This window comes from Nymphaea colorata, chromosome 13 (assembly GCF_008831285.2).
Source record: "Nymphaea colorata isolate Beijing-Zhang1983 chromosome 13, ASM883128v2, whole genome shotgun sequence".
In the NCBI taxonomy this organism is placed as follows: domain Eukaryota; kingdom Viridiplantae; phylum Streptophyta; class Magnoliopsida; order Nymphaeales; family Nymphaeaceae; genus Nymphaea; species Nymphaea colorata.
Genome location: NC_045150.1, coordinates 9,310,539 through 9,452,047, shown reverse-complemented (window position 1 = coordinate 9,452,047; position 141,509 = coordinate 9,310,539). Strand labels below are relative to the sequence as shown.

The 141,509-nt window shown below is 39.2% G+C and overlaps 11 protein-coding genes and 1 pseudogene across 17 annotated transcripts in view; 6 read left to right on the top strand and 6 right to left on the bottom strand.

The window, feature by feature from the left end:
- Nucleotides 1-24,618: 24,618 nt before the first annotated feature.
- On the top strand, nt 24,619-31,022 carry LOC116266942 (BTB/POZ domain-containing protein POB1-like). Its single transcript, XM_031648457.2, has 6 exons — nt 24,619-25,207; nt 27,753-27,872; nt 28,470-28,591; nt 28,696-28,759; nt 29,611-29,890; nt 29,987-31,022. Exons 1-6 carry the CDS (start codon nt 24,964-24,966, stop codon nt 30,804-30,806), a joined length of 1,650 nt encoding a protein of 549 aa, XP_031504317.1. The 5' UTR covers nt 24,619-24,963; the 3' UTR covers nt 30,807-31,022.
- A 1,481-nt stretch (nt 31,023-32,503) lies between these two features.
- On the top strand, nt 32,504-38,703 carry LOC116266912 (BTB/POZ domain-containing protein POB1-like). 2 transcript variants are annotated; one of them, XM_031648393.2, is made up of 6 exons: nt 32,504-32,920; nt 34,992-35,066; nt 35,655-35,779; nt 35,879-35,942; nt 37,331-37,610; nt 37,682-38,703. In XM_031648393.2, exons 1-6 carry the CDS (start codon nt 32,677-32,679, stop codon nt 38,499-38,501), a joined length of 1,608 nt encoding a protein of 535 aa, XP_031504253.1. In that variant the 5' UTR covers nt 32,504-32,676; the 3' UTR covers nt 38,502-38,703. The 2 variants fall into 2 exon arrangements, with proteins under 2 accessions (XP_031504253.1, XP_031504251.1); XM_031648391.2 differs by having other exon boundaries at nt 34,947-35,066.
- Nucleotides 38,704-42,317: 3,614 nt separating this feature from the next.
- On the bottom strand, nt 42,318-48,156 carry LOC116266650 (uncharacterized). Its single transcript, XM_031647957.2, has 3 exons — nt 45,818-48,156; nt 45,530-45,721; nt 42,318-43,738 (listed from the first exon to the last, which is right to left on the bottom strand). The coding sequence occupies exons 1-3, from the start codon at nt 48,100-48,102 to the stop codon at nt 43,135-43,137; spliced, it is 3,081 nt and encodes a 1,026-aa protein (XP_031503817.1). The 5' UTR covers nt 48,103-48,156; the 3' UTR covers nt 42,318-43,134.
- A 979-nt stretch (nt 48,157-49,135) lies between these two features.
- Nucleotides 49,136-50,964, top strand: LOC116267060 (uncharacterized). The gene is made up of 2 exons (XM_031648613.2): nt 49,136-49,596; nt 50,576-50,964. The coding sequence occupies exons 1-2, from the start codon at nt 49,151-49,153 to the stop codon at nt 50,679-50,681; spliced, it is 552 nt and encodes a 183-aa protein (XP_031504473.1). The 5' UTR covers nt 49,136-49,150; the 3' UTR covers nt 50,682-50,964.
- A 660-nt stretch (nt 50,965-51,624) lies between these two features.
- LOC116267072 (putative glucose-6-phosphate 1-epimerase) lies at nt 51,625-55,683 on the bottom strand. The gene is made up of 5 exons (XM_031648632.1): nt 55,628-55,683; nt 54,802-54,936; nt 54,277-54,597; nt 52,596-52,687; nt 51,625-51,803 (listed from the first exon to the last, which is right to left on the bottom strand). Exons 1-5 carry the CDS (start codon nt 55,681-55,683, stop codon nt 51,625-51,627), a joined length of 783 nt encoding a protein of 260 aa, XP_031504492.1.
- A 1,667-nt stretch (nt 55,684-57,350) lies between these two features.
- Nucleotides 57,351-118,932, top strand: LOC116266988 (ribonucleoside-diphosphate reductase large subunit-like). 4 transcript variants are annotated; one of them, XM_031648534.2, is made up of 17 exons: nt 113,197-113,717; nt 113,836-113,897; nt 114,002-114,089; nt 114,347-114,610; nt 114,701-114,941; nt 115,123-115,199; nt 115,660-115,830; nt 115,938-116,030; nt 116,118-116,267; nt 116,349-116,435; nt 116,519-116,683; nt 116,775-116,894; nt 117,225-117,427; nt 117,509-117,658; nt 117,750-117,897; nt 118,364-118,447; nt 118,555-118,932. In XM_031648534.2, exons 1-17 carry the CDS (start codon nt 113,490-113,492, stop codon nt 118,648-118,650), a joined length of 2,427 nt encoding a protein of 808 aa, XP_031504394.1. In that variant the 5' UTR covers nt 113,197-113,489; the 3' UTR covers nt 118,651-118,932. The 4 variants fall into 4 exon arrangements, with proteins under 4 accessions (XP_049937229.1, XP_049937228.1, XP_049937227.1 ...); XM_050081270.1 differs by lacking the exon at nt 118,555-118,932 and having other exon boundaries at nt 113,196-113,717; nt 117,750-117,923; XM_050081272.1 differs by lacking the exons at nt 113,197-113,717; nt 113,836-113,897; nt 114,002-114,089; nt 114,347-114,610 and adding exons at nt 57,351-57,392; nt 59,060-59,323.
- On the top strand, nt 60,147-78,590 carry LOC116266989 (ribonucleoside-diphosphate reductase large subunit-like; annotated as a pseudogene).
- Nucleotides 84,727-103,814, bottom strand: LOC116266991 (GDSL esterase/lipase At4g01130). 2 transcript variants are annotated; one of them, XM_050081273.1, is made up of 5 exons: nt 103,145-103,814; nt 102,353-102,562; nt 101,374-101,537; nt 100,800-101,070; nt 84,727-84,992 (listed from the first exon to the last, which is right to left on the bottom strand). In XM_050081273.1, exons 1-5 carry the CDS (start codon nt 103,404-103,406, stop codon nt 84,940-84,942), a joined length of 960 nt encoding a protein of 319 aa, XP_049937230.1. In that variant the 5' UTR covers nt 103,407-103,814; the 3' UTR covers nt 84,727-84,939. The 2 variants fall into 2 exon arrangements, with proteins under 2 accessions (XP_049937230.1, XP_031504395.1); XM_031648535.2 differs by lacking the exon at nt 84,727-84,992 and adding an exon at nt 99,228-99,632 and having other exon boundaries at nt 103,145-103,810.
- On the bottom strand, nt 105,945-111,498 carry LOC116266992 (V-type proton ATPase subunit E-like). Its single transcript, XM_031648536.2, has 6 exons — nt 111,242-111,498; nt 109,707-109,807; nt 108,517-108,673; nt 108,238-108,434; nt 107,443-107,542; nt 105,945-106,219 (listed from the first exon to the last, which is right to left on the bottom strand). The coding sequence occupies exons 1-6, from the start codon at nt 111,341-111,343 to the stop codon at nt 106,184-106,186; spliced, it is 693 nt and encodes a 230-aa protein (XP_031504396.1). The 5' UTR covers nt 111,344-111,498; the 3' UTR covers nt 105,945-106,183.
- Nucleotides 118,933-122,361: 3,429 nt separating the features above from the next.
- On the bottom strand, nt 122,362-124,461 carry LOC116267137 (purine permease 3-like). The gene is made up of 2 exons (XM_031648721.1): nt 124,372-124,461; nt 122,362-123,691 (listed from the first exon to the last, which is right to left on the bottom strand). The coding sequence occupies exons 1-2, from the start codon at nt 124,421-124,423 to the stop codon at nt 122,556-122,558; spliced, it is 1,188 nt and encodes a 395-aa protein (XP_031504581.1). The 5' UTR covers nt 124,424-124,461; the 3' UTR covers nt 122,362-122,555.
- Nucleotides 124,462-126,676: 2,215 nt separating this feature from the next.
- LOC116267161 (purine permease 3-like) lies at nt 126,677-128,605 on the bottom strand. The gene is made up of 2 exons (XM_031648755.2): nt 128,519-128,605; nt 126,677-127,912 (listed from the first exon to the last, which is right to left on the bottom strand). The coding sequence occupies exons 1-2, from the start codon at nt 128,568-128,570 to the stop codon at nt 126,771-126,773; spliced, it is 1,194 nt and encodes a 397-aa protein (XP_031504615.1). The 5' UTR covers nt 128,571-128,605; the 3' UTR covers nt 126,677-126,770.
- Nucleotides 128,606-135,885: 7,280 nt separating this feature from the next.
- LOC116267190 (putative glucose-6-phosphate 1-epimerase) overlaps nt 135,886-141,509 on the top strand; it is a 7,691-nt gene continuing 2,067 nt past the window's right edge. The window contains exons 1-6 of one of the 2 annotated variants that reach the window (XM_031648796.2): nt 135,886-137,558; nt 137,771-137,845; nt 138,254-138,310; nt 138,396-138,559; nt 140,068-140,202; nt 141,134-141,236. In XM_031648796.2, coding sequence (XP_031504656.1) covers nt 137,433-137,558; nt 137,771-137,845; nt 138,254-138,310; nt 138,396-138,559; nt 140,068-140,202; nt 141,134-141,236 — 660 coding nt within the window. In that variant the 5' untranslated portion in view covers nt 135,886-137,432. The remainder of the gene's footprint in view (nt 137,559-137,770; nt 137,846-138,253; nt 138,311-138,395; nt 138,560-140,067; nt 140,203-141,133; nt 141,237-141,509) is intronic. The other variant, XM_031648794.2, reaches the window with a different exon arrangement.

Sequence of the window (141,509 nt, the reverse complement as noted above, 5' to 3'; positions counted from 1 at the left end):
TCAGTTTTTTTTTTTTTTTTAAAAAAATTTCACCTCCTGAGCAAAAACACTTTTAGAAAATGACAAAAAGCGTCCTCTGCTGACGGAGTCTCGCGGCCTTTGGCGTTTTCAGGAAGCACGCGGTAATCGCGGCCACGTGGGAGAGAGAGGTGGAAAGAAGAGAGAAAAAGTTTTGATTGGACAGCGGGAAAGAAATTTCCAGCCCCCGAGGCCCCAATTTTTATTTTTCCTTTTGAATTATTTTTTTCGCCGTCCTTTTAGCTTTTAGGGTGAAAAGACAGCGTGTGCAGAACGAAGAGACGGAGAATCTCGACGCTCCTCAGAAAAAAAATATTATTAAATGTAAAAATAAAATAAAAAAATAATTGCTTTGCTTGTTTTTCCCCTAATAAAGTTTGGAGGGTTTTTGGAGTTCTCCTGTGGGCAGTTTATTTTTTCTTCGCGCGATTATTTTCCCTCGATGATTTGTTACTTCAAATGACGAAAATAGCCTTGTGCATGTTGATGTTTTTAGTTGGATTCTTTGGCACTGTGCTTGGACGATACATTCATTTTTCAGATAAAATTTGGTTTCTTAATTAGTTTTGAAAAACATGAGGACATACATAGGTTTGGGTTTGCTGGCAAAAGCTAGTTTCTTTTTTTTTATGAATAGCCTTTATAAAGGCACTGTTGTTAAAAAAAAAAAACTCCATTTTCAAGCCATTCAAACAAGTTTTAAAAAGGAAATTTTGAAGGCAAATTAGTGTTTTGGCTTCAAAAACATGCTATTTTTATCGTTTTGAAGTATTTTTCAAAGTATGTGTCTAACTTGGTACAATTGAACGACAAAAGGTAGGTCGTTAGTGCAATTTTAAAGGTATTAATTCTCTTAAATTAGGAAAAAAATAGGCATGCATGTTTAATTAATGAATACTTTTCCTCTAGACTTAGTTCTCAAGCGGCCCATAAACTTTTAAATAAAAAAAAAAAGATCTTAGGTCTATTACAGTGTCTTTCTAAAGCAATCCTTTTCCCGCTTTTGCCCTTTAAAAAATTGAAAGACCTGCTTTGTCAAATATATACTTAAACTTTGTAGAGCTTAAATTTTAAATTATTTAACGGGATTAACTTACATATGAATTAAAGCGGTTAATCGAAAGAAACCCAAATTCAAGTTAATTTTTCTTTTATTTTGTTTTTTTACCATAGTCCACGGCTGAGCGTGAAACAAGAGAATTCTTCCGAGATTGAAAGTTAATTCCAGGACTCCTTTTTTTTTTTTTTTTAAATCTTCCGTCAGATCAAGAACTGACCGCCGACGCGATGCGCGTCAACTCGAACACGATTCCGGGGAAAAGAAGGTAACCCCGTCTGGCAGAACTTACCCTTACCCACGGTAAAAAAATTCTTTTCCACGTCGTAGACTTGGTGAGGAACTTACTGCGTGCAACCTCACTGTCAGTGTCTTTTACCTGCCCGGGAGAATCGAGTGCAGGACTCAAACGGCGGGAAATGACAATCCTACCCATAGCCTGTGGCGGTGCACGCGGAGGGACCGAGTGTCGGACAGATGCGTCATTTCTCATAAGCATAACGTTGAAAACGAAACTGCCCTTCGCATCTCAGCTCATTGACTGATCCAGACTGAACCAGTCTATGACCCGTTTCGGTCGCCTCGACTCGAGTATTTTGGACAAGGGGACCCGAAATGTTGCCAGATTTTAGTTGTGATTTGCTGCATCACTTCTCCAACTTAATGACATCAATCTCATCCGTCTATCTTACCCTTTCTTAAGTTCACCTTCCATAAAGGTTGTTTGGTAACAGAAAGACTTTGTAAATATACTTAAATTGGGGTAGATTTATCGAACACTAAACTATTGTTCTATGAATTTGATTCAATCTTTAGAGTAGATTCACGTAACATTCACTAAGTGTTTCTACTACCACTATCTTTTTAAATATTATATACGACACATTTGCTTGCCAAAGGTTTACATGTCAATGATTTGATAAACCCTTTTCATCTATCACAGTTTTGAATTGTCAAAACAAAAACTTCATGTGAGAGTAAATGCCCCCAAGGATGAACTGATTAAGTTTTTTTTTTTTTTTTCTAGGAGTTAATAATGATTTTTCTTGGAGATTGAAAGATAAACATGTTCCACCCATTTCAAAAATTTGTAAATTCTTTCTCAGCTAGTTAAAAGAGTGGAATAGGGAAGCACTATTGGATCCAATGAAAAAAACACTGCTTTTATGCATGAAATCAAACACTTCATTCATGCACCAAGGAGAAAGATTTCCATGGCTGTCAGACAAGTTGTAGTGCTAAAATAATGCCTACCATATACCTCCCTAGGTGAATTATGTAGGGTTTCACCGCTGCACCCTAAAAGTTGAGCTGTTGAATTCCTACTTTTGAAGAGGGATGGGCATTTAGACCAAATCCAACCTATGCTTGCATTATTTGGATTTGACAACATAGGTATCTTATAGGGAGACATATTATGTTCTTGCATGCATCTCTCTTTGTGTTTCTGCTCATTTAAACTTATGATATCAATGGCGCTTAGTTTATGCATGATAACGTTTAAAATTTACAACATCAAACCTTTCATGCGTTCGTTTGACTGCCTTTTCTGTTGCAAAATGGTAAACCCTGATTGAAGGATGTGTTTGCTATAGCCACAGGTCTTGATCCACAGATCTGCTGTCGCAAAAGATCCACATCAAAGTCCATCATTCCATTTGGTAGAATCGGCAATTTATGTCATTAAGGAACATTTATGCATGAAAACTTTGAATCTAAGACAGGGAAAACTAGCGTTAAATAAAAAGCTTGTGTGTGTACATGTGTATATATGCGGATGTAGGGTTAGTGAATTCCTCTAACTATCGTCGATCAGTTAACCCGATGCATGATATATATATATATATATAGGAAACATATTCTTTCATGACATCAGATCTACATTTTAATATCATCAAGTTGTCGCTTTTTACATTATAAAAAGATCTGTTCTATGAACAGAGGGAGACCATCTCATCCAAAAATGGATAATCAAACACCCACTAAGAAACATATTTGGGCTCCAAAGGGCAAACAAGAGTGGACGTCAAGTGGGTAGGCTAGGGCCTACGTCGCTTGTAATTTTCTTTAAAATTACACTCGATTTTTGTGAACGATGTGTGGAATTACTGAGCTTTTTTTTTTCCCTTTGTCATTGTTTAATCTTCCAAACTTGCCGGTTTACGGGAGAAGCATCATGCATGTTTATCATGTCATTTGGTGTTTGTCTTTGGCTCAAAACCTCTAATCCCACGCCCATTTAGAAAGACTCTTAACAAGTTAAGAGTGCTTACAAATTGAGAACACTTCAGGTGAGTGTCAGGGAACCCACTACTCAACAGAGAGGTTGAAGCCCTCTCCTCTCCTTCCTTCTCTTACTCCAGAGTTCAGAGTTGTTTTTTTCAATTTACCTTTCAACTTGAGCATCGCATACACGACCGTTTGTCGTATAGTGATGTATCCTCGCCAAGAATTGAACTAAAAATGCATCAACAACATGCTGCTCGCCCAACCAACTATGCTACACCCATTGGAGCATGTGAAGAGTGATTATTGAACTCAAACTTGCTCCAAAACACAGCCAAAGATTAAATCTACTCAATTTCTTGCATGTTTTGTAGCAAACTGATCTGAAGGTGCTTTTGTTACTTTTAAGTTCCATCTAAATGCGAATTTTACAGGTAAAGTGCGTGCGTTTATTACTTTTTACCAAATCAAACCTGGTGCATCTCGTAAAATCTGAGTTGATCGTCTTCTGCAGCGGAAGTCGTGTCTTCTAAATCCAACCAAACACGCTTCATGCATCCCGTACTGTTAGCCGTGACGATTCACCGATTCGCGAAATGGCGACTCGTCCGTAGGTTCCCGAGCCATGAGGCCAAGGACTTTTAAGACATTTAGCATACTTCTTTTTTTTTTCTCCAGACCTTGTGGCCAGGGAGTCTCGCAACTGAGCCAGCGGAATTGTCACCATTCATTATTCTATTTTTATAACGTTTGAAGTTTTACTTCCGCTTAGCCGTAATTGAAACAGGGGCCTCACATTTTTCTTTTTCCTGGTAGAGACTTGACTTCTACTGGAAGCTTCAGAAAACGGCCGACCTTCTCTATTACCTGCCGGAGAAAATATCCATTGAGTAAAATGACAGCACTATAGTTTTCAATAAAAATATAGAAAGAAAACCACCTGAAGAAGATGTCAAGGATAAATTCAGCATGGGCTTTAAGTAACGTCATTGATGATTTAACTCTAGGCTTCCTTTCTTATACTTGTCTCAGGGCTCGTATAAAATATAATTAATAGGACCGTTATTGGCATTATTTAGAAAAATTAGGATTATAAGTGAATTTGTTTTTTCTTTTACCCGGACCTGAGTCACCTCGACTCTCGGTTATAAATGCCATCGCTCTCCCTCTCCTCTCTCTTGAAAACGACGGATCGGACGAGGAGGATTGAGGGGAAGGGACCGGTAAAGAGAGGGGCGCCTGACATCGTCCCCCGTCTTGGTCGCCGATTAGTTTCCTGCCCACTTCACCATTTGAGAGAGAGAGAGAGATATGAAAGTAGTGTTAATGGCCGACTCAACTGGGATCTGGTAGAGGAAGAGTGATTCTAGAAGGCGTTCGAGTAGTTTCCTGGGTCCTGTACATTTCTCTTAGCGTTTGATATCTTTCTTCGTTTAAGTTTGTTTTTGCTTCCATTTCTTTTTATTTACTTTTGCCTCCATATTTCTCCTCTCTTCCAGTGCTTTCAGAGCAAGAGCCCGTCTTGTTTCAGAAAGTGTGGTTGGTTTTGATCTTCGGACGAATATCTTACGTGTTTCATGCGTTTGGTATGTGCAAGTACGATTAGCTTAATTAAAAGATGTACTTGTCTCTGGTTTCTTCTGCACGTTATCCTTGTTTTCTACTTCTTTATTTTAGTTTCTGCAAGAGACTGATAGACAACTGGTGGTTGAGCATCTCCTCGTCATCGATCTTTCCGACTGCAGCTCGAGCTTCGCCTGTTAAGCCAACGTTCCTTGTCTGAATCGCCTTGTCAAGATTACTTGAGTAGGGGAGAGATTACTTGAGTAGGGGAGAGAGATAGAGAGCTTTCTTCAGTCCACTATGGGTAGCATTAGAATTGAACTATCTGCCGACTCATTCATTCATGTGCTGAGTACAATGGCGGTGACGGGTACTCGTCAGATGTGTGAATGATGCGGGAGATAGGTTTGAATTCTGTGTTATCCCTTCTTGGACTGAAGGGAGCTCCCTCTTTGTTTTCTCCCAAGTACTTTCTAATTGTTTTAGTTTCACGTCTCTTCCTTGCTTCTTCACATCCAAGGGGCATCGTCTTCTGTAAGTTTGATTCAGATATTTCATCTCGTGAAGGTCAGCCGATTCCTTGCATGCATTTTGTTTGTCTAACTTTCTTCTCACTTCATAGTCCTTGGTGTTCACTTCATAGTCCTTGGTGTTTGTTTGGTAGGAGGAATCCTCAACGCTTGAAACTATGGACAGTGTATGAAGCGTGTTCCTCAGTCAACATGTTTTGGGTGTGGGCTGGATGGTGCAACAACTGAATCCTGCCTGCAAGAGAGAGATAGAGAGGGAGAGGATCATATTATATTTAATCTGGAACTTGTATCTCTTATGTCATGCAAGCGTTATTGATTTTGTCCTTAATTATGATGTACCTTTGCGATTCATGTAAAGAAAACATTATTTAAGTATAAAAACACGTTTTACCACGTAGTCTCTCTCTCTCTCTCTTTTTCTTATTTAACATGCTTGGGTATTTACATATGTATCTATGATCCTGATCTAGATATTTCGTGTGTGGTATTGTGGTATCATGAATCTCTCTGCCTCATCTTTCTTCCCGAGTAAATTCTTTGGGCGTTACAAGTTCAATCCGTGTTCTATGACGGCCACATGGTTCTTTGATACCATGGATTCAACATGTGGCTTCATACACTGCCGATTTATGAACTTATTCTACAACTACAGGGAACTCTTTGGATTCATCAGAAACCTTCATCCTTTTTATCTAGAAGGTTTGAAGTGCACAGCCTCGTTGAATATGTGCTGTTGGCTGTTTTACAAGAAATTCTTTGGTTGGCACATGACGCTAAGCTTTATCTATTTAAAAAATGTCGACCTTTTTTGACTACTTAATCTCATGCGTTTTATTGGCTATTTTCAGATCTTGGTTCTGCACGTCTTTTTTTTTTTTTTTTTTTAAGGACGCATTACTTACGAAGGTTTTCTGTACAGAGTGGTTGATTAATATTATAAAAACGATTGGGCATAAAGAATAATGGCTTCAGAAACGTGTTTGTTTCTTTTGTTTTATTCTGATGAATTAAATTATATAATTCTGACTACAAGATTAACTTAATTGTTGGAATCCCTGAGATTAACTCGTATTTGTTTAAACCTCTAGAACTTTACTTCCTTTGCTAATGTAATGTTCTTAAGTAGAGGATGTATGTGACTCGAGTCTCATGGGTTGACACCCCTCACCTTGTACAAACTTGGTATCAAGATTCCGAGTGCCTTATAGTTTGTCCATATATATATAATTACTATAACTGCTGTAATCTTTAGAAGAACATATAGGTGAACGCTTTTTGTTCTCTTAACTCCATTCAATCTTGTCCCTGTGATTGTTCCTTTGTTTTTTTCTTATGTCAATTGTCTTTGATCAATACGTTACATTAGATATTTTTGTTTCTGCCTTGAGGCTTATTTTCTGATCCGTCTCTGCCATTTTCCTTATACAGCAACAATTAAACTTATTGTAATGTTAGGTTTTTAATAACATAGTGTTCCAACAACACAATGTTCTCCTTATCAAGCTTCCACTTGAGGATGTCAACAACTCATATTTAGATTTGAATCTATGCCAAGTCCTTGTGATCTGGTTATTATAACTGATCTTGAGAATGTCCAAGTGAACTGTTATAATTTTATAATCCCTTTTCATGTCCGATTCCGATTATTAATGGAGATTTAATGTGCAAATATTAGCAATGTGTAGGGACGTTGCAAATTGATTGGATGAGCTAAATAGATTCGGATTCTACAACAAAGCAGCGGACAACATCAAATTCCAAATGTCCCCATTTTGCATGCTCTCACGAAGAAGGGGAGACCATGAGGATTTAAGCTTTCATCGGAATAATACTTTGTTATGTTCTCCTTACCATCCTCATTTACCAATTACGTTGTCTTGCCCAAGTGATGGACTTGTAAATTAGATTAATTTTACTTAGTCGAACTTGTTGTATAATGGACTTTATATAGTTGAATTTGGTGGGGATTGGATTTTAATTTGTTCTAATCCAACATGGAAATGCATCAATCCCATTTTTATGCAAGGAAAAGAGAAAAACAAAAAATTCAACGTAAATTCAATCATTCCGAAGTTGGAGAGATTAAGACAGAAAGGAAAGAAGCGTGACATCCTTTTCTTCCCACCCTTTCTTTTTCTCCCTCTCTTTTCCTCTCATCTGCCTCCCCTTTCCCTTTTCTTTTCATCCATTTGGTGTTACATTTAGTCAGATTCATATGTCAGTTGAAAGGGTTGAAATTTGATTTAGAGTTGTTTCAGATTTAGATTCAAAATTCCTCACTGCGACATAGCCCGAAAGTTAATTTTGATTGGTGAAAATTATCTTAGGCTGTTAACGGTTTGAAGGAGATCACATCTGCTAACCTAATCTTCAGCTTGGTAGATGTTCCAATTCGTTTGAGCTTCGTGATTCTGAACCTTCGTTTATAATCTATATTTGGTCTAAGTTTGTCAGTAATGACTTGTTCAGATGACAACTCCAAGTATGCCCGCCCACTGGATTGCATAGCTGGTGAACAGATTGGTTAAATCACAATATCGAACTACGAGTTGGTTCCATAGTAATTGACCCTTGATGAACTATAAAGTTTCTGCTTGGAAAATGCCTTCAAATCACTCACCGTCATCGATCTGTTTCTGCGCGACTCAAATGTCTGTTCTTACGTATCAATCCTTGGTTGATAAAACCCTTGAAGATGTTCATCAACTTCTGCTTCCTGCTTTCTTTTTTTTGCAGCACAAGGGACGACAACATGGTTCGAACCAGCTATTGGCTGCCAAACCGATGACCATAGCCGCAACCGATGTGTAAAATCTAATTTGTCAAAACGTAGGGGAGACTGCGGCATGGTCCCTCTTGCCCCTCTCCTCCTGCAAATAACCAAGGCTGACGATTTGATGAATCGGCCGATTCACTGATTCGACTGAAGCGGTTTTTAATAGGCTAAAAATGTTTTAAAATCCATTGAAAAATAACTATATTATTTAAAAATACAAAAAAACTTACAAAAATAATGAAAGCTGTGGGCACCTTTAAATCCAATCAGCTGATTCAGGGCAATTCTAACAACATTGGCTACCTCAACTACTTGACGATGCTAGCTAGCTTGTGACCGTGCTACAATCTCAAAACACACTAGTACATTGGTCAGTTTCATGAAACACTCACAAAGTGTTCATCTTGCGACTTTTAGAGCTCTACTGAAAAGACTTGTAAGATCTTCAATTTTGTCTCATTTTTTCTTGGGCCTCGAGTTAAAGAGATCGGTGGGATGCAATCTAGTCGGGCCTGATGATAATGCCACATAAGAAGGGACTTATTGGGCAGTGAAATAAGTTGGGTTAAGAGTCTTTTGACAAGATTTCATGGTTCAAAAATTAACTAGCGGTTATTGAATGGGGTTATTAATAGCCAGAAGTTTGTGAGCGTAGTCACATGAACCGAGAAAACTAAATGAACCTCAAGGTGGAGCGAGGAACAATGTGAAAAAGAAAAATTACTGCTAACATTTTTCCTTCGACAGTTTTGATAAAAGGTGAGGCCCCTATTGAGAAAATTACAAGAGGTGGTTGCTTTTTTATATTATAAATCAAACAAAAGAGGGAAACACCAACTAGTTTTGAACATAAAGTTGCCATTCAACTTCATAAGAAGTCGTGTACAATGAACTTAAATTAGCTGAAACAAATTTACTCTGTTTGGATCAAACTGGACTTGCTTTAATAATCACATGCACGAGTTTTAGTCCTCGCCTCGAACTCACTCATTTCCAGCCGACCAGGTACGATTGTTAAGGTCAAGAACTCATGAACGGATTGGATCCAAGGGACATGGACATTAAAATGGACGGTTAAGAACGTTTCCATGCGTGAAGCGGATCGACATGCATGCTGATAATGGAGCATTCGTCGTCCTAACTAATTTTGTCCTGCAGTGTGTGATCAGGCCATTTTTTGTCCAGGGCGTCTTGGGTGAGTTCCTCAACCCAGATCTTCTGCCCGTGTTTGATAAGCATTGGATCCAAAACTAATCCAAGAGTGAACGAGATTGTGTCAGCTAACAAACAGTCAATTTTGTCAAGATGCGGGGGTTTGGAATCAGGAATGGTGTGTCCTTTAGAATGCTGTGTTCCATGAATGTGTAAAATGGAACCATTTATGGAACACAGCAGTTCAGAGAATACGAGATTCTTATCACCATCTTCTACTCTACCACGGAAACAGTATTGGTCTCGAGCTCAGACTCATTAAGATATGGATCATACCCACAAATTGACATCAAATAATTTAAGTCCCACTACATTTTACACAGTTCTTTGTTGTGGTGTGGGTGGGTATAAAGATTTAAAAATGAAAGCTCTCTCTATTTAGCTACTCTAAAGAGGCCGAAGTCCCTTCTTCTTCTTCTTGCCTTCGAGACTTGGGTGGGGAGTCATACACCTATCAGCTAGAATGTAGTGCATCCGCCATTTACAGTTCAGACAAGTAGAAAACTCTCTCTACTTAGCTACCCTAAAGAGGCCGAAGCCCCTTCTTTTTTTTCCTGTCTTCGAAACCTGAGCGTGGAGTGAGACACCCATCAACTAGAATGTAGTGCATCTGTCATTTACAATCTAGATAACTAGAAAGCTCTCTCTACTTAGCTAGCCTAAAGAGGCCGAAGTCCCTTCTTCTTTTTCCTGCCTTCGAGACTTGAGTTGGGAGTGAGATGCCCATCAACTAGAGTGTCGTGCTTCCACCATTTACAGTCCAAATAAGTAAAAAACTCTTTCTACTTAGCAACCATAAAGAGCCGAATCCCCTTCTTCTTTTTCCTACATTTGAGACCTGGGTGGAGAGTGAGATACCCATCAGCTAGAGTGCAGTGCATTCATTATTTACAGTCCAGATAAATAGAAAGCTCTCTCCACTTAGCTAACCTAAAAAGGTCAAAGCTCCTTCTTTTCCTGCCTTCGAGACCTGGGTGGCGAGTAAGACATTCATGAGCTAAAGTATAGTGCATCCGCCATTTACAGTCCAGATAAGTAGAAAGCTCTCTCTACTTAGCTACCCTAAAGACGCTGAAGCCCCTTCTTTTTTTTCCTGCCTTTGAGACTTTGGTAGGGAGTGAAACACCCATCAACTAGAGTGTCGTGCATCCACCATTTACAGTCTAAATAAGTAGCGCCACAAGAATCAAACTGATGATCAAACTTTCACTGACCCTCCAGTCTAACCAAATATGTTATGCCCATAGCGGCTATCTATCTTTTGCCTGATAAGGGTGCATACTAACCCTGATCACCATGTTATATGGGGCCAACAATGCCAAAAAAAATGTGAAGCAACATAATGGCAAGGTCCAGAATCGTTCAACCAATTGGAGAATCGGTACGGCTCTTAGAAGTTTGGGCACTTTAATGTTTTTCCATTGAACTCGTGAGCTTCCAGTTGCCAACTTGGGCTTGTGCATATGTTGGATCAGGGTCTTGAAGTCTTTCGATGTAAACAACTTTGGATTTTAGGTACTGCTGCTACTATGAAAATGGAACCTAATCAAACTCATACAACTCAAGGGGAATGTAAAGCATAGGTTATACGAGAACGTATATAAGCAAATCCAAAATCCGCTCACATATTGCACATATTAATCAAATCCAATGTATTCCTTTCATATTCGTTTCTATAATTGGTCCAAATAAGCTTTCGGTGACACCACATGCTACCAGGCTGATCTAACTATATAAAGTTTGTAAATTGGGTACTGAAAATAGATCCCAACTTTGTAAACTCTGTTTACTTTCATTCCATGCTTGTAAAGGAGAAATTAGGTTGAACTTCTTCTGTGGGTCAAATGTAGAAACGTGACTATATATATATATATATAAAGTCACGTTTCTACATTTGACCCACAGAAGAAGTTCAACCTAATTTCTCCTTTACAAGCATGGAATCTAGAGAGCATCATTATAATTTGGTTTCATTGGGAATCTATGCACAACATGAGAGGGAAACAACAAGCAACAACTGGGCATTCCTCCATCGGAATAAACAGAAATGCAAGCCAAGTTGCATTTAAGAATGCGAGAAAACTTCTTCCAAAATAAGGGGGCGAACGCTTCAACCAGTGGAAGAGGATTTTGAGGCCGCATATTGGAACTTGGAACTACATTATCCAAATATTAAAGTGTGGAAGACCTAATATCCTAGTATCCCGATTAGAAAAGGTTGGGATTCCTTCGTGGTCAGGAACGGAGATAACTCCAACGAAGTCCTTGCGGTCACCTTCTTTATTAACAACATGATACCCATGGACCATATCATTTCCCAACCTACACTTTTGCCCACTGGCCTGTTGGCTGTTACCCTTGTTCTTCATTTCAATTTCGAATCAAGAACAATAATTGAATCATGAATCACCTTATTAAAATTGAAGAACCTTTCATTATACATAATAGGCTTCTAATCTTACAAGACAGAAAGAAGATCACTAAGTTGAGAAGAAAATGAGTACAACTAACTAACTAGTATGGCAGCAGGGAAAAGCACATCTACTTCTCTGTAGAGTGCTAACACCACTGAACTAATAAAAGATGCATACTTATACTTTTTAGAAACACCAAACTTTCTTTTCCCCGCGGATGAGGAGCATAATGGAGTTATATACTCCTTAGTTAACTTGGGTTCTTTATTTTTACCTTGTTCCTGCTTTGATTATACTGTTGTTACAAACGCCATGAGAATCCGTGATTTATCAATATTTTGTTGTCTTGATTCTTTGGCCTTCTTCACACCCCGAATTAAACTAACTCCTCAAGCCTGAGATTTGAAAAAAGTCCAACTAGCTAAGTGTACGGAGGCCTGTCGAGTCATGTACTGGAAATTTTATTTAATAATTCCTGCCACCAAAATTGAGGGCCATAAAAATAATTAATTAAAGCGGCCATGACCCTCTACCTTCAATGGTTAATTTCACCTTGGTTAAAAATGTAGACCCCTTTAGAAATCTGACTGAGGAAGGGTGACATTGTCAGCGGTGGAATTTGTGCCGTGTTTGAAAAGGCTAGGTTTTTGTCAACCGAGGGAGGAAGTTGAAGAAAATGTCTCTCTTCAAGCACCGGTTGATATGGACAAGCTTTTTTTGTTTACTCTTTGCTAATAAAGGTGGTGGGGAGACCTATCTTCCAGCATGGATGCACCGGAAATTATGGACAAGCTGCTTGTGACTTTTGTTACTCCAGTTGCATATTATATGGCCAGTGTCATTATAAAAGAGAAATATGATTGTTAGTCATGTGATGAAATTTTATTTGAGTTTTCATTGGTGTGGACTGTGGTGTTTAAAAATCTTGGATCAAGTACTCTCGATTTTGTTCGTTGCCCTGTTAATTGATTTTATTTTTTCCCTTTTAGTGTTGTCTTCTCAGTTCATGGTGGTCAGGAACTAATCTTGTCTGAGATTCCCATTAAACCGATTAGTTAAAGTTTCACGATTTTCCATCATAAGTCCGTTATAGTCACATTCTTTTTTATCGCTACGATCTGGAATCAATCAATTGTTTGCTGCTTCTCGAAGTTCACGTTCATGGCGTCATGTGATGGTCAGACCTGACTCTAGGGTTTTACTGCCTGCCCATGTCCGAGCTCTATATTAAGAAGCCACCAAAAGCTTGCTACCCACCATTCACCATCCTCTTCCAAGTACTCCTAAACCATCTTCCCATCTCTTCGCTGCAACTTTCCACTTTTCTCTCGACTTCCTCGCTGAATCTCCTTACAGACTGCATATTCTCTCTCTCTCTCTCTCTCTCGCTTACAGTCAATTGTCAGGATTCTTAGCATGGCTTTTTCTTTCCCCGTTGAATTATATGGTTCAGTTCTTTTGACGTTGGAGCTTTCGTTCAATCTAACTAAGGCGGGCAGAAGGTGTGAAACATCTGCTACTTCATGAACACCATTCGGTTTGTACGCGGTGCCAAGCACAAACCCAACGGTGAGCATGACGCAGGAGACGTTCTCTGCCTTTTCCTTCCTTGCTTGGATTGAAGGGGGCTCCGACGCCTGCAATCACTCTCTTTGGTGTTCGTTTCCTTCTGATTGAACCTTTATATGAACACACTTCATCAGATATGCGCCCATCTTATTAGCTGATTGAAAGAGAGACCCAACTTCTCTTTCCCATAGGTTATAGGACGACGTGCTTTTCGTATCTTCTAATGACTCTGCTTGCACATCAGGTTGTTTCTTTTTGTATCAGAGAAGAAGAAGATTGGCGTTTTGAAGATTCTAAACGAAGATGAAGATGAGTTGCCTACTAGACCATTGCACCAACTCTCTCAAAGAAAAGAGAGAGACACCTTCATTTTCATTTTGAGGCTAGTAGCATTAACATTTAATGTCGCTTTCTTTTCTCTTTTGTTTTTGTAGGGAAAATGGAGATTCTTGAACTCCCATGCACGTGAAAAAGAAGTGACCTTTGGTTTTTTGTCAAAGCACTATAGTTCTCCTCGTATTGCGTTGGTAATTTTAAATTACTTGAAATTCAAAAAATTGATACATTTATTATTATTTAATTAAAAAATTAGCTAGTTGTTCTTTGAAAAAATTATACATTCGATAACAGGAATGCATAGCATTCATTGAAACACAGACATTGTTCCCATTACCAAACACCTTCTTTGAGTTGTGCATCATTTCGGTGAGGTCTCATTCTACACGGCTGTCATTAACATTTTTTTTTGTTCCTAACGTTTGTCAATGATTCAGATTTGGATCTAATTTACTCAATTTTGGACTCGTGTGCTTGTTTTTTTGTATGGTCCATGGAACTGGCTGACTTAAGATGCATATTAGCGTAAATTTGGATTCTGAATCTTTTTGGATTTTGGAGTGAGTTTGGATTGGAACTGGATTCAGTTGCAAACTGCAAGCTCTGTCTGATTCTGGTGAAGCATTGGACCCTCTGTTCTTCACGGATTCGGTTAATAAATCCGACCCGCAGGATTCCGTACTTGCATGTGTAGCACTAGCCGCGGCAGAAGGATCGAGGACAATGGGACAACATCTTCAATTATCCTAAAAAAACCCGAAAAATATGTCCTTTCGTGCCTCGACGTTTGAAGCTTCAATATAAAAGAGGTAGAAGTTGCTTCTTTCCTATCCGCTAAATCTATTGTATTCTAGTTAATAAAAAACTTCAGAGGAAAGCTATTAGCATGCGAAGAAGTTCAACTGTTTTTAGTTTGTTCACTTAGACAAGTTATTTTTCCTGAGATTTTTGTGGTAAAGATTCAGAAAAAGTCTTAAATAAATGTTGCTAGTGCTGCTTGAAAGAATTGAAGATGAGGATGTAAATAGATGGCATGTGTTTGATTATTGGTTTGATTTTAAATTGTCTGACAAATCAAGCTGGATTTAATTACTAATCAAGCTGTACGAGCTGATGCGCATTGTCGATACGCATCAGTTTTCTCAATTTTCAATATAAGATGTGAACTGAGATTGAGACAGTACAAATTGTCATTTCCTTTACAAGTTGCACTTTGTGAACCGTCAATTATTAATTAAGTTTGTTGAACGATGCTTAATCAGTTTATATAGATCTCATATGCATTCGATGGCCGTTATATTGCCGATAATATGGTCACAGTGACAATAACCCATGTATAATTTTGTTTAGATGACTAAAGATGTAGTTAAAGTTATACTGCACTTGCTTGCCTTGGATCCTGATCATAGATAAGGTGACTTCTGATGCTTGTTCTAAGATCCGAAGGTTTGAACTAGTCTTACTAAGAGAGAGAGAGATTGAGATGTGTATATCACAACAACCCCTCTTGGCCATAGCTTGAAGAAATTTAATTTTTATAATCACCAGGAAAATCCTTTCTTTCTTTCTCTTTAATCTTCTTGATTTTCGGATGATCAATAGCGTTAAGGATATATGAGTTGAGCTCATCCTGCATTCCTTTCAATGTGCTAAGATATTCACTCAAAAGTTTATCTTCCCTTTGTGAGATCTATTATGCCTTAGGATAATTGGTACAATCAACATCATATTTCTCAGAGGTAAGTTGCCCTTACTCAAGAAGTAATCTGAGTCTCGTTGCTATTTGATTCACCAATATTCATGGCAGCCATTCCGGTTCTGTTGAGAAAATATAAAAGAAGCAGAACAAATAAGAACTAGCAATGAAAACTTATTTTTATTAAACATGCATAGTTTTTCACCATGAAAGACCATCATGAGCCTTGATTACACAATGCATAGAAAGAGCTTAAATGGGTAATGTTCCTCTAATCTTGGCAAACAATAAGCAAGGAAAACTAAATCTAATTTTACGAAAAGATTTTATTTTTCTTTAATCATTAATTTTGATTTATTTCGTTGGGATTCTTTCTTGAATCTCTTCAGAAAGGGTTGCCTTTCAACCTTACCATTAACACATTCGAACCCAGAAGGGTTGTTTGGCAGTAAAGACATTTGGTAAGTATCCCGTGAAGCAGCCCCAAAGATGGAAGCAGGTTCATCTTACTATAACTAATGTTTGATTAATCTGTCTCAATTTTTTGGACCGATTTATGAAACATTCACAAAGTGTCTCTGCTGCCAATTACCTTCTGTTGTCTCTGATAACGAAAACAAATGAAAATTAGAAAAGAAATATGAGAAACAACAAATCGTGCATATACATATACGGGGAAGAGATCCAGTTGTGCACTGTTTGTTTCATATTGTGAGATACATCCAAAGAGAGCTCTACGTTTATACAACTCGACCTCAACATGATGGAGGCAATACGATCTTAAAGAGGAAGATAAAGAAAATTCTCAGCACCAAATAGAAGCATGATAAATGCGCTAGAAAATGTCCGTTTCCCCTTCAACAACCATTCTTGATTCTCCCCACCTTCACGCAGCAAATGGTTAGGATTCGGCCTTCGCCAAATCCACTTCAATCAGATTTTATGTATTCAGATTTGGATCTAAAGTCATCCAGATCTTATTTCTCATACGTACCCAAGTCATCCCTTTATCAGATGTCGATCTTAGGTTCAAATATGGTTATGAGACTGGGTACCGGATCCAAATCCGAATAATAACCGTATCCGAAACTTTCTAACCAGACTCAGTTAGACAGATCCAAAATCGTGATCGACGTCAACAGCGAGGTTTGATGTGTTTTGGTGGACGACTCTGGAAAGCGGTAGCCGTTGGAGCGTGGCGGTGCCGCCCACCAAGCGTTTCCAGTGGAGCACCAGTCTTTTCCCAATCGAATGCCAAGTTTAGCCTCTCTTTCGGCAGACGGCAAATCAATTGGCCTCAAAAACAGGAGAAATTACATTTGCTAACGGGATCCACAAGGCTGCAACCACAACCGCCTGCCTCAAAGCGAAAGCGACTTACCGATACTGCCACGTGTCATTGCCTACCTTTTTCTAAATATTTTATTATGTTTTATTTTTCTTCGTTTATATGTTTTTGCATATTTTGCTTGAATTTGATATTTGGTATCTCAATTTTGTTGAATCTGACCACTTTCAATATAGTAAAAATTTGTAGATCCAAATCATTTACATCCTTAGTTTTACGACTCGGTCATAACCATACCAATACCAACTATGGTTAGACAAGGAATTCCTTACTATTTGTATTGTTATTGGAAGGTGTATAGTATAGTTGGTCGAAGCATATTCATAATTTTATTCTTGTGGACAATATTATTTTGCATGGTAATTGTAAGCCTTAAATTGAAGGGTGCATCTCTGTTATCACATTGATATGAACACAGCACAAAGTCAAGACTCTACGAGATCTCTCCAGCATCCACCGAATTCGGCCGGATTAATGTATCCAGTATCCATTAGAAGGCTCTTAAATGCAGTTTGGATCATTGGGTATCTTCCATAAATGAGGAAAATTGTTTCCTCCTGTTCATAAAGTCACACTCTAATGGTTTGGTGGAGAAAGTCTGAAGCATGTTGAAGAAAATAAAAGGGAAATGGTTTCCCATGTGAGATAAGTAAGAAGATGTGTTTGAGGCAGACGGAACAAGCTGTTTGCTTGGGGCACCCTTATGTCCTTAAATATATGAATGTGGCAAATTCATACACGTAGTTGATGTAAATGTGAGGAAAACGCATCAATCACCTTAAATGCCTAACTTTCCGGTTTCATTAGCATGGAAGGTCAATGCTTCAACAGGAATTTTCATTTTTTAGGTCTAAAAAATGTTGTATATATCAGAAGCCAATCGAATATTAATAAAAAGAATATCGAGGGATGACTTTTTTGGCTAATAATTTTTTTTTTTAACCTCATGTTAATTAGAAACAAAAATTTCAAACTAAACCCGACTTATCATGGCTTATGAGAATGTCTTGCACCATGGGAAAGGCTCAGAAGCCCCTCTGTCCTTTTCAACCGTTGAAAAAGGCTGATAGATACAGAAGACACACTTGCATTTTGATATCGGTTCCTTTTTTTTCAATCTTGCAATAAAGGACGGGTTAACCCGATGTCCAAATAGTGCCGACCATTTCAGAAAGTGAGATATAAAGCCACGAATTCTTCATTAAATGCAGTAACCGAAATTCGTTCATTTGATATAAATGCGAGGATAGCCAACTATGCAAACTAGTTTAGATTTTTTCATTTGTTTAAAGAAATAAAATAAACAACTGGTATAACTGGAAGCAGAATGTGGAAGTCTTGTCATGAGTTGGATTTTTGTGCTATTCAATCTCACTTTAGTTGACAGGTGTATCACTTTCTATCCAAATTTTTATATAGCTCTGAACCTTAGAACGCTGTTTGAGAGGAAAAGAAAATGAATGAATAAATGAAAATGAAAAGAAAGGAAGGAAAATAAGGAAAAGAAAATGATTGTAAAACTTGTTTGGATGGAAAGAGAAAACTCAGTTTTAACGGTTTGTGTGTGTCTGTTTGATTACCCACCATCTACTTTTAAATAAAATCCTCAAAATTTAAGACGTAAACGGTTTTAAGTCTCCTTTTCTTTTCTTTTTTCTCCTAAATCAAACCATTTACTAATTAAAAAAAGTAAAATAAGAATCCGCTGCACATATTAGATTTGACTAAGACCCTTGTTTGAAGGACAATGAAAATTTGTACTATGCATTTTATCTTGGATCTTACGTCAAATCTATGGAACAAAGTGTGAAGCAATTATTCAAACACGTTCCAAGAGATCAATGACAGATCTTGGGGCCAACCATTAGGTGCCAATTTTTTCGAATGTCAAATCAACCAACCACAAGGTGGCGTGGTCAAAAGATTTATGTAAGTATCTTCTTTTATATTAGACCTTATAACGTGCTGCAGCTCATAGTCCACTGTACAACTTAATTTATATTTTAAAAGTTTAGAATCTTCTTTCAATATGTGCACCTTATAGCATCCAATCTATGTTTTCCATCATTTTTTTTTTAAATCTTATACTTTTTCGTCACTCCAACTTCATCCATCCAATTAAATGGCTGGAAAAAGTCTTTAAAGTGTCAGTGATTGAGTGTAAATAGATTAGATCTATATGATTACCATTTTATGTTTGATATCATTTTTAGCGGTATTTGGTAAAGAAATTTAAATTCAATTATTAAACAGATTCATATCTAGAACTAGGTTTCATATTTGTCTGGGATTTGATGAAAATGCAACTCATGTACGTATACACATTATATTTTTTGTTGTCTCATCTGAATTTGGTTTTTAAAATAGTGTGTGCCCAAAATTCATATTCTATTGCACAAACTTTTATTAAGACAAGTATCCAACCCAAATCCAAACCCGTCACATCCCAAAAGCGGGGAGCATTTTTTAGGATGCTGTACAAAATCTAAATTCTTCTCTTCTACTATTTAATCATAAAGCTATGTTTGATAGCTTCGTATCTCAGAACTAAAACTAATCTAAAATTCATATAGCTAGGGTTGTTCAACAATCGAAATAATAACAAAGTGTTCTTATTGCCAAATGGACTCTATAACAACCATGGTTTAAACAAGGACAAGATATCTCTATGGTATAACAACCATGGATTTAAAATCCACGTTAAAGAGTCAAAACACAATGCCTTTGTAATTGAAAGTCTTTTAATATATTAAAATCCAATTTTGAAAAATTTATGGGCCCCGAGTCTGTGCACAAGCCAAAGCATGTATAAGCTAACCACAAAGTTCTGCATGCAACTTTATTTAGACGTCCGAAGAGGTTGCACAATGGTCAGGCGAGCGCTGGTAGGCAGCCAGTTCTCATTTCGAATCTCCAAGCATCAATTATCTATGTTGTAAAAGGTGAATCATTAATGTGCAAGTTGAAACGTGGCGGTGTGACACCCAAAGGACCAAAAACAGATTATATATCATAGGGGAGACAAGGGGTTGAGTGAAAGCTTCGGCGTTTCTTTAAAGTGATATGATGAAATACTGTTCCTGTTCACATAAAAATTTCTTTTAAATAGCCAAGTCTCTACACCCAAAATAAAACCTTCATAAAGCAAAAAAGTATCTTCAGTGTTCCCATCTACGGTCTTTCATTGTGCTCCCTGTTCCCATCTATGGTCTTCTTTTTGCTCCTGCTCCTATACGTGGGTTGGCTGTGATGGTCAATGTAATAACATCCTCATCTGCCAAACTGCTGAGTTAGTTAAGATGCATTTTCCATGGTCCGTTCGTTACGTTTTTTTTTTTTGGGGGCCAAAGGCGTTGAAATGTTCAGCTGAAGAACATGTCAAAGCGTTGTGCTTGCAATGTGCATTCTTAGCCACAAGGTCAAACCAATGCGAAGACTTTTTGAGACAATGGCACAACGTGTATGGTTTCTTTTGTATGAAGTTTGTCGTATTATACTCGAAAGAAACCTCGCCATTTAAAACTCTAAAACGTTATTTGTGACTATGTTCTTGATATATACGTACTCACAATGTAAGGAGCAATTTGGTTGATGCTGCCATAAATGGTGAAATTGACACTGACATTAGGTTTATTCCTGTGAGTACTATGCCTCTGTGCCAATCAGGTACGAGCGCCATGCTAACTGAAATACATCAGGCTCACGTCGAGTTGGACCGGCGGCTTAAGGAAGGGGGTGATACTGATTTAGAAAAATGATGTTAAGGCTCCACTTTCTCTATTCAAAGTTTTCCTGAAATGCTTAGGCAGCTGGTACTTGACCTGCGTGAGTAGTATGATGCCATAAGTTGCCAAATGCTGATGCTGGTTATTGGTTCTAACGTGTACCACTGGCCCATGTCTCGCATAGATTACACGGAAACGTTGAGAGTTGGTTTGAATGGAGTAGAGGATGCCAGAGAAGACGACACAATAACAATTCTATTCAATAATGGTAGCCGTTTACAAACATAATACTGCTTATCAATATTTGAATACTTTGGGTCAATTTTCCTTTTAAGTAAGGGTCAACGACCAACTTTGGTTTCCAATACCTTTACGCCAAATCGACTCGAGAATGTCTTGTACCCAATTGATCTAAGACCTTCGGGTCCAAGAAAGTCAAAGGAAAACGAGAGATCCACAAACAAGCCTAACTTTGCTTGATAAAAGTAAGAGAAGTTTGCAAAAGGTTGGTCTGACCAAGTCCACATGGGCGTACTCGGTACGAGTGATTTTCAGAAGGCCGATCTATTTAACGAATAAGAAAAATTCAATTACACGATCAAAAACGAAGTTCGTATAGCACGGAGTAGAATCTTTTGAAAAAAATTCAATCACAATCCATCGGGGGGTATATATATATATATATAATGGTGACTCTGATTTTTTTATAATCACACAACCATCTAATTAAAGACATTCGTTTTAACATAGTAGGCAATTAAGAGAAAAAATAGGAAAGAAAAGTGATTTGCATTTTTATCATATAGTATTACGTAGTGCACTTTTCACTTAACTATTTATGTTTTTTAGATGGATGACCTGATTAGATGGTTAGATAACTTTCAACCATCTATGTATATGACTGGATGGTCTACCCATCTTAAGAAGAATAAGGTAGGGAAAGAAGAAGTTGGGGAAGGGAGGGAGGAGGCTGCCGGTGTCATTTCCCGGCGCCGGCAGCCGCCAGTTTTGGGGGACATAAGAGCTGGAGCGAAGAGAGGAGGAGTTGGGCAAGGGAAAGCGGGTCGGAGAAAGAGAGAGTGAAAAAATCTTTCTAAGCACCGAAGAAGAGACGTGGATGAGATTTAAATCATAACCTTGCTCAACTGGCAGGCCGTGATTTGCTCCCGTTTGCCAATCTCAATTCTAATCATCGGCACACATGCAGCATCCCGTGAATCCATTTTGTATGAAAAGTTCGTTCGTTCTTCGCGTCCGCGTTTGATTCAAAAGGACGTTCTTCCTCTTCTTCCCGCGATGCCAGCAGCAAGACGTCAACAATCAAGCAACTTCAAAGTTCAAGTCCACTTTAAATGAGTGAAAGAAAAGCGAAAAGGGACAGGAAGTGTTCGTTGTCGTTCAACTTAAATGCCTTAAATAAGCCAATAGTTCCACATCTTGAGCTACGTCACGGAGTCGGTGTATCAATTCAATTAGACAAGCTCTAGACCCTACACAAGATATCGGCTGAAGTTATTTAAGCCGTGAACCTCCATCTCATAAGGAAGTTGACAAAAGAAAAAGGAGAAAAGTGATCTCCTCCACGCTAAGTTTAGCTCGCTGTTTCTCAAGCGATAAACAATTAAGCAAATTCCAGGACATGTTCAAACGGCTAAGTACATACGTAATTCTCTCCTATTTGGCAAGTGCTTACTTATCGAAGAAGGACTTCATCTTTCTGTGTTTTCCCCTTTCTTTCCTGGTCGTCTATAAAAGCCATCCTCCCATTTACATAAAGCACCTCCATTCAGTCTCCTTCATGTTCTCTCTCTCACCAGCAACAAAAAAAAGGTACCATTTCTCCGCACCCTTTTCTCTCTCTCTCTCTCTCTCTCTCTCTCTCTCTCTCTCTCTCTATATATATATATATATATATATATATATATATATATATATATATATATATATATATATATATATATATATATATATATGAGCTAAAATTCTCTGTTGTCTTACTTCCTTGAAGGTTAAAAATGTTAAAAACATCATGAACTGTTGCTGCATCATAATTTGCAGCTCATGCATCTCTTTTATCAACATCCGACATACTGTAACATATACATATATATATATATATAGATATGTGTGTGTATAGAGAGAGAGAGAGAGAGAGAGAGAGAGAGAGAGAGAGATTTTGTCAAAGTGAAAGAGATACTTCCATTACCTTATAAAGAACTAAATGATACTATTAGAGCGAGTCATGCAAGTTGGTGCTTCCTTGTTTTGGATTAAACATTGTTGGGGCTTGGAGCGGCTCTTGCTTTGTGGTTAAGATATCCTCGACTGGGCGAAGACCCGAAGATTTGTGGTCCGCTGCCGTTCGTGATGCTTTTCAAATTATCGAAAGCTCGGACTTAAATAATAAGCACCGCCTCTGTCAGTCAGAATGGGGTGGACCAGTGGGTTAAATTTCTGGAACCCACCTGGGCCTAAGAAGGTTAACCATTTCTGAAAGTGGGCCTAACCTTGGTAGATCAACGGATGATCTTTATGTGTGTGCACATCCTACCGGATCCTCTACCGACGATCAATGCTGAAACTTGGTGTGGGCAGTTGCCCCCACTGACCGACATAATTTATTTTATTTAAGTATTGATTCCTCCGTATAGCTTAGTTTATTATATATTGGTGCTCCTAAAATCCAAGATCTTTCGTGTTAGTGCTCAAATTTCTAGCACTATCATTTGGACAACTCAAGTCAAAGCAGGCTATGTGCACACCTCTATGTACAGACGTGTGTAATGACTAAAATAGCTATGTTTAAATAAAAAAAAAATTAGGAGCATAAAGAAAAATATGAAAAAAAGTTAAAAGTCTGAAATATATATTTTTTATAAAAAAAATTAAGGAAAAACTCCAACCCCCTTCCTTCTTCTTCGATTTCACTGCCATGTATAGGACAGACGCAATAATAACAACAAATTTTGAAGCTGTATTGAAAGTTTATCTTGAATAAATTTTACATGGATAAAGTGAAACAGTTTTTTTTTTTTTTTCTTGTTGGATTTAAGAATACTATTTTTCTCATTCACAGTAACCAACTTTTCCATATAATGAAGTTGGTCCTCGTAATTCAGATCATTTTACGGATCGATAAGAAGAAATCAACTTTTTCCTTATTTTTGTATTTCATAAAGTAAATACTAACTAATTTATTTTAATTACAATTAAAAAATAGCAAGATTCATCGCAAATAGCTGTCCGGTCTAGACATAAATCTTTGCTTCAAAAACAATTAAAGGATAGGCTGCATTGGGCTATTGGCTCCTATTGATTGATATACGTTGCATTACGCTACCAGCAAAAATAGCGGAAAAAGGACGGAGGTTTTATTGGTGATAGGCATTTGATGTGAATGATTTGATCGTTAGGTAATACTGTGGTAAATTTATTTTATAAATCATAAAACTTTTTTTTTTAATTTTTGAAACTGCCTTATTCTTCATGACATATTTATGAAACAATTCTATACTGTGTCATTACGTGCCATTTAGTTTGGCAAATGAAACGATTTGTAATTGTTTTACAAATTTGTAAACCACTTTTGAAAGTGTTTTGTAAATTTACTTTAATCTTTAAATCATATTCATAAAATATTTACTTACAGTTTCCTCTGCAAAACAAACCTTTAAAAGGTTGACAAGACACAATAATTTGGTGGTGGTGTTGCCGATGAACTATTGGCTAACACATTAAATTTTTTGTTTTTTTAAGAATTGGGTTTTTATAAACAACTTAAACATTATTTAAATAATAAAATTATGTTTAAAGTGTCACCTCAACTAACCTTGACCTTTTCCAATTTGAAAGGTTAAATCAAACTTGTTATCGAGGTCACTACATATAGTTGGTGAACTCAATGTCGTAAAAATCAAATGACAGCAGAACAGATTCACCGATTCAAATGATTTGGTTGTGAATTACCCAAAAAAAAAAAAAAATTAAAAACTCATCTAAACAACAAAAATACTAAATCAAATCGTAAAAAAAAAAAAAGGAAAAATTGATTGGTTGAATTTGGTTTGGCTTTGGCTTCGTCACTGATGGGTCCACTGGTGTTAAACACGTGACGCGCAGCTCTTCGGGTGGTTCACGTTCGACGGCAACAGGTTTGACCGGCTGTTCGTCCGACCGCCGCCGTTGATCGCAGCAGAGTCAAAAGGGTTTGGGTTCTTCCGGGAAGGCAAGTCCGACCGACGCTGGGGAATGCAGGGGTATTTTCGTCCGGGGAGGGAACCTCCCCGAATATAAGCCCCGTCGGACGCCTCTATCGTTCCAGAATTTTCCGTCGCTTCCGTGTCCGCGCTTCCGTCATCCAGAACGCTTCCGCAGTTTGTCTGATCCTTGCGCTTCGCTCGGGGATAAGGGTTTTGCAGAGAGGAAGGGAGGAGGGATCCTCTGGATGCACTAGGCTGCCCTCGAGGCTGAGGGGGGAAGAACTGGGGGATATGAAGGTGGGAGTGGATCTTTTCGATCCTCGCGCGCTGATGGAGCCGGAAGCGGCCGGCGCTCGGTCCGCGGATAAAGACTTCGCTTTCGCGTTTAACGACCCGAACTTCTCGGATCGCGTGCTCAGGCTGGAGATCGTCGGCGGGTCGCCGGAGAGCAAGGAGGACGGGGAGGGTTGCCTCAGCATCACGGAATGGGCGAGGAACCGAAAGCGGCGGCGCGAGGAGATCAAGCGCGAGAAAGGTACGGTCGGGTTTCCCTTTCCTTGGATTTTGTGGATTCGGTTCCGATTGGTTTGCCTTCACCACTGTTGAGTTGTGCGAGTGCCTTTGTAGTGAGGGCGTGAGTTCGATCTTCTGCTTAGGGCTTCTCCCGTTCTTGTTTTTGGGGGCATCGGTCGGGGAAATTGTGGAATGCCAAACGAAATTGAGCACATGAAGAGTGAAAATTTCTTTGAATCTCGCTTCCTAGAGTGAATAGCAGAATTATATTGGTAGATAGGAGTTTCTTTATGAAGTTCAATATGTATTAAGGTATATCTTACAACTGGTTTCCGGTTTTTGGGTCCGCAGAATTTTCTCCTTTTGTATCCCTGAAAATTTTTCTTTATTTTCTGTCCCTTACCAAGTGTCCATGCGTTCTATATATATGTTTCTTTTCCTAAGATTTATAGTTATTTAGAATAATGAAGATGGCTAGAAGATACCAACTTAATTAACCTTCCTTTCGCCCTTTTATCCTTGTTTTGCTTTTCCCTTTTTCGGTAGAGGTCGAAGAAGCAAAGCGGAATATATTGGGCGAAATGAACTTGTTGTGAAAAAAACGCTGCCCAACTTCCTTTTTTGCTCCATACGTTTTACGGGAGAAAGCTTGGGACGTAATTTTTTTTTGGGTGAATAGACATGGTTCGCTCATTGATGAATTTTTAGATCGCCATCCAACTGTCCATCTCTTTGGGTCATTCTACACGGTTTTTCAGCCTATTTAATTATTTTTATTTTAATGAAAAAAGTGTCATTTATTGGATCTTATTCTTTGAGTGGCTTGAAGGTAGCCCCTAGCTAATGTGTCAGGAGTAAAGTTGACTATAAGCTGGTAGCAGGATGAAAGGGCGTTGTCTATTTTTTTTTATCTTCTTTCTTTTCTGACATTTTTTTTATTTTTTAGTTGCCTGGTGATGGACATAAAATGTCAGAAAAGGTTATTTCTCGATTATGACTGGAATTAAGTACGGAGTTTTCAGTGTGAGTAGAAAATAGAAACGATATATTTGTGCCACCTTACAGTTCTTAGTGGAATCCCTTTTAGTATGAGTGAATGCTGGTTGCCAGGACGATTCGTTCGTATCTGAATTTTGACTAGCTGGACCATTTATCGTGAGTTTAGATAACAAAAAGTTGGTGTTTTCTTCTGCACAGATATTAAGAGAAATATGTACATGAATTGACTCAACTGGACTTGATAGCTTTGGAATAGGCTTGATTTATTAAGTTCAAAGAAATAAAAGGAAGGAAACTTACATCTTATTGCCTGAATTTGATCAAAGTATCGTGTTAAATTGGTTCTATATTATTAATCAAAAGCATGCAGCTGCGTTTGTTCCTGTCCTTATTCAGCCCCTTCATTTGGATTTCTCATAGCCCTCTTTCTGAAACTGTTCCAGAAATGTTTAGCCATAATAGTCTGCTGGCTCGTTTGCTGTTTCCGCAGCTCAAACACAAATATCTCTCTTTATAATGTGCATAACGCGTGCTAACACATATCGTTGTACTTCCAAATATCACATTAAAGTGTTAAACCCTGGAAAAAAAGTTATGAAAATCTCGATCTTTTGAAAATATTCACCAACTTGAGAAAATCATACTTTTCCACATTTTTCCACAAGAATATTTTTACTATATTTTGAACTTTTGGTGTTTCCTTTGACATATTAGTAACTATTTTGTTTTTGTCGGTGATTTTTTTTGTAAGAAGAATACTAGAAACTCATAATTTCATAAACTTCTAAATTATTTGATGTATTTCTATTTTTCTGAATTCTCGAGATTTTCTGAGAAAAACAAAGTTTCTGATTGATGGAGGAAAACCTTGTCGCAGAAGTCCTGAGAATGATATTTTTGCCAATAGTATGCATTCATCGGTAGTCCCCCATGCATGCCAAAGTGTCTATTACATCATAGTACATACCAGATAATGTTCAGTTTGGCCAGATCGTACCTTTTTGTCAGAATTAATCCTGGTCATTGCTGGTTCATAGGAAGGGTTAACTCGTCTTGTTGAGTTAGCCTCTTCTATAGCAGGATTGACTGTTTCAAGGATTGAACAGACATTACACCTTACAAACTTTTATTTGCACTTGTATATAGATATATTGCATACAGGTCCCAGTAATAAATGTGCAGGTTTCTTTGGGATACCAATTCCAATAAGATCCCCATGCCTCATTAGTCATGCTACCCCTGAAAGAATTCCTATAGCTAAAAGGGTACAACCCGAGCCAATGAAAGAATAACTCCAATAATCCAATCGATGAATCTATTGTTGTCCGTGATAATTTCCAAATTAACTCGTGTGTTGGATCTCATCAAAATAAAATGAACTAAGTAATAAGTGATTGATTTTACCAATAATATCTTTCTTCTAAACGTAATGACCAGGTGCTCTGTGATTCACATTCGTTCTGTAGCATGTAAAGTTAATTTCTAGTTCTTTATATTTACTTCTTTTCCTTCCATGTTGGGGTTCTGTTTTGACGCATGATGTGGGTTGTAAATTGCATGAATGGCAGGATCAATGGCATGCAATGATGATTCGGCTTTAAACAATCAACCAGATTTTGATGATGGAGTTGCATTTGGAAGTCAAGATGAAGATGGTGAAGCAATGATTGAAGAATCCCCTACAGGAGGTATAAATATTTCAAGTTTCTTTATTAACTTTAGCTCTGATATGGTCTAGCGATTTCTGCCTTGTTCTTTGCTTCTTACTGAATTACGGTGTTGTGTGTTATTTTGCAACTTTGTCTCCATTTTTAGCAACCTTGAAGTTAGCTTCTTAATATATGTACCAGGATATTTTTAAAATCCACCTTACCTACAGAAAACTAATAGCCAAGTAAGCTCTGTGCCTTTACTAGTCTCGATGTGCCTTGAGAATGGGTATTGGATCAGTGTTTGGAGGCATCCAACCAATTTGAACACAGCAGTGCCTGCCATATCAAATTAGTGCTTGAAGTTTGATAAGCTATGCTACCTCAACTCCTTTTTTGTAAGGGAAGTTGATTTGGCATTTCTGCCTCCGATCATTTTGCAAACGACTTCATCGAAGCTGTCTGCATTAGGGGCATCCTTTCGGTTGAAGCAGTCTTTCTAGAATCTACTGTATGCCAGCATTGAATTTGATGGCAAGTTACTTCTTTGATGGCTTGCTCTTGCGAAATATTCTCTTTTGTAATTTTCGACTTTTAGTTATCCTGCATTAATATTGTGGCGTTTATTCTCCAAAGGTGAGGATGGTTCACTTAGCAATGATTCATCATGGAGCATGGACTGTTCAATCGTAACGAAAGTAAAAGAAATGCATATCAGTTCCGCAATCTTAGCTCAGAAGAGTCCCTTTTTCTACAAAGTGAGTATACGACTATACTCTGTTCAGTTTATTGCACACTTGTCTTTTCTTTCTGCTTCTTGTTGAACTAACTGGAGCTTCTTTAATCTGCTTTTTCTCTGAAGCTTTTCTCGAATGGTATGAAAGAATCTGAACAACGAGATGTAACATTACGAATTAATGCGTCAGGTAATGCATTGTTGTGCGCACTATTTTATGTCATTTAAAATAACGTGTAGGATTCCTTAAGCCATTATTGTCTGAAGTAGTAGTTGATTTTCACTCCCGTTATTCCATTCTTCCATAATTTGCACTTTGGGGTTGTTGTGGGGATTGGATGCGCCGTATGGCTGTTAGACACAGGTAGTTCAAGCCATGGTTCTTATAAAAAGTATCTAGGTGAAAAATGCTGATGTGCTTCCTCCAAGTGCTGGCGCTTCTGGTGCTAAGGCCAGTTCCTTGTGATTTCAGAGTCAGCGGCCCGAATCTAACTGCCAGAGGTATCCTCTATACTGGGCGGTTGAAATATCATTGCAAAATGATCTGAGCCTCCAGTACGAGGATAATATTGTACTACGTCTTTCATACTGCTAAGCCCTTTTCCGCATCTTTCTTCCTTCTTCCTCCCGAGTTTTCAATAGTCGACCTGGATGATGACTTGGAGGCAATTAAGTCCAAGATTTCTTCCCCTAGATACTGGGTACACCTTGCTTCTTTGATCCCTCTCCTTTGCTTGTTCACTCTCTGCCTAGTGACTACTGGAATTCAAAACCTGGTGGTTTTCATAATATTGTAGACTTCATTCATTCCGTAAGCCTTTTCCGCATCTTTCTTCTTCTCTTGAGTTTTGAATAGTCAACCTGGATGATGCCGTGGAGGCAATTCAGTCCAAGATCTTTACGTAGATACTAGCTTGTCTGATCCCTCTGCTTTGCTAGTTTTATTCACCTTCTCTGGCTAGTGACTAGTGGAATTGAAAACGCTTTTCTTTTCATGGTTTCGTGGATGCTGATCCTAAGCTTTTCCATGAATTGAAACAGAGGAAGAAGCTGTTATGGCACTTCTGAACTATATGTACAGTGAGAAGGTAACAACAACATCTCCTCCCGCGCTCCTAGACATTCTAATGGCTGCAGACAAGTTTGAGGTTGCTTCCTGCATGCGCCAATGCAGTACGGTGTTGCGGAACCTCCCCATGACTCCAGAATCCGCCCTTCTATATCTAGAGCTTCCTTCCAGTGTCTTGATGGCTGATGCAGTCCAACCTTTGACAGACGCTGCTAAACAATTCCTTGCCAAGCGCTTCAAGGACCTTTCCAAGTAAGTAAGAGGGAGAGGGAGAGGGAGAGAGTAGGAAACTTGTGGAATGACTAGCATGTAATCATTTACGCATTTTCTGGGAAATTTTGCTCGCAGGCACCAGGAGGAAATTATGAATTTGCCGTTGGCTGGCGTAGAGGCAATACTGTCGAGCGACGAACTCCAAGTTGCGTCGGAGGATGCGGTCTTTGATTTCGTTCTGAAATGGGCTAGGTTGCAGTACCCAAAAGTCGAGGAGAGACGAGAGGTTCTGGGCTCCCGGCTGGGGCGCCTCATCCGTTTCCCCAACATGACCAGCCGGAAGCTGAAGAAAGTCCTCGCCTGCAACGATCTGGATGCCGACCTTGCCTCCAAGGTCGTCCTGGACGCCCTTTTCTTCAAGGCAGAAACGCCTCACCGGCAGCGGCTGCTGGCCTCCGAGGAGTCTTCTAATAAGCGCTTCACGGAGCGTGCTTACAAATACCGACCAATCAAGGTCGTCGAGTTTGATGTCCCTTACCAACAATGCGTGGTCTATCTCGACCTCAAGCACGAAGAATGCGATCTTCTCTTTCCCTCAGGCCGGGTCTACTCCCAGGCATTTCACTTGGGGGGCCATGGTTTCTTCCTCTCAGCCCATTGTAACATGGACCAGCAGAGCTCCTTCCACTGCTTCGGCCTCTTTCTGGGAATGCAGGAGAAGGGCTCCGTCAGCGTCGCAGTCGACTATGAGTTTGCTGCTAGGTCAAAGCCCGCATGCGATTTTGGGAGCAAGTACAGGGGGAACTATACGTTCAACGGTGGTAAGGCAGTGGGCTACCGGAACTTGTTTGGCATTCCTTGGAGGTCGTTCATGGCAGAGGACAGCCCTTACTTCATCAATGGCACCCTCCACCTGAGGGCGGAGCTCACCGTGAGACAGTTGCTGCTCCAGTGATGCTCTTGCAAGTCCTTGGGATGCGTCTGTTTTCCGTTTTCTTTCTTTCTTTTTTGGGTCTGTGTACAGAATTTGCCGCGGCGCCGGTGCTCGCTAACAGCTAGGCAGAGGTTCCTGGTTGTTGTGCTCTTAAAAGTACTTTCCAAGGTCCGCCCAATGGGAGGGGATGAACATGGGAAGGAACTTCTAAGATTTCTAATGAAAAATTTCTGTGTATCTAGCATCTTCGTTTCTATCCCTCCATTTTCTACCATGTCCGGAAGGTCCGGGCTTTGTATTTTCCTTTCTTCTGGCGAGAACATTCTTCATTCGTGTAGCCGTCGGTCTTCTATATGCATACATACGTTGAGAGTTAAACTATCTATATACGACTGATAAATGGCTTTTTTCTCAAATTCATTCCCTTCTCTCCACCACCATGATCAGCTGGGATTTGCACTTTGCTTCCATCTCTTTTGTTAATTGTGGTTAAAATTCTGTAACAATTAACTATTTCGCACAGTATATTTATCATTTGAAAAATGCTTGTATATCCTTGTAGTTTGTACTATCCATGCGACTCCGCCTAGCAAAAATAGGATAACAACAAAAAGTTCGTTATTTTGCCAGAGAAAAGACAACAAAAGAGAGAGAAAAACCCGAAGTCTCGAATACTTTTGCGAAGGAGAAAAATGGAGTTCAGGCGAAGATTATCGGCAAAATGGTGATGTCATTTTCAGAATTTCAAGGATCTCCTGTTGGCGGTTAGAACGATTAGCTGGAAATTTGTGAACCCTCCAAATCAAACAACACGATATTCATTTTCCGATCATCAATGTAAAGAAGGGTTACTCAAAAACCTCATGTCTTGTGTTGTTTTTGTTTTCCAATCTTTTGATTGGGAACAAAAGTATATTAATTTTAAGATTCAATATTTACAAATCTATAGCGTAACCCTTGCATCTTTGGTTTTCTACAAAGTTTCATGTCTTTGTAATATATCAGAAATCAGAAATCTCAAGAGCTAGATTACCCCGAAAGCAAAGAATGTAAAGTAATAAGTCGCCGTGATAATAAAAGAAAGTATTTTCAATAAAAACAAATCAATTCGGTCCCTCTTATCAATGTTTCCAAATTTTTCACGAGTCACATCCTACCATCTCCACCTCATCTCCCACTCTCGTTCGATTTCACAATGACAGTTCAAAACAACTAGTTCGAATTGATCGTGCTCAAACAAACAAGAACAGTTTGAATCCTTTTTGTAAACTGTTATTCGTTTAACCTTTTTGAATTTAATGTCCGGACTCGAATTATTTAGCTACGTCAACGAAAGCTACAAAATCCTTTACGACCAAAATAGTTTTTCTTTTTTTAATGCAAAAAAAAAAGATTGACTTTTATTTTAAAAAATAAAGAAAAGAAAGAAGAGATCAGCCGTTTTTTATTCGTCAAATTCTCTCCCAATCTGCTTTCGTCCTCGTTCGGCCGTTTTTAACACGTGATGAAGTTTTCCGGGTCCGGTTACATGGGAGTTGACCAACTGTCGATCGGACGGCTCCGGTTGGTCTTTTGTCCAGCGCTGATAAAACTGAAGGGTTAAGATTCATCCACGTGGCAAGCAGACCCAAGTTCGTCCGACGCAGGCCAACTCAGGGGCGTTTCGAGCCGGTGACAAGACTTTTATCGTCTATAAAAGGAGTGAAGCATTCACGGCCGGGACCTTCCCGTCGTCGTTGCCTTTTCTGCGGTTCTCTTCTCCGGAGCGCTTCCGCAAATCGTCTGATCCTTGTGCTCCGGTCGGGGATTAGGGTTTTGCGGAAGCAGGAGAGGGACTCCTTCTCCATGCTCTAGGGTTTCTTCGAGGCTGGAAGGGACAGGAAAGGGGATTATGAAGGTGGGAGTGGATCTCTTCGATCCTGGTGCCCTGATGGAGTCCGAGCCGGCCGGCGATCGGTCCGGCGACATGGACTTCGCGTTCGCGTTCAATGACCCGAACTTCTCCGATCGAGTTCTCAGGCTGGAGATCGTCGGTGGCACCTCGGAGAACAACGTGGATGACGAGACCTGCCTCAGCATCTCGGAATGGGCGAGGAATCGGAAACGCCGGCGGGATGAGATCAAGCGCGAGAAAGGTGCGGGTTCCGTTTCCATTTCTTCGGGTTTCGTGGTTTCCGGTTCCAGCTTGTCGCTTCTCGGTTCTATTTGTTCCCTGCAGTGCCGCGAGAGTTCCGTTTTCCTTCTTCGCCTCTTAGGGTTTCCTACGCCTTGCTTGATGTCTTCGTTTTGATCTTTCGTTTTTTTAAAACATCAGAAGAAATTGAATAGGTGTAGAGAAAAAACTAATAATATCGCTTCCTCCATTGAATACCAGAAATGCATTACCAAATTGCACGTTTTCCAAATTTCACGTTTTTATGCGAATTCTTTGTGACGTAGTAAGGTATATACCATATCCTGCAACTGTTTTCCGTTGTCATCTACGCAATTGTTTTGTTCTTTTGGTTCTCCGTTATCATGTTCATTCTTCCGTTCCTTGTCAGATTGTCGGTTGTTTTACATGTCTGGTTTGTTTCATTTCCGTAATTCACCCCCCTATTTCTTGTGCATTCTTCCGTTCCTTGTCAGATTGTCGGTTGTTTTACATGTCTGGTTTGTTTCATTTCCGTAATTCACCCCCCTATTTCTTGTGGTCGACGGAAGTTCTTTGCATTTTTTTCTGATGACGATATTTGATAGAACGGCAATCTTTTGCTGCCTTCTTCTCGTCCCGTTTCCCTTCTTGTTTTTTTTTCTCCTTTTGACACGTTATTTATCTAATAACGAAGAAAATATTGGCCAGGGTTCTCATTCCTTTGGTCTTGTTGTGAAAGGGAACCCCTTCTTTTTTTTTTTTCCTTTTTTGGCTTCCTGTATAAGGAGAAGGAATTAGGTGCCTTCCAATTTCCCTTCCACAACTGATCTTGCGTGTGCGCGCGCGCCAGTGAAGTAGAAAATTCACAACGGGAACCACTATTTCCTTAATGGAATTATAATGCAGCCTATTTTTCTCTTTAATGAATTTTAAATTCCTTCCATGTCTACCTTTTTGGGTTCTCTTTTACCCGGTTTTCCAATCATTTTAACCATATTTTATTATAAAATCATTTGTTTGTCTTATTCTTTTAGTAGTTTGATTTGAAGCCCCTAATAATATCCGGCAACGTAATTGACATGCGTCTCGGATGAAATGGTTTGCTGTCTTTTCTTATCTCCTCCCATCTCCTTTTACATTTTTTCGATTGTTTGCCTCGCTGGGAAACGATTACATGTCAATTGTGATTGGTGCTACTTGGTGAGCGTTCAGTACGAGAGTGCAAAAGATAAAATTGTATAATGTTAGACTACTTCACTTCATGCCTTAGTGTGACCATTCAAGGTAACGGTGTCCTGAGGGTCACATTACTTTTGCTGTCTTTTGAGTTTGGAACCATCTAGTATGAGTATAAGATAACAAAAATGTTGTTGATTTGTGTTGGACAGAGTTCTCAAGTCGAGTTCTTAGATAATGAATAAGATGGAATCAAACTTGAACTGGCCTTCATTTGTTTAAGCTTAAAAAGAAAAAAATTAAGGCGAGTAGTACATCTTATTTCTTGAATTTGATCAAATTATTTCATGAAGGTGATTCTGGACTATTAGTCAAAAGCTTTTTGTGGATTTCTTGTAACCCTGTTTCAGGAACAATACTAGAAATGGAATACCAGACTGAATTGCTGTTTGGCCAGTTCAAATGTTATTTGCAGTATGAGACACATAGTTCCATTACATCCTTCCTATCTGTATGGCAGGGGTGTATCATACATGCTTAGGTATCTGACACATCCTAGCATGTGCCAGACATGGTCGAGTTTGGATGGATAAAACCTTAGTCAGGATTATCCTGCTCGTGACCAAATCATCCTGGTTGCATCCAAATTAGAAGGAGGTTCACTGATTTTGTTAATTCAACTGCTTACATAGCAAGGGTTGACTTTTATAGGAATTCAACAGATGGTTCTTTGTCATGTGTATTTGTTCTGTAGCTTATGGTAGTTTTCATTCTGAGTTCTATTATTTCCTGCTTTACTGTTCTTGATGGTGTTCCACATGATATGGATTGTCAAATTGAATGAATGGCAGAATTAGCCATACAACTTGACTATTCAGCTTCAACCAATCATCCAGATTTTGACGATGGATTGGGATTGGAAAATCAAGATGAAGAAGCTGTGGCAATGATGGACGAATCCCCTCAAGGAGGTATTAGCATTTCGAGTTTTACTATTGAGATTTGCTTGCATGTGATGGTCATGCTGGTTCAGCATTGTTCTTCACTTCCTGCTTCATTTCCTATGTTGTGTTTTAATTTTGTTTTCAGTTTGGCAACCTTATTATAGTACCTGAGCATTTTGATTGATGTATTTTGGATATTTCAATGCCTTATGAATGTAGATACTCGTTGATAATTGTCATATTTGCTTAGCCATACGAAGTAAATGTAAGAGATGATATATTAATGAGTCTGTTATTGGAGAGTGTTGCTAGTGATCACTGCATTACATAAATTTTAAGTTTAAAATTCTACATGCTATATCATTTCATTTCTTGTTGCACAATGAAAGTTGATTACTGATTAGACATGCTTGAAGGATACTGTTTGCGTTAGTCTATTGAGTAGGCTTCTAGAATCTGTTGTTTACTAGCTTTGACTTTGTGATTGTTAGCACTTTTAAGTTTTAAATTCCCATGACTTGGTCTTAGCACTTTTTCTTTTCTGATGTTAAACAAAGTCTCTTTCTTGTAGTTTGCCAATTCTTGTATTAATGGTTCTGGTGTCATCATGTAAAGGTGAGGATGGTTTGCTTAAGTACTCATCATGGAGCAATAGCATGGATTGTTCATTGGTGATGAGAGTAAGAGAAATGCATATAAGTTCTGCAGTTTTAGCTCGGAAGAGTCCTTTTTTTTACAAAGTGAGTACATGTTTATCTGTTTTTATAACCTTGTTATCTTTCCTTTCATCTCTTAGTTTAACGCCGAACTTGTTTCTATCTTTTCTTTCTTTCTTCAAGCTTTTCTCAAATGGTATGAAAGAGTCGGAACAGCGAGATGTGACGCTTCGAATTAGTGCATCAGGTACCGTCTGCTTCCCATGTCATACATTTAATAATATGTGTATTTTTGGTGGTAATCATTAGGTTTTCTCGGGCCAATTTTGTCTCGAGTCGTAGTTGATTGTTACTTCATCCACAGTTTTTCATTGTTATCTGGCTTTGTTCCAATTGTTGAAACCTCCTTCTAGAAAATAATGCCGACATGCTTCCTCCACCTGTTGGCACCAGTGTTATCCGTATCGCACGATACGGGCCCGTATCGTGCGATACGTATCTTATAGGTTTGAAAAACCTATACGATATGCCTACAATACGCTTGTGTATCGTAGGTGTATCGGCCGTATCGTGCGATACGGGGGCCATATTGTACGATACGCCCTGATACACCCCCGTATCGTACGATACAGGGATAAATTTATTTTTTGTGGTTTTTTACAAAAAAGCTTTTTTCTCCCTCTTTCTAAACATGTCTAAAAGTTGTTAGAGGGGAAATTTTACTAGTTTTTCTACAAAAATCACCCATTTATGTGATAAGTTGTCGATTTAGAGGAGAACGTAGGTTTACTCATGGCCCGTGGGGATGATGGGAACTTGATTGATGATAATCATAATATATTATTTGTTGCAAACTTGTAATGTAATCTAAAACACTTTAAAGTTTAAACTTTAAAGTTCTGATGGATGTTTATTATGTTGTTACGAATTTCTTATTTGTCATTTCTAAATGTTCACTGTTGTTAATATATTATGGCTTATGAATGATGTGATGAGTTTTTTTAATATATATAAAACATGACTTTTTTAATTGATTTTTTGCTTTTCCTGATTTTACCGATTTTTTTCTATTTTTTTGTTTTTAAATATTTTTTTGAATTAAAAAACTAATTTATGATACGTTACACTACATTTACGATACGTTACGATACGGTGTATAGGTCGGCCCAACCGATACACGATACGCTATGTCTTTTATAACATTGGTTGGCACTATTGGTGCTAAGGTTGGTTCATTTGTGATTTCAGAGATGTCAACCTGAAAATCAACTACAGAGATGTCCTGGATACTGGATTGCTGAATGCCACTGCAAACCAGGCTTCAAATGATCTGAGCCTCCATGAAAGCAAATACTACTGTATCACGATTTTCTAACCACCAAGCCTTTTGGGTGTCTTTCTTCCTCTAGTTCCTTCATTCTGGGTTTTGATAGTCAACCTGGACTAAGGCATGGCATTTGAGCCCGAGATTTATCACTTACCGTACGGCTTGGTCCATCCTACCTACTGATCCTTTTCCTTGTTCCATGAGCCCCTTGGTCGAGTCCATAATTTTTGCTCTATTTACCCTCCAGAGCACATTTTTTTCCTGTTTTAGTCAAACGCTGATTCTGTTTTTCTATTGAACTGGACCAGAGGAAGATGCTGTTATGGGTCTTCTAAACCATATGTACAGTGAGAAGATAGCAACCACATCTCCTCCTGCACTACTAGATATCCTCATGGCCGCAGACAAGTTTGAGGTTGCTTCTTGCATGCGCTATTGCAGTACAGTGCTGCGGAACCTCCCCATGACTCCAGAATCTGCCCTTCTATTTCTTGAACTTCCTTCCACTGTATTGATGGCAGATGCAGTCCAACCTTTGACGGATGCTGCTAAGCAATTCCTTGCCAAACGGTTCAAGGACCTATCGAAGTAAGTCTCACACACACACACACAGTTGGAATGACTAGTATTTGTTCATTGCTGGGAAATTTTGTACACAGGCACCAGGAAGAAATCATGAATTTGCCGTTGTCTGGCATAGAGGCGATACTGTCAAGTGACGATCTCCAAGTTGCATCAGAGGATGCAGTTTTTGATTTTGTCCTGAAGTGGGCTCGGGCGCAGTACCCAAACCTTGAAGAGAGACGAGAGGTCCTGGGCTCACGCCTCAGTCGCCTCATCCGTTTTCCCAACATGAGCAGCCGTAAGCTGAAGAAAGTCCTCACCTGCAGCGACATGGACACTGACCTCACCTCCAAGGTCGTCCTGGACGCCCTCTTCTTCAAGGCAGAAACGCCTCACCGGCAGCGTCTGCTGGTCTCTGAGGAGTTTTCCAATAAGCGTTTCACAGAGCGTGCTTACAAGTACCGTCCTGTTAAGGTCGTCGAGTTTGATGTCCCTTACCAGCAATGCGTGGTCTATCTCGATCTCAAGCACGAAGAGTGCGAGCTTCTCTTTCCGTCCGGCCGGGTCTACTCTCAGGCATTTCACTTGGGCGGCCACGGTTTCTTTCTCTCAGCCCATTGTAACATGGACCAGCAGAGCTCCTTCCACTGCTTTGGCCTCTTTCTCGGCATGCAGGAAAAGGGCATCGTCAGTGTTGCAGTTGATTATGAGTTTGCTGCACGATCAAAGCCAACGTGCGACTTTGGGAGCAAGTACAGGGGGAACTATACGTTCAATGGTGGTAAGGCAGTGGGCTACCGGAACTTGTTCGGCATTCCTTGGAGGTCATTCATGGCAGAGGACAGCCCTTACTTCATCAACGGCACCCTGCACCTGAGGGCCGAGCTGACCGTCCGGCAGCTGCTGCTCCAGTGATGCTTTTGTGGTGTGTCCGATTCAATTGTCTGTTCTTCTTTGTGTATAGTATTGCCTGTCCCATGCTAACAGCGAGTCTGACGTCCCTGGTTGATCTGGTCTTTGTAGTGGCCTCCACCATCGGGCCTAACGGGAAAGTGTTCGGGAAAGAAACTTGCCAGATTTTCTAATCAAATTTCTGTTGTGGCATGTTTTTAGCTTATTCCTTTCGTATTCATCTTACCATTTTCTACCATCTCTGGGACGTCTTGTATTTTTTCAGGCTGACCACTTCCTAGGTTGCTGTTTCAGATTTTTGAAGTTTTTCCCCAGTGGTTGGCAGATGAAAGAAAGAAATGTAAAAGGTGTTAAAATAAGCAGACATTGAGAAGGAAAATGTAAAAATTGTCAAGTTGAAGATTTTTTTTTTTTCAAGTCTCAACCCTGTCGGCATTCCCTCATTTGATCGCCTTAATCATCCCCCTTTCATTTTCTCCGCATACGTGTGTGCTTTGCCTGTCCAAGAGAACGTCTTAGTTGTTTGAAGTTCGCTTTCTAGGGGAAAATCCTCAACTTTATCGTGTTTTTTCCAAATTGCTTTATTCCTTGAGATAAGCTCCTTTCTGCCCTCACCGATCAGATCAAAAGCTTGTTTTGACTGAATGTTCCGGGCCAGAACAGCCACAGGCCGTTTCGAATTTAAACAAACGCATTTAAATACTCGAAAAAGGAATGAGCAGAGCACGGAGTGTACGCGTTTCGGATTCATCAAATTCAGCATTTCAAGAACTGGATATAGAATATTCTTCAAGATTATAAGCAACGTAAATTAATCTTAGATACAACTAAAAAAATTGGTTTGCTCCCCCGTGATGGCCCTTTGATTTTCAGATGATTTCATTATTCATCTGCCGTTCGATTAGTTCTTTGTAACGATCTTTTCCACGTGTTGGTTTCCATATCCATCTTCTCTGTCCTTTTTGTCCTAGTGTAAGCACGATTAGTTCTTTTCCTTTCTCTTTTTTTTTTTTTTATCACGTAAAGCTTCTATTTCTTTCTTTCTGTTTTCCTTCTCTGTTCCCCGCGAGCGAGGTAATGCACATACCCAAGAGGCAGTAAAGAATCAGAGAAGCAAAATCGATGAAATCTAAGCATCTTCTTCGAAGATCAGTCTTGTAAAACATTCGATCTTATTGTCTCAAATGACACTGGCGGCTTTAGCAGAACAGGTTTGACCAGCTCACAGCCATGACATTCTTTCATCTGATTGTCAAGAAACTGGTGAGAATACACTAACTTTGGTGGAAATTCTCTCAAAGCCCACTTAATACACCGCCCTTGCGTGGCAAATTAGATAGGAAAGCAACAACCTTGGAAGTTGTTCAAGAGAAGGTAGAAAGCAGCAAGACATGAATAAAAAAGAGAAGGAAAAAACGACAAACGTGCCACAACAGAAATTTCGTTAGCAAAAAAGTAAGCGAGGAATAATCTGTTTTTTCTTGTTCAAATCAAGAATTCAAGGACGCCTTTGAAACTTCTCAAACCATTGTGTTGATGTCTGCTTATGACCATAAGGTGAGCGATATAGTTTGTGCACAACATTCTCTCCCCTTCTTGAATATCCTTACCACAAGGTCAAGTAAACATGTTCACGCAAATCCTCATGCAAGGAAGCATTACGCATTTCCATTTGGTGTACAATCCAATTTTTTGCAGATACTGATAAATGACACCTTACAGTAATAAGTTCCATATAGGAGCAAACGTTTTTATGTAGTTTAATCATCTTTTTATGCATATCCGTTGGCAATAAGCCTTGCAATCTTGCCTTGTAGCTTTTTATTGAACTATTTGCTTTCTGTTTGATTTTGTAAATCCACTTATAGCCTATTAGTTTAACACCATGGGAAGGCTTACTCACTGACTACATAGGGTTTTCTTCCAATGCTTTGACTTCATTTAACCTTGCCTCTTTCCAACCATATTTTTTGTATAGCTAGTTCATATGTGATTGGATCCATCTTCTGCGGCAACAAGGAACAGTTTTATGACATGGATAGAATATTTCGAAAGGAATGTATTTCATCAATTGAAAACCAGTAGAATGCTTGAAATGGACTTTGAAATAGGTGAAGTTTGAGCAGTAGAAATCCCTTCGATGAGCCGAAGGTCTTCATTCTCTTTGAGCCAGATCTTCATAAGCTTGAGGCAATATGTTAGCTTGATTTTCATTGGGCATAGAAGAGCTCAAATCTGGAGTTGTGGTTGAAGTATCCTCAACAGTTTGATTTGGACTTGGTTCTTGAGGTTCAGTTTCTATTCCAAGAGAGTTCGGTTCACTTGGACTTAAAGGATTCAACATGACACCATTATTCAAATCTAGGAGTTACAGGACTAGTTCAAACGATGAACTTTTTGAATTATGACGAGGAAATATTTATTCAAGAGATACAATATCTTTGCTTGTAAGAACTTCATGCTTTTCAAATCAGAGACTACATATGATTTTTGTCCATAAGCATGTCCAATAAAAACACATTTTTTTACTCAAGGATCAAATTTGATTTTTGTGATATTGTAATTTGTGGCATTACCCAAACACCTGTAAACTTCTAGACGAGCATAATATTGTTTCTTTTTTAAAGGACACTCCAGAGGACTTTAAGTGTTGGAGTTCGGTTTATTAGATATGTGGTTGTAAGAAGGCATTCACCCCAAAATTTTAATGGTAGATTGCTTTGAAACGAAGAGCTCTTGCAACTTGCTGATGCTTTCATTCAACTCCAACGCCATTCCATTGCTCAGTGCCAAGACAACTATGATCTTTAGTAATCCAGGGTTTCAATCTTTTGTCTCATTAAATACCATGTATACCTTGTATAATCATCTATGGTTGTTAAGAAGAATGCTCCTATTAAGGAAGTGTGTGGGTAAAGAGCTCATATATCATAGTGAATTAAATCAAACGGTTTTATTGAAGAAATTTCACTCAAGGTAGAAGGAAGGGAAGTTTGCTTTTCTTGTGGGCAAACAGCACATATATTGTTTGTATTCATGGAAATATTTCTATCATAATCACAAAAGAAACTCATTTGTTTTCTAGAGGGATCTCCAAGACTGAGCATGCAAAATGTCAAGGGTTCTTTAAGAAACAAGACCTACTGGAAGATGTGAAGGAACTCTAAGGTGGTATAGACCACTCTTGTCTTCACACGTTCCAGTCATCATCCTCAAAGCAAGGTCCTATATAATAAAATAGTTAGGAAAAGGAGGTGACTGAACAATTAGCATGGGCAAATTTTTCCAGTTGAAAGTTGGATAAAAGTAATAGTCCTTTGGAAGATTATTAGATAAAAAATCACAAGAATTTACCATGTGTTCACTTGCTCCTAAGCCAGTAACAAATTGTCAACTATTTTATGTCAAGACAAACGTGCAAAAGTTGGCTCTAACTTTTTAGCAAGAGAAAGCTGGTTATGTTTAGTCTACAAACTGGAAGTAATATAGTCCTATGATTATATGCATAGTGGCATGGCCTTTAGTTTTCATATGCTTAGGAATCACTTCTTGCACAAGTGCTACAAGTTATGTATTTCGATTAAAGACCTAAAAACCAAGTAGATGTAGGCAATTTGCTTGGGACCATTTTAGGACAAGACTCATAAAATCCAATCCAAATTATACTCTTGACAAGGTTTGCATGCAGAAGCTTGTACAACGGTTCAAGTTTGAATATGCATCCGTGTAGACGTTTTACATCAACTGTATCAACAATATAATTATTGGACAAATGCATCAAATTGAGCATTTTAAGAGATCCATAATCTAATTCCATCATAACCAAAACCAAAGTCAAACTAAGGATCAAAAAAACATTACAAGTTGAACCAATAAAACATATATTCAGTTGCATGCTCCAGCACAATGCGCAAAAATGTAAACAATAGATAACGCTCACATGCTTGCCCTAGAATACAAAATCGAACGGAGCAACTTTCATCAAAACCGAACCAGAACAATAGTTGTTCCTCTTGGAAAAGCTGCACCAGTTCTTAATAGCATAACAGGACATCTTATTTCGCCTGTTGCAGGAACAACGTCAAACATACTCTAAAGGTACAGCGCATTTTTAATGCTGTATAAAGGCAACAATTCTTAAGATTCCACAGGGTCAGTATCATTTTCCCAAAGGTTTTATTTAAAAATACAGCCGTCCTTATTGTTACAGAATCACGATGTGCTCATAGTATGTCCACGGATAAACATGGATCTGACTCATCCAGTTCACTTAGCACTTTTTACAATATAGTCTCATGCCAACTTGAAGTTGCACCAATCTGATTTGCCTTCTTTTACGCTTCAAGGTAAATAAGCTCCATCCATTCAATTAAGACGCCTCACAAGCATGCTTCAGGAATTTCCAGCTTAGAGATGTAAAAGATCGCAAATTCTTCTGTCAAATACATATGAGAGAGGGAAGGTTGTCATGCTTAAATGGTCCTTTGCATGGCTGATCTCAGTCACCAAGCAGACACCGGCATGTAGGCGGTGTTGCTCATTACAAACTGAACTTTCATACTTTCGGCTTTACGGGCTTCTGGGTTCAGCGTATTTGTGCCATCAAACACCAGATGCAGTCTGCACCAGTAAGACGCTATTTTTGGCAACCAGATTCGGAGGAGATCTCTATGCTTTCAAAGCTTGGAAATAACACCTTTGAAACAGATCTGAAGCTTGAAGTTTCTGCATGTTCACCACCTCTGCTTGCATGCAACCGTCTATTCTTTCTAGTTGCTAGTGCCGGTGTCTCATATACTACGTCAGCTGTTTCCCTAGCATGCTTCTTCCTATCATGTTTTGTTATGGGCCTCGTGTTCACCTTTCCCAGATGCTTGGGTGCCCAGACTCTCTGCAGGTCTGGCAATCGTTTATTGAAGAATGAGCATTTTTGAGCTTGTTCTCTGCTCTTTAGGGCTTTCTTTAATTGCTTCTCGTACAATTCGTTTTGATGTTTCTCTCCAGTACTGCATGCTCCTTCCAGACGATGCAGAGAATGAGAAATGCATCCACTGCTATCCATCGCTACTCTGTTTTCATTGTCATATGCTGCTCCAGAAACTTGATCTCGAGGATCAATGATATCATTGGCTGCTTGGTTTGAATCGCTGTCATTCGATCCACTGGGAACACTGTCAAATGACAAGAACTCCATTTCTGTGTAAATCTTGTGTATGACACCTTCTAGAATATTTGCATACCTGCATATAAACTTGAATTGGTGAGTATGTCGTCTGAATCTTACAACTCTCTGAGCAGGAAAAACTGAAGTCAGACCATCAAAATAACTGTGTTAATCCAAGAATAGATTCCATATATCCAAGGAATTAAAAACTCATGGAGAATCGTAATTGATGGCGACAGGGTAGCCCAGAATTAAATATTTAGCACACTCCCAGTGTGACAGATTCAAAGCATTGCCCAAATTCTTGCCTTTCATTTTGCTATATCTCATTTTGCATTGAAGATCTCTTAAGAGAAGAAAACGCTTTTTGACATAGCCTCAAGGCTGAACCATGTTGGCCTCTCTCTCTCTCTCTCTCTCCCTCCCTTCCTCTCATTCTACCTTGCCTTTTTCCCTTTAGTTTTGCATTCATACTTTGCTAATGAAGAGAGAGCTGCTCAGTTTATTGCTAATACAGTTTTATTTGAAATCCTCATATTAATGTTCTGAGTCAATTATTAGCAGACTGCATAGGTTTGCTGACAAATACAGCACATCAGATAACTTTCTATTCTTTATTTAAAATTTTAAACAATAGTTAACAAACGTTTTAATACAAATGAAAATGTTCATTTCTCCAGCCCACATATCAGCGAGCATCGTCTAACAACACAGTCTCATAATGCTGCAAATATGTTTATACACAAACAACATACAGAACTAAAGTAATTGTAAACTTGAATATAACAGATGAAATTACTGAAAAACAAACACAAGAATTGAGCACAAACTGAAAATCTACAGTTTACTATGGCAACTGAATTCCAAAATCAGACACTAGGCACTCATTCTGAAGCATTAATAGAAAGCCAAAGTGTGAACAAGGTGGCTGAATCTTGTGACCGTAAATTGACTTCAAATGTAGTATGGAGCTAAGTAACAGCGCAAGTTAGGCAACCTTGTTTAAGTTTATATAACCACTTTCTTTCTCCATCTCCTTCTACCATTGTTCTTTTTCTTACTTTTTCTATGCCTATCTCCCTCCCTCTTTTCCAATTTTGAGATACAAATAATTTGATCCTCCAGTTAGAAATCTTCGTCACTTTTCCGGTCTAAAATCTTGTTCTCTTTTTTCTACCTCTTGTTTCATTCCTTTCTTCCTAAAATAATATCATATCCTCTTTTCTGAATTTTTTCTGTCATCGGATCAAATTTTCTTTGTCTCTGTATTAGGTCAGATCTCGATTCCTCTGCTATGCCTAGAGAATTAACATATTCTGGATTTTCTGTCTGATCAAATTCAGTTTTCTCTGATCATGATAGTGTCTGTGTGTGAGCACGTGTGTGTGTGTATATATACGAGCGTGTGCATGGGGCTGTGTCCCTGTACCCAAGTTTTTTGAAATTGCTTCAAATTCTTGTCCGCACCCACACCGTTATCTATGTGACCTAGGTCAGGAATTGAGGCTTTTTGTCATATTCTCTCAACAATTGTCATTATCATTATCATTTTCCCCAAAATGTAGGAAATCACCCATATTAGTGATACTCGTTCTGTACTAAACGTCAGCGGAAAAATTAAAAGCAAACTCATATATCCACACTATGCAGATAAGCTCTTGCATTCATAACAGTTAGAAACAAAGGAATCTTAAGTATACTTGTTACGTGCAATTAACTTTGGAGTGTTAACAGTACATAATTTTCCATTCTACATTCAGATTCAAAAAACTATTCATGATTTTAGCCTATATATATATATATATCTATATATATATATATATATATATATATATATGAAATATATTCGTAAGATGCACATTTGTACCTGGATTTTACGGTACTGTCAGTGAACTCGAGAAGTGTGACACCACCAAATATTCCTCCTTGCAGGTCAAACTCAATGTTGTGAAGCAAGAAACATATTTCTTTCACCCATTTATCTTCTATTTCATCTTTGCTGCAAACTTCAACTGTCGCCTTGAGTATCTCCATTCGAAATAGCACCTGGAGTTGATGCCTTGTACACATTAAGGAAGAAAGCAGATATAAGATGCCGAATTGCTAGTTAATTGCAGCAACTAAAAACAAAGAAATAAAACATCTAAAAGGATACTCTCTGACTTTGATTTCTGAGATAGTGGCCTCGGATATGAGATCAGAGACTAAGTTAGAATTGGATGGCTCACTCATGGACGGAGCAAGTAACCTTTTGTACTTTGCTGCTAATTCTTTTGGCTTTCTTAGTAAAAGCTTTGCCACGTCAACAAAAACCGATATATCGCAAGCAATCTGTGAAGTCTGAGAGTCGCAATTCGATGAGGTACTTTTCTCGTGAGTGTCGTTGCCATCATGCTTAGCTGGCACGTGTTTGATGGACAAGTCGACTAAGCGCTCAGCCAGAGATGCCAAATCCACCTCCATGTTGCATAGTCCATGGTCAATTTTTTGCCAAATGCTGGAAAAGAATGCATCAGAATCATCGAGACAGGAAGCGGGAGGTTCATGTTTAATGTGCTCATCATTCAAGTTCTCCCCAACCGATTGGCAAGAAGAAGAAAAGTTTTGACCTTCTTGCACCAAGTTTGTGACTGACTGACAAGATTGTTGCGAACTTAAAAGCATATCTTCCATTCTATCTTCGAAGTCCACCTTCAGTTCTCCTCTGCTTAGTTCAGCCTTCTGATGACCTTTTGGTTTCTTCTTTTGCTTCATCCAGCACTTCAAAAAGGTCAACCTCTTAGGAACGTTGAAACCGCCATGCAGGCATAGTGACTGCAAATCCATGGCAGGAACCATGCTACCTTCTGCCCCAGAATAATTGCAGAGAACAGATGTATAAAGCGCATCCCATGTAAGGTCAGTAACAGCACTAGAATTCGCATCCTTCCGTTCTGCTCTTTCCTTGAAGCCACTGCTTCTTTTGTTAGAAAATGAATCACCAGAAACCCCACCTGATTTGTGTGAACTAATCGAAATTCCACCAAGCCATTCTTGAGAACAGCCATCCATGATCTGCCCGTCATCCAGAATCTGAAGAATCGCCGTATGAACAGTAAAGGGTTCCAAAATACCCGTAACAGAACATCCATTCAAATCAGAAAATGATACTATCGCCACACTAAATCTCTTGTAAAGAAAAGTTAGAAGCAGCTGCCATTCAGGATTTCCCGCTATAAATTCATTCTCCTTCCATCTTAGCCGCTCAAGAACCACATCTGCTATCGACGGGGCCGTACGAGACTTCTTCTTCGATCTCTTTCTCTTGGATACGTCTTCATGCTTCCTAGAGAAGCCACGGAGGAAAACAAAATTCCCCGTCCTCGCTCTCATGACGGCAAGCTGATCTTTTGCCCTAACCTCGTCCACATGCATCTTAACACCCGTATTATCAAATCTTTTCCAGAAATCCTGCGGGTTGCAGTTTTGAAGCTCTGGTTCTGGAGAAGGTTTACTTAAAGAATGATCGAGGTGATCGGTAGGAAACTTCAAATTAACAATTTCAAGATCACACAGTCTGCATTTCAACGGCTTACCGTTCGCATCTGCAACCTCAAGGTTGAATTCCGCAGTCCCACAACGGCGACCACTGAACCCCGTTGGACAAGCAACGATTGGCCAAATCAATCCGAACGGAACAACCAAAGAACCCAAAACAATAGCATCACAGGATACAAAACCCCAACCTAAATCCTTAATCCCCCTCTCCAGGACACCCAGTATTTTTCCATCTCTCTCTTCGTTCTGGCTTTCGCTGGGAAAACCAACATCCACCCAACACACATTCGCGCCCACAGCCTTAAATTTCTCGCGAACGCCACCAAAAGTTTCAATAAATTTGTTGGAAAACCAATCTTCGCAATCATTTCTGGAGTCAATTTCAAAGTTAAAGTACCGATAGAGAAATTCCTTAGTCCTTGGTGCCACCGTGAACAAAAGGATCAGATTTGGGGGAAATCCAGAACAAGAATCGGCAGCATCATCCGTACCTTGCAGATCAGGGAGTGCAGTCTCCCAAGCATAGTCCAGGAGGAGCTGCTGAAGAGATCCTGCTACAAACGCAGCACGGCTTGGAGACGACGTCCCAGAAGCGACCGATCTAAGCGCAGATTCGAGGGACCGCGCAACGTCAGAGGGCCGTTCGAAGGAAATGGTGGACGAAAAGGAGCTGCCAAGCAGGCGCTCGACTTGGGTGGTGGGGAGGAGAGGGTTGAGGGAGGAGAAGAAGAGCCGGAAGGCGAACAGGGAGTCAGAGAGAGGAGGGTGGGAGAGGAAACGGTCGGCGCATTTGAGGATCGCAGAGACGTAAAGATCGCGATCTGGGAGCTGGGAGAGAGGTTGGAGATCGATGAGGAAGACGACCCTCTGCGTCTGTGGGAGATCTAGAGAGGGAAAACCCATGGAGAGAGCGAGGGAGGGAGAGGGAGAAGGAAAAAGAGGAAGGCCTTGATGGGCTTTAACTTTCTCTCTCTAAAAATGAAATTCAAAACGGGAGAGCGTGGGATGGACGACGGAGAGCTTCCCGCCTTTTCTCTTTCCGCCTTTGGAGCAAAACATTTCCCAATTGCCCCAATATTTTTACAAAATTCAAAAACGCGACAAACATATGGTTCCGGTTCGGGTTCGGGTTCGGTTTGGTTTCTGCTTCGGATCAACTTTTCTAGGGTAACCAAAACATTGGTCAAACACTCATCATTTCCTCCCATCCATTGAACATTGTCATATTTGGATCATTTTTATGTTTAAATCATTGAAATAAATCTCTGCAAATATTCGTCAAATATTTAATTATTTACTCATGACTTTTGTATCTTTTTATTTTTTGGGAGAACGTTTGCAATGAATATTAGAAATAATAACACTGGAAGAGCATCACACGTTTTATAAGCGTAGACATGTTTTGACTTCACAATTAATTTCATCCCTAGGTTTAATAAACCATGGATATAGTTTTATCACATCATACACATTACACGGTCATTTTAAAGTAAGGAAACTAAATAAACTTTATTAGCAATTTAAAAGATAGCAAACTAAATAATATATCAGTTTATGTTTATATATCGATATACTTCCTTTTTGTTTTTAGTGTTTTGAACTTGACTATAACATGATAAGAAATAAAGTTTGACTTGAACACATGTTTTGTTTGGCATTCTTCCACCACGATTGAGCTTGTTTTAGACTTCATGGATCCAAATCCGAGAACACCATTTTAGATCTAGATCCATGATCCAATTAAAGCGAACGCATTTGCATCAACCAGTGCACCATTTTCCTTTGTCCACTGTTGCTTGATATGGTTGGATCCGGTCCGATTTTAGGACCTACGTAATCCATAACCTGTTAATCCTGATCCGATCCATGTGGGTGTTGTAGTACCGGATAACTGGCGCCCAAGTCTGACCCGATAAGGCAACTCTCTCTCTCTCTCTCTCATCGTCCACAAATGACGAGCGGAACGGCGGATATCCAAGGGAGACGAAGGATAAAACGAAGAAACAAGGGGGGGAAAATGCGCGCCATTTTCCTTCCTCTGGCTTCCCTTCCCCTTTCCGAATCGGTTCTGCAAAATCGGGCTGCTCACCTTCTGTTTTGCTCATCGGGTTTCTCGATTTCTGGGTGGTCGCGATCTGTGTTACCCAAATCCTCAGGGAGACGGAGAATCGGGACCCTAATTTTCGCAGCGTCGTCCTCGTCACCGGAGGTGGATGAATGGATCGATAAGTTGCCGGACAAGAAGAAGCCGATCTATTCTCACAGTCTGCCGTGCATCGAGGCGTGGCTGAACCAGCTAGGGTTCCGACAGACGAAAGACGACCCGGCTGTCTGGCTCATACGGAAGCTCGAGTGGCACGCACAGCTCTCCCTCGACGTCACCGACCTCTGCATTAGGTTACAGTCCCCTTCTTTCGTCCCCATTCCGTTGCAGTTTTCTTTTGTATGTCAGAATTCCGGCGATTAATTCAGATATCCTGGCATTTTCACGTGAATCGTTGCTGTTACTGTCGTAATGATAACGACAATCACCTCTATGTGAAACTTCTGGAAAGCATCTATGAGGTTTTTGTTTGCTGTGAAATTCACTTTTCTTCCAAATTGATCCGCAGATTTTGCTCATTATCGTAGGAAATAGCATATATTTATCAATGTTACTAAAAGCTATAGAAATGCGATGAGTGAAAAGGTGGGGGATTAAATATGTTTTTTCTTGCTGCCTGCCATGATGTACTTGTACAATGACAATGGTACTGGCAGCAGTCTTGATGATAGCGAAAATATAGTGTAATTTCATCCTTTTTGTCCTATTTCGAGTAGTGAAGCCTCTTTTTCCTGGCACTGGATCTTTCGGTCGCGCTAAGTTTAGTGACTCATGATTGATCACCGTGTTTTGCTAAGGGCGACCTTGCAGGAAGTTGTTCCTTTTATCTCTATGGAATTATCGTAGGGTACCTCCAAAATTTCTTCCCTACGCATCCTGCTCTTTTCCCTTCTGAAGGGCCCCATTCTTTAAATCTCTTCATGCCATTATAGACTACTTTAAGACGCTCTAATGCTCGCTGATAGACCCCAATTGCTTCCATCCTCTTCTCCATTAAAACTACTCCTTTTATACTGCTGGATTTCATGCTAGATCTTTTGCAGTGTTATTCCTCAAATCAGGTGCTGGTAGCCTGTTACCTGTTTAGTTTTTTATTTGCTCGTCCCAGTTAAAAAAGCACTTGCGCTAGAAAGCCCCACGATCCTGATTATGTTTTCTCGATCATGAAATTATGTCAGTGTTCTGTAAGTTTTAAGGTCAGTTACTTCTTTTCTCCTTGCTGTGCATGCTCTGTTATTGCTTTCTCAACATAATGCGTGATTAATGATGCAGATACCTTAAGACTGGGCCTGGAGAGCTTGAGAAGGATGTGGAGAGACGGTTCAGTTATGCATTAAGCAGAGAAGATATTGAGAATGCAATACTTGGAGGACCTTAAATTCACCTCTATGTCGTCTAGCATCGGCATGTATGTAATTTTTCATTGTTTCTGCTGATAGACTGAAGATTAAAAATAAGCATGTGCGTCTTAATTCATAATTTTTTGTTGCTTCTAAGCTCTATATACGTCGATCTAAATATCTTTGTAGTGCAAAATAACAGCCAGAGAATGACTATGAACTGTTTCTTCTCTAGCTCGACAAAAGCAGGTTCACCTGACACTGTTTGATCTCGTGCGAAAAGCAGTTGAAAATAAATACTTATCTGCCGGATTGTGTTTACGTTATCATGTGTCAGTTTCACTTACATTGGTTGGACATGTGTGCCTCTATTTTCGCTGTTGTTCATATCCACACGAATACAGGTCTACTGTGGAAAAAGTAAAATTACCAAGGATTATTATGTGTAAAATTTATATATCCTGTCTTGCGGGAAAGTTTGTGTTTCTTCCAAGGCTTTAGTGTTCAGAGTGGCGCAGCGGAAGCGTGGTGGGCCCATAACCCACAGGTCCCAGGATTGAAACCTGGCTCTGATAGCGTGTTCTCACATAGAGAAAGGCTTCTGCGGACACGTTACTTTTTGGCGTTTCTCCTTTTTTGCTAACATCATCTCACAGATGGACCCAGCGCTTTGGGACAAATATCTGATCGGCCACCACTAGTTGCAATGTCAAGAGTTATGTGAGTTGGTTCGATTTCGGCAGTCATGAAATATATCATCCTTATCAACCGGAAAAGAAAAAGTAAATCTTTGCTTCTCTTTACCAAGAATTTATCGAGCTAATCGTGTTGCTTCTGTGTACAATAACTTAGTCAGGTCAAGGCCAGAATTTTAAGCCAATGACCTTCTACCCTTCAAAAGGATGAACATATGATATGATGGTGTTCTTGTGAAATTGCTGCAAACTAAAAATTTCAGTGCTTTCAGAGAACGAAGTCATTTCAAAAACAATAGCTTAAGGGAGCAACTGACAACTCCAATCTGTCTATCCATTCTTCCCCGGGCTTGAGCGTTATCGGCTTCTCGATGGCAGCACCATCCACGCAAAGCATTTGCTTGTACTCATTATCACCAAAATCCACCATAGACTTCGACTTCTCCTCCCAAGGATTCCAGACAACTGTAAGGGGAGAAAAAAGACTGAAAAAATATCAGTCTGCAGTGGTGTAACAGAGTTGGTGAAAGTGATAAGATTGAGCAGTTGGACTGAGTCGAGTGAATCGGCAGAATCATCAAAAGAACAAAGAATTGATGAACTTGAGCTAAAAGACATTTGAAGCAATTTTTTTACGTATTCAATGCTCTGCAGACAATGATAAATTGTTAAAGGGTGTTGGACAAAGCCCAAGTACAAACAATCAAGCCTCAAGTCTGACACAGAAACAGTAATTCATCAGGCCTCTTGTTGGTCAGAAGTTGCTAGCATGCTTTGAATCGTTAAAAGGTGTTGGACAAAGCCCAAGTATAAACAATCAAGCCTCAAGTCTGACACAGAAACAGTAATTCTTCAGGCCTCTCGTTGGTCAGAAGCTGCTAGCATGCTTGAAATCAGAAATCCAGCATTGCTTTTACAAAATCTCGATGTTGGTTATGCACATTCTTCGCCCCAGACATTTATTTCACATCTAAAGGGCAAAGAAAGGAAGCATTTACCGTTCAAAAGAATATGCTCCATTCTGCGTAAAAACAGAGAACCATTGGAGATGGCATGGCAAACAAATGCAGTGCAGTCGCCACAGATCCAGCAAACACAACAAAAATAACCTATCAACAGGGTTTCCAATCATAATCAAAAGAGTAGCCACACTAAGCAACAATATTTATTTCAGCCATTTCTTCTTCTGGGAATACATCTGGTTCTTGTTACAGTAGAATATGGACAATTGAACATGCATTTTGAAGGAAGGCTTGCCTGCATCCGGCAGTCCTTCCTTTCTTATAACAAATGTTCTCTTCTTCTCGTGATCGAGAACAACAATCACATTTGGAGTGCTGAGGTAAATCCTGTCCATCTAAATGCAACAAATAGCATTTATCACTGAAGGTGCTTTGGGCAACACGTTATAATATAAGTTTTTTTTTTATAGTGAAATTCGATGATGCTTGATTTATCTGAGCTACAAGCAATATCAGCTTCCTCTCCAGGATACTTGGGCCCCAAATATGTGGCTTTACCCGCACAAAATGTCTTATGGTAGATAATCACTCATCAGATAAGAAACACTTGATTTGATCTGTTTTAGCTTCCTGAGGAAGAACTGTATAGGAAGTATAAGTGTCTAACAACCAAAAGTACTTAAAAAGAATGACACTTCAATTAAGTAATGCAGTCACCCTCAACTCCAGATAAAACCCAGAGCATTCTTATTTCCTACTAGGAGAAGTTGTTTTATCTTAAGACGTTATGCTAGGGCCCCCATTTGAATGTTACAGACAATATATATGCATAAGGAAGGACAATCCTGAGAACCTGATCCATGGCCTCTGAGGAATCTTGTTTTTATGTACAGATTACAAGTACAGCAGTCACAGAGCAGGAAGGTAGAAATCAAAAAAAATTTATATGAAAGCAAATAGTACAGGAATTAAGTGGGAGCCAATGTCAGGATTATCAATTACGGGAAGCATTAAAAAAGGTAAATAAGATGTTGGGCTTGCACGGCTAGTCCCACCTTGAGTTGCTGACAATGTCACCCAATATCACATGACTTCAGCTGCCGGCACCTTCTGCTACATAGAGACAGACAGAACTGAAAACCTAGCAAAACCTTGTGACCTGTTAAAATGTCTCGAAGGCTACTAAAATGATTTGTTGATCTAAGCCCTGCAGATGGTATGAACACTTTTTTGTTTCACATAATACATAAGGTTACAATTGAAAATTTTCAGATATGTTTAAGTAGGGCTGCACAACGAGTCGAGCCAGCTCGGGCTCGACTCGAACTCGCCCGGTTAAACTCGGCTCGAGCTCGACTCGTTTATAAACGAGTCGAGTTCGAGCTTACAATGAAACTCGAATGAGTAAATGAGTCGAGTTCGAGTTTTAAGAACTCGACTCGTTTATACTCGACTCGACTCGTTTATATACATTATGTCCTATTTCCATTTTGTTCAGTCATCAGCTTATGATTCTATAATAGTTAATAATGAGAACAGTCTAATACCAAATGGTGTCTATTTGCAGCTCTAAACTGTTGGCAGGGTTGACTCGGTTGAGTGATTCACAAATTTCATCCCACGTTATGAAATTTACTAGATATTTTAAAAAGAATGATCATATTTTATTTAGACGAGCTAATCGAGTTAATCGAGTCGAGCTCGAGCTCGACTTTATTTAATCGAGTCGAGCTCGAGCTTGTGTTAGGTAGCTCGACTCGAGTTCGAGTCGAGTTCAAGCTCGAGCTCGTTGAGTCGAGTCGAGCTCGAGCTGGGCAAGCTCGAGCTCGACTCGGCTCGTGTGCAGCCCTATGTTTAAGTGCTTCTGCCGGTGTCTATGTAAAGCTTATATAGTAACCAACCTCCTTCTGAAACTGTTGTCTGCCTTGCGCTGCGTCTGGCCTTAAAGCCTTGATAACCACAAGGGTGTGGTATACCTTCCTTCTCCAATTTTAAGAGACTCAGAGAAATTTTGCGTAGCCTTCTCTATCTCCTCTATGGTATACCTGCGGTACAGAAGATCAGGAATCATATTATCCCCTGATTTCCTCTTCCCCTCCTCGTGCAATCTTCTTTCTGCTTCAATCCTCTTCTGATAAGCAAAAATATCATTGGCAAGCCCATTTTGTGTGCTTAGACCCACGTTAACCTTCATGAATGTTTCTTCTAAAAAAATGAATTGAGGAACATGCCCATTTGAGTTTGCATTTATCATTTTTAGTATCAGAATATTAATAACCTGGTGAAGGTACACATTACTGCATATCCAGAATTGGGTTACAAACAAACCCAAAAAAAAAAAAAAGTTACCATGTCTATCTTAACAAGGTTGCCACATGTAAACTATAACTTGCTCAAATATGAACTTGACATAAAGCTTCAGTTTTACCACAAATACTGAAGAAAATGGAGCAGTTACAGTAGTTGTTACTGGAAAGTAAAACATCTTCAATTATCATTACCTGATGTCTGAAACAGAGAAGTATGCATGAAAAGCAAATGTGAAACTGAATGGCTTGACATCAACATTCCTGATGCGTGACATCATCACCAGATTTCCACCAGTTGCTAGAGCCACATTGAGGCGGAATTCAAAACTGAGGAAAATAAAATAACTATATGAGCACCATAGCCTCAAAATATTAAAATTATTTCAGAATTTTAGGAGAAGCAAGTTCTTGAGAGATAAAGAAGATAAGGCATGAGAAGAATTGCAGTGTCAGGAATCAGGATAAAAGATTAATAAATACTAAGAAGCACAGTAATTCACAATTGTTTTCATGGTGCCTGACTCAGATGTCGAGTACCATTCAGAAATAGATTCGCAAGCAAGAATGTTTCTGAGTGATTCACTGCTTTCCCTTATTAGAAGATCCCATTAGCATTAAGATTCAACCACTCTACCGGATCGAGGCAGACACCGAAGTTAATTCCGGCCAATTGTTTTCATGGTGCCTGACTCAGATGTCGAGTACCATTCAGAAATAGATTCGCAAGCAAGAATATTTCTGAGATTATCAGAAGATCCCATTTGCATTAACCACTCTACCGGATCGAGGCAGACACCGAAGTTAATTCCGACCAATTGTTTTCATGGTGTCCGACTGAGATGTCGAGTACCATTCAGAACTAGAATCGCATGCAGGAATATTTCTGTGTGATTCACTGCTTTCCCTTATTAGAAGATCCCATTTGCACTAAGATTCAACCACTCTACCGGATCGAGGCAGACACCGAAGTTAATTCCGGCCAATTGTTTTCATGGTGCCTGGCTCAGATGTCGAGTACCATTCAGAAATAGATTCACAAGCAAGAATATTTCTGAGATTATCAGAAAATCCCATTTGCATTAACCACTCTATCGGATCGAGGCAGACACCGAAGTTAATTCCGACCAATTGTTTTCATGGTGTCCGACTGAGATGTCGAGTACCATTCAGAACTAGAATCGCATGCAGGAATATTTCCGAGTAATTCACTGCTTTCCCTTATTAGAAGATCCCATTTGCACTAAGATTCAACCACTCTACCGGATCGAGGCAGACACCGAAGTTAATTCCGGCCAATTGTTTTCATGGTGTCTGGGTCAGATGTCGAGTACCATTCAGAAATAGAATGCAAGCAAGAATATTTCTGAGATTATCAGAAGATTCCATTTGCATTAACCACTCTATCGGATCGAGGCAGACACCGAAGTTAATTCCGACCAATTGTTTTCATGGTGTCCGACTGAGATGTCGAGTACCATTCAGAACTAGAATCGCATGCAGGAATATTTCTGTGTGATTCACTGCTTTCCCTTATTAGAAGATCCCATTTGCACTAAGATTCAACCACTCTACCGGATCGAGGCAGACACCGAAGTTAATTCCGGCCAATTGTTTTCATGGTGCCTGGCTCAGATGTCGAGTACCATTCAGAAATAGATTCGCAAGCAAGAATATTTCTGAGATTATCAGAAGATCCCATTTGCATTAAGATTCAACCACTACCGGATCGAGGCAGACACCGGAGTTAATTCCGACCAATTGTTTTCATAATGTCCGACTGAGAGGTCGAGTACCATTCAGAACTAGAATCGCATGCAGGAATATTTCTGAGTGATTCACTGTTTTCCCTTATTAGAAGATCCCATTTGCACTTAGATTCAACCACTCTACCGGATCGAGGCAGACACCGAAGTTAATTCCGACCAATTGTTTTCATGGTGTCCCACTGAGATGTCGAGTACCATTCAGAACTAGAATCGCATGCTGGAATATTTCTGAGTGATTCACTCTTTTCACTTATTAGAATATCCCATTTGCAACCATTAAAAATTTAAAACAGAACCCACATGGCGTAAACGTTATATAGCAGCTCAGTATGCCATCGCCTCCTCATCCTCCTCTTTACCTATCCTTCTCTCCCGATATCTCTCTCTCTCTCTGTGAGTTGCAGAGTGTTCCGCTGAATTACTCTGGGAAGAAACGTCCCCCATCTCCGTCGGCGAAAATGTACGTGATCAAGAGGGACGGGCGCAAGGAGGCTCTCCGCTTTGAAAAGATGACCGCCAGCCTGAAGAAGCTTAGCTATGGCCTCAGCGAGAAGCACTGCGATCCCGTCCGCGTCGCGCAGAAGGTCTGCACCGGCGTCTACAGTGGCGTCACCACCACCCAGCTAGATGAATTGGCTGCTGAGACGGCAGCAGCCATGACCACCAACCACCCTGACTATGCCTCGGTAATTCCAATTCTATGTCTCTGTTACCTGGTGTTTTTTTTTTGTTTCTCTCATTCTGATTCGTTCTTCTGTGAAGCTGGCGGCCAGGATTGCAGTTTCAAATCTGCACAAGAATACAAAGAAATGCTTTTCTAAAACGTGAGATTAGCAGATGCTTATGTACATTTATTCTTTTACGGATTCGAGTTTTGTTCGATTGTTCATGGAGGCTCATGTTCTGTTTTTTTTTTTTGTGCGTTTCAGGATCAAGGATATGTACAATCATGTAAATTCGAGATCAGGACAAAACGCTCCATTGATTGCAGACGATGTTTATGAGATAATTATGAAGGTTCTTTATCTTATGTTTTTCTTTTATGTTTTTCTGTTGGTTTCAAGAAAGCACCAAAAGCTTTTTTGTACTTATGATGCGTAACTGAATAAGAAATAAGCAATTGTCGGTTCCTTGGAAAACTACAATGTTTTAATTCAATTGAAGCAGTAGGGATGTTCAAGAGGTTATGCGTTTGAGTCTTAAACAAGGAAATCAAGGATGTCTACGGATTATATTCCAATCCAATATGCTCTTAATTATATTAGTTTTTTCTGTTGTTGATGTATTCAGACTCAAATACTAGTGAAGAAAGGTCATATGAATCCGAATATGGAATACGATTTCATCATTTAAATTAGATCTGAATCCTATTTTTGTATTCACGTTAAATCAGAATCTGAGATTTAAACCAAATAATAGCCGATTTTCAACATATAAGGGCATTGGTACATGATATTTATTCCAAACTGAATCTGATCTAATTCGGGATCCCATTTGATATTTTTGTATATCCGAATCTGAATCCGATCATACATTAGTTATGTTTTTAATCAGAAATCAAGTTTTTTTTCCAACTTATAGCTCCTTCACAGTGATTCAGCGGGAAACCTGAGGGCGAAGGCAAAAATTTTGAAAAGAAAAGGACGCCAACCTTCCTCCCGCCTATTTGGAGCCGCTGCGCTCCCTTCTTCTTTACCCGCCATTAGCCATCATCGCCTCCTCTTCCTCATCTTTATCTCTCTCTCTCTCTCTCTCTCTCTGTGGCAGTTGCCAGTGTTCGGCGGAATTACTCAGGGAAGAAGGGTCCCCGATCTTCGTCGGCGAAGATGTACGTGAGCAAGAGGAACGGGCGCAAGGAGGCTGTCCACTTTGATAAGATCACCGCCCGCCTGAAGAATCTTAGCCATGGCCTCAGCCAGAAGCACTGCGATCCCGTCCAAGTCGCTCGGAAGGTCTGGGCCGGAGTCTACACCGGCGTCACCACCACCCAGCACGACGAATTGGCTGCTGAGACGGCTGCAGCCATGACCACCAACCACCCTGACTATGCTTCTGTAATTCCCATTCTATGTCTCCTTAGAATTTCAGTGTTACCTGTGTTTAGAGTACAACAATGATCCGGTGGATTTCTCAAATTTTTATTTGTTGTTTTCTCTGAATCTGTCTCGTTCTTTTGTGAAGCTCGGGGGAGGATTGCTGTTTCAAATCTGCATAAGAATAGGAAGACTCCTTTTCAGAAACATGAGATTACCCAGATGCTTATACATTTTATTTTTTACCGATGGGAGTTTTGTTCGGTTGTTAATGGAGGCTGATGTTCTTTTTTGTTGTTGTTGTTGTTTTTTTTGTGCGTTTCAGGATCAAGGATATGTATAATCATGTAAATTCGAGATGAGGGCAAAAGGCTTCTTTGGTTGCAGACGATGTTTATGAGATAATTATGAAGGTCCCTTTATCTTATTTTTTTCTGCTGGTTTCCTTTAATCTGTTTTGGCCCATCGTGCGATTTTTGTTAATTGAATAATTTTTTTTCTTATTCTGACTGGCTTGAATTGAGAGCATATATTTAGGTGATTTTCTCTTAACGTAGAAACAGAAAAAAACTTGCTTATTCTAAATTAATTTTGGATGAAAACAACGGTAGCCTATGTTTCCTTATTGTCTGAATGGCGTCCTTATTTCAGAATGCTGCTCTTCTAGACAGTGAAATCATATACGACAGAGATTCCGATTATGATTATTTTGGGTTTAAGACCCTAGAGAGATCATGTCTCATAAAGATTGGTGGGAAGGTTGTTGAACGGCCACAACATATGCTCATGAGGGTTGCCGTTGGCATCCACAAAGACGACATTGATTCTGCACTGAAAACATACCATTTAATGTCACAGCGCTGGTTCACCCATGCTTCACCCACTCTTTTCAATGCCGGAACACCGAGGCCTCAAGTATGTTTTGTGTACTTAAGCTGTGAATGTTTTCCTGTTCCTTCGTACTTGCGATTTTCTTTCTAGTTTTAATGGGTGCTTCTCTCTCAGTTGAGCAACTGCTTCCTTATCTGCATGAAAGATGACTGCATTGAAGGTGTCTATGATACACTGAAGGAATGTGGTGTCATTAGCAAATCGACCAGCGAAATGCTTTCCAAATGTTGCCTTTTGAAGTTTTGATTTGAGGGTTACATAATGAATCCGATTAAATTTGCAAGCAAGTAGATGTCAGGATGTTTGCTCATTGTTTTATGTGTATAATTTATTAAATTATTCATTTGGCGATTCTGCCTGACTGAACTTAGATGTTTGGTTACTATAGGAGGAAGACAGAGCTCGTGATTCTTTCTATGCACTTTGGGTACCTGACCTCTTCGTGAAGAGGGTCCAGGATGATGAAACATGGTCACTCTTCTGTCCAAGCGAGGCTCTAGGCCTAGCTGACTACTGGGGGGAGGAATTTGAAGCTCTGTATACAAAATACGAGACATAAGTAAGTTATCCAGCTTTACAAAGTTTTTTGATTCGCTTATGTGCAATCTTAAGGTTTTTAGAATGTTGTTTTGTTTTAAATGTTGGTTTCGTTTTTCCATTTTAGGATGTGAAAGCACAAAAGCTTTGGTTCCCTATCTTGGTTTCACAAATTGAGACTGGGAACCCTTATATGCTTTACAAGGTCTTCATGTGCTCAAACTTTATTAATTATAAGTATTGCTTTAAGTTAATATTTTTAATTCTTAGGCAGCTTTCTATTCTTTTCCAGGATAAGTGCAACCGAAAAAGCAACCAGCAAAACTTGGGTACAATAAAGTCTTCTAACCTGTGTGCTGAAATTGTTGAGTATTCAAGTCCAACAGAAATTGCTGTTTGTAACTTGGCATCAATTGCTCTTCCTCGTTTTGTCAAGGAAAAGGTACTTGAATGTTCTAAAATATTCCAGTTGTGCATCACGTTGCAATTTCTTGACTTGTCTGAACTTATGGCATTCTTCAGGGTCTGCCACAAGATTCCCAGCCATCCAAGCTGGTTGGCAGCAGGGGTTCATACAATGGATATTTTGATTTTGACAAACTTGTTGAGGTTTGGGTCTTCATTTGGCTTTTGTGAGTTTCTTTGTCTATCAGTTCAGTGAGCATGATATTTTTCCCCTCCTTTTTGATGAGGTCACCTCTGTAATCACATCAAACTTGGATAAGATAGTTGATGTTAACTTCTGTCCTACTGAGACTGCAAGAACATCAAACATGAGACACGGGCCAATAGGTATTGGTGTTCAGGGACTGGCTGACACTTTTATCTTGTTGGGGATGCCCTTTGATTCACATTAGGTTAGTTACTGCACAAAACTTGCTCTATTGTGTGTTCATTAATCTTTTGGAACTAAATGGAACCGCTCGAAGAGCAATACTTTAAATCTAAGTCACCAGGGTACACCCTGTTTGGCCTTGCACCCGTGTCGATGCGCACCCAACGCGGTCAAACAAGAGTCAGGTGCGGCTGAGACTGCACCCGACTAAAATTGTCCTTTTCCGACTCGCATTTGACCCGAGTCGGGTGCAGTCAAATATATGTCGGTCTACTATTTTCGTCCAATTTTTAGGGTTTTTTTTAATTTTTGACAAAGTCAACCACCCGCGTCAACCTCTCCCCTTGTCTATCACCCGCGTCTTCCTCGCCCCTCCTAGATGTGCTTTGCATTATATGCTCGAAATTTTTTTCAATATCCTGTTTCTGAATTTTAAACTGATTTTAGTTGTCATTTGCTATGCAATCTAAAATAAACAGTGAACTTGTATATTCTTTTAGTTTTCCCTAATAAGGAAACTCATTCAGCTACTTAACATCAGCTTGATTTTATTGGAATGCATATTTTTTTTTGTCTTCAAACTTTCAAAACTACTGGGTGGAGACAAGCTAATTAATTATGATTTTCGTATATGAATCAGGTTGTGTAAATTAATGTGTACTTGTGTAATTGTGTTATTCAAGTGCAAGTGTATTTGTCCATTTATGAAAAGTGTGTATTTGTCCATTTATGACTGAAAGTGAACTATACTGACTATCTATTCTTAAATTTGTTATATTTAAAATTTTTTATTTTGAACTTTGTAGATAAAACCATAATAGAAGATAATAATAATAATAATAAATCAATGATAATAATAATAAAACACTCTCACCACACTGCCACACCTAAATTTTTTGAGATGTGTCGTGCCGGCACCCGCACCTGCACCCCGCACTCAGGTGACATAGCTTTAAATTTCTGTTGAGAGCATCTGTTAATGGCATCTGTAAATGACATGCACAAAATTAACTTCTAAAGTACATGCTACAGTGTTTGGTCCATGAAACCTTTATAGCAGCTCGCATATGCCATCACCTCCTCATCCTCATCTTTATCTATCCTTCTTTCCCCATCTCTCTCTCTCTCTGGCAGTTGCAAAGTGTTTGGCTGAATTACAATGGGAAGAAGTGTCCCCAATCTCTGTCGGCCAAAATGCACGTGATCAAGAGGGATGGGCGCAATGAGGCTGTCCACTTTGATAAGATCACCACTAGCTTGAACAAGCTTAGCTATGGCCTCGCGAGAAGCGCTGTGTTTCTGTCTGCGCCACGTAGAAGGTCTGCACCGGCGACACCACCACCCAGCTCGACGAATTGGCTGCTAAGACGGCAGCTGCCATGACCAACAACCACCCTGACTATGCCTCGGTAATTCCTATTCCATGTCTCAGTAGAATTTTTTGTTTTACCTGGGTTAATAGTACAATGATCCGGTGGATTTTTCTAAAATTTTTATTTTATTTGTTTCTCTGATTCTATCTTGTTCTTCTGTGAAGCTCGTGGGTAGGATTGCTGTTTCAAATTTGCATAATTCGAAAACTTGAGATTATCTAGATGCTTATATACATTTGTTTTTTTTACTGATACGAGTTTTGTTAGGATTGTTGTTTTCCTTCTTTTCTCAGCAAGACAGGCCGCGATAGGGTGATTGTTTTTTAAATCTAAAATATAATTTTTAGTAATAAAATATATATTATTGAAACAAATTTTTTTTAACCCTTAACAGGTCGGGCTAGGCTTGGGATGGGTTTTCTTCGGTTCGGGCCCAGGGCCCAGACCTAGAAAAACTGACGGCCTATTCAGCGATGTTGGAAAAAAGTCTGACGGAGGTGAAAAATGGATCGTCCATGGGTTGTTTCTTGTAGTGATGAACATGAACTCTGCTAGGTCTGCACATGAGTCTACACCGGCGTCACCACCACCCAGCTCTACGAATTGGCTGCTGAGATGGCAGCTGCCATGTCCACCAACCACCCTGAATTTTCCGTTTTACCTGGGTTTATAGCACAATGATCCGGTGGATATTTCTAAAATTTTTATTTTTTTGTTTCCCTAATTCTATCTTGTTCTTCTGTGAAGCTCGCGGGTAGGATTGTCGTTTCAAATCTGCATAATTCGGAAACGTGAGATTATCTAGATGCTTATATACATTTGTTTTTTTATCGATACGAGTTTTGTTAGGATTGTTGTTTTCCTTCTTTTCTCAGTAAGGCAGGGTACGACAGGGTGATTGTTTTTTAAATCTACAATATAATTTTTAGTAACAATTTTTTTTTTAACCCTTAACAGGCCGGGTTTTCTTCGGACCGGGTCCGGGGCCCAAACCTAGAAAAATTGACGGCCTATTCAGCGATGTTGGAAGGAACTCTCATGGAGGTGAAAAATGGATCGTCAAAGCATGAGTTGTTTTTTTGTAGTGATGAATATGAACTCTGCTAGGTCTGCACCGGAGTCTACACCGGCGTCACCACCACCCAGCTCGATGAATTGGCTGCTGAGATGGCAGCTGCCATGACCACCAACTACCCTGACCATGCCTCCGTAGAATTTTCTGTTTTACCTCGGTTTATAGTACAATGATCGGGTTGATTTTTCTAAAGTTTTTATTTTTTTGTTTTTTCTAAATCTATCTTGTCCTTCTGTGAAGCTCGCAGGTAGGATTGTTGTTTCAAATCTGCATAATTCAGAAACGTGAGATTATTTAGATGCTTATATACATTTGTTTTTTTTACGGATACGACTTTTGTTAGGATAGTTGTTTTCCTTCTTTTCTCAACAAGGCACGCCACGGCAGGGTGATTGTATTTTTAAGTCTAAAATATAATTTTTAGTAATAAAATATATATTATTAAAAAAAAAATTAATCCTTAACAGGTCAGGCCCGGCCTGGGCCGGGTTTTTTTCTGTCTGGGCCCGTGGCCCAGACCTAGAACAACTAACGGCCTATTCCGCGATGTTGGAAACAACTTTGATGGAGGTGAAAAATGGATCGTCAGAGCATGGGTAGTTTCTTGTAGTGATGAATATGAACTCTGCTAGGTCTGCACCGGAGTCTACACCGGTGCCAGCACCACCCAGCTCGACGAATTGGCTGCTAAGATCGCAGCTACCATGACCACCAACCACCCTGACCATGCCTCAGTAATTCCCATTCTATGTCTCCGTAGAATTTTCCGTTTTACCTGGGTTTATAGTACAATGACCTGGTTGATTTTTCTAAAGTTTTTATTTTTTTGTTTTTTCTAAATCTATCTTGTTCTTCTGTGAAGCTCGCGTGTGAAGCTTGCGGGTAGGATTGTTCTTTCAAATCTGCATAATTAGGAAGCATGAGATTATCTAGATGCTTATATACATTTGTTTTTTTACCCATTCGAGTTTTGTTAGGATTGATGTTTTCCTTCTTTTCTGAGCAAGGCAGGCTGTGGCAGGGTGATTGTTTTTTAAATTTAAAATATAATTTTTTGTTATAAAATATATATTATTAGAACACATTTTTTTTAATCATTAACAGGTCGGGCTCGGCCTGGGCCGGGTTTTATTCGGTTCGGGGCCCAGACCTAGAAAAACTGATGGCCTATTCAGCGATGTTGGAAAATCGGCGTCACCAGCACCAAGCCGACGAATTGGCTGCTGAGACGACAGCTGCCATGACCAACAACCACCCTGACTATGCCTTGGTAATTACCATTCTATGTCTTCGTAGAATTTTCCGTTTTACCTGGGTTTATAATACATTGATCCAGTGGATTTTTCTGAAATTTTTATTTTTTTTGTTTCTCTGATTCTATCTTGTCCTTCTGTGAAGCTCGCGGGTAGGATTGCTGTGTCAAATCTACATAATTCGGAAACGTGAGATTATCTAGATGCTTATATACATTTGTTTTTTTACCGATATGAGTTTTGTTAGGATTGTTGTTTTCCTTCTTTTTTTCTCAGCAAGGCAGGCCGCGGCAGGGTGATTGTTTTTTAAATCTAAAATATGATTTTTAGTAATAAAATATATATTGTTGAAACAATTTTTTTTTAATCCTTAACAGGCTGTGCACGGCCTGGGCCGGGTTTTCTTCGGTCCGGAACCGTGGCCCATACCTAGAAAAAGTGACAGCATATTCAGCGATGTTGGAAAGAGCTCTGACAGAGGTGAAAAATGGATCGTCAGAGCATAGGTTGTTTATTGTAGTGTTGAATATGAACTCTGCTAGGTCTACACCGGCGTCACCACCACCCAGCTCGACGAATTGGCTGCTGAGATTACAGTTGTCATGACCACCAACCACCCTAACCATTTCTCAGTAATTCTCATTCTATGTCTTCGTAAAGTTTTCGGTTCTACCTGGGTTTATAGTACAATGATCTGGTTGATTTTTCTAAAGTTTTTATTTTTTTGTTTTTTCTAAATCTATCTTGTTCTTCTGTGAAGCTCGCGGGTAGGATTGTTGTTTCAAATCTACATAATTCGGAAACGTGAGATTATCTAGATGCTTATATACATTTGTTTTTTTACCGATACGAGTTTTGTTAGGATTGCTGTTTTCCTTCTTTTCTTAGCAAGGCAGGCCGTGGCAGGGTGATTGTTTTTTAAATCTAAAATATAGTTTCTAGTAATAAAGTATATATTATTGAAACAAAAAAATAATAATCCTTAACAGGTCAGGCCTGGCCTGGGCCAGGTTTTTTTCTGTTCGGGCCCGTGGCCCAAACCTAGTACAACTGACGGTCTATTTACCGATGTTGGAAACAACTCTGACAGAGGTGGAAAATGGATCGTCAGAACATGGGTTGTTTCTTGTAGTGATGAATGTGAACTCTGCTAGGTCTGCATCGGAGTCTACACTGGTGACAAATTGGTTGCTGAGATGACAGCTGCCATTACCACCAACCACTGTAACCATGCCTCAGTAATTCTTGTTCTGTCTCCGTAAAATTTTCTGTTTTACCTGTGTTTATAGTACAATGATCTGGTGGATTTTTCTAAAGTTTTTATTTTTTTTGTTTCTCTGATTCTATGAACCTCGCTGGTAGGATTGTTGTTTCAAATCTGCATAATTCAGAAACGTGAGATTATCTAGATGCTTATATACATTTGTTTTTTTACCTATACGAGTCTTGTTAGGATTGTTGTTTCCCTTCTTTTCTCAACAAGGCAGGCTGCGGCAGGGTGATTGTTTTCTAAATCTAAAATATAATTTTTAGTAATAAAATATATATTATTAAAACAAAAAAAATAATCCTTAACAGGCCGGGCCCAGCCGGGGCAGGGTTTTATTCGGTCTGGGCCCGGGACCCAAACCTAGAAAAACTGACGGCTTATTCAGCAATGTTGGAAAGAACTCCGACGGAGGTGAAAAATGGATCGTCAGAGCACAGGTTGTTTCTTGTAGTAATGAATATGAACTCTGCTAGGTTTGCACCGGAGTGTACACCTGCGTCACCACCACCTAGCTCGACGAATTGGTTGCTGAGATGGCAGCTGCCATGACCACCAACCACCCTGACCATGCCTTAGTAATTCCCATTTATGTCTCCATAGAATTTCCAGTTTTACCTAGGTTTATATTACAATGATCGGGTGGATTTTTCTAAAATTTTTATTTTTTTGCTTCTCTAATTCACATTAGGTTGTTTTTTTACTGATACGAGTTTTGTTAGGATTGTTGTTTAGGATTGTTGTTTTCATTCTTTTCTCAGTATGGCAGGCCGCGGCAGGTTCATTGTTCTTCCATCGAAACCTCTCTCTCTCTCTTCTTGATTTGTTCTCTCCCTTTTGATGACCATTAATAGACGGATTCTTCTTCGTCTTCAATTGAACGCAGCATCGACACTAGCGCAAAACCTCCATCACAAATCCCCATTTTTTTAAGTATGTAAGGGCATCGACGCTGCTGTGCCGCACCGTAAAATTCATTCATTCTCCACCAGTAAGCTTCTCTGATAGCCGATGATGGGAAAAACCCACCATCGCACCAGAACCTTCACCATCGCCCTTATCCATTCTCCGATGGTGTCGCTGGTGATGTCATTTCTGTCATTCCCGCTCTGACAATGGATGCAAAGATGGCGCCGATGATGGGAAAAACCCACCATCGCAGCAGAACCTTCACCATCGCCCTTATCCATTCTCCGATGTGTCATTTTTTGTCATTCCGGCTCCGTAATACATCGCAAACGGGCATGTATTATCTATGCTCCCGTCCTGCGGCCAATGCAATCTATTTCACTGTAGATGCTTCTATGCTTCAGGTGATAACATTTCATTCGTATAATTTATATCATTATATTGTTCTTTAACCTCTATCTTAACCTCTATCTCCCTGTTTTGATTTCTCTTCTGATACCAAATAACTTAATGCACACATCAGGATAAACCAGCAGTGGCAGATGATGATCTTGATACCAAGATAGCGCAGATGGTTTGTTCCTTAGAAAACCAAGAAGAGTGCATGGCATGTGGGAGTTAGCTGTATTTGTATGCCGATTATCTTTGGTTATTCTCACTGGTTAGTTAGTGAATCTATGATGTTTTAACAATGTTCCTTTTTTGGTGGAACGACGATAAAAGTATAGATTGTTTAAAATAGAGAATATACAGTAAACTGCGAGACTTGGCTTGCAAGTTTGAAATTGTCAAGTAATTGGAGCTCATTATCTTGCTGTTCATCAATTTACAGTAACAAAAAAAAGGAAATTAAACTTTTACATTGAAATGTCCAACGAGTGCATGCTTACTGCGTTCTAAACATATCCCCAGGATCAATAAGTGGCAACTGCATCTTTCTTTTCCTGTTGCATTGTAGATTGATAAATAACCATAAATAAGGCATTTTATTTCTGTCTTCGTCATCCAAACCCAGGTTTACAAATTGCTACAACCCTAAGTTAAACCAAGCGGAACCCTGATTCGCATAGCAGGAACGACACGTTCTCTTTTATTTTATGGCAGGGATTTGCCTTTTAAGAGCGCATGCTTGAAAGGTTTGCTTGTATCCTTGGACTGTCATGTCGAAGGTTCCCCAACCATGGTCCACTTGATCTCAAAGCATTTCCAACCCAACCCTTGAATGTCTGAGCGCACTTCTCGATCTTATACGCAAGTTCACCACCTTCATGCTCTTTTATTCATAACGCATGAACTGCTCACTCGGTTATTGGACGCTTTTCCGAGCACTATAGAGGTTTAAACCAGGGAAACTGAACTGGATAAATTAGTAAAATGGTAAAGCAACAATGATACTGTCACTAAAACGGTTGCTGGGAGACGGGATTTGCAGAAAAATCAATATGAGTATAGGTAGAAGAAAGATATACAAATCAGGAGATAAAAAACTCAGGGACGCTTAACCCAGCTGCCCCACTGTTGTAGCATGTAGGGCTTAGATTAAGGGTGGGCGCAAGGTCGGGACACCGGCAGGTACTCGGCTCGGCCCGGGTTAAGCTCGGCCCGGGTTAAGGGCCCGAGCGGGCCCAATAACTTTTTTTAAAAAATTATTATTATTATGGATATAGATTTTATTATTAAAAAAAATATATTTTAAATTTTTTTTATTATAATTAGGCTGAGCCAGGCCTACGCCTTAAGTTTCAGGTATCAAGCCCTTATTAAATATATATATATATATATATATATATATATTATTATAATTGGGCCAAACCGGGCCTAAACCTTAGGTTTCAGGTATCAAGCCCGGGCCCGAGTTTCAGACATCAGGCGGGCTTGGACCCGGTTCTGACATTGAACACAACAGTAGCTGTAGGGCTTAGATTAAGGGTGGGCGCAAGGCGGGGACACCGGCAGGTACTAGGCCCAGGCCGGGCTAAGGGCCCGACGGGGCCCAATCCGGCCCAATAACTTTAAAAAAATTATTATTATTAAAAAAATATTTTTTTATTATCAAATGGGTCGTGCTGGGTCGGGCCCGACGGGCCGACCCGATGCCCACCCCTAGACCTAACTGGCCCTAGCGAGCCAGGTCAAATTACCCGGGCCCGACCCATTATGATGTTGACCGGGGCCAGGCCGGGTGCAATGGGCAAGAGCTTGACCATGAAAATCTTTCACTTGGACCCGGGCAGGCTGGATGCCAGGTACTAATACCCATGCCTAAGAGGGACGATGGTGGTTACCCCTATCTAAACTAAGGGTGGGCATTGGGCCTACCAGGCCCAGTAAGAACCGGGTCTGTTCCTGCCTTATGTCCAAAACTCGTGCCCGAGCTTGATATCCCATTGGGCCCAAGCCCAGCTCGACCCAGTTATAATAAAAAAAGATTGTTTGAAATATAATTTTCTTAATACTAAAATCTATAAAATAAATTTTTTATAATATAAAATTTATTTTAATAATAAAATACAATATTATTAAATAAAAAATATTTCTTTTAATTGTTAACGGGCCAGGGCGGGCCACACCATCGCTTTTCCCATATTAATAATATTGTATTTGACGCATCTTCTCACCAGCCTCTACCGTTTTCCCATATTAATAATATTGTATTTGACGCATCTTCTCACCAGCCTCTACGGTAGGCAGTCGGCAAAGTACCCGGCCTTAAACAGTGGCTAAGTGCCCTAATGTGTTGCTATTTCTCCGTCTTTTGCCTTTCACCATAGCTGTAAGCCTACGCTTCTAGCCTTCATTGTTTGCTATGATCTCAAAATTACCATTAACTCTCTCTATAATTGCAGCCAGCCATTCAGCATGTACAATTCAATTCAGCCTCATCATCCCTAGAGTGAGGTTCAGTAAAAACCATAGTGTACAAGGAACTCCAGGCTATTTGGTGGATTACAAATTTACGTTTTCATAATATAATGCATATCTCATATTAAGAGTTGTGAAATCCATTATTTGTTCCAAACAGTTGAGCTCACCTAAAACTAATCACAGCCTCCGATCTTAGATACGAGACTAACAAATATAGCCTTGTAGGGCATTTTAACTACTAATCAGAGAAGAAGAGAAGGGGTGATTTCTGGTATTTGAACTTTGAAGTCTACGCCTCTCCCTCTCAAATCCATGCTGCTAAAATGGATTTCATATTCCCGCTAAAGTGAATAAGCATTATTCCTAGATATCAAAATCTAAATCATACTCGATTATTTGAAAACCGATGTATGCCGCTGATATGCATCGGGCAATATCATTGGTAAATGCTGAATTAAGGATGAAGATTAATTCATTAGTTTTGATTAATCAACATGTTGGATGGATAATATGAGCCGTATCGGCACATACCCAATTTGTTTCGCGATACTGATCTTCTAAAAGGGGATGTTACAAAATACATATTTATATATGAGAAATTTGAAACCAGCCCCGTTGTGATTGGATAGTTTTTTTTTTTAATGTCACTAAAATCCTGGACAAAATGTACATTCTGTCGCTAGAACATGTCAAACACACTGTTCTTGGAACAGAGTGCCCCGTTCCTGACATTTGATGTGAAACTACGCCAATGCCACACGATTGATTCACACTTCAACATGAAGAAAAAATGTTCAAGAAAAAATAATTCACATAAACACATTTGAATCAATTGCAAAACGTCTGATGCGCTCACTTGGAGCTATACGCACCGACACGACCAGCGTTCCTTCCAAATCGACAATCAAACACTTCTGCCACTCATTTGTTTCGAAATTATAACTTCATTTTTATTATCCTGTCGTCGATTTTCTTTATTCTTCTTAATCACGTCTAAGTTGTAAAAAATCAATAGAAACAGATCCTTGCCTCATACGCATGCATTTGAAAACAACACCACCAAAGATCCTCAGCATAAACAGTTACATGTAGGCGCAGTTCAGTCGCTTATTCCGTCCGTCCTCAAGCTGTAACAATTTTTAGGCTATGTCACCTGTGTGCGGGGTGCGGGTGCCGGTGCCGGTGCCGGTGCCGGTGTCGTACATCTCAAAAAAATTAGGTGCGGCGGTGCGGTGAAGATATTTTATTAATATTAATAATAATATTATTATTATTATTAATTTTTTGTAGAAATTAAATAACACAATTAAAATTATACATTTTATGGTAGTGGAAAAAAATCAAAAAAGAAACAGATTGTTTTATGAAAGCCACCATTCTTTAGTCCTGTATCGTTTTTTTTGAAAGAGAAAAAAGAACATATAATATATCTATAGATGTATTTAACTTAGATGTAATGGCTGGCGGGTGAGAATGGTGGATTTGATTTTATGGATTTTGGATCTGGTTTTTTCTCGAAATCAGATTTAAATCCAAACCATAAACTTGGTTTAGATTTGGTTTCGAAACTAGATCCAACCCCCGGGTGCGGTTTGGGTGCGAGCTCATCAGCGGGTGCTGATTGGGTGCGCACCCGCAACGCACCCGTGCGGGTGCGAGCTCACCTGAAACGCACCCAGGTGACCTAAATTTTAGGGTATTACAAAGGCTAGGCATCAGGGCGGCTTGGCCCTTTCATTCACGGGCAGAGAAGAAGCACAGGAAACTTCCTGATCCAACGTTATTATTAAAGGGCTCTGCACAGGCTAATACAACCCGATTGTTGGTGTGTGCACACCTCACAAAATTAGTTTAATATATGTGTTAATATTTTGATATATTCTTTACCAAAAAAAAATTATGTCTTAGTTAGTGCTTGAACCGGTGGACCATGTTGAAGCCCGTTGTCCTGAACAAGTTGTACAGATGAGGGGGAGGGAGAGAGCTAAATTTAGTACTGTATGGAAAGTTTCTACGTGAGGCTGGCTCTTCTTTTTTGCTTCCTTCCACTCTACTTTTGCTGCCCCATGTTAATGGGGTTATACGATACTTTCCGAGCCCACTAAAGGCTGTAAGACCCATGTTAGTCTCAATATTCTGGCAGGGGTAGGTACTTAAATTAAGAGAGTTCAAGACTTACTCACATATAATTGTTGACCGAGAGCCCTTATTATTCATCTTTTCGTATAAAGGTTATTGAAAGAAAGCACCAAAGGCTTTTTTTGTATTATATGATGCGTAACTGAATAAAAACTAATCAATTATCGGTTCCTTGAAAAAGCAATATTTTAATTCAACTGAAGCAGTAGGAATGTTCAAGAGGATATGTGTTTGAGTCTTAAACATGGGAATCAGGGATGTCTACGGATTATATTCAAACCAACATACTCTTAATTATATTAGTTCTTTCTGATGTTCATGTATTCAGATACGAATCCGAATATGAAATATGATTTCACCATTTAAATTAGATCTGAATCCTATTTTTATATTCACGTATAAATCAGAATATGAGATTTAAACCGAATCTTTGCCGATTTTCAGTATATAAAGGCATTGAAACATGATGTTCATTCCAATCTGACTCTGATCTAATTGGGAATCCCATTTGATATTTTTATATATATGAATCTGAATCCGATCAGATATTATTTATGTTTTTTAATCAGATATTACGTTTTTTTTTTCACATATGACTCTTTCACAGTGGTTCAGTTGAATACCACAGCCAATTCAGATATGTTACCATTCCTAGCAGCAATACTGTTTCAATTTGACAAAAGTGCCCTTGTGATAAAAAAAAACGACCTGACAAAAGATAAATTGAAAACATTTTTTTTTTTAAATAAAAATATCCCTCACATGGCCGCTTGTGAGGGTCGAACATTAAGTCCCTCATTATATTTATCCCTTTAAAATGTCTGTTTGATTACCACTATGGTACTGGCAAAAAAGAAAAACCATTCGAGGTAGGACAAGTTTCGAAATGTCTAGAATCACATTCTAGATTCGTGACATGAAAAATCTCGCATGGTGTGTATTTCATGCATTCCACCCAGTTGAGTGGCATGTTAGCACTACTACACCATTGTGTATTTTAACGACGTATTTATCTCATTATCAATGGAAAAGTAACTCCTACTGAAATCAAACACGAGACATTCACCACTTTATTCAACTTTTTAGTGATAATGGAAGAGTAATGTCCGTGGAAATTGAATAAGGAATCGAATAATCATCTCCATACGCCCTAATTGGTAGGAAAGAAAAATAAAAAGGAAAAGATAACAAAAAAAGAGGAAGCTTTTAAGATGAGAGGGACAAGGAGGGAATTGGGCAAAGTGGGGTAGAGTGATGCGAATCACGAGGAGGGAGAAGGGAAAATTTTAAAAGGGAGGCCCACCTTCGCTCCCCCGCCTATTTACAGCCTACAGCGGCGTCTACACTGGCGTCACCACCACTCAGCTTACTCCCTTTGACGAATTGGTTCTCATGACCACCAACCATTCTGACTATGCCTCTGTAATTCACATTCTATGTCTTCCTAGAATTTTCCGTTTTCCCTGGGTTTATACCTCTGTAATTCACATTCTATGTCTTCCTAGAATTTTCCGTTTTCCCTGGGTTTATAGTACAATGAATTAATCCTTTGGATTTTTCTCAAATTTTTATTTTTTGTTTTTCTCTGATTCTATCTCGTTCTTTTGTGAAGCTGGCAGCGAGGATTGCTGTTTCAAATGTGCATAAGCATACTAAGAAGTCCTTTTCGGAAACGTGTGATTACCCAGATGCTTATATACAATTTTTTTTACGGATACGAGTTTTGTTCGGTTGTTCATGGAGGCTGATGTTTTTTTTTTTGTGTGTTTTCAGAATCAAGGATATGTACAATCATGTAAATTCAGGATCAGGGCAAAAGGCTCCTTTGATTGCAGACGATGTTTATGAGATAATTATGAAGGTCCATTTATCTTATTTTTTTCTCGTGTCGTATCCTGGTTTCCTTTAATCTGTTTTTGGCCCATCGTGCAATTTTTGTTATTTGAATAATTTTTTTCTTATTCTGATTGGCCTGAGTTGAGAGCATATATTTAGGTGATTTTCTCTTAACGCAGAAACAGAAAAAAGTTTCTTATTCTTTGGATGAAAACAACGGCAGCCTCTGTTTCCTGATTGTCTGAATGTGGTTCTTATTTCAGAATGCTGCTCTTCTGGACGGTGAAATCATATACGACAGAGATTACGATTATGATTATTTTGGGTTCAAGACCCTGGAAGGGTCATGTCTCCTAAAGATTGGTGGGAAGGTTGTTGAACGACCACAACATATGCTCATGAGGGTTGCCATTGGCATCCACAAAGATGACATTGATTCTGCATTGAAAACTTACCATTTAATGTCCCAGCGCTGGTTCACCCATGCTTCGCCCACTCTTTTCAATGCCGGAACACCCAGGCCTCAAGTATGTTTTGTGTGCTTAAGCTGGGAATGCTTTCATACTCCGTCGTACTTTCGATTTTCTTTCTAGTTTTAATGGGTATTTCTCTATCAGTTGAGCAGCTGCTTCCTTATCTGCATGAAAGATGACTGCATTGAAGGTATCTATGATACACTGACGGAATGTGCTGTCATTAGCAAATTCGATGGGGGGATTGGTGTTTCTGTCCATAATATTCGTGCAACGGGCAGCTATATCCGTGGTACAAATGGTACTTCAAATGGGATTGTTCCAATGCTGAGGGTGTTAATTGACACTGCTCGTTACGTTGAACAAGAGGGCGGCAAAAGGAAAGGTAACATTTTTTACTCCCTGAAAAACGTTATCTTGCTTCCTTTCTCCTGATGCTAAGTGTTGAATGGTATTGGAACTTCTTGGTTGGGGAGGTTCCTAGATATTCAATGTTTGAATCCTGCAGTTTGGGTTGTATTTATTATCTTGTTCTTTTGAATTTAAGTGATGCTTCTTCATCTCATAGGTGCGTTTGCTGTGTATCTGGAACCATGGCATGCGGACATCTTTGAGTTTCTTGATCTGAGAAAGAATCATGGAAAGGTATTTGCAGCTGTTATTATAACATGTCCTGTTACAGTTTCTCCCCCTTCTTTTTATTTCTATGTCGCGTCTGTGTATGTGAAATTGTGAATTAGAGTGTGATTGAGGACCCAATGCTTTGGGACTATCACGTGCTTTCTGCATCGCCCTGCTTTAGATGTACCTGTTAGACTTCAATTCGATTTTGAGTGGAATTTTTAGAGCTGTCTTCACAACTTTAATTTTACAAAAGCTGGTAAAAAGAGGAATGGCAATCCCACTTGATTTTTGGCTTGGGTTGAGTCAGTTAAAAAATAGACTCGAGAATCTGACCAGGGTTCGGTACTGATCTGTTTGAACTTTTTAACATGTAGATACATGCTATCCAAATGTCACCTTTTGAAATTTTGATTTCAGGGTTACATAATGAATCCGATTAAATTTGCAAGCATGTGAATGTCAGGCTGTTTGGTCGTTGTATTGTATGCATAATCTATTAAATTATGCATTTGGTGATTCTGTTTGACTGAACTTAGATGTTTGGTTGCTATAGGAGGAAAACAGAGCCCGTGATCTTTTCTATGCACTTTGGGTACCTGACCTCTTCATGAAGAGGGTCCAGGATGATGAAACATGGTCACTCTTCTGTCCAAGCGAGGCTCCAGGCCTAGCTGATTGCTGGGGTGAGGAATTTGAAGCTCTATATACTAAATACGAGACAGAAGTAAGTTATCCAACTTTGCAAAGTTTTTTTTGTTGCAACTTATGGTGCAATCTTAAGTTTTTTAGAATGTTGTTTTGTTTGAAATGTGGGTTTTGTTTTTCCATTTTAGGGAAAGGCAAAAAAGGTTGTGAAGGCCCAAAAGCTTTGGTTCTCTATCTTGGTTTCACAAATTGAGACTGGGACCCCTTATATGCTTTACAAGGTCTTCATTTGCTCAAACTTTAGTAATCATAAGTATTGCTTTAAGTTAAGATTTTTTATTCTTATGCAGCTCTCTATCTTTTGCAGGATACATGCAATCGAAAAAGCAACCAGCAAAACTTGGGTACAATAAAGTCTTCTAATCTGTGTGCTGAAATTGTTGAGTATTCAAGTCCAACAGAAACTGCTGTTTGTAACTTTGCATCACTTGCTCTTCCTCGCTTTGTCAAGGAAAAGGTAAGTGCATGTTCTAAAATATTCTAGTTGTGCATCACACTTGCAATTTCTTGGCTTGTCTGAACTTATGGCATTCTGCAGGGTCTGCCACAAGATTTCCAGCCATCCAAGCTGGTTGGCAGCAGGGGTTCATACAATCGATATTTTGATTTTGACAAACTTGCTGAGGTTTGTGTCTTCATTTGGCTTTTGTCAGTTTCTTTGTCTATCAGTTCAGTGAGAATGATATTTTTCCCCTCCTTTTTTATTAGGTCACCTCTATAATCACATCAAATTTGAATAAGATAATTGATGTTAACTTCTATCCTACTGAGACTGCAAGAACATCAAACATGCGACACAGGCCAATAGGTATTGGGGTTCAGGGACTGGCTGATACTTTTATCTTGTTGGGGATGTCTTTTGATTCACAGGAGGTTAGTTACTGCACCAAACTAGCTCTATTGTGCCCTGCAGCTATTGTATTTTTTCTGATTGGACTTCAAATTTGTTTTGTTTCTGCCTTAGGCTCGTCAACTGAACAAGGACATTTTTGAAACTATTTATTATAATGCTCTGAAAGCCTCTTCTGAACTTTCTGCCAAAGAAGGCCCTTATGAGACATACCATGGGAGTCCGGCAAGCAAGGTTTGTCTATGAACCGTAATGTCCACTGCTGCGTTTCATTATTGTTCACATTCTATCCTCCACAATATTTGGATGCCTTTAAGAACAAGAATTATATGCTGAGACATGAAAACTTAGGCATGAGGGCCAAATGCTCTGTCGTGCATTTGCACAACAATGCATAAGCAGTTTAGATTCAGCAGAATGTCAGCCAGTGTGCCTGTTTATAATAAGTTGAAGTTGCTCTGAGGCTATATGTATATCATCACTCATTTTTATGCATTTTAATATGCTTTGGTTACTATATATTTATCTCCTTCCTTTTCTATTTCATGCAGGGAATTTTCCAACCTGACATGTGGGGAGTAACTCCTTCTAATCGGTGGGATTGGCCTGCTTTAAGAGAAATGGTTGCAAACAAGGGCTTAAGGAATTCCCTTCTGGTTGCTCTGATGCCCACAGCATCTACCAGAACCGTATACTTCCAATATCTACAGTAGAAGGGTTTTGAGGTTTGTTTTCTAGGCATTTCCCTTTCTCTCATTCTTTCAGCTGAATCTGAGAATTGTCTGATAATTGCTATTGTTTGCAGTGGTGAATATGTGGTGGTTAACAAACATCTTCTCAATGATTTGACGGAAATGGGTCTTTGGTCTCCTTCTCTAAAGAACAAAATAATATATGAGAATGGCTCCATTCAGAAAATCCCAGAGATTCCAGCTGATCTCAGATCAATTTACAAGTATGGAGATTCATATCCTACTATTTACGTGTTTCTCGTCCCACCTATTTAGCTTCTATTTTGGTAGTTAAACTCGATGTTATTTTTTCAGAACCGTTTGGGAGATCAAACAAAAAATTCTGGTGGACCTTGCTATTGACCGAGGGTGCTACATAGATCAGAGTCAGAGTCTGAACATCTACATGGACCAACCTAATTTTGGGAAACTTACTTCTTTGCATTTCTATGCTTGGTCTAAGGTAAGATATCTGGATTAGCGAGTCATGTACGTTCATTGGTTTGATATTGGCATCAGTGCATGTGGATACATGATGGAGCTTTTCAAATCTATTTCTCGCCTCCATCCCTCACCTCTTTTATTGTTGCCAAGCTTTACTTGATCTCAGGTCTAAAACACGGGTCAAATGATGCCTTCTTTAGTAATGGCACGCATCCCTAAGGCCCGTTTGATGAGCATGGATTTTACTGTGCATCAAATAAAATTTACTTTTTTGTACGGCTTTCCACGACGACATCAAACGCAGGGAATTTATCCCTGCCAAAATCACCCGATGAGGGTAACTTTACCTTGGAAAAAAGTCGGACCCTTTGGTTCATTTCTTTTTGCCTGTTAGGCCTGGCTCGGTTTTAATAAAATAATATTTTTTAAAATTTATAAAATAAATTTTTTAAATATGAAATATAATTTTAGTAATAAAATATATATCATTAAAACAAAAAAATTATTTTTTAATCCTTAATGGGCTGGGCCAGGTTTTTTGCTGTTTTCGGGCCCTCAACAAGTGGAGGGCCCAGCCCGGGGACCCGGCTGTAAGAAAAACTGACCGCCTATTAGCGTTGTTGGAAAAAACTCTTAGTGAGGTGAAAAATGGATCATCTTTCCTCCAACTTTTTACTATGTGGCCAAAATTTGCCATTGTGTTGCCAAAGTTGGCTAGCAATGGACGACGAGCTCCAATCTTCCCTCCTTCTGCAGCTTGGGGTTTCTTTCCACTTGACATGTTAATCTGCAAAAAAAATTTCGTGTCCAAACAGGGATTTGGGAAAAGTGAATTTTTCTGACCGTACACTTCCCTTGCATTTTTTTTCCTTGAAAAAATCTCCACTCAAAAAAATTATGTGCCATCAAACGGGGCCTAAATGACTCCAAATGCTAAATTCTTTGTGAAACTCCACAAGGAGTTGACCTGCCCTGCCATGCTGTTCATGCTTGCTGTCATTCTCTTGATACAAGTTTCATACTGAAATCAGACTGGTTTTTGCTAATCACTGGTAATCAACTGTTCATCTTGGCAGGGTTTGAAAACAGGCATGCATTATCTACGCTGCCGTCCTGCGGCCGATGCAATCAAATTCACTGTAGATGCCTCTATGCTTGAGGTGACGACATTTTCTTTGTATAATTTATGTCATTATATTGTACTTTAGCCTCTATTTCCCTGTTTCAATTTCTCTACTGACACCAAATAACTTAATGCACACATCAGGATAAACCAGCAGTGGAGGATGATGATCTTGAGACCAAGATGGCGCAGATGGTTTGTTCCTTAGAAAACCGAGAAGAGTGCATGGCATGTGGGAGTTAGATGTATTTGTATGCCGATTATCTTTGGTTATTCTCACTGGTTGGTGAATTTATGATGTTTTAACAATGCTCTTTTTTTTTTGTGTGTGTAAAGGACGAAAAAACTATAGATAGTTTAAAATAGAGAATATACAGTAAACTGCGAGACTTGGCTTGCATTTTTGAAACTGTCAAGTAATTGTAGCTCATTAGCTTGCTGTTCACCAATTTACAGTAACGAAAAAAAAGAAATCAAGCTTTTTAAAATGGAGTTTGTTGTGAGTTGGATTTGATATTAAGCAATGTTTTAAAACCCGGTGACTGGGGACTCGACTCGTTCGTTCTAGCCTCATGACTCGGTGGGTTTACTTGGTGACTCAGGCCAGTTTTCGTTACCTATTGTTTTAAAGAAAAACAATAGATGGCTTGTCATTTAAATATAAAAAATTGTACAATGACTTGAATCCATGTATAATTCATACCATCAAGTAATAATTAAGTTATATCATTTCTTTGGATAACAAGAAATTGATAACAAGATCTATAATTGCATTTTTCTAAGAAAACTGTGTGGCATGAATCAATATATCAAAGAAAAACAAGTCAATAAAAATCAAACACTAAGATTACCACATTCAACATTTACAGCTATCTAATGGTTAGCAAATTCTACATATATGTTAATATCATATAAAACTAAAAATCCAAAAGTAAAAGTCCGATGTCCTAAAACTAGAAATAAATACACCATATAAGAAGTCAAACTAAATTAGTTTTATCTTTTCATTTGTAACATGTAAATTTAATAAATGAACAATAATTATAAATTGCTATATTTCATAAGTTAGAAGATTCATGTCAAAAGTTAAGTAATTATTAAACCAATGTCCTTGTCTTACAAAAATACAAATTTATCACTAGATTAACTGAATCAAATGAGTGAGTTTTGGACAAGTCAAACCGAGTTCCAAAAGAGTCATGGCCGAGCCATGGCGAGTCAAAATGAATTTCGACAAAAACTAAGTCTTCTTACTGGGTTGACTCATTAGAGGGCGGAGTCAAAGCGAGTTTTTAAACACTCAAATTAAGTGATGGTTCGCGTCTTAATCCATATACTTGGTTTATTATGTCTAAACCAAATATCCAAATTGACTCAATCGAGCTATATTTTTAAGCATATGCATTTATCACATACAAAATGAAGTCAAATTGTTTGCATGAAGAAGCCTCTTCAACAACTAATATAGTTTAGACTACCTAAATTTGCGTTTGGACAGCCAGAATTAAAGCACTTGGGGTCTCCATTTATGTGCTTTAATTTCATTGTCTGTTGGTTTTATACCTAACACCAAAACGCAAAAACTGCAGACTAGAAGGATAAAAGAAAAAGTTTCAAATTGATTATTTCTTCTCATTCTTCATTCCACTTTTTTGAAGATTAATATAACAAAGCACTGAGTGTGATGAAGTTCTTAAAGGCCCGTTGGGATGATATCAGAACAATGAAGAAGTTCGTTTTAACATCAACACGATCAGTTATAAATTTATATTTATCTATTAATTTTTGTGGTATATAACCTAATTTGGACCAAATTTAAACCACTAATCATACCGCACCAAAGGCATCAATTCGCCATTCCGATTGCCTAATGAAAAAAAACAATGTATACAATATCTAAGATATGAGCTGCAGAAATAAGATAGCATAGGCATCATAGATTGACAGGGTTGTGAGGAACAATACTTGGTACAAGTAATATAGGAGCCCTGAACTAATGGCAATTTTACTCCATTTGATTGTGTCCACAAGAAACAAATGGCGTTAAAAATAGAAAAAAGGATGTGAAAGTGCTGGGTACCTAAGCAGACCTGTAATTTGGGTCTGGAAATGGAAAATTTTGACCAAGGTGCTTCACATGTGTAAGCTTGAATGCAACTAATACATGGATCGGCATGCAGGCTCCAGAATATACTTTTGCATGTATCTAATCTGAGACAGTAGGCCTGTCTCTTTAAACTATAAGTAAATTTTAATGTAAATATGATGCCGAGGAGGGCTCATGTTATGGTTGCAAATCAACATCTATACTAGTGTATAAAGCATCAAGGAATTTCAACAAGCACAAAAGTTAAAGTCGTGCTTGTTTATAAATGCATTTCCTAAGCTTTTGTGTTCATAATTCCCTGCAGCAGCCAGTAACAGACCAAGTGGAGAAGATGTCCTTTCAGATCTATGGGTATGGAGGAAATTTGGCCGAAAACCCATCAAAGGATCTCCATATCCGAGGTATCATTTGCAATTGCAAGTTTCAAAATAAAGGACGGGTGCAATAATTAAAAATCTACACTAAAGTAGAAAACTGAAGAGAAAATGACCAGTAAAAGAAAACAGTATTCATAGTGATCTTCTTTCCTTTCTTGTTTTTTATCCACTAAAATTACTCATGAGTTTTCAAGCAAGAACCTAGCTAGGAGAGAAAAACTAGATTTCTTTTTTTTTTTAATCACTGAAGCTGATAAAATATGATATATTCAAAATATTTGGTGGTCTAAGTTGCACATCAAGAAAGAAAAGGAAACAAAGAAGTACAACCACAAAAGTATTGGCCCTCTTCATAGCACCGGGCATTGCCTTCATTTCAATTTTAGGTTTCTATTCCATTACAGTTGCTTCTCAAGAAACCAAGGGGTCCGTCTTATTTTGTGAAAATCATGGTGAACATTGAAGGCATATATTATAGAAGCAGGTAAAACCTGATTATTATATGAAATTGATCATTTCAATATAAAATTTAATTTTTGAAATATGTGGTATAATTAAAAATTTGAAAACAAAGCCACCCTCTCGGTGTTGAACTTTTCACGCTCTTAAACTTGACTTCCTTGACAGGTTTAATTTTTTGAGTTTCATTCAGTGGACTTTTGGGAGACGTTTTGTCTGTTTTGTTTGTTTTACATGATTATCTTTTAATTGTGCTTATATGTTTATGAGAAGTGGGAAAACTGTACGATGCCAATGGTGACTTGTAAAGAACTACAAAAGATGATTCACAAGGACTATATAAGTAAAACCAACAGGTACTGATCAGACTTGGTTTTTGGAATCACAGAGGTTATTACAGATGTTGTAGCTCCAAGGGTTGCTCAGCAAGAAAGCAGGTTGAGCGGAGCAGGAAAGATACTAACAAGCTCCAGTAGGAATTACTCTTACAACCAGATTTTAACTTGACTGCTGTTCTTAATTCGTTCATCTCGATCAAAAGGTCCCCACTTTATGTTTGCTAAAAATATGCTTGAAGAATAATTTCTCATGCGATTCTGGTAATAAATTAAAGAGACATGGTTTTATTTTATTCATTCATCAGGTATAATCCTAACTTACAACTCGACCAATGAATCCACCGCTGGCTTAAGTTTTATATTCACACATGCATCGGCCCATGTACTCAATTTTTTCAAACCGGTTGTTGAGGGAAGCTAAAATTTTCAATAGATTATAATTACCTTTCTTTCAATAAAGTCAATTAGAAGAAATCAATCTACATCTAGAAACTCATTTTCTAATGGGTACTCAACTCTGGTAAGCTGTCCCTTGCGTTAGTTCAACAAACTAAACTATGAATATCCCTTAAACATGCAATTGATAGAACTGGATTTATCATTTACAATAAAGAAGGAACAGTGGATGTGTCGTTAATTGCTTCTAAATCAAGGATGAATTTGAAATGATATGAGTAGGTGTTCTCTCTCTCTCTCTCTTTGTGTGTGTGAGAGTGTGAATTAACATTTGAAACAATAGTCAGCTATATTAGTAGTCATATGACATAGCTAGTCCGGATAGAAACATGATCAAGGGCTGCTGTGGGTCCATAAATAGCACATACACCCCATTCAGTACTATATTTATTAGTCCTAAAGGCCGTAGCATAGCTCGTTGGGCCGAAGGACTGGTGAGAGCTCGCTCGCTAGTTTGGTTCATGTTGACGCTACTCCTCTACAAATGGTGGCATGTACGATCCTCATATCGGAGCTAGTGAGCCACCGACTGGAAGAGGATGAGGCGTCGAATTGAATCGTCAGCTGCTTCACCTTGTTGACAAGGATTTTCGTTTCGGTAATATGATATTTATTTGAGTGAAGATCAACATAAACATGGCAATTATTTCCAATATGGTCTATCAACATAAACCACCTCTAAGTGCAAGTCATAGAAATCATGGTGCTTAATTATATTTACATTATCTTCAAAGGATTAATACCACTGAGCAATATTCTCTAAAAAGTGGAAGTCCTAAATTTTTCATGTCATATGTTTCACTGATAACATGGGTTCAACCCAAGGAGCAACATCTGAGAGCGTTCTCTTCGTGACTTTGCACGTTTGCAATATTTAAAAGAACAGAAGTGGAACCATGCACCGTGAAGAGCATATCCTAATTGAAGCTATTTTTTCAAAATTCTATATTCTGTGTGCAAGGGGATCAAAGGTTCATGCAGGGTGAGTTGTTCAATATTTTACAGATCTAGAAAGTCCTTGATGGTTTTCTACAACCAAGACCTTATGCTCGGCTTGAAACTACAATGTTTTAGATCGTCATCACGAACATCATTCACTTAAGCATAACATCATAGTGCAGGTTTCTCGAAATCTCGTGGACTCCATTCTACAGTGAAGTTGGTGGCAGGCCAAAGGAAACCGGTCATGCATCTTTCATGCTTCTTTACTACACCACGTGGGAGAGAGAAGGATTGCATAAGATAGGAGTTGGGATTTCCAAAGAGACATCTTCTTTTCAAATTTAGCAATCAGCCCCGCGCATTGCTCCACATTTAAGTTCCTGGTAAAAAGAAGAACTCCCCGATATCCCAAGGGCAGCTTAACCTCCTGTCAGCCACTAACGTTGCCCAGTCTTTGCTGTAGATAAGCGCTAGCATTAAAGGTAAACAGAGAGGATTTGGAGTATTAATTATGAAACTCACTCTCTCTAACTGGTTGAGGATTCTCTTGATCTAGTACGATTTGACTGAAGCTACACTAAACAGCAAGAGATCATCTGCAAGCATTAGGCAGTGGACATTGATATGGCTCTAACTAAGGAGGGGAGGCAAATGGCCCTCCTCATTATTTGCCCCTTAAAGCTCCTAGCTACAATTTTCATTACTAGGATGAATAGGTAGGGGGACATTGGGTCGCCTTGCCTAACACCGCTCTTAGGAGTGAAATTTCTTCCTACCTCTCCATTAATCATCACTTCATAGCCATAGGAGACATTGGAGACACAAACCATAAGCTTTTGCACCCATGATGGGTGAAATCTAAGATAAAGAAGGAGACAAGTTACTGCCTCTTTCCTATTGTCAAATAGATGGACCAGCTCATTGTCCTAACAATCTGATTGTGGATCACCCTAGACTTAATAAAGGCCCCTTGAGTTCCCAATCAATCTAGAGGCAGGATCTTTTTCATGCATTCAACCATAACTCTAACAATCACCTTGTAAAGGCTATTGCAAAGGGCAATGGGCCGAAAGTCCTCAATCCAACGGAAAGTCCTGAAACAGGAGGCCTTCGCGTAAAAGCCATACGTACGCTCGTTGCCTCAAATGAATGATTGTGATTTGAATGCGAAAAGTACCATATTTCTTCTTAACTTTTTTGCAAAGCCTAGCCAAGCTTATGCAAGCTACAGTGCTATATACCGCTTCAAACTCAGTTCTTTTACTTGGTGAATCTTGAATTTTAGCTTGAAATCGACTCATTTGAATGAGTTGAGCTCTCCCAACCTGACCCGTTACATGATCTGATCCAGAACCAGCTACCAATGACCAAGCTATTCGAAATCGGAGCCATTTGCATCTCTACTTAGTTTACACGCCTAAAGGCAAACATAGGCTAATAGTGCTTCAATAAACAAATGAAAAATGGATTCGTTAACGGAATCTCAATGGCTAGTGACGTTTTCAGAAAGTTCTTCACTCCATTTATGAGTTCATGTGGACAGTATTGCACTTTTGGTATAAGGTGCAGACGTCAGCTGCTCAACCATCTTGAGCATCCGATTCCTGAAAAGATCGCAAGTAATAACATATAGAGCGTTTCTCCTGGTAAAAAGAACCAATACACATCATGTCTTTTCGTCATCCGATTCTTTTCTGAAACTAGATCAGCCCATGGGTTGCAGATCACAGAGCTTCCCAATGGGGAAGGAAGGAGAGAAGTAATCGCCACTAAGGATTGCATAGGCTATGGCCTCGTTTGCTGCTTCCGAGAAGTGAATCCCATCCCAACTGACATAGTTCTGAGGATCGGAACAGGCGGATGCCGTCACCGTGCTGCCATTGATGACCTTTGTATTTCCACAGAAAACTCTTGGATCGAAATTATAGGGGGTCGCCGCCATGCCCACAACACGCCCTTGTTCCATACTTCAACCCTAACAAACAAGTTACGACCATGCCAATCTAACATAATACCTCAAAGCAGATGGTTCAGGGACTCGTTTTTTCCCTATAAATAAAAAAACTGATAGGGTGAGAGGGCCAACTTTAGTCCTGTATCGAAAGTTTGTAAGAAAAAGAAATAACATATAAACTTGTGGCCAGGGCCTGTAGTCCGCCGACCGTGGTCACGCACGGTTGTAACTCGAGTGAGGGCACACGAGTTGGTGGGACCCCATGCTGGTCAGGTTCGACGAGGTTGAAGATGCATTTGACGGACTGCCCTGTTCTCCAAGCCAGGAGTTGTTTCAGCGCCCCCGGTCGAAGGGATGGGCATGATGTTACTTAGAGTGGAGGGGACCGCGTGAGGCTGGTTTCACAGAGCAGCGTACATCTCCCGCTCTCGGCAGTGGAATGATAACAGACCGTTGCCCAACCCGCCTACCATGTGCGAACCACCACCTTTTTGCTCCCTTCCACCTCTTCACTCTTGCTGGGAAGAGGTCATATGAGACGCAGGTTTACTACATGTTTAATGGAGCCGAATCTAATCTTTATTCAGGTTTAAGGTCAACAAACAGGTTGAAATCGAGTCCAGCACCTAATTGCAAAATAAGCATACCTAAAAAAGAAACTGTTGCCTTGAAGTTGCACAACTTATATTTTACGTTTAAGAAAATAAGTAAAGCATTTGATTCCTTGAAAAAACAATTACCGGTTCCTTGGAAAATAACAATATTTTAATTCAATTGAAGCGGAAGGGATGTTCAAGAGGTTATGTGTGTGAGTCTTAAACATGGGAATCACGGATGTCTACGGAATGCTAATGAACATGGAAAAGTACCATACTTCCAGATTATCCATCAGCTTCAGTGTACATCGTTGTAACTAGTGCAACATTTTCTGACAAAGGTGTGTGACATGTAAATGAGCATAAAAAAAACTATGTTTAATAATTTTAAAATGTGAGTATAGCTTATTACCTTCACTTTGACAGTGCAACCAATCTTGTGCACATATCAAAGCTTTTCCGATCTTTACACCCAATAGAATTTTATATCAATTAGAATGTGCCCTCCTATATTGGATGTTGACACTGATGTGATGGTTGATACATGAATTGCCAAAATATTATACCTCATTTTAGATAATACATGGTATTTTGATGCATTAGCTTCCACCATATCAAAATATCCATTGGATTTTTCTTTGATAAATAGGTTCCTTCAAATACAACTTTAAATCTGATTTCATATGCTGACTTTATGAAGATTCTTCAAGAAAATCATCTAATACACTGGTTATAGGCTTTTTATGAGAAAAAAAAAAACTTGAATGATGAAGTGAAGTTAAACATATCGTTATTCTAATATTAGTAATATAACTAGTAGAAGGCATCTTTGATGCATAAACAGTCTTGTACTCATTATAAAGATCACAAATATAGTTTTTTATTGGACATACGTACTCATATGCTTCACCTTCATAGAATTGTTTATAATAAAATTTAATTAACTGCATCTTACAATGAAGATAAATGTCACTGGAACAGCCAAAATTAGATAACATTCCTTTCCTGCTAAACTTATCAACTTCCATATATGCTTAGCAACATCACGGTCAACAAAATTTGTGCTGATTACTCTCCTCAGCCTTTTGCAGAGAAAACACCTATTCGGCAAAGGAATCTCATGTTTCTTCAACGTGTCAATGGCAAACAATCTATTGCGGCTTACAAGAAATATGGTCCGGCTTGCTCTTGCAAGAGTTGTTGGCCTCCAGAAAGTTCCCCTCCACATTCCAATGATTCCTTTCCTATTACAGTGCTTGCCACCACATTGTGATTCCTTTGAGCTTCAGCTACTATAGCTTCAACTGCCTAGAGACATTAATGTAATCTTCTCCATTGATTCACTCTATGAGTATATCCTCATGACACCTGTCAGTCCAAAATAGAGTGTTCTTTCCCATTGACTTTTTTTGCATTTGACCAACTTTTCATTTTGCTTCCAAAACCATCCCAAGCCGGGCCATAGTCAAACATTAGGAAAACTGATAAATTATAAAACCTGAGCATTCATAACCATATAAATTGTTTCTCATACATTAATATACTTTTGCTTATTGTGCAAATTGTTTAAGAAATGTCTCAGTCTTTACATATAAGACACATAAGCCATTTCTTTGATTCTTGTGCTATCTTCTTCTTCTACAAAATGTACTTTTCACATGTATGATATATGTATATGATGGCATAGCACCCAATGAGAAAAATTGGGACTAGTGAGGATCAATAAGGCATCAAAGATTTTAATATGCAATCGAATAGCATCAAAGGGTGGCATGGCAAGTTGTTTGTATATGTACCGGCTATTGAATAGTTCATATACATCATGTGCCCTGGTCCCCTGAAAGGGCCGAGTCTAGGAAGCATTTATAACTACCAACGTTCAAATATAAAGGTAAGCATAACATCACTTTGACTACTAGAACTAGAGAAATACGTAGCCATGACTATCACTCTAAAGATTTAGTTGCTTGTCTTCGATACATATTACGCTCATCTCACTCAGCAAACCACGTTCGTATCAAGCATCAAACCATCGATAAAACCATTCCATGCAATCTTTAAGCGGCCAAACCACGCCACACCCTGCCCCTCGTCAAGGGTTGAGAGAAGGGACTAGACCTCCAGCTCTAGAAGCCTTCAGCGAGTCGGTCTCTTCGGCCGCAGCCATAACCACCCCGATACCCTGCTTGCTATAGGGGTTTAAGAGCTCACCTACCAGGTCCTCGCCCGGCGACTCCTCTTGCGATAATAAGAAGTCCAAGAGAGGTAGAATCAGCTCTCGTGGACCTCTGCAAGTCTGCTACCGCAAGAGTGTCAGCTTCAGCAGCTATGCAGTTGACAGACTGCACAGCAAGTCTCAGCCGCTGCAATCCTCGACAGTAATCAGCAAATTGTCCTCCAAGCCGAGAGTATAGACACAGGCAAATCTAGATCAATAGACTTCTATTCAACTCAGCAATGAATGTAAATGAGCACGGTTGTAGAACATGTCACCAGGTTATCGACTTTTCCAATTCTGCAACAGAGATTGGGGAACTTTGGCCAGACAGTCACCAGCGATCAGTGACTGTTCCCTGCTACACCCGAGATCAATTGGTCCACTGCAGGTTGTCTCCTTCAATTAAGTCGATTAAGCAACAGACTGCTACTGAAACAGGGCTCCAGTCGACTTTCAGTTCTTCTCTTGTTCACAGAAACCGGCGTGTGAAGGTTCAACACATGTTTACTATCACCTGACACATTGGTCTCAGTCCTCCTCACTCACAGCATGTATTACAGTTGCTGTCAGCTCGCAATTCAACATACCGAGTAATAGTAAAGTTCAATGTTGGATTGTGTCGTGAGAGTGTGGAAAAACCCAATCTTTGTGTGGAATTGGGGATGCAATCACCGGATATGCGCCAGCACGCACTGGGTCTCACCCATTCAGTCACTGCCTCCGACTCCTCATGCTCCTTCACGTGTGCAGGTAGCCTGAATCTGCAATTGCCTCACAGACAACATTGGATATCACAATTCGAGCATAAATTTTTCAATAATTACACAGGATTGAATGTTTCACTGAATGTAAGGAAAGACCCAATCTTTGAAAGAATGGGGAAGCCGTCGAGGGATCGCCCTCATCTCAATCGCAATCGTTCCCTGGTTCACAGCAACAGGAGTTTCGTCGTTCTTTGTCTCAGACGAGCTTATCGTCCCAGATTTCATATAAAGAGGAATAAAAGATCAATCTTAGAAAAGAAAAGAGGAAACAGATGGTGATTCACCGTCGGCAGCTACAAAACACGTCCGAACACTGACGGAACTTCAAAAATCATTTGCTCCTCTTAATCGGCTCCATAAATTTGGTAATTGCTCTGGATTGATCTACAGATGTCCAGAATTCTGTTGAACTCTTTCTCGACAGCTGCAATGGTCGGATTTGACAACGCTGACAAAATTTACCGCCAAGAACAGGCGGTAACTTGCTGCCGCTTTCTGGATTCTGATAGCTCCTTCGTCGTCCTCAATTTCTTCTCCAATTCAGCACCAAGTTGTCTCAGTTTGCTCGGGTGAATTCCATGGGATGTGACGACATGTACAGGAACACAATCAGTCATCAGATTCGCCTCTTATGATCGGAATTACAGAGACACGCCGAATTCCCTCTGTCAGCGATAGGTGATGAATTTGAGTCGTAGGATTGAGAATTTGGGCTCTCAAACGATAATTCGACAAGCAAATCAATTCCAATTCTATCGCAATACAATTACGATCAAAGTGCTAATAGAAAGCGACAAAATTACACAGATCTAAAGCTTCCACAAACGATGTAACTTTCGGTTGGACACAAGGAGCCAGAGGACGCTTGAGTTTTTCCTAGACTCGTCTGCTCCGCTCATGATTTCCATATCTCGCTCAAACTATGAGATCTAAATTCAGGAAAGGCCGGTTTGAGTGACTGACACTTGCCCGTAATAAGATCCCAAAGAATTTGTCGATCGGAGGAGTGGATCGCCGCCAGAATTGCTGGAGACGTCGGTTGGGTCAGCTACGAGCGTCTGTTAATGGCATGCACAGAATTAACTTCTAAAATATATGCTACAGTGTTTGGTCCATGAAACCTTTATAGCAGCTCAACATATGCCATCGCCTCCTCATCCTCATGTTTATCTATCCTTCTCTGCTGATCTCTCTCTCCATGGCAGTTCCAAAGTGTTCGGCTGAATTACTCTGGAAAGAAGCGTCCCCGATCTCCATTGGCGAAAATCTACATGATCAAGAGGGACAGGCGTAAGGAGGCTGTTCACTTTGATAAGATCACTGCTAGCTTGAAGAAGCTTAGCTATGGCCTCAGCGAGAAGCACTGCGATCCCGTCCGTGACGAACAGAAGGTCTGCACTGGAGTCTACACCAACGTCACCACCACCCAACTCGACCAATGGTTGCTGAGACGGCAGCTGCCATGACCACCAACCACCCTGACTATGCCTTGGTAATTCCCATTCTATGGTTTATAGTACAATCACTCTATGGATTTTTCTCAAATTTTATTTTTTTTGTTTGTCTGATTCTGTCTTGTTCTTCTGTGAAGCTAGAGCGTAGGATTGTTGTTTCATACAAGTCATTTTCGGAAATGTGAGATTAACTAGATGCTTATATACATTTGTTTTTTTTATCGATACGAGTTTGTTCGGTTGTTCATGGAGGCTCGTGTTCTTTTTTTTCTCGTTTTCTTTTTTGTGTGTTTTAGGGTCAAGGATATGTACAATCATGTAAATTCGAGATGAGGGCAAAAGGCTTCTTTGGTTGCAGACGATGTTTATGAGATAATTATGAAGGTCCCTTTATCTTATTTTTTTCTGTTGTCATATCCTAGTTTCCTTCAATCTGTCTCGGCCCATCGTGCGACTTTTGTTATTTGAGTAAATTTTTTCTTATTCTGATTCACTTGAGTTGAGAATATATATTTATGTGATTTTCTCTAGTCGTAGAAACAAAAAAAAATTGCTTATTCTAAATTAATTTTCGATGGAAACAACTGCAGCCTTCGTTTCCTGATTGTCTGAATTTCATTCTTATTTCAGAATGCAGCTACCGTGAAATCATATACGACAGAGATTCTGATTATTATTATATGGGGTTTAAGACCCTAAAGAGAGCATGTCTAAAAGTGCAAGAGAGCATGTCTAAAAGTGCAAGTGCATTTGTCCATTTATGACTAAAAGTGAACTATGCTGACTATCTATTCTTAAATTTGTTATATTTAAAAAAAAATATTTTGAACTTTGAAGGTAAAACCATAAAAGAATATAATAATAATAAAAAATTAATAATAATAATCATCATCGCACCACCACACCAAAATTTTTTGAGATGTATCGCTGGCACCTGCACTAAGTGACATAGCTTTAAATTTCTGCTTTGAGCGTTTGTTAATGGCATCTGTAAATGGCATGCACATAATTAACTTCTAAAGTACATGCTACAATGTTTGGTCCATGAAACCTTCATAGCAGCTCTGCATATGCCATCACCTCCTCATCCTTGTCTTTATCTATCCTTCCCTCCAGATCTCTCGCTTTCTGTGTGGCAGTTGCAAAGTGTTCGGTTGAATTGCTCTGGGAATTCCCCAATCTCCGTCGGCCAAAATGTACGTGATCAAGAGGGATGGGCCCAATGAGGCTGTCCACTTTGATAAGATCACCACTAACTTGAAGAAGCTTCGCTATGGCCTCAGTGACAAGCGCTGCGATCCCATCTGCGCCGCGCAGAAGGTCTGCACCGGCGTCACCACCCTGAGATGGCAGCTGCCATGACCACCAACCACCCTGACTATGCCTTGGTAATTCCGATTCTATGTCTCCATAGAATTTTCCGTTTTACCTGGGTTTATAGTACAATGATCCGGTGGATTTTTCTCAAAAAAATTTTTTGTTTCTCTGATTCTTGTTCTTCTGTGAAGCTTGTGAAGTTTGCGGGTAGGATTGCTGTTTCAAATCTGGATTAAGAATACGAAGAAGTCCTTTTCGGAAATGTGAGATGATCTAGATGCTTATATATATTTGTTTTTTTACCGATATGAGTTTGTTTAGGATTGCTGTTTTCCTTCTTTTGTCAGCAAGGCATGCTGCGGCAGTGTGATTGTTCTTCCGTCGAAACCTCTCCCTCTCGCTTCATGATTTGGTTTGTTCTCTCCATTCTGACGACCATTAATAGATTTATTCTTATTCGTCTTCAATTAAACACAGCATCGAACTAGGGCAAAACCTCCATCACAAATCCCCATTTTTGTTGTATGTGAGGGCATCGATGCTGATGTGGGTGGCTCTAACGACCACACCGTAAAATTCATTCATTTTCTGCCAGTAAGCTTCCCTGATAGCCTAAGATGGGAAAAACCCACCATCACAGCATAACCTTCACCATTGCCCTTATCCATTCTCCGACGGTGTCGCTGGTGATGTCATTTCCATCATTCCGCTCTGACACAGGATGCAAAGATGACGTCGATGATGTTGTTCCCCTGATTGCGATCGACATAATCCCTAACTAAGAAAATTTTTGAGAGTCAGCTCGGGCAGGCCCGGTCCGGTTTTTATAAAAAAATATTTTTTTAAAAATTATGAAATAAATTTTTTAAAAAATATATAATTTTTAGTAATAAAATATATATTATTAAAACAAAAAAAAATTTCAATCCTCAACAGGCCGGCCCCGGCCGGACCGGGTTTTCTTTGACCCGTAACCGGGCCTGGGGCCGAGCCCTAGAAAAACTAAAATTTCCTCCATGTGACCAAAATTTGTCATTCTGTTCTGGCTTGACATGTTAATCTGCAAAAAAAATTTTGTGTCCAGCAAACACCGAAGTTTTTTTCTCAAAAAATTTTAGGCCATCAAACATGGCTTGGATTGGAAAAAGTGAATTTTTCCTTACGGTACACTTACCTTGCATTTTTTTTCCTTGAAAAAATCTCCCCTCAAAAAAATTATGTGCCATCAAACCGGGCCTAAAGGACTCCAAATGTTAAATTCTTCGTGAAACTCCACAATGAGTTGACCTGCCCTACCATGTTGTTCATGCTTTCAGTCATTCTCCTGACACAAGTTTCATACCGAAATCAGACTGGTTTTTGCTAATCACTGTTCATAACTGTGTTATAGGTGAAAATTTCATTTTTTTAGTAATTAGTTATATCTTCAAATCAACTGCTCATCTTGGCAGGGTTTGAAAACGGTTATATTATCTATGCTCCCGTCCTGCAGCCGATGCAATCTATTTCACTGTAGATGATTCTATGCTTGAGGTGATAACATTTCTTTCGTATAATTTATATCATAGTATTGTTCTTTAACCTCTATGTTAACCTCTATCTCCCTGTTTTGATTTCTCTTCTGATACCAAATAACTAAATGCACACATCAGGATAAACCGACAGTGGAGGATGATGATCTTGAGACCAAGATGGCGCAGATGGTTTGTTCCTTAGAAAACCAAGAAGAGTGCATGACATGTGGGACTTAGCTGTATTTGTATGTCGATTATCTTTGGTTATTCTCACTGGTTAGTTAGTGAATCTATGATGTTTTGACAATGTTTTTTTTTTAAGGAACGACAATAAAAGTATAGATTGTTTAAAATAGATAATATACAGTAAACTGTGAGACTTGGCTTGCAATTTTGAAATTGTCAAGTAATTGGAGCTCATTAGCTTGCTGTTCACCAACTTACAGTAACAAAAAAAGGAAATCAAACTTTTACATTCAAATGTCCAACGAGTGCATGCTTACTGCGTTCTAAACATATCCCTAGGATCAATAATTGGTAATTGCATCACTCTTCTCCTGTTGCATTGTAGATTGATAAATAACCATAAATAAGGCATTTTATTTCTGTCTTCGTCATCCAAACCCAGGTTTACAAATTGCTACAACCCTAAGTTAAACCAAGCGGAACCCTGATTCGCATAGCAGGAACGACACGTTCTCTTTTATTTTATGGCAGGGATTTGCCTTTTAAGAGCGCATGCTTGAAAGGTTTGCTTGTATCCTTGGGCTGTCATGTTGAAGGTTCCCCAACCATGGTCCACTTGATCTCAAAGCATTTCCAACCCAACCGTTGAATGTCTGAGCGCATTTCTCCATCTTATACGCAAGTTCACCACCTTCATGCTCTTTTATTCATAACGCATGAACTGCTCACTCGGTTATTGGACGCTTTTCCGAGCACTATAGAGGTTTAAACCAGGGAAACTAAACTGGATAAATTAGTAAAATGGTAAAGCAACAATGATACTGTCGCTAAAACGGTTGCTGGGAGATAGGCTTTGCAGAAAAATCAATATGAGTACACGTAGAAAAAAGATATAGAAATCACGAGATAAAAACCCCAGGGAAGCATAACCCAGCTGCCCCGTCTACCACTGAGCACAACAGTAGTTGTAAGGCTTACATTAAGGGTGGGTGCAAGCTCGGGACGCTGGCAGGAACCCGGCGCGGCCGAGGTAAGGGCTCAACGTGGCCCAATCCGACCCCATAACTTAAAAAAAAAATTATTATGAATAGATTTTATTATTAAAAAAATTTATATTTAAAAAAAATATTTTTTATTATAATTGGGTCGTGCTGGGCTTGGGCCCAGGTTTCGGGTATCAAGCCCGGACCCGAGTTTCAGACATCAAGTAAGCTCGAACCCAGTTCTTATTGGGCCTGGTAGGCTCGATGCCCACCCTTAGCTTAGATAGGAGTAGCCACCATCATCCCTCTTAGGCCTGGGTATCAAGTCGGGTCGCTGGCGGGTACCAGGTACCCGGCCTTGTAAAGACCCAGGTCCAGGTAAAAGATTTTCAAGGTCGAGCTCTACGCCCAGCCTTGCCTGGCCGGCCCAACATCATAACAGGTCGGACCTGAGTTATTTGACCTGGCCCGTTGATGCCATTTAGGTCAAAATCTTCGAAATTAAAACAAAAGCAAAAGCCGAAGCTTTGAGACATCATTGTGTCGTCACTGTCGCATCATCGCCGGTCCTCCATCGCCGCTGTCACCGCACTGCCACCCCCACTACCACTGCACTGCTGCACTGCTGCTGCCGTCGCTGCTCCTAAAACAAATAACATGTAAGGGTTTCCCCTGACTACATCACGCCAATGCCCAACACGTAGTAGCTGCACCACCGGTCTGTCATCACCATTGTCGCCGCAACCTCTCTTCATCTAGTGGAACACTGAAGCTTGGGACCCAATCGTTTCAATTTTTGGTACCAACCTCTGTTTTCATTGCTTCGCCGTAGAGGTTTGGGATCTTGACATCTGAGAACAAAAGCAACTTGACAAAAGGGGTGTTTGGTTTGAAACTTCACAGCAAGAAAACGAATTGCTCACTGTGAAAGGAACAACACAAAAAAAAATATGCACAATCTGAGCACAGGTCAAGCTATCAAGAGGATAGCAGATGTAGCAGCATCGTCTTTGCCGTTGACACTTCTTCTCTTGAATTTGAAATTTTGGAGCCCTTAATCTTCCAAACTGCACCGAAAGCATTCCCGCTGCTGCCTTCTTTGCCGTGCTTGTTGGTGCTGAACTCTTGACACCATTGTCTCCTTAACTTCAACGAGGAACTTACCCTAAGAAGCCAAAGAAAAACATTGTTGAGTTCCCCACAGGTATCCTCTATAGGTAAAGAAAAAAAAGGGCCAGGGAGTAGACCCAGTACCTGGCCCTACCCGAAATTTAATTGTTGTCGGCGTTTCATAAACGGGTTGGGCCGGCCCGGCTCGATGCCCAGATGTGGTTGAGTAGGCCCAATACCCAGCCCTACCCGAAATTTAATTGTTGTCGGCGTTTCATAAACGGGTCAGGCCGGCCCGGCTCGATGCCCAGCCTAATCCCTCCCATCCCTTTTCCCATATTGACACACTCTACGTAGGCAGTTGGCAAAGTACCCTTAAACAGTGGCTGAGTGCCCTAATGTGTTGCTATTTTTTATTAATCACACTTTTGCCTTTCAGCATAGCTCTAAGCCTACGTTTCTAGCCTTCATTGTTTGCTATGATCTCAAAATTACCATTAACTCTCTCCATAATTGCAGCCAGCCATGCCGCATGTGCAATTCAGCCTCATCGTCCCTAAAGAGATTCAGTAAAAAGGGCCTGATTAGATTTCATACCTCTTAATCTCCACATGCCCATCACTATGGTTTTTACACCCCTTTTGTAAGTGACAATTTGAAGCACATTGGCTTCCATGTTTAAGCTTGAGAGGCTGGCCTCACACAGAATTCCAATCAGCAACCAAATCAACATGGCCTTACGTTCCTCGTCCTCCAGCTGCAGCTGCAGACTTTGACAAGTCTCCTTTGTTGCGCACCAAACAGCAGAGAAAATCTGTTCTGTCATAAATGTGGCCGCTCTCCCATGCGCCACTTCATTTTTAAACCACCACAACTTCCACACCATGATTGAGAATAGCATCATCCAACATTTCCCATTTAGCCTTGAAGGGCGCTTTACTCCAAAAATAGATTTCTTTACCTATACTTTGCCATGGATCCTATTCTTGCCAAACTTTGAAATTGCCTTGCTCCACACCATTTGCACTACCAAACACTTGAGCAAGACATGCAAGTAGCTCTCTTCCTCCCTTTTGCATAAATGGCATTTATTTGTCAAATGCACTATGTGCCTTTGTAATATGCCTTTAGTGGTTAGTCTCATGTGGCTGGCAATGTAAGTAGTCCAACTTGCTCTAGTTGGGATATGTTTGTTTCATATACCCTTTTGCCAGCCTTCATGACTACCAATTACTCCAAAAATAGATTTCTTTACCTATACTTTGCCATGGATCCTATTCTTGCCAAACTTTGAAATTGCCTTGCTCCACACCATTTGCACTACCAAACACTTGAGCAAGACATGCAAGTAGCTCTCTTCCTCCCTTTTGCATAAATGGCATTTATTTGTCAAATGCACTATGTGCCTTTGTAATATGCCTTTAGTGGTTAGTCTCATGTGGCTGGCAATGTAAGTAGTCCAACTTGCTCTAGTTGGGATATGTTTGTTCCATATACCCTTTTGCCAGCCTTCGTGACTATCATTTCTGCCTTGTGGCTTCCTAGATCAACCTAGAGCTTAGATCCTTGAGTTCCTGGGCATTTGCTAACCAGTTGGTCAGCCCCACTAGCTAGTTGAATATGACCAATCTTGGCTAATGCCTTGCTCAGTAGAGCTAGTCTAACCTCACTCATCTCCTTAACCTCAGCCACTGAAAGCTTTAACTGATCAATTATGACACTATATTCCTCGCCACTCATTGATTTCACCAAAATTTTGTAATGCCACCAGAAAGACACTGATTTGCCATCACCAATCTTCCACCTCACCTAACTTTCTATCTTTTCCAAGCCTTTTCCTATGCTTTTCCAAGCCCAAGAGCCCTTCCATGGTTTTCACACGGTCCACAAACTCTTAGATTTAAGATATCTCGCCCTGTACCACTGAGTAAAGATGGAGTTGTTATTAAAGGAAGAGCAAACTCTGCTTGCTAGTAAAGAGCCATTAACATCCTCAAGAGGGCATATACCAATCCCGCAGGCTATTTGGTGGATATATCGGCTGTCCTCAGACAAAAAGTCGGATTACAAATTTATGTTTCCATAATGTAATGCATATCTCATATTAAGAGTTGTGAAATCCATTATTTGTTCCAAACAGTTGAGCTCACCTAAAATAATCACAGCCTCGAATCTTAGATATGAGACTATCAAATATAGCCTTGTAGGGCATTTTAACTACTAATCAGAGAAGAGGTGATTTCTGGTATTTGAAGTCTGGGCCTCTCCCTCTCACATCCATGCTGCTAAAAAGGATTTCATATTCCCGCTAAAGTGAATAAGCATTATTCCCAGATATCAAAATCTAAATCATACTCGATTATTTGAAAACTGATGTATGCCGCTGATATGCATCGGGCAATATCATTGGTAAATGCTGAATTAAGGATAAAGATTAATTCATTAGTTTTGATTTATCAACATGTAGGCACATACCCAATTTGTTTCGCGATACTGGCATTCTAAAAGGGGGTGGTACAAAATATTTATTTATATTTAAGAAATTTGAAACCAGCCCCTTCGTGATCGGATAGTTTTTTTTTTATTTTATGTCCCTAAAATCCATGCCAAAATGTACATTCTGTCGCTAGAACATGTCAAAGCAACCCAAGAGAGTCTTTTTCAAGAGGAGAATGATTATGTAAAAGAAAATGAAATAAGTCCAAAAAACATTGAGAGAACAAAGAAGGTGAAAAACCAGCCATGTGAATGGGCTTACATTTTTCCTCCCTCAATTTTGACCCCCTATATGTGGTAACAGATAAATAAAGTAGAAATAAAAAGTTTAGCTGGCAGTGTCTAACAAATTTTCAATTTAATCTTCTCCATTTTCATCACCAAGCTTCAATTTTTTTGCTCTCTCATTGATAATCCTTCTGAATTCCAATCAAATGAAGAGCTGAGAAATTTCCACACGCTATGCAACACACTTTTCTTGTCATGGATGGTTTGTAACTGGAAACTGTCTTCTGACAAGGACAAGGATGCTTTATGTCTGTCTCCATTCTTGGAGAAAATTTAAAGAAAGCCAAATTTTGAACCTGCCACTAGCTCTAAAAGGAAAAAAAAAAACTAGATTAAGTTTTACACATTAACCTCTTAAACTACCATGCCTATCCTGTCAAGAAGGGGTGGGGGCAGGGGAGGACTTTGGGCCTTAGTTGGGGTAGTGGGTTGTAAACTTATTTCTCTCTCTCTCTCTACGCATACATTCTCAAGTGTCAGCTTTTCCTTTTGCTATTCTTATCAGGTCGAAATTATAACTTAATTTTTATTACCTTGTCGTCGATTTTCTTTATTCTTCTTAATCACGTCTAAGTTGTAAAAATCAATATAAACAGATCCTTGCCTCATATCCTCCGCATAAACAGTTACATGTAGGCGCAGTTCAGTCACTTATTCCGTCCTCAAGCTGTATCAGTTAAATATTCGGTGTTATGGATTAAATCTAGGATTATTTCTAGGGAAACTGGCCTTTTGCATCCTGCAGAAAATACAACCAGGGATGGAGCTAGATTTTTTTTTTTTTGAAGGATTGAATAGTATTTTCAAATTTGTAAATGAGCCGAACAATATTTTTCAGAAATTTTACATGGGCCAAATTAATTTTTTAAAAAATATACAGATAATCTCTTTCCCCCAAGAGTTAGGGCAGGGTGGGCACAGACCCCCTTCCTTCCGTCCCTGCTCCTATCATTTTTCTATTACAATTTGGGGTGCGTACAATGAGCATCATCATTAATAATAAAGTTTGGAGATGTGTTATAAAGTTAACTGCTGGTTACCGACCTTGAGCGAAACGGATTAAGTTTCTTCCAAAAGTTCCAGTCTCTAATAATTGCCTCAGTTCGGCATCATGTCAACAAGCCTTAGTAGTAAACAAATATAGGAGTTCTGATCACCTTTAACCAATGAATGATAGCTCTCAAAAAAAAACCGTTTTAACACTCTGTAAAACACACGAGAACCCAACTTCAACTCAACGACATCTTCATCCTACCATAAAAGAACCACCACATGAGATCTTCCAAGATAACTGCAGATCGATTATAAAGTTCATAAAGTAGCGACAATATTAATAAGGCTAACCTTTATGGGTTTATTATAAGCAATTCAAGCATTATAATCATGGAAATTGCCTTCTGCTTCTTTTGTTTCTAGCAATTCAAGCATCACGTCTCTTCGTCATCCGATTCTTTTCTGAAACTAAATCAGCCGATGGGTTGCAGATCACAGAGCTTCCCGATGGGGAAGGAAGGAGAGAAGTAGTCGCCACTAAGGATTGCATAGGCTATGGCCTTGTTTGCTGCTTCTGAGAAGTGAATTCCATCCCAACTGACATAGTTCTGAGGATCGGAACAGGCGGATGCCGTCACCGTGCTGCCATTGATGACCTTTGTATTTCCACAGAAAACTCTTGGATCGAAATTATAGGGGTCGCCGCCATGCCCACAACACGCCCTTGTTCCATACTTCAACCCTAACAAACAGGTTAACCACCATGAAATCCAACAAAAAAAAAGGAGAATGAAATTAGATTAAACATTGGCATCATCCTGAGAGTGAAATCTGAGGAAACTCCTGTCACTCAACGCTTAATCTCTATCTTCTGTATCCGACCATGATCCATTCCAATCTAACATGATACCTCAAAGTAGATGGTTCAAGGACTCCTTTTTTCCCTAGAAATGAAAATTCTGAACGATTCATCTTTTGTCTCCCCTTGAACTCACTCAATGGCGTGGCTGCTCTGGTAGGATCGCACACACCAGCCTCACAAAATTAGCTTTATATATATATATATATATTAATATTTTGATATATTTGATAAAAAAAAAATCTGTCTCCGTTAGTCCTTAACCGATGGACCATGTTGAAGTCCATCCAGACAAGTTAGATGAGAGGGGGGGAGGCCTGCTTTAGTCCTGTATCGAAACTTTTTAAGAAGATCAAATAGCATATAAGATTATGGCGTTTTGAGGTCACAAACTTTCCGACCATGGTCACGCATGGTTGTAACTCAGGTGAAGGCACACAAAAGATGGTGGAACCGCAATCTCTGGTTAGGTTCAGCGAGGTTGTAGGTGCGTTTGACGGACTGCCCATTCCGTTCCAGCGCAGCCGGTCGAAGAGACGGTTGTGTGCGATATTTATTACTTAAGAGTGGAGGAGACCTCGTTACAGAGCACCGTCTGCACCTCTGCCGCTCTCGGCAGTGGAAGGATGACAGAGCGGTGGAAGGATAACAGACCGTTGCCCTCCGACCTCAACAAAGCCCAACCTGTCTACCATGTTTGAACCACCACCTTTTTGCTGCCCCATGTTAATGGGGTACTTTCTCAGCCCACTAGATGCTCTAAGACCGATATTAATTTTTAACTTCTGGCAGGAATAGGTACTTAAATTAAGAGAGTGCAGGACTTTTTCACATACATTGGTGACCGGGAGCCCTTATCATTCATCTTTTCGTATAAAAAATCTTGAGTTTTAAAAGATCCAGCAACCAACCATTAATACAAGTTACAGTCTGATGTGAGACACGAAAGAGGTCATACGGGAGTCGGGACGCAGGCCTACTGTACCATGACGGGATGTTTAGCGGCATTTATCATTTTACTTGTGCATAGAGAGGGACTTAGAGGCTTACCGTGGTGGGTTGGGTTCCGGAAGAGCTCAAGTTCGACGGTGTGTGTGTCCACATAGATCACTGAGGCTTGGGGGAGTTGTGGCCTGAGCTGATCGAGCCTCCCCTTGAGCAAGCTGTTGTAATAGGAGACCGCATCGTTGTAGGAGGTCATGCATCCGTACTCATCAAGGTCGGACCGGCCGTGGGGCAGCTCCACCAGGAACGCCGGGTAGCAGCCAATGGGTGCCAGGTTCTGCACCAGGAACGTCCGGCCGCCTTCATCATAAAGGACCTGTGCAACCCAAGGATCAACTGAATAAAGCGGCGGGTCATCTGGCTGCTAATCGAACCCAGTCTGGTTGGTATGACTGCAACAACTAGGCTCAATCGCGTGGCCGTAAATTCAAGTGAAAGGCAGATGTAAATATGTAAATTGGTAGTTGAGAGAGACTGTTATTATCTCATCAGTCTGTGCATTTTTTTTTTTTTGGCGCAGGATCACGGGACAGTAACAGAATAACAACTCTTTAGTTTTCACAAATGAACATGGCATGTCCTTTATCTGATTGACGAGAGTTGAGATGGGATCACATACTTTGATAGTCCATGCAATCTCATTAACAACATCAGGTAGATACTGCTTTACTCCTTCTATTCCAATGGCTGCCAAATTTGATGTAAAGTCATTCTGTCCGATGTTGAAGGTGTACAGTGATTTGCCAAACACGTTCAATGGTGGAAGGCCTTTTGTGTCTTTGCCTGAAAAGTATTGTAATAGAAGGAAAATTGCAGATCAAATTAACCACTCAGTTGATTATGGCAGATCCAAATCAGTATCGAGCTCGAATCCAAAACAATAGGTCAGAAGTAGATCTAATGTATTAACTATTAAGAAGTGCTTGTCTATAATCTGATCTGTAATGATTTCCTGTGGACCTTTACCCTCTCTAGCTATGACATGGGTCCGGTTGCTCTTGATCCAAGATGATTCGGACCTCCATGTTGGAACCCATGGACAAAGGGTCCTTCCTGCACCAACGTGACCCAGTTTATGATAAGGTTGGCCCGATTGATCCAACTACAGACAAGTGGTCCATATGTGCTCTTAAACTAAAAAAATCCATGTCCTAGAAAAACATGGGACATTTCTGTGTTCGAGATGGCATTTGACCCGATGAGCCAGTCATCAGAACCATCCGGATTCAGATTTCCTACCCAATATAGTTTGAATCCAATATTCCAAATCTAAGTATTGAAACAGTAAACTGTGACTAGATTTGGCAGTAGAAACACTATGTGAGTGTCTCGTGAATTTAGTTTAAAGATCGGAACAAATTCGTGCAGCACTAAAACAAGTGTCATAAATCTACCCTAGTATTTGTTCAGATTCATGGGACACTTACAGTACTTCCTTGATGTCAAACGACCCTGAACGGGATCAACTCGGGATCCATGTTCGTTGATCGTTTCAATTAACACTTCATGCACAAACGGATCCTATTGTAAGTCCAATGGGCCCAAATTCATTCGAAACCGTATCATAAACAAACTGCTGCTTATATATCTGAACTTACCTTGGAACCGGAGCTGTGTGACCCGAGCCTTGAATTCCTTCATCTGGTTCCGTTGGATTGCAAGAGAGAAGGGGCTGATCCCGGTCACGAATAAGGAGGTGTTGGGCAAGAGCACTGTTGATGCCAGTGTGGCGAAGTTGGCTCCATGCGTAAAGTCTGAGCCGAGGGCTTGAAGATATGGGCTCAAGAACGGCAAACCTAATGCCTGAGCTGTTAAACCAAGTAATCTTAGTCTTTGTTTTGAATCCTCTAGATGTTTCAAAAGAGTGGTTATCAATGCACAAGCTAAAGCATAACAGAGAAAGAGCATTCCGAGAAAGAGCATTCCGAGACATCAAAAGCAAGCCGCCTGAAGGCGACAAGAAGTTGGATGGGGTTTCGGCAATCAACGTGTGGTGGGTGTCTCTCACCCACCGGAAACCGAAAATGATTGAATACAACTGGGTAAGGTAGTGCCAATCTGATCACGTGTTTCCAAATCTTACATCCATTATTGCGAAGATTTTTTGCAATATTGTGCATCACCATCAGATGAAATGTGAACGAATTCATGAAATGCAATGTTTTGGGACATGCAACCGACACTGGAAATCGTGAACTTGGGCAGGTTTCACGGGATCGAATGCCAAATTGATAGCCCAATGATGCAGCTCGAGCCGAGAGAAGGCTACTAATGAAGCCAAGCTGCTACGCTTGTCATGGTTTTTAACTCACAGCCCTTTGTTTGTTGGGCTGCTGGCAGAAATTTTCATGAATGCTGCTTCCTGTGAAACAGAGCCTAAAATATCTTACCCAAGAAATCGACTACCAATCTCCCGTCCGACGCCCGGCCGGTGGGCATCCCGAAGTACGTCATCCCCCAGGGACTCGACTGTGCCGGAAAGGCCGCGTAGAACCCACCGGTGTCGGAATTGGAGTCGCCGAAGTTGAAGATCGCATCAAATTCGCATTTGGCATCAATGTGGTGAACTTTCGCATGCAGGGCCAGAACCAGGCCCGCCGCAAGGAGCAATTGCCTGAACACGGCGAGGTTTCTCGGACGGAAGCAGCCCATCTCCCGGACCCGGCACCAAGAAGCTCCAACTGGTCTTCTTCAAAGAATTCAAGCATCCATGGACGGAAACTGAAGCTGAAATCTCTGCTTATGTAAGGTTCGCAACGGCAGGTGAGGCCCATCTTCTACTATTTACTTGCAAGAGGACAATGAAAGTGGGGATAGCAGGACTCTTTGTTCACTAGTGGAAGCTAGTGAGTGGTGGCAGCGCAGAGTGAAGAAAATGACGCCTTGAACGTTTCGTGCGGGAAAGTGAAGCAGGAAACCGTGGCATGAGATCTACTGTCTTCCAAATCACATTTTAAAGTGATCGGTGTCTCCACCATTGATTTTGAAGATGAATGGTAGATCCTGATTGCATGCAGTGTTTGGATAGAAGATTGTTGGACGAGACACCGACAGTTGTAAAGGTTAGCATGAATTAAAAAATATGATTTATCCATATGGTTATATCTAACTGTATTTACCCTTCACCTGTGAAAGGTAAATGCACCTAATACAGAATTGGTCAAATTTACTTTTGTTTTATATTGTTAATCCTTCGTAATAAAATTATGGTTTTTGAATTTTAGAATTTTTTTTTATTTCTTCTAGGCACATGCATGATAGCTTTAATTCATTCATTCTAAAATTTGAACTCATGCTTCATTTTCAATTTTGAAGAGAAACCAAAACTATAATTCTGACAAAGAGAGGCAACTGTCATCTTTCTACCCATTAGGCCATTACCCTGAAGGCTCATAGAACTTGTTATGAAACCTATTAGGGTCTAGAGAATCAGCGCAATGGGTCGTGACAGCGACCACTAGATTTGAACATCAGACTCCTTTGAAGTGGACCGTCTTACTGCTAGGTGCGCTACAACCCCTTGCGGTCATTCCAATTCTAGTTAAAACTGGGGTTTTGTTTTTACAATTTTGATTTTAAATCCAAAATCACGACCATCGAAGGCCTCCCAAATCCTTTTTCCGGTTAGCAAATGGGTGAGAAACCATTACCTTCCAAATTAAGATTCAACCACTCTACCGGATCGAGGCAGACGTCGAAGTTAATTCCGGCCGATTGTTTTCATGGTGCCTGACTCAGACAACACTCAAGCTCAACCACCATTATCCGCAGCCACTTCCCAGATGAATCAACTTTAACAAAAAGATTGCTTCTAAGCAACCCCATGGCTCTCTGAAGTTACATTGCTCCCCACCAAACACCAAGACCCCCGTGCACCAATGCATTTTGTGATCAAGCTTCCTTTCTTTGCCTAGTTCAATTATGACGAGTACCATTCTGAACTAGAGTCGCAAGCAAGGAGATTCTGAGTGATTCACTCCTTTCCCTTATTAGAAGATCCCATTTGCAACCATTAAAAAGTTAAAACAGAACGCTTTAAAACAGAACGCATCAGGCTACGCCACTGCAGTGCACATTCAATTGATCTCGACCAATCTTTTGGAACTAAAAGGAACCGCTCGAAGGGCAATGCTTTAAATTTCTGCTGCAGCGTCTGCTAATAGCAGCTCTAAACGAGTCGACCCATATTCACAAGACATGCAGGGGATCGTAGCTAAGCAAAGTTTTCATACCAAAGTACTGTCTAAGAAATGAGAAAAGAGAGAAAGCCCATATCTGCACTACAACTCCACAACTATCTAAGAATTTGGTTTTTCTAAAGAATATATAAAGCATATAGATCATATAATTTTCAATAAGAAAATACGTTGTTTGTGCAAACTTTAACTTTTTGTTAGTGAAAGTAAAAAAGAGAGAAAGTTGCTCATTCTTACAAAAATAGTAGACAAGATATGTACAATGTAGAAAAGCATAATTCACTCTCATAAGGAAATGGTACCTACACAAAATCTACCTTCTATACACGTAGAAACTGAATCCTGACAAGTGGAAAAATGATACTCCCTGACATACTCGTTCCCTCTCTTTATTTAATGTATCATGTCTACAGTAATCAAGATTTAGCTGCTATTAAAACTTAAATTTAACTGTACAAAAATTCCGGATGCCCGGTGGGTGTTCGGTTAATTCCACTGCTTTTGGCCACTAGAACAAAAGTCTGAGCCTATGAACGGATTCAGTATATTCCAAAAGTACAAGAACGGGAAAAAAAGAAACAAAATCATCAAAATTTATAAAATTAAAAGACTAAAAAAAGGAACATGAAGGATGCAATTTTAACTAGATGAAAAAAATCCCACACTGGTAGGCACGTCTACACCTCGGACGTTTAACAGCATCACCACCTTCTTAATCCACAAAACTTCAGATTGATAGTTTCCCAGCCTGCGCTGGGAAAGCCATTTCCTCAGTCGGGAAGCTTCTCCTACGAAGGTTATGGCACCTAAAACTAGCTCCACTCGACCAAGGCTTTCCCCAAACACCGAAAGGAACTATGGGGAAGCTCGACAATACAAAATCTGGGGTACAGGTGACAACTAGCTCACAGGCTATGCATGATATCCAATCCAACAAATGAAGACGATCCAGAAACTTTGAATTAGTAGGAAAGAGAACAAGGCAGGCCGCAAGAAAGCAATAAAAGCAGCATTTAGCTTCCATTATTTTTTCCCTTTATTTGCCACAAATGGCATGCATGGTAAAGAAGGCTAGAAGTTTATCTCGAAATGCAGTCACAGGAAAAAAGAAAAAAAGAAAACAAATAAATATCTCTAAGAATAGTAGAAAGGCAAAGGCGAAGCAGCTTCAATCCGCAGCTCGCACCACAATAGAGCGGATGAGCTTGTGGGCTTTAACCTGAGCAGGTTTCATCATGCGGATATTTTTGCAAAAAGCTGCCTGCGTATCTGCACAGACAGAAAGTCAAGTGTTAACCGACAATAGCTATCCCCCAATAAGCCTCAGTTATTCGCTAGCAGAAAGAACAAAAGCACCACGCTATGGAAGCTCACACCGCATCCTTCTAAATATAAAATAATGTTTGGTCTAAAAAGCAGAAGACTGCAACACACTCCAAGAGGTGAAAGTCCTTATAAATAATCAGAAAGAGGTTGACAAGACTTGTTGGCTCATTCTCCGCTACCGAGGCAATTGATTAGCATTGAATTTCTAGGTGCCTAACAACATGAGAACTTATCTCCCTGTATATTTCTTTGTGGTACATCAAGAAAGGTTCATTGCAAGCATGACCAAACATAGATAATGCTGTCTTCAAGACCATGTCTAACAAAAGAAAGCTACAGTTCAAGCGTGATGGAGAAACATTAACGTGGTATACATACATTTTGTCAAATTTGGACATATTCTAATTCTTTACAACGGTTGAACTACATATGCAAGGCAAAATGAGAAAAAGGATGACAACACACATGCACATATATGCACCCACCCTCCACGCATGGGTGGACAAGCAGGGGAGAAGATTCTGTATGTTATATAAACATTTATGACTTGAGCTAGTTGCCACTCAATTTCAGTATTACATTATATGCAATGAAATATCAGATCAACGGTTCTGTGACTATGTAGATGAAAATTGAAGCACAGTTTGGCACCCTAAAAAGAGCAGAAATTCCGGAAAATACAAAGCCAATTCCCTCAAAAATTTTCATACAGCAGACGTATATTCACTGTAAACAAGAAGTATCATGCCATTTGATCCTAGGGATTTCCCACTTGCACTAAAATTGTGTTCCACTTACTGCATAAGATCAATTTAGCAAAAAGATTCCATTTGAACCAGAACCTTGTTTGTTAGAATTAACATTATTTGGATTATACATATATATATATATATATGAAAAATCAGTCCCAAAATGAGACTAGTCCTTTTCCCTCCTTAGCATTCACCAATCTTAGGGTGGAGACGATGATTCTGAAAAAGAAAATTGGAAAAGAATGGGAGAAAAAAAAAAGTAGATGAAAGTAACAGAGGAAAAGGAACGAGAGGACGGGTTGAATATATTTCCCATATTGCTTGTATCATTCATCAAAAAACTAGATGTCCTAACATCCAAACAATGTGTCACCCGTGTGACTAAACAATAATCAATTTAAAAGGAACAGATACCTCTGGTAGCTTCTGTCGGAATACAACATCAAGCCTTGCATCAAGTGTGTTCTCGCATACAATCTTCCCATCCCGAGAAGCCAACACCACCCCGCCAGCACTGGACAAACACACCATTAAATTGAGAAAAGTTGATTAATATGCACATGTAGCCAATTATAGAAATAACAACATTTGAAAAAGCTTCACTGAGAAAAAATAGAACAAAGTTTGAAGCAGATCAATTCATATGGTCCGTTATTCACAACATTTCTCCCACAGAAATATTACAGTATTCTCAGAATCTTAAATTCCTGGCTCTTCAAGAGACCTTAAAAGGTACAGAGTTCATTCATCAAGGTAGCAAAACAAACTGAAAAATCTAATACTTTTCTGGTTCAAAACAGAAGAATATCTAGATGAACCATGTGAAAGTTTTAGAGACATTGTCATCAAAGACCAACTAGTGCCTGGAAGAACATGAAAGATGCTTCATAGGCCGCTCTCCAGTTGGCCCCATCAACCCTGAGTGATCAGACAATGTTATTTGAACATAAAAGGTACAGACAGACCATGCCGTTTGAAGATAAAATACACATTAATTGGTCGAAAAAGCAAATATTAGCTTAAAAGCTTTAAAAAAAACATCGAGATAAAATAGGTCGACTTGACCTAGACCAAAGTCAATGTGGACTACTGTCCAAGATAAGATAGTTTCACAGCATGAATGTGCCGTGAATAATTCTTCACTTCAACAAACATATTTGAAAAATATTGACGTTCCAAGGTGAAAGCCAAGATAAGGTGAGAGATTACCAGGAAGGACCGTGTTCATTATGATGACTTGGTGCAGGAGGCAGATATACTTGACTGTCAATTATAATATCAGGAGCATGGACCTTCATTTTCTCAGCATATTCCTGCTTTGCTGAAGGCAACACAGATTCAACCAGTTCAACATCAGCTTTACGGCAGCGCAACAGGACAGCTGGTTCCTTTAGTCGCAGCAAGCTCTACAAAAAATGACAGACTTTTGCGTAAATGATCTTGCTCAAGAACAACAGTGTTACCATAACCAGTTTCGATCATTGGTACCTGCACAATCAGTTCTTTTAAAAGGTTCCCATAGGCAGCAGCATCATGGCTCACACGTAGGAGTTCCTTTGCTGCTGCATCCTTCATGGAATTAACCAAATCATCCTGGGCCTGCAGAACTTTGATTCGGGATGCATTCAACTGCATGGAATACTCACTGCATAGAAAACACGGTTCAAAGATCAAATAATCATATGCAAGATGTCTTGCAAATCAACCACTTATGAGGCACCAATAGGCAATAACAAAATCAATAAATTAAAAATTACCAGCATCATTTTTTAATGAAAATAGGATTATTAAAGTTGCCTACTACAACTGACAACCTCATTGCAGTTTATCCTTTAAAAACTTCGTAGACAAAGTCAATATTACACCAATTAGAACATCCAAGCAACAAAAGATCAAAAATATACCAGCTTTGAGTTTTGACTTCAGGTGCATGCACAAACAAAGCATTTACATTCACGCTTTCCTTGATTCAGTTCCAGTAACTGTGGCTCTTGCTTGAGCCAGGAAGTAGAGAAGGCACAGAGGTGCGTTCCATATACGAAGGTATGAAAAAAGGACAGGTTTCCAGTAAGGGCTGGGAAGTGGTGAAATTGGTAATTCCCCCTGGGGCGGGCCAATGACCATCCATTTGTGGAGATTACAATCCATTGGATGCTTTGTTTGTGCTCATCCATTACAAATCTAGAAATAAACAGAATATTACTCATTTCTATTATACAGAAGGCCAGTTACTTTTGTTATCCACATTTTTATATAAACATGCTCATTTATTTCTTTATATTGTTCATGAACAGCAAAAATCATGATTCTGGGTCCTAACTGATGAACAGATCATAGCTTATTCATTAATATACTTAGTTTGAAATCAACTGGTAAGAATCGAAGCTTAATAGCCTTTAGGCAGCTTGAGCAGCAGGCTCGAGCTGACTGAACAAAGCACTTGGAAGTCAATGTACATGCACCCCAAGGATTAGTGTTTTCCTTCCTTCCTCACCAGCACGAGACATTACTTTTCCTTATTCTACCAAACAAAAGTTAATGTAGAAAAGTCCTACATGAACTACAAAATCTAAGTATACATACTAAAAATTTGAAGAGCAATCCAAATGCTGCAAATAGTCTGAGTGGAAAAAAAGCAACTCAGTTTACCAATGCAAAATGAGTAGTTTCACACTTACATTTTCTTTCGAACTTCAACTTGTTTCTCCTTTCTTTCATATTCTTGCCTAATTTTCCGCTTCTCAGCTTCAACTAGTTGCAATTTCTCGATATTAAATTCCTGTAACACAGTAAAACAGCAATAGCCCCATATCAATGATGACAAGTACCCAGACAATTTTGAAAAGTTGACACAGAACCACACAATATAGAAAAGCTCCATATTATGTATATTCACGTTGCAGCCTGGACGAAAGAATCTTCCTTTGTCCCTAATAAGTAAGATTAACAATTGAGCATTATGCATAAAAAAGTAGGAAAGGAACTCTCATCTAAGAATTACAAACAAACTCCCGTTACAAAGTGACATTTAAATAATTGAATCCTTCAATACTTAGTAAAGGGGCAGACTTGAACCCCAGACAAGTGATTGAAAACACAAGGAAATCTGTGGTTTTTACTTCTTCTTTTTTTTTGATAGGGATCATTAGGCATTCGCAGCCCTACATACACAAAGCAGATGTAAATTCCTATACGGCGTTTGAGTTGACTTTTATCATTTATTTATTGTCCTAAGACCTAAATTTTCCGTTCCTCACCATAAGGTTGCAAACTCATATCTCTCTGCGGATAAAGCAGTTGTCCTTCGCTCGTTAAAAGAAATGCTCCACACGCTTAGACATTTGAGCATCACAAAAAGAGCATGACCATTGACCATGATGTGTCATAAACAGTTTCACTAGTCATGCAAAATATGGTAACATAGTTTACTCTTAGAAAAGATTGGGAACATATCTCATGTTCTTCGTTTTAGAACGGAGACGTGCTTAAGGCTAGGACTAGTTGGATGTGAAGGTGGCGACGTTTTCCTTTTAAGAGGATAAGAAAACAGATACTCTTATGTGACTTAGCTCAAAACGAGCAAAGTCAACCGTTTCTTGATCACATCCACATTCCACTATGCTAGCAAGATCATAACCACTGATATCATTTCCTGAGAGCATACGGTGTTGGTTCAGCAATGAGTGACAACTGAACTAATCTCACTAATTGGTTTCGTTCTAGTGAAGCTAGATTCTGCCGATGCTCTCCAATTCTCTGATCCAGTATTGCATCCACCACTTGCAGGCTACTTTATTATCACCTCATGCATTCAGCTATTTCCATGCAAAGCTCTTTTTCCTATCTTTCATGCTCTGATATGCAACATCACCATCCACTCCACATCGGCACAAGATAAGACTTGAAAATTACTGCAGCACCTAACAAAGAAGCCTTACAATCTAACAAGGTTTTAAATTCAGTCGTGTAATAATGAGCAGTGAACCTTCTTTTTGTATAACTCAAGATAACCAACTTTGTTATAATCGTCGCATTAAAGTACCACTCGTTGCCCAAACAGTAAGCGGGAAAAGGCGATCTATAGACAAAACAAACCAATGACGAGAAAAAACGGTTAGAGTACAGATTATTTAACGAAAAGGAAAGAAGTCGATCGACCCCATTAAGAAGGCTCGTTATTCACGACAAAACACGATAATAGAGATCCCTGTACCTCTTCGGCGGAAATGGAGATCTCGCTGGCCTTCTCCTCCGCTTCCTGGCGGATGAATCGGACCATTTGCTGGATCTGCTTTGAGACATCTGCGTCATTCATCTTCACCTGTTGATGAAATCAACGTTCGCGATGGCCTCAGATCAGGATTTCCTGCTCCTTCCGCCCAGAACCGAGAGGGAGACAGGGCAAGAGAGAGAGAGATGGAGAGTGTCTGATATTGCCGCCGGATTTCTAGCCCGTCGTTTATTTACCGGTGTTCCTTTTACGGGTCTCTCTAGTTTAGCCCCCAGAAGATAACTCATATTTTCAAAACCCAGCACCAATGTTTCCAAATCACAATTTGCCACTGAATGTCCTCGTCGGAGAAGACGGGTTTCACGTGAAAAACATCGTTTCTTCTTGTAACACGTGACCGTCGCCGGCATCTTGAGCCAGACACGTAGTTGCCGTGGAGATTTTCGTTGGATATTTACAGAGGAGGCACCTTTTTTTTTTCTTTTTCGAATCAAGTGTTTATTCTTAACTCATATATCCTATAAATTGATATCTTATCCGAAGATATACCTTTTTTAGTTAAAGGACGAGATTCTATAATCTACTTCTACGCTATTCAATAATTTACAGGTACATATATGTATATATATATATATGATAACTGTATCTGAGATACTGAAGTTACACGAGTCTATTTGAGTTTAATGGAGCCGAGTTTATGTAATGTTTATAGACTCTAATCTTGATTACAGGTCGAAATCGAGTCGAGCACCTAATTGCAGCATAACTTGTGCACCTAAAAAATAAACTGTAGCCTTGAAGTTGCACTATAAGAAAATCAAGTAAGCGCTTGATTCCTTGAAAAAGCAATATTGTAATTCAATTGAAGCAGTAGGGATGTTGAAGAGGTTATGTGTTTGAGTCTTAAGCATGGGAATCAGGGATGTCTACGGATTTTATTCAAATCCAATAGACTCTTAATTATATTATTTTTTTCGGGTGTTCTTGTATTCAGATCCAAATACTAGCTAGTGAAGAAAAGACGTATGAATCTGAATATGAAATATGATTTCACCATTTAAATTGTATCTGAATCCTACTTTTTATTCACATATAAATCAGAATCTGAAATTTAAACCGAATCTAGCCGATTTACAATTTATAAGGGCATTGATACATGACATTTATTTCTAACTGAATCTGAATCTGATCTAATTTGGAATCCGATTTGATACTTTTATATGTTTGAATCTGAATCCGATGTTACATATGTTCTTTATTCAGATATTACATTGTTCATAATTGTGTTTGAAGAGATTTGAACCAACGTTAAACTGTTTTGAAAATGAAATGAAACAGGTAGATTTGAAGTGAACAACTCCTAAAAGCCAAGGAGACAACGATGAACCAAGGAAGTTATTTGTATTACCAAGTGCACTCTCAACCCATTGGAATAGTCTGCTCGCTTTGCCCCATAGGCATGCCCATCGTTACCAAGTGCATACTATACTAATGATAGTGACCGCTTCATTATTGGATTATTTTAATTCAAATGTTTGCTCCAAACAACCCATCGCAAGAACATTAAGTCCATCATTATATTTTCCCATTAGATAATCATGATGTATTTATTTTTTCTTTCCTCATCAATATTGTTTCTGAATTTATCCAACATTCCACTTTCCCGGGGCGAAGTCATGAATTTTTGATGAGATGATCGAATTAAAATTTTTACTAAAGTCAAAATATCAATTTTAATTTTTTTATATAAAACAAATTAAATTTAGATGTTTTTTTTTTAGTAGGGCTAAAACCCATGCCAGGCCTATATTGGCGGCTCTGCCTACAATAATCAAACACGAGACATTAAAGACGTGTCCGACCATTGATACGCTTTAATTGGTAAGAAGGATGAATGAAGAAGGGAAGATAAAGAAAAGGAGGAAGATTTTAAGAAGAGAGAAAAAAGAGGGAATTGGGCCAAGTGGGGAGAAGAGGCGGGAGGGCAGAGTGGCGGGAAACAAGAAGGAGGGAGAAGGGAAAATTTTCCAAAAGAAAAGGAGGCCTACCTTCTCTCCCGCCTGTTTAGAGCCGCTGCGCTTCCTTCTTCTTTGGCCGCCATTAGCCGTCGCCTCCTCATCCTCATCTATCCTTCTCTCCCGATCTCTCTCTCTCTATTTTTCTGTGGCAGTTGCAAAGTGTTCGGCGGAATTACTCAGGGAAGAAGGGTCCCCGATCTCCGTCGGTGAAGATGTACGTGATCAAGAGGGACGGGCGCACGGAGGCTGTCCACTTTGATAAGATCACCGCCCGCCTCAAGAAGCTTAGCTATGGCCTCAGTGAGAAGCACTGCGATCCGGTCCGCGTCGCGCAGAAGGTCTGCGCTGGAGTCTACACGGGCGTCACCACCACCCAGCTCGACGAATTGGCTGCTGAGACGGCTGCTGCCATGACCACCAACCACCCTGACTATGCCTCTGTAATTCCTATTCTATGTCTCACTAGAATTTTCCGTTTTCCCTAGGCTTATAGTACAATGTTCCCGTTGATTTTGCTCTTGTTGTCTTTCTCTGAATCTGTGTGGTTCTTTTGTGAAGCTCGCGGCGAGGATTGCTGTTTCAAATCTGCATAAGAATACAAAGAAGTCCTTTTCGGAAACGTGAGATTACCCAGTTGCTTATCTACAATTTTTTTTTACCGACAAGACTTTTCTTCGGTTGTTCATGGAGGCTGATGTTCTTTTTTCTGTTTTGTGCGTTTCAGGATCAAGGATATGTACAATCATGTAAATTTGAGATCAAGGCAAAAGGCGCCTTTGATTGCAGACGATGTTTATGAGATAATTATGAAGGTCCATTTATCTTATTTTTTCTGTTGTTATTTCCTGATTCCCTTTAATAAATGTTTTTCTGTTTTTGGCCCATCGTGTGATTTTTGCTATTTGAATAATTTTTTTCTTATTCTGATTGACTTGAGTTAAGAGCATATATTTAGGTGATTTTCTCTTAACGTAGAAACAGAAAAAAAGTTGCTTATTCTAAATTAATTTTGGATGAAAACAATGACAGCCTCTTTTTCCTGATTGTTTGAATGCCGTTCTTATTTCAGAATGCTGCTCTTCTAGATAGTGAAATCATATACGACAGAGATTCCGATTATGATTATTTTGGGTTTAAGACCCTAGAGAGATCATATCTCCTAAAGATTGGTGGGAAGGTTGTTGAACGGCCACAGCATATGCTCATGAGGGTTGCCGTTGGCATCCACAAAGAAGACATTGATTCTGCATTGAAAACATACCATTTAATGTCCCAGCGCTGGTTCACCCATGCTTCGCCCACTCTTTTCAATGCCGGAACACCGAGGCCTCAAGTATGTTTTGTGTGCTTAAGCTGTGAATGCTTTCCTGCTCCTTTGGACTTGCGATTTTCTTTCTATTTTTAATGGCCATTTCTCTATCAGTTGAGCAGCTGCTTCCTTATCTGCATGAAAGATGACTGCATTGAAGGCATATATGATACACTGAAGGAATGTGCTGTCATTAGCAAATCTGCGGGGGGGATTGGTGTTTCTGTCCATAATATTCGTGCAACGGGCAGCTATATTCGTGGTACAAATGGTACTTCAAATGGGATTGTTCCTATGTTGAGGGTGTTCAATGACACTGCTCGTTACGTTGATCAAGGGGGCGGCAAAAGGAAAGGTAACATTTTTACTCCCTAAAAACATTATCTTGCTTCCTTTCTCCTGATGTTAAGTGCTGAATGGTATTAGAATTTCTTGGTTGGGGAGGTTCCTAGATATTCAATGTTTGAATCCTGCAGTTTGGGTTGTACTTATTATCTTGTTCTTTTGAATTTAAGTGATGGTTCTTCATCTTATAGGTGCGTTTGCTGTGTATCTGGAACCATGGCATGCGGACATCTTTGAGTTTCTTGATCTGAGAAAGAATCATGGAAAGGTATTTGCAGCAGTTATTATAACATGCCCTGTACATACACACACACACACACCCCCCCCTTGTGTATGTGAAATTGCAACTTAGAGTGTGACTGAGGATTCACTGCTATCACGTGCTTTGTGCATCGCGCTGCTTTAGATGTACCTGTTAGACTTCAATTCATGTTTCTGGTTGAATTTTTAAAGCTGTTTTTCTTTGCTTGACAACTTTAGTTTTACATAAATAGACTTGAGAATTTGACCAGGGTTTGGTACTGATCTGTTTGAACTTTTTAACATATAGATACATGCTTTCAAAATGTTGCTTTTTGAAATTTTGATTTCATGGTTACATAATGAATTCGATTAAATTTGCAAGCAAGTGGATGCCAGGCTGTTTGCTCGTTGTATTATGTCCATATTCTATTAAATAAAGCACTTGTGATTCTGCTCGACTGAACCTAGATGTTTGGTTACTATAGGAGGAAAACAGAGCCCGTGATCTTTTCTATGCACTTTGGGTACCTGACCTCTTCATGAAGAGGGTCCAGGATGATGAAACTTGGTCACTCTTCTGTCCAAGCGAGGCTCCAGGCCTAGCTGATTGCTGGGGTGAAGAATTTGAAGCTCTATATACTAAATACGAGACAGAAGTAAGTTATCCAGCTTTACAAAGTTTTTTGATTGTCACTTATGTACAATCTTAAGTTTTTAACAATGTTGTTTTGTTTGACATGTTGGTTTTATTTTTCCATTTTAGGGAAAGGCAAAAAAAGTTGTGAAGGCACAAAAGCTTTGGTTCTCTATCCTTGTTTCACAAATTGAGACTGGGACTCCTTATATGCTTTACAAGGTCTTCATTTGCTCAAACTTTATTAATCATAAGTATTGATTTAAGTTAATACTTTTTTATCCTTATGTAGCTTGCTATCTTTTGCAGGATACGTGCAATCGAAAAAGCAACCAGCAAAACTTGGGTACAATAAAATCTTCTAATCTGTGTGCTGAAATTGTTGAGTATTCAAGTCCAACAGAAACTGCTGTTTGTAACTTGGCATCAATTGCTCTTCCTCGTTTTGTTAAGGAAAAGGTACTTGCATGTTCTAAAATATTCTAGTTGCGCATCACAGTTGCAATTTCTTTGGTTGTCTGAACTTATGGCATTCTGCAGGGTCTGCCACAAGACTCCCAGCCATCCAAGCTGGTTGGCAGCAGGGGTTCATACAATCGATATTTTGATTTTGACAAACTTGCTGAGGTTTGTGTCTTCATATGACTTTTATCAGTTTCTTTGTCTATCAGTTCAGTGAGCATGATATTTTCCCCCTCTTTTTTGATCAGGTCACATCTGTAATCACATCAAACTTGAATAAGATAATTGATGTTAACTTCTATCCTACTGAGACTGCAAGAACATCAAACATGCGACACAGGCCAATAGGTATTGGGGTTCAGGGACTGGCTGATACTTTTATCTTGTTGGGGATGCCTTTTGATTCACAGGAGGTTAGTTACTGCACCAAACTTGCTCTATTGTGCCCATGCAGTTATTGTCTTTTTCTGATTGGTTTTCAAATTTGTTTTGTTTCGGCCTTAGGCTCGTCAACTGAACAAGGACATTTTTGAAACTATTTATTATAATGCTCTGAAAGCCTCTTCTGAACTTTCTGCCAAAGAAGGCCCTTATGAGACATACCATGGGAGTCCTGCAAGCAAGGTTTGTCTATGAACCATAATGTCTACTGCTGTGTTTCATTGTTGTTCACATTCTATCCTCCACATTATTTGGATGCCTTTAAGAACAAGAAGAATTTTATGCCGAGGCATGAAAACTGAGCTGAAAACTTAGGTATGAGTACCAAATGCTCTGTCGTGCAGTTGCACAACATTGCACAAGCAGTTTAGATTCAGCAGTGTCAGCCAGTGTGCCTATTTATAACAGGTTAAAGTTTTTTTGAGGCTATATGTATATCCACACTCATTTTTATGCATTTTAGTCTGCTTTGGTTATTATATATTTATCTCATTCCTTTTCTATTTCATGCAGGGAATTTTCCAACCTGACATGTGGGGAGTAACGCCATCTAATCGTTGGGATTGGCCTGCTTTAAGAGAAATGGTTGCAAACAATGGCTTAAGGAATTCCCTTCTGGTTGCTCCGATGCCCACAGCATCTACCAGTCAGATACTTGGAAATAATGAATGTTTTGAACCATATACTTCCAATATCTACAGTAGAAGGGTTTTGAGGTATGTTTTCTAGGCATTTCCCTTTCTCTCTTTCTTTCAGCTGAATCTGAGAATTGTCTGATAATTTGCTATTGTTTGCAGTGGTGAATATGTGGTGGTTAACAAACATCTTCTTAATGACTTGACCGAAATGGGTCTTTGGTCTCCTTCTCTAAAGAATAAAATAATATATGAGAATGGCTCCATTCAGAAAATCCCGGAGATTCCAGCTGATCTCAGATCAATTTACAAGTATGGAGATTCATATCCTACGATTTATGTGCTTTTCGTCCCTCCTATTTAGCTACTAGTTTGGTAGTTAAACTCAATGTTATTTTTTCAGAACCGTTTGGGAGATCAAACAAAAAAATCTGGTGGACCTTGCTGTTGACCGAGGGTGCTACATAGATCAGAGTCAGAGTCTGAACATCCACATGGACCAACCCAATTATGGGAAACTTACTTCCTTGCATTTCTATGCTTGGTCTGCGGTACGATATCTGGATTAGTGTGTCATGTACGTCCACTAGTTTGATATTGGCATCAGTTCATGTGTATACATGATGGAGTTTTTCAAATCTATTTCTGGCCCCCATCCCTCACCTCTTTTATTGTTGCCAAGCTTACTATTACAGCACCATACGAATGATTTGGTTGGGACTTGATCTAAGGTCTAAAACACGTCTCAAGTGATGCCTTCTTCCTCTGTAGTAATTTGGTAATGACCCTCATGCCTGAAGGACGCCAAATACTAAATTCTTTGTGAAACTCCACAAGGAGTTGACCTGCCCTACCATGCTGTTCATGCTTTGGGTCATTCTATTGATACAATTTTCATACTGAAATCAGACTGGTTTTTGCTAATCACAGTCTCATAGCTGTGTTATAGGTGAAACCGTGAAAAATTCATTTTTCAGTAATTAGTTATATCTTCAAATCAACTGTTCATCTTGGCAGGGTTTGAAAACGGGCATGTATTATCTACGCTCCCGTCCTGCAGCTGATGCAATCAAATTCACTGTAGATGCTTCTATGCTTGAGGTGATAACATTTTCTTTGTAGAATTTATATCATTATATTGTTCTTTAACCTCTATTTCCCTGTTTTGATTTCTCTACTGATACGATTTAACCTAATGCACACATCAGGATAAACCAGCAGTGGAGGATGATCTTGAGACCAAGATGGCGCAGATGGTCTGTTCCTTAGAAAACCGAGAAGAGTGCATGGCATGTGGGAGTTAGCTGTATTTGATCTGTTGCTTCATTCAGGCGGCAGAGATGGCTTCTCTTGGAAAACCGAGAATAAGCCTTGGGAGTTGGCAAATATTAGAATGTGAGCTTGGTTCTAGTGCAATATTTTTTCCTTGAGGCAGATAACTGCAGGCTGGAGTCGGTCTTCACTATTAGCTATCATTTGTTCACTTTCATTGAAGACATTACGCGTGAGGAAGTACGAGATTTCTTGTACATATGACAGCTTTTTATTTCTATCCATTGCCAATGAAGGCAAATAAGTTTGATCTATAGGAGGATTAGAGCTTCACTTGTTCAAATATCTTCCTCGTCAACGGAATGAAATTTTTTCTGCTAGAAAATTTGTGGCGTTGAAAACGTTTCTTTCCCAAATCAGACGCACCCATTAAAATTGATCTAAAATTACAAGTTTTTTCAAAGGAGGATCTACCCGTCAGCTTATTCGCATATTCAAATGTACAACAAAATTTATTTAAATTTGAATATCTTTCAGTTTGCTGCCTCATTTGTGTGGCAAACTTGACGCAGTCTCTAATACTCGTTTAAACGTTGGAAGATTGCATTTGAAACATTTTAAAACTTCATTCAGAACTTATTTCCGACCACTCTTGGCCATAAAATCTACTCTTGAAAAATTTGAATATAAAAATTGCGGAATGGTGAGAGCAAAGCAAGCAAACAATTCATGCTGAAGATTAAAGGCTTCCGGCACATGTAGCTATTTAAACTATACAGTGGGAAAGGAACACATATGTCCAGCGTAAGAAAAAATTTCTTCTACCGTTGACTCTCATGGTCCGAAGAAACCTTTCAAAATTGTCTTTCAAAATGTAATAAGAAATTTTTATTTGGCATTCCCAATTATTGTTCTTTTAATAGTAGGAAAACTATTCTTGAAATGTGCCATTCGGAACTCTCTGATTATGCAAACACACGCCCATTATTTTATATATATATATATGTTTTTCATTGAACTTAGGGTTACTATATCCATTATAATGAACGGTTGAAAGAAAAACAAAGAAAAAAAGATGATAGATATTTTTCTTCTTCTTATTTTTCTTTAAATTATTCATAATTATTGATTTGACGACCTTCATGAACTACTTGGGTGAATCTGGATAGCACGATCTTCAAAATTAAAGGCTATGAATTGGTGTTTAGCAAATTCATTAAGATTCTTGGGTAAGGACTCAAAAACTTACTTTTGTTTGTGGTATTTACATGCATATTTCGATATAAACTATCACTTACCTTGTTTCAAATTTCAAGTATCAACATTATCTATGTATAGGAAAATATGTAGCTACCAAACCCTTGTATACTCGATTGGATGATAATCGCACGAGTTGTTTATTTTTAACAAGCGCACGTAATGGGCATTTGAGTTAAAAAAATAGAAACCAACCTGTATTTTCAAGAGAGAGTTTTGTGTTTTTTATATGCGTATTTTAAATATCTGTTTTACCTTGTTTGAATTTCAAGTATCAAAGTTATCTATGTATAGAAAAATAGGAAGCTTCCAAACCCTTATGTGTTAGAATGATGATCACATGAACTATTCATTTTGAAGAGATCAGATTAAGTTTAAAAAAACGAAAAATCAAATCTATATTTTCGAATAGAGAGAGAGAGAGAGAGAGAGAGAGAGAGTCCCAGAGATACCCTTCAAAGGGAGGTAAGCAGTACTCACTCGTTTTGTTATGTGATGAGTATTCTGCCTATTGAAAATGCAACTTAATTTATATTTTTCCCACTTAATTTTCAGCATCCTATATCGTTAAAATCAACAATCTAGATGCGAATTCCCATCCAATATGACATATTAAGGTCTGGTGAATGTGAAAAAGAAGAAATGGAAGACCGTGGGAGGGAAAAAAAAGGTCAAAACATATCTATGTGTCTGACTTTCAATGTAGGGTTGGCGAAAGAGCAGTTTATATTGCAACTCAAAGAATTCGTGTTTTCAAACATTCAACAAGATAAAAAAAATGATTATTTTAGCATTCGATCTTATATCATATCATGTTAAACTAATTCTACTTTGAAAATGTCATCTATTGTGGTGCACGGCACCGCAGCACGCATATGAAGTCATCACCACGTCAAAAAGTTTTTTTTAATATTTTAATGGGTATTTTGCAAGGGCGAAGCTAGAAACTTTTCATAATAAATGATTTTTTTTAAATTTACAAGTAAATTTTTTGTTTTTTGGGAGGGTGGGTCCTATCAACGCTTCAAAGCACCGTATGTTATGAGGCCCCAAAATTCGCTGAATTCATATCTAGGAAGATGCAATGGACCTAATATTTACATTATGGATCCGGTCAGATCAACTGATCCATTTAAGAAATTTGGGGACCCAAAAGAAAAAAAAAAAGGAAATTAGTTACAGTTTGGTGTTTGGTCAAACACTGCAGTAGGGCTAACTTTTTTTGGACCGATATTAGTATCAGATTGTTAGGTCTGACCCCCATAGAAAATTCGGGTACGGAGGTCAACATGTGGATCCAAATCCAATAATCTGCTGCGGTTTACTGGAGTTCTCAAGACTTAGACCGGACCTTATGGGTCCAAGTCGGGAGGAGGATGAAGACAGGAGCAGTGTATAAGCTCTCCTCGCTATTGATTTATCCAGTGAATGGGTCAACACGAGGCACTAGGTGTCCGTCCAGCTACGCCGGACGAGACGTACTCGAAAGTCATATGGAAATTCCCATAGCACGCCAGTGAGGGCCAAGGTTCAAGTTCCACCACCTACCACCACGACCTGACCCCATTGATTTTGACTCATGATATATATATATATTGGACTACCAAAAGACAAAAATCAAACGCACTAAAAATAATTATTAAAATGTTTCTTTTTGCAGTCTAACATTATGGATGTGACCTTATGATGATTTGATGAAGAACATGCATTTAGTTTGCCATTTCTAACATCAAAACGTTGATAGCATAAATACATCAATTTTTTTTATAAAACAACTTGAAATAAAACATGATTTGTATTAAATTAGTGTTTGTGAACACGTTAGGATGTTCATATTTTGTTTATGATATTTTTTAACACAAAATTAAGCAGCCTAGCTTTTGTACATTGCCTAAATGGTCATGTATTGACAAAAAACTGACACCCACACACATGTCTGAGAGGAGGAGGAGGAGAAGGGAGAGGGAGAGAGAAAGAGAGAGCTTGGTATATCTCGTACCGTTAGGTATGAGACAAGAATCAAACCTCCTAATTTCTTATTAAAAAGTTTCCTAAACAAGATATGAACATTTTAGTGTGCTCATAAATACTAATTCAACATAAAGCGTATTCTTTTTCAAGTTGTTTTTATTTAAATCAATGACTTTCCTACTATTAACATTTTGATGTTATAAAGGGGTTACTTTTTATTACTGTAAAAATAATTAAAACTCAAAAGATAATTAACTTATGATTCTCATCAAAAACTTTTTAAAGACCGTTTTATATAATAAGATTGTGCCAAAAAGTATGTCATTTGTCAATTTTGAAGAGCTTGGTTTTTCCCTGATGTTATTGCTAGATTCGTTCAGCATTTTTGTTTCTGATTTTTGTTTGTCTTGCCATCCATGTCTCTTCAATGTTTCCCATGAATTATTTTTTGGCTCTCTCTCTCCTTCTCTATGTATGTATGTATGCATGTATATATCAATAGACCTTATGCTAAATATGATAATAAAACTTCATTAAATCTTATGACACAAGTGATGATTGTCAACTTACAAACTGAATACAGCAGATATGAATGTTACAAAGGCATGCAATTGCAACTCTCTAATGAAGCCCACACATGTAGGCTGTAAAAATGTAATCTTCTAATGAAGCAAATAGAGTACTCTATCCTTCTAAGACTCATCAGCCATCATTTTTTCTGGCTGCCCAACTCTACTTCATTCCCAGGCTCGGCTTTCTTTTGCTTGTACTCCCCAAACAGGTAAGAAGCGAAAGCCCATAACGAAAGAACAATGGCGAAGCCCTTCCCCGCACTGAAACCTTCATGGAAGAAAACCAGCGGAGACAGAACCCCTGCCGGTATCAGTGCAGTTATGCATATGCCACTCATCAGGGAGCTCGTCAGGAACACCAAACCCGCGGTTCCTACAAAGGCCATCTGCCATGCAAGAGCTCCAAACACCAGGCACAGAACGTACTTCACCTCCCCAACGTTGAACCCCGCCGCTTCCGTTTTGATCCTCCGGTAATCGCCGCTGATGACCAGTCCCAAGCCGGAAAACAGTGTAGCAGTAGCGAAGATCACGATCTGCGTCTCCAACACAAGCCTAAACGTGATTACCAACTTCTTCTTCTTCGTCAGGTTGCTGTTCAGAAGCTCCAACAACGGCAAGTACAGACCATAGAGAGCCGCGGCAGCAATGGTGAGGATCACTCCCATGGCATACTGAATGTTGGTGACACCAGGAGGCCTTTGGCTGCTGCTGGTGAACCCAACAAGTGCAGAACTCAACGTCAGGAGGATGATGCAGTTCAGAGTTGGGAAGTTCATTGGCTGCTTCACGATGAGGCAGGAGAATAGAGCTGTGAAGGCCAACTGTGTGGAAAGGAGCAAGGAAGATATGGAAGCGGAGAGGAAGGAGACACCCCAGGAGTAGATGAAGTTGTCGAAGCCTATGAGCAACCCTAAAACTATGGTGCAGAGCAGGATCCTTGGTGTGAAGCAGGAGAATGGCTTGTAGGATGAAGTTGGGTTCATGTAGTAGGAAATTCCCAGTGGAATAAAGAGAAAGGGGAAACCTGCCGACTGGGTTAAGGATGTGACCCATCTCCTGCTTCCTCCGTGCATGAAATAGAACCTGGAGAGCATGTTAGATGAGACCAGGCCAATGGAGAGGGCTAAGTAGTTGGCGAAGACTAGAGCCCAATAAACCAAGCCAGTTCTTGATGCAATTGAGCCCATCTTCCACTTCCCCTTGGTCTCTTTCATTTGCTTCGTTTCTTGCTCTTTCCTGTGTGGGGTGGCCGTGGCTGTGTTGGTCTCCACTGTTAAAAAGAACAAAATATCTGTCAATTGCTAGTGTCAGGTTCTGTTTATGCAAGTATAACGTCGCATGGGTGTGTATATAACCCGCTTGGGAAGAAGGGAGCCATGATGTGCAGGAAGACCAATACGGCCGCTATAAAAACAAGCAAGTTTATTATTGTATCTGCGTGAAAATACTTCATTTTAAATGTAATTGACGTGATACATGTATACATACATGCATAAATATCAATTCGCACTAGGATTACATTTGATCACCACCAAGAGGAAATTGCCTAGGCAGTGGCTCAAACTCATGCATTTATCCAAGCCTTGGAACTGCCGGCACTTTGGAAACTTAGACTACCCACTAGCAAGAATGATAACTAATTTTGCAATATTTTCGAAATGTTTCTTGCTATGAAATAGAGAGGTTGTGGAGGCAAGAATTTTTTGGCCGAAGAGCACTGGTTTAAAAAATCTCAAACCCTTCAAATATCTAGCAAAATGATTGAGGGGGCACAGATCTAAAAGCAATCAAATAATTGAGAACAACTAACGCTTAATCGAGTAAAATGTTGCACCGTATTGGCAACTGCCCACACAAGCCCACATGTGGCTTCACCCCGAAACAAGACATGAACAACCTGAGAAACAAAATAATTTGCAGTACAGTACTACTGCAGTATTAATGGCTTACATTGGACGACGGTGTGTCCCGGAGATATCTCTGAGACTTTTTGCTCAGCCATGGCTACCCCTTCAGTGTGAGAACTGAGAACCGAAGCTTGAGAAGTATGTGGTGCCTTCCAAAGGGAAGGAGCAAGGGCATTATATAGCAGTGAGCCAGTGCATGGTAGCTGAGGGTCCATCCCAACATGAGAACGCACAGAGAGAAAAGATGACAAAAAAAGGTTGGAAGGGAGAAGACTTGAGCATCCATGACTTTCTTCAGCATGTCCTTTTCTCCACAGCGAGTACTGCAGTGTGCCAACTTGGACCGGAGCGCAATGGGATTTGGCGACTCTCCCCGTTGCCGTCAAATTAGAAAAGGTCCAACGGTGCTCTAAGGTTAGGTCATGATCGGAAGTGGTTGAAGCTTGACCACAGCACCATACACATCCTTCTTCTTTCTGTCTGAAAGGGAGTATTCAAGTCCTGTCTTTGTATTATTGAGCCCTAACAAACAAGTGAAAGTATAAATTAGTAGTCATATTGGCCCCACATGGTCCACCCCATGAGCTTAGCTGAGCTCTGAATCTTTCTATGGGAGTTATAATTTTCCTTTTAAGAAGCATTTATATTCTTATAATACACATTTCAAAAGCATCCGAATATGTGTTCCCAAACCAAGATATTCTTCGTATTAAATGCATAGCAGGGGGCACACATGTGGGATTATATGATAGAGGCAGATGCCCACATGAGAGCAGATAAATTCTACAGCAACTAGAGACACAAGTGGGCTTATGTGGGGCAGTTGCCCACACGGTATGGCTGAAGTTACCGATTTACATATAGGTTGTTCCTAATGACTTGCCTACTTATGTATTGATGCCCCTGAATCATCTTACTAGGTAGTCGAAGGATACTTTTAAGATTTCTTGAATTAGTACCCCACAGAAAAACAAAGCTCTGAAAGTACATGAAACTGCCTCTGATCAATTACATACATACAACACATGGATCAACCAATCTAAATTGAATATAAAGCATCCATTCATATATTTTCTCTGCCTAAGTTTGCATGGATAAATCCTCTTATCTCTCATAACACATGTATTAGCCAGTATGTTTGATCACAACCGTCCAATGCATTGCATCAAGTGGCCATGACCACTACACACATGAGACTGACCATTTAAATAAAAGACAAAAATCAAACCTACTAAAAATAATTATTAAAATGTTCTTTCTTGCAATCTAACATTATGGATATGATCTTATGGGTGATTTGATGAAGAACATGCACTTAGTCATTTTTGACTTGATAATTTTTTGGATAATAAAAAAAAAAGATTGCCTCTTATAACATCAAAATTTTGATAGTGAAAGCATCAATTTTTTTTTACAAAACAACTTGAACTAAAATATGATTTATACTAAATTAGTGTTTATGAACATGTTTGGATGTTCAAGGTTTGCTAACAATATTTTCTTGCACAAAAGTAAGGGGTTTAGCTTTCGTATCTTGCCTAAAGACTTGTTTTTACCAAAACTAGACACCCACACACACATGTGTGAGGGAGAGAGTTCAAATTTGCTTGGTATTGATGGACATCTAACAGTTAAAGTTCTGTGGCTAAAAGATATCCATTATAGGAGCATTAGTGACAATTTATGCTGCAGTAATGGTCATGATACTTTTAACAACAGTTCATAATGTTTTGAATAGTGAGATTTTAATTTTTAGCCGTCCGGTAATGTCCGACGTTTGATGTGTTTTAGTTTGTAAAGAGAGTGAGAGAGAGAGAGAGAGAGAGAAAAGTTGGTATATCTTGTCATGGGACAAAAATCAAGCCTCCTAATTTCTTATTAAAAAGTTTCTTAAACAAAATATGAACATTTTAGTGTGTTGATAAATACTAATTCAACATAAAACGTATCTTATTTCAAGTTTTGTTTATGAAAGTCATTGACTTTTCTACTATTAAAATTTGATGTTACAAATGGGTCATTTTTTATCGCTAAAAAAATAATTTAAACTCAAAAGATAATTAACTTATGCTTCGCAACAAAACTTTTTTAAGATCGTTTTATATAATTCGATTGTGTACAAAAGTATTTCAATAATCAATTTTAAGGAGCCTGACTTTTCCCTGACCATGTGCATGAGATTTACCAATCTCTCTCTCTCTCTCTCTCTCCCCATATATATATATATATATATATATCATTAGATCTTATGGCGAATATGATAATTAAACTTCATGAAATCTTATAGTAAATGTGAAGGTTGTTAACTTACAAACTGAATACAGCAGATATGTATGTTACAAAGACATGCAGTTGCAACTCTCTTATGAAGCCCATATTTTAGGCTGTAAAAATGTAATCTTGTAATAAAGCAAATAGAGTGCTCTATCCTTCTAAGACTCATCAGCCATCATTTTTCTGGCTGCCCAACTCTACTTCATTCACAGGCTCGGCTTTCTTTTGCTTGTACTCCCCAAACAGGTAGGAAGCGAAAGCCCATAACGAAAGAACAATGGCGAAGCCCTTCCCCGCACTGAAACCTTCATGGAAGAAAACCAGCGGAGACAGAACCCCTGCCGGTATCAGTGCAGTTATGCATATGCCACTCATCAGGGAGCTCGTCAGGAACACCAAACCCGCGGTTCCTACAAAGGCCATCTGCCATGCAAGAGCTCCAAACACCAGGCACAGAACGTACTTCACCTCCCCAACGTTGAACCCCGCCGCTTCCGTTTTGATCCTCCGGTAATCGCCGCTGATGACCAGTCCCAAGCCGGAAAACAGTGTAGCAGTAGCGAAGATCACGATCTGCGTCTCCAACACAAGCCTAAACGTGATTACCAACTTCTTCTTCTTCGTCAGGTTGCTGTTCAGAAGCTCCAACAACGGCAAGTATAGACCATAGAGAGCCGCGGCAGCAATGGTGAGGATCACTCCCATGGCATACTGAATGTTGGTGACACCAGGAGGCTTTTGGCTGCTGCTGGTGAATCCAACAAGTGCAGAGCTCAACGTCAGGAGGATGATGCAGTTCAGAGTTGGGAAGTTCATTGGCTGCTTCACGATGAGGCAGGAGAATATGGCGGTGAAGGCCAACTGTGTGGAAAGGAGCAAAGAAGATATGGAAGCGGAGAGGAAGGAGACACCCCAGGAGTAGATGAAGTTGTCGAAGCCTATGAGCAACCCTAAAACTATGGTGCAGAGAAGAATCCTTGGTGTGAAGCAGGAGAATGGCTTGTAGGATGAAGTTGGGTTCATGTAGTAGGAAATTCCCAGTGGAATAAAGAGAAAGGGGAAGCCTCCCGACTGGGTTAAGGATGTGACCCATCTCCTGCTTCCTCCGTGCATGAAATAGAACCTGGAGAGCATGTTAGATGAGACCAGGCCAATGGAGAGGGCTAAGTAGTTGGCGAAGACTAGAGCCCAATAGACCAAGCCAGTTCTTGATGCAACTGAGCCCATCTTCCACTTCCCCTTGGTCTCTTTCATTTGCTTCGTTTCTTGCTGTTTCCTGTGTGGGGTGGCCGTGGCTGTATTGGTCTCCACTGTCAAAAAGAACAAAATATATGTCAATTGCCAGTGCCACCTTTTGTATATACAGAAGAAGAGAGCCATGATGTGCTGGAAGATCAATATGCCTGAAAATACTTCATTTAAAATATAGTTGGCATGATACATACATACATATACATATAGAAAGAATTTGCTCTAGGGCAACATTTGATGGTCACCAAGAGGAAATCGCCTAGGCAGTGGCTCAAACTCGTGTATTTGTCCAAGCCTTGGATATTCCGGCAGTTTGGAAATTTTGACCACCCACTGGCAAGAATGTTCATATATTTCTAATTTGCATTGAAAATGTTTCTTCCTATGAAAGAGAGTGACTATGGAGCTAAAAAATTTTTGGCGAAAGGGCATTGATTAAAAAAATCTCAAACTCTTCAAATATCTAGCAAAATGATTGAGGGGCACCGATCTATAAGCAAGCAAATAGTTGAGAACAACTAATGCTTAAGCGAATAAAATTTTCTACCATATGGGCAACTGCCCACACAGGCCCACATGTGGCTTCGCCCCCAAAACAGAAGCATGAACAAACTGGGGAACAAAATAATTTGCAGTCCAGTACTGCTGTAGTATTAATGGCTTACATTGGATGGCGGTGTGGGCCGGGGATATCTCTGAGACTCTTTGCTCAGCCATGGCTACCTCTTCAATATGAGAACTGAGAGCCGAAGCTTGAGAAGTATGTGGTGCCTTTCACAGGGAAGCAGCAAGGGCATTATATAGCAATGAGCCAGTGCATGGCAGCTGATGGTCCATCCCACTATGAGAACGCACAGGGAGAAAGATGACCGGGAAAGTTGGAAGGAAGAAGACTTGAGCATCAATGACTTTCGTAAGCATGTCCTTTTCCACCACAGCGAGAACTGCAGTTTGCCAACTTGGACCGGAGCGCAATGGCATTTGGCGACTCTCCCCGGTGCCGGTCAAATTATAAAGGTTCCGACAGTTCCCTAGGGTTAAGTCATGAGAGGGCGGTTGTTGGAGCTTGACCACAGCACCATCCCCATCCTTTCTTTCTGTCTGAAAGGGAATATTCAAGTCCTGTCCTTGTATTATTGAGCCCCACCATGCCGCAACAGACAAGTGAAATGTATAAATTAGTAGTCATATTGGGCCCCCATGAACTCAGCTGAGCTCTGAATCTTCCCATGGGAGTTACAATATTCCTTTAAAGGATCATTTAATTATGTATTCTTATAATAAGTGTTTCAAAAACAATATATTTTGTTCCAAGAAACATTGATTGAGAAGCCGTATACGCCTTAATATATCATGTTAAAACAGAAACATGATGTTATATGTTGTCCGAACATGTGTTCCGAAAGCGTGATGTTCTTCATTCTTCTTATAAATAAATGCATAGTGTGGGCACATGTGGGCTTTAGCTGATAGGGGCAGTTGCCCACATGTGAGCAAATAAATTCTACTGCAACTAGAGACACAAGTGGGCTTGTGTGGGGGCAGTTGCCCACACGGTCTCGCTGAAGATACTGATATGCATATAGGTTGTTCTTAATTATTTGCTTGCTTAGGTATTGATGCCCCTCAATCATCTTACTATGTAGTCGAAGGATACTACAAGATTTTTTGAATTAGTACTCCAGACGAAAAAATATTTAGCTCTAAAAGTACATCAAAGGGTCTCTGATCAATTACATACATACAATACGTGGATCGACAAATCTAAATTGAATATAAAGCACCTGTTCATATAATCATTATTAGAACCAGATCTAGGAACAGTGGAATGGTGCAGCCGGTTCCAAAATTTGAACCGCTGGCTGAACATAAACACACACACGACCTAATATGAGAACCATATGGCTACTTTTTATTCATTATTTTCGCCGGGAAACTCTATTAAAACGGATTATTGCCATGCTTAGATATGTTCCTTAAGCAGATAGAATGAAAACATATCCCATGCTATGCTAAACATTTGATCCAATTTCTTATATATATATATATATATATGTGTGTGTGTGTGTGTGTATTATATTTATTTATTCAAATCAAAGTATGGAAATAACAAATAGTGATCACATTTATACATTTCAATTAGGTCAAAGTTAATCATGCCGAACTTTGTTCTCATAGATTTGTAGACTTGTCTTCAAGTATAAACTGTTCAGAAATTTTCTTCGTTTTACAGGGAATTTCCTACTTTCTAGTTTTCTAATCCAAGAATTAGAGACGTCATGAGGACTCTTGAGGATTTCAAACTTAAATCATTTCAATTAATTTCAAAACAGTAGCGTTCAGATACCAAGATTCTTGGGTACGGATCTTCTGGGGAATTCATTTAAGTATTGATTTAGACAGCGCGGCATGAAAAGTCTTCCAAGGTCTTGGACTGTCGTGACTTGTGTACAATGAACGCATACACGCCGCAAGCCTAAGGCCAACCGGCAAGAACCAACGGCCGCACTTTGGAAAAAATGACAACCACAAGCCTTGGGCCAGCTGCCATGTCTTACCAAGAATTCTTGAATTGAAATTTCATCATTACAGTTTAGTGGTGTATGGTAAAGTTTGCAAATAATGGGAGAGATAAGTGGATGGTTGCGAGTAAATGAGAGTCCCTTATCAACAAGACGAGGAACCGAAGAATAGTCGGTCAAATTCCCAACAACCCATGTTTCTCTCTTTTAGACAAACTAATTATGTCACAATTCAAAAATATTTTGCGACTATCCCTATGACGGTTGGTGCGATGGATAGGGTCGGGGTTGGTGGATCACTGGTTTTCGTTTCGGTTTCCCATGACGTCAACTTTTTGCTGTAGCGAAAAGAGAGATACTGATATTCAAGTTGAAACATCATTGAAGCGTCACTATAAGACACTGAAAGTGTTGGGTCTAGTAGCTTAGGAGAATAGGGAGAAGGGTAGGGGCCTTCCTCTTTCAAGTGGGTGGTAGCATGAAATGCTCCTCTTGCTCACTCCCAAACTAAAAGTCCAATTTATGCCCACACATGAATCTTTTAAGGCCATGTTTGTTAGCTTTGGATTTCAGAACTGAAGTTTAACAGGGGATCTCCATCCATGAGTTTTAAGTCAATAGAAGTTTGTGGATCAAAGATTTGGAGCTGGAAGGGTCAGACTCTCTGCCTTCTCTCTCTCTGTCTCTCTCTCTCTCTCTAGGCAGTCCCTTGACAGATATTGGTAAGTCTTCCCCCTGAGGGTGAGTAACCAACATCTGTCAAGAGACTACCACAAAAGAGAGAGAGAGAGAGAGAAAGGTCCATCTACAATAATATATATATATATATATATATATATATATACTTAGAGGAAGAGATCTAAGATAGTAAGGTCATCAAACATGGCCAATGAGAAAGTGACAAACTAAAAGTCCAATTTATGCCCACACATGAATCTTTTAAGGCCATGTTTGTTAGCTTTGGATTTCAGATCTGAAGTTTAACAAACAGGGGATCTCCATTCATGAGTTTTACGTCAATAGAAGTTTGCGGATCAAAGATTTGGAGCTAGGGGAAGGGTCGGACTCTCTGCCTTCTCTCTCTCTGTCTCTCTCTCTCTCTCTCTCTAGGCAGTCCCTTGACAGATATTGGTAAGTCTTCCCCCTGAGGGTGAGTAACCAACATCTGTCAAGAGACTACCACAAAAGAGAGAGAGAGAGAAAGGTCCATCTACAATAATATATATATATATATATATATATATATATATATATATATATATATATATATATATATATATATACTTAGAGGAAGAGATCTAAGATAGTAAGGTCATCAAACATGGCCAATGAGAAAGTGACAAACTATTCCACGAATTTGATTTAAAGATTGAGGTAAATTTATGAAATACTGTAATATATATCATACTCAATGAATCTACTCAAATCTTGATGATGAGCGAATAAGTTTACAACTGTTTTCACTTTGCCTGCATTTGTTAAGTGCACATAACTTTCTTTCATCTGCTTAATGGTTCCTTTCAACAATTCAACTTTTAGTTTGCAAATTACATTGTGAATAGCTTTTTCTTATGCTTAATGGCTAATTTGCTTCACCAATAAGGTAAAGGATCTGTTAAATTGTATGCCTTCATAGTACACTACCATTCATAGGCTTAATGTTTTGCTTGGCTATTGAGAGCCACCCATCTCACTAATAAGGGTTGTCCTATTCATTGTGATAAACGGTTGAGAGAAAAACAAAGAGAAAAAAGTGATCAGCATTTTCATCATCTAATGTTAATCTACACCCTTTTTTTTTCTTTATTTTTCTTTCAACTATCCATTATGATCAATCAAATAGCCTCATAAGTAAGTTGGAGGGCTCTTGATAGTCAGAATTGTCATTTAATGACTCATGGTTTATTTTAATTTTATGAAGACAAGTTGACAAGAAGCTTTCTCTGTTGTGTTTTGGGGATTTCTGCACGTTAAAAACCAAAGTCTTTGTTAGAGGAGGAAGAAGACAACATTATGAAAAGGTTATAAACCGATCTGCAGTGATTGTAAAGAGTTGGGAGGAAGAAGAGGAGCATATAGATAGGTTGATTGGCTGATAATATATTCTTAAAATCCATTTCCTGTTCTTTTCTACTTATGGTAGACCTTTTAATTTGGAAGAAGAAAGGTAACTCAAGTGATTTTATAATGTGTAGAATGGATGACGTGATCTTAAGAGGGAGGTTTAAAGGAGATGTGAAGTGAAAACATTGTTCTTTTTGTAGCCGAAGCCACATGGGTAATCCATCTTCGTTGACATACTAGTCTCAGTACTCATGGTATATCAAGTACATCAAGGTTTGAATGTGAATCAAACTCGGATTCGAGTTTTTTTTTTGAAGGCTTCCATTTTTCTATCTTTAATTGCAAGGGGTTACGCATGAACTTATAAAACAGTTTTGCTTGAATTCTTCATGTCGTAGTAAATATATATATATATATATATATATATATATATATATATATATATATATATATAACACAAAAATTCAAGCAAAATAAATTCATAACCAATAATTCACTACGACATGAAGAATTCAAGCAAAACTGTTTTACCTTCTATACTCTCATTTTTAAAATTACCATGTCCAACCATATATAGCCTTACCCTGCACCTGCACCCAAGCAGCTTAGGTTCTATCTAAAAAAAAACTAGACATAATGAGAAAAATCCTTGATGGAAGGCGAACTTTTATTAGCATAAACAGTGAGTCTGAAAGGGCATAGCATAGCTGGTCATGCTGATAAAAACAAGGTTATGATGGAGAATAATAAACTCTATTATTGGGTAAAAAGGAGTAACCATAAGTTTACCAAAGTTCCAAACTAGTCCAAGACCTCAGGGACAAGAAAAAATGGTAAGGGCTTCAACATCGTTTACGTATCTCTCCATCAACCTTTACAGTGGTCAAAAAAATGGGAAGGGCTTCAACATTTTTAGGGTATTTCTCTATCAACCTTGGTAGTGGTCTCATTTTACTGTATAGGACTTCATAAGTTGTCTAAAGCACGTCAAACTCAACTGAATTATATTGAATGTGACAAGTTTTTTGTTGAATTGAGTGCAAACTAAGAGGATGATTAACTGGACTCAGTGGCAAGAAATAGAATCCTTGTGTTCTGTTGTTCATGTGTCATTGTCTTTAAATTTTTTTTAGCTATGGTTTATTGTAACACTTCAAAAATTTAGTACCACATTGAAGATTGTAAAAGACCTTCAAAGCTTATAATAGATTAGTTGTCTTAGTTTTTAGATTTTTTAGTACTGAAAGTATGAAACTGAAACTGAAATTAGTAAGGGACAGGTTGGGATCCTTCGGATAAGGAGCTTAAGCCTGGTGTGGGTCAAGTTATTTCAATGGTATAAGAGTATGGTTCAATATTCGGACCTAGGATCTCATACAAATGAGTGTGCTTTAAAGGGCTGGGGGGGTGGATTGTAATATCCTAAAAGTTTAGTTTCATAATAAAAATTGTGAGATATCTTCAAGAGCTTATAAAGATAGTTGTTAAAGTGATTAGTTCTTTTTACAATTAAAACTAAAACTATTAGGAGTCAGATCGACTAAGAGCTTGAGCCCGACGTAGGTCGTGTTGTTTCATTTATAGCAATATCAGATCCTAAATCCGATACTACCATAGATCTGCATGGATCTTAGAACGTAGATATGTAGTCCGACCCCCCGCCCCCACCAAACAGGACAAAAAATATAAAAGGGAAAACTATGATCCATGTCTTTTATAATGTAATGTGGGTTTGAAACATGCAAGAAATGTGTAGTTTGCCTAAGCTGTGGATTTCACGTAACGCACGGATTTGAGATCAGCCTATGTTCTTGTACCGCACTTGAACATAATTAAACTTATAGCGCTTGACTTCATGAGAATAAATTTAACTCAAAAAGGAATTTATCAAACATATACATAAGAAATTGGGACTAGTCAAAAGCACATCTAACTTTTTCCGTATTGTTATTATAGTTCATCAAAATTCAAATGGATTCATATGATTACTTTCGAAAATTTGATCATAAAATACGCGTAGCTTTTGAACGACAAGGCTAAGTGTGTTTTCTTATTATTGCTACTTCTTTAAATTTGCTTTTGAAATTTCTATTAAAAAAAGAAAACTAGAACCAAAATTCCCCGCTCTTTCTCTTGTCTTATGAAGGTGGTGGACAAAAATTGTTGATTCAAAAGCAGACATGGTCCCTAAAATCCACGGGAAGTGTTTGTGTTTCCCTCCTTGGCGGCCAAGAAGGAAGAGCCACCAGCCGCAACGCAAAGATTTTTCTTCTCTTCAAGACTAGGGATCTAAATGGTTGGAGCTCCGTTCATATCTAGTGGTATTATCAAATCCAATCTAGTCAGATTCTTCTAATCGGACTAAACTTGAACTTGGAGACCCAATTTCATTTTCTCAGATGAAAATCAAAGAGTTTGACCTGAACTTTTAAAATCAGACTTGGATCTGACCTGGACAAGGTTCTGCGGTCCGATCCTATCAGGTCTCGGACTGGAATTCAGATTCCCATGAAATTGTGTACCAGATCTAAATCCGGTTATTGAACTCGTTTACCAATTTTTTTTTTTTTTGGTTTGCAGACTATTCTTGTTTCTATCTCTTTGATCCATGGAGGCTTTCGAGTGAATTGTTTTTGGTATAGAAAAAAGTACCTTATTCTATTTTTCATTTTTACTGTTGTAGATGGGTTCACCTTTTTCTAAGGTCAAAGGTACTTCTGTCATCTCAACCTCCCTGCTCATTGTCACAAACTCATGTGACTGTTTTTCAGCTGGTTTGTTTGAAATTTAAATTTGGTTAGAACAAAACAGATATACAAATTTTATTTCATTAAGAATCAAAATCAATACCTCATATTGTTCCAAAAATAAGAAATAAAACCATCTGAGATTTTGATGATGCATGCATATAAATTTATGCAAACCAACCTTATTTTATGAGGTCAGATTTGCGAAAAGTGACGGGCACCAGGGCCACCCACCACTGGGTCACCTCAGTTTATGACATCTTTTGCGTTTTTCTATTGTAGTTTTTATTCTATTTGTTGTTTTCACATCCAATTCTCTTGGATATAGTTTTGTTTGAAAAAATCCTTTTCATCTCTCTCTCTCTCTCTCTCTCTCTCTCTCTATATATATATATATATATATATATATATATATATATATATATATATATATATACCGGTTTGTCCGTTTTCCTGGCAGAGTTCTCAAAAATTGAACTATATGAAATGAATGTAACACAATCCAAAAATGTATCTGTCTTTTGGTCAATATCTTCTAAAAAGAGTCCAAAAAGCTAAAATGTGGTGGTCTTTCCTTGGCGTCACATGAACCGACTTGGGGAGATCCTATGGTTAGTGATCAAACCGCGCTGAATCAAATCCATGGATCTTCCTGCGGTAGCTGAGAGTCCGTTCTCTCTCCACGTGATCCTTCCCTGGGGACGACCCCGCCCCCTCTCTGTCTATTTTTTTCTTTCTTTTTCCCTCTATACTGTAGAATCTCCCCTCCCACCTAGAAAAAGCAGACAGGAGAAAAGAAAAATCTCAGGAAGGAGCGACGAAAATTCCCAAAGTGGAGTCACCCCAATCAATTACTAAACCGGGTGACTGCATTTATTTTTAACCTTTCAGCTTCCCTTTCCACTCATTGGTCTCGCAAACTAATGCTGGTGCAGACCGTGCAGTTGCTGTACCTTTCAAAATTCTTCTTGACCCCTACTAAACAAAAGAAAAAAAATGGATGAGGATCCACTTTTATTTGTTTATTTTGTTTTGAATGCATGTACTTAAAATCTTAATGCACGAAAGGAGGTGGTTGAATCTCTTTTTTCTATGGCCATTATGGTGATCTGTGCATTGCTTTTTTGTGACTCTTTTCATGAGGTGGGGAGCTTTTTGAGCTGGTGGATATAGAATACTGCGAACCAGTCTTTGAAAGAGACCCACGTGGAGGACATTTGATTTTTTTCTTTTCATGGGGAGCTGGTTTTTTTCTCTTTTTTCTTCCTTTAATTCTTTTTTTCTCTTTTTTCTTCCTTTAATTCTATTTATTGAGGAGATTAATGGGGTCGAACTCAGAGATTTTGGTATGCATAATAGACGTGTATTTGTTGCCATGATTTTGCCATAACGGGCTTTGGGAGCGCGGCTGTTTTGGGTTATATTTGAACAGGGAGATGAGAAATGGGTTCCTCTTGTTATTTGCTTTTTTTTCTTGTTTTGGTGTTGTTGTAGGGTTCTTGGGTAGTTTTCGGTTTCTGGGTTGACCCAAAAATGAAAGTTAATGCGTTTAGATGATGTCGAGGCCTTGTTGTGTGAGTTTTGGATGGTGGGCTGTTTCTGATTTCCTGCCGAAAAAAATTGCTGAGATTCATGAGATCCTAATGTGGGGTCTAAAGACAAGTTGATATCAGATTCTTTCTGGCAAGTAAGATTTCCACAGCTAATAGGAACTACGTCGGGTTGCTCCATCCATAGAAGTTAATCTTGGTATTCCTTCATTTTCCTGTTGTAGTTTTTCTGAAGGCTCTCTCTTGATAATGAGATATTCCACTTAGAAATTAGAACACCCCTCCACTAGATTCGTATGAAATCAGCACTGTACTAAAGTTAGGACCATCTCACTGCAGGTCTTGTTAGTCCTGTTGGTTTGTGTTGCTGTCGAGTTGTCTCGTCAGTTTCCTTTTTCCTCCAGTAAATGCTTTTGAGCAGTTATCATTGTTGACTGTTGAGTTGTGATTGGGAACGAAGCTTGGGGTAGGTGGAAAGCAGCTGGTTTAGGCTTTGGTTCACAAGTGGTTGAGTTGCAGTCACATGAAAGTGCTTTTGAGCGTACAGAATTTCGATTTAGATAGAGTTTGTTGGGTTGTCAGTAGTTCATTTACTGTTCGGGAGCATATCAATATTCACGCGTGACTGTGTAAGGACTATAAGACGGCTCATTTGAACATCTAGAAGGAGTTGCGTTTCAGCATTCCCTTCTTCTTATGTTCCCCGCTACTGAGATGGGTCATAGTGGTCCTTGCGATCAAAGGCCTTCCATGGAGGTGGCAAAGGATTGGAATGGTGTAGATCAAATCATGCTTAGAGAACCTCGAGGCGCGTCTGCTCAGGTCAGTGTTCTGCCCTATTTGCAGTAGTTCGTGTGGAATCCACAAAGTGGACTAGCCCTTTGTTTCGGTTTCCCACTTGCAAACGTTTCTCATTGTGAAGTTGGTATTTTACAATTTAGCTTAGACCTGGTTGAAAGTGTTTCCCTTTTCTCTTTTTCTTGAAATTAAATTATCAGTAGGTAGTTTTGTTGAACTTTCCGTCTGATTTTCAGGTGAGCTTGCATGGAGGGCAGGTTATGTCATGGAGAAACGATAGGGGGGAAGAGCTTCTCTTCACTAGTAGCAAGGTGTTTGTCTTGGCTTGTTTCTTAACTATTGATATGCATATATGCGTTGCTCTGGTGACTGCACATTCTTTAAATCGTAATCTCTTTCTTAAATATGCAAGGGAAAGTTGCTCTTGATGCCGATAAAATCTGGCTCCTACTAAGGGTTAGTCTGTTTCTGTTCAAATTGTGGGGATCAGAACTATTAACCTGGAACAGAATTCACTGTTCTTGCTGTTTCAATTACATTTACATTTTTTCTGGCAGAAGATGACGTTTTTAGGATGTATGATTTATCATGTGTTTTTTTTTTAAATCTTTAATACTGTAACAACTATCCTACCTTATGTCGACCATATTTAATTCATGAGATGAACTGCACCTTATCCAACTGGTCGGCTGCTCACAGATACTTGGTTTATCTAACAGGCAATATTTAAGCCTCCAAAAGCAATAAGGGGAGGGACTTCCATTTGTTTTCCACAGGTATCCTTTATTTAGTCGGGTACATAATGCTCCATCAAATGTGTACTTGTAAGCTGATTGTTTCCACACGCTTTTGCTTTTGCAGTTTGGTAACTGTGGATCTTTGGAGCATCATGGATTTGCCAGGAACAAGATATGGGCGATCGACGATAACCCTCCACCCACTCATCCTACTAATAGTGATGGCAAATCTACCATCAATTTGATACTAAAACCATCCGAAGAAGATCTGAGATGTTGGCCCCACTGGTATTTCTTGACGATACCAAAACCATTTATTAGCACACCTGAGCAGATGCTCCTAAAATATCTGAGCAAATGCTCCTAAATAAGTAACAATTTTATCTTCCAAGAAATTGTAATGCATCAACCTGCGTCATGGCAAAATCTCTCCTACTTTGGAGACCCTACCAGTGACCAAGAATTTTTTCAAAGCATATTCAGCAAGGCGCCAATAGTTTCAACATATTGCTTCCTCATTTTTATATGATACAGCCAGACGTTATCTCTTGAAGTCAAACTCCATCCCATTGTTGGTAAAAAAATACAGCAAATACCTCAGCAGATTCGTAATTACCTAGTTCATTCAGAATCTTTACATTGTAGTCTCATATCAATCCAAGACTATGTGACACGGGTAAGTCTAATTTGCCTAGGTACCCATGTCGGTACGTGGGTATGGCAGCATGGGTATGTTGGTACAATTGCGTATGGCTGCATTATAAAACATTTAAAATTATATTTTCAAACTTTATTTTTTCTCTAATTTTGATTTTTTCCTTCTTTTATATTTCCCTTCCACTAACATTCTACATTTTCCTCCCATTTTCTTTAATTTTGAGAATTTTGTGGATTATAACACAAAGTGCGAACTATTAACGTTTTTGTTTCATTTGATCATTTTTTAGAATATAAAATTTACCGTACTCGCATACCCACAATTTTTGAAATTGCCGTGCCCGAACCCTTACCGTACCCGCACCCATGTGACATAGGTCCCAGAGGTTAAGCAAGACTTGTGAAAATGACTTAGTCTTGAGATAAATGGCAATTCAGACCGGGCTGACAATGTTAGCAAGGTATCATGAACTTTTCATAATATCACCAAATTGCGTAATGGTAAATTTTCTTAAAAGAATTCTTTTTTGCATACTTTAAATGTACTTATCTTGAATTTTTATATCTTAAAAACTTCTGAGATTGTTGTTTATTCATGATTGCACAATAAAGTGCTATAAAATAATTCTGCTGACAAGAGCTTCTTGGTCAGCATTAAGGAGATCAAGAGTTTACATTGGGTTGCATATTTTTAGCATAATCTGGTAGAAGCCTGCCTAGTGCCTAGCCTCAGCATGTGCGACTTTTCTTTTTCAATCTCTAGTGGTTCCAGGATTACTTAAGAACAATGTTAACTACAAAAAGAAGCATTATTGAGAAGTTGTAGAATCTTGGGATGACAAACTTTCTTGTTTTAATCTGGAAAGTGGGAAATGGTGAAATACTCTTCATGTTTGACATTATATATGCCTATGCAGGAACTCCTCCTGACATGTTTCTTTCTGATTAGACTTAGTTATGCACCATATTAATTACTGTGCTTCTTAGTACTTATTCATCTTTTATCCTGATTCCTGACACTGCAATCCCGCTCATGCCTTATCTTCTTTATCTCTCAAGAAATTGCTTCTCCTAGGATTCTGAAATAATTTTACTATTTTGAGGCTATTGTACTCACATAGTTATTTTATTTGCCTCAGTTTTGAGTTCCGCCTCAAAGTGGCTCTGGCAACTGGTGGAAATCTAGTGATGACGTCACGCATCAGGAATGTTGATGTCAAGCCATTCAGTTTCTCATTTGCTTATCATGCATACTTCTCTGTTTCAGACATCAGGTAATGATAATTAAAGATGTTTTACTTTCCAATAACAACTACTGTAACTGCTCCATTTTCTTCAGTATTTGTGTTAAAACTGAAGTTTTAAGTCAAGTTCCTGTTTGAGCAAGTTATAGTGTTATTGTAACCCAATTTTGGATATGCAGTCATGTGTACCTTCACCAGGTCATTAAGATTCTGATACTAGAAATGATAAATGCAACTCTAATGAGCATGTTCCTCAATTCATTTTATAAGAAACATTCATGAAGGTTAACGTGGCTCTAAGCGCACAAAAAGGGCTTGCCAATGATAATTATGCTTTCTGGTTTACCTATGGTCACTGTTGCATCCTGGTAGGGCTTGCAGAGACTAATAAATGCTATGACAAAAACAATGAGAATCAGTGCAGAAGAATGACTTGGCATATGAGAATTGGTTTTATAGGACGAGTAGAAAGAGAAAACTTCCAAGATGATCCATGTTAATTGGACAAGGCGAAGGCAAGATTGACAATCACAATGATGTTTTCTCATTTTATTTTCTTCATTTTCTGGATCATACATTATTAGTATTAACTCATAATCTCTCGTTGCCTCCATCTTTGCTTTATTTTGGTTTCTCTTCTTATTGTGTCACTATTTTTGAGGATTTGCTCAGGTCTCTGTAGTGCATTCTTCCACTGCATCAATTGAAGTTAATCATACACAAGTAGCATTTGGACGACTTTGTCCTCTAGTAGTATTTGAATTGAGAGGCTGTTTGTACGGTTTCAACTTTCAATTATATACCCTGGGGATGTTTCTTGAAATAAGTGATTTGGTCCCTTAGTATTTTACATTTTATGGTGTATAGCAGCTATTTTGCTCTGTTTCTCTTCAATTGACATAAAGGTTTGCGCTGAAGATATTTCTAAAGATTTTAGGACTTATTGTGTCTTTTGTCTCAGTGAAGTAAGGATTGAAGGGTTGGAAACTGTTGACTATTTGGATAATCTGTGTCAGCGAGAACGTTTCACTGAACAGGGAGATGCAATAACCTTTGAGAATGAGGTAACCTCTTCTTACCATTGTGTCAACAAAAAGTAGACATCCATTCTACTGGCGGTCACTCAAGTCTCAACATATGTTGATTCCTCATTGATGCTTGTTGATTCTTTATAGAATATCAAGATTTTTAGTTTACTCACAAAAAAAAGAAAAAGAAAAGAAAAGAGAGAGAAGTCTGAAGGGTTTGTGAAATAATTGTTTCTGCAACTGCCTTATTGATTTTTATGATTTAAGAGGTAATATTGATTTTTCTTCACAATGATAACTGATTAAATT

What these genes read in the sequence shown, in the direction of transcription:
- LOC116266942 (XM_031648457.2), top strand. Translation starts at nt 24,964, where the DNA reads ATGAAGGTGGGAGTGGATCTTTTCGATCCTCGCGCGCTGATGGAGCCG. An exon ending in GGAGATCAAGCGCGAGAAAG is followed by an intron (nt 25,208 to 27,752) that starts GTACGGTCGGGT and finishes CATGAATGGCAG; the next exon opens with GATCAATGGCATGCAATGAT. An exon ending in AGAGTCCCTTTTTCTACAAA is followed by an intron (nt 28,592 to 28,695) that starts GTGAGTATACGA and finishes TTTTCTCTGAAG; the next exon opens with CTTTTCTCGAATGGTATGAA.
- LOC116266912 (XM_031648391.2), top strand. Translation starts at nt 32,677, where the DNA reads ATGAAGGTGGGAGTGGATCTCTTCGATCCTGGTGCCCTGATGGAGTCC. An exon ending in GGACGAATCCCCTCAAGGAG is followed by an intron (nt 35,067 to 35,654) that starts GTATTAGCATTT and finishes CATCATGTAAAG; the next exon opens with GTGAGGATGGTTTGCTTAAG. An exon ending in CGGTTCAAGGACCTATCGAA is followed by an intron (nt 37,611 to 37,681) that starts GTAAGTCTCACA and finishes TTTTGTACACAG; the next exon opens with GCACCAGGAAGAAATCATGA.
- LOC116266650 (XM_031647957.2), bottom strand. Translation starts at nt 48,102, where the DNA reads ATGGGTTTTCCCTCTCTAGATCTCCCACAGACGCAGAGGGTCGTCTTC. An exon ending in TCAGAAATCAAAGTCAGAGA is followed by an intron (nt 45,722 to 45,817) that starts GTATCCTTTTAG and finishes AATGTGTACAAG; the next exon opens with GCATCAACTCCAGGTGCTAT. An exon ending in GACAGTACCGTAAAATCCAG is followed by an intron (nt 43,739 to 45,529) that starts GTACAAATGTGC and finishes GTTTATATGCAG; the next exon opens with GTATGCAAATATTCTAGAAG.
- LOC116267060 (XM_031648613.2), top strand. Translation starts at nt 49,151, where the DNA reads ATGACGAGCGGAACGGCGGATATCCAAGGGAGACGAAGGATAAAACGA. An exon ending in GTCACCGACCTCTGCATTAG is followed by an intron (nt 49,597 to 50,575) that starts GTTACAGTCCCC and finishes TTAATGATGCAG; the next exon opens with ATACCTTAAGACTGGGCCTG.
- LOC116267072 (XM_031648632.1), bottom strand. Translation starts at nt 55,683, where the DNA reads ATGGGATTTTCTGATAATCTCAGAAATATTCTTGCTTGTGAATCTATT. An exon ending in TTCTCTGTTTCAGACATCAG is followed by an intron (nt 54,598 to 54,801) that starts GTAATGATAATT and finishes CTGGATATGCAG; the next exon opens with TAATGTGTACCTTCACCAGG. An exon ending in GGAAGGACTGCCGGATGCAG is followed by an intron (nt 51,804 to 52,595) that starts GCAAGCCTTCCT and finishes CTCCCCTTACAG; the next exon opens with TTGTCTGGAATCCTTGGGAG.
- LOC116266991 (XM_031648535.2), bottom strand. Translation starts at nt 103,406, where the DNA reads ATGGGCTGCTTCCGTCCGAGAAACCTCGCCGTGTTCAGGCAATTGCTC. An exon ending in ATTGGTAGTCGATTTCTTGG is followed by an intron (nt 102,563 to 103,144) that starts GTAAGATATTTT and finishes TTGGTTTAACAG; the next exon opens with CTCAGGCATTAGGTTTGCCG. An exon ending in CACACAGCTCCGGTTCCAAG is followed by an intron (nt 101,538 to 102,352) that starts GTAAGTTCAGAT and finishes AATACTTTTCAG; the next exon opens with GCAAAGACACAAAAGGCCTT.
- LOC116266992 (XM_031648536.2), bottom strand. Translation starts at nt 111,343, where the DNA reads ATGAATGACGCAGATGTCTCAAAGCAGATCCAGCAAATGGTCCGATTC. An exon ending in TAAAAGAACTGATTGTGCAG is followed by an intron (nt 108,435 to 108,516) that starts GTACCAATGATC and finishes CATTTTTTGTAG; the next exon opens with AGCTTGCTGCGACTAAAGGA. An exon ending in TCCGACAGAAGCTACCAGAG is followed by an intron (nt 106,220 to 107,442) that starts GTATCTGTTCCT and finishes CTGTCTGTGCAG; the next exon opens with ATACGCAGGCAGCTTTTTGC.
- LOC116266988 (XM_031648534.2), top strand. Translation starts at nt 113,490, where the DNA reads ATGTACGTGATCAAGAGGGACGGGCGCACGGAGGCTGTCCACTTTGAT. An exon ending in CTCCTTATATGCTTTACAAG is followed by an intron (nt 116,031 to 116,117) that starts GTCTTCATTTGC and finishes TATCTTTTGCAG; the next exon opens with GATACGTGCAATCGAAAAAG. An exon ending in TAGATGCTTCTATGCTTGAG is followed by an intron (nt 118,448 to 118,554) that starts GTGATAACATTT and finishes TGCACACATCAG; the next exon opens with GATAAACCAGCAGTGGAGGA.
- LOC116267137 (XM_031648721.1), bottom strand. Translation starts at nt 124,423, where the DNA reads ATGGCTGAGCAAAAAGTCTCAGAGATATCTCCGGGACACACCGTCGTC. An exon ending in GGGACACACCGTCGTCCAAT is followed by an intron (nt 123,692 to 124,371) that starts GTAAGCCATTAA and finishes TCTTTTTAACAG; the next exon opens with TGGAGACCAACACAGCCACG.
- LOC116267161 (XM_031648755.2), bottom strand. Translation starts at nt 128,570, where the DNA reads ATGGCTGAGCAAAGAGTCTCAGAGATATCCCCGGCCCACACCGCCATC. An exon ending in GGCCCACACCGCCATCCAAT is followed by an intron (nt 127,913 to 128,518) that starts GTAAGCCATTAA and finishes TCTTTTTGACAG; the next exon opens with TGGAGACCAATACAGCCACG.